This window comes from Loxodonta africana, chromosome 27 (genome assembly GCF_030014295.1).
Source record: "Loxodonta africana isolate mLoxAfr1 chromosome 27, mLoxAfr1.hap2, whole genome shotgun sequence".
In the NCBI taxonomy this organism is placed as follows: Eukaryota; Metazoa; Chordata; class Mammalia; order Proboscidea; family Elephantidae; genus Loxodonta; species Loxodonta africana.
Window position 1 is genome coordinate 25,116,539 of NC_087368.1, and position 144,179 is coordinate 25,260,717.

Sequence of the window (144,179 nt, forward strand, 5' to 3'; positions counted from 1 at the left end):
CTGTTCCGATATTCAAAGTTTGTGATAGAAAATGGGGTGAGGAATGAAAAAATCTGCAAGTGGGCAAACATTATAACATGACTTTTTTTTTTTCTTCCTGCACGTGAAAAATTAATTAGTCCCTATAATGGCAATGCCCTCAACTCTTGTGCTCAAAAGAATGTCCTAAAAAAGGATTTAAAAATTATTCTTGAACTCTTTGCCCAAAGTTAACAGTAGAAGTGGCATATACTGGATTTAAAAAGGAGGTATATTTCATGTAAAGTTATCTGAGTAAAAGTAGTAAATAATTCTTTCCAGTGAAAATAGAGAAAGCCACAATTATAATTTAAAAAAATCATCATTAAGTAAAATAGAACATTACCCATTGCTATCAAGTCTATTTTGACTCATGGTGACCCTATAGGACAGAGTAGAACTGTTTCCAAGGAGTGTCTGGTGGATTCGAGCTGCCGACCTTTTGGTTAGCAGCCAAACTCTTAACCGCTACACCAAGGTTTCCAAAATAGAACATTACATTACAAAATAATAAAATTATTTATTATGAAGAAACAGAGGGCTACATAATGCGGGACTATAAGGGATATATGTTCCTTGCCAGTTTACATTAAAAAAAAAAAAAAACCTGAAAATGAAAGCATATTTCTAACTAAAATATTTTTAATTATAATAAAGTAACTACAGGAAAAAAAAAAAAAAAACCTCACAAGGAAATACTTTCAAAGCACTATGAAAACTTAGTAGCAACTTCAAAACCATATAAATCTCTAGTTTCATGAACTTCTATTATTGGAGGCACTGTTTGCTGATGTTACAGGAAGTATTTTGAGAAAAGACAATAAAAACCAACAACCTCTTGTCGCCGAGTCGATTACAACTCATAGTGACCCTATAGGACACAGCAGAACTGCCTGCCCCGTAGGCTTTCCAAGGATGTAATCTTTACGGACGCAAACTGCCACCCACATCTCTCTCCTGGTGAGTGGCTGGTGGGTTCAAACCACGGACCTTTCGGTTAGCAACCAAGTGCATAACCACTGTGCCATCAGGGCTCCTTAGAAAAATACTTGAACATAAATATTAATAAATGGCATTGCAAAAGTACAGAAAAATGTGATCATTATAAACCTTTATAATAATTGGTGCCTAACATTTTCAAGATTTCAAAAGGAAAAATATTTTATTAGCCCAGAAAGCATATTTGAAGACTCTAAGATTTTGTTTCATGTTAAGATAGTGGTGTGTGTTCATGCTTTAAACTTTTACTTCTTTCCACACTATCAGCAGCAAGAGATAAAATACATACATTTTTAATTTTTAAGAGACTTTATTACAAAAAAAAAAAGCAAATATCACTCCGGTCTCAAGTCAGAACAAAGCACTTAGCAATAAACAGGAGCTAAAACCACAAGCCTCTTGGGTCTGGAAACAAGCAGAGGCTACTTAGAATTCAATTTCAAGTTAGTGTCAAGAACAAAATTAAGAAAAAAAAAAAAAAAATCCTGCTGCCCAAGGGTACGGCTTATATAAAGCTCCGTACCTTTGGTAGTGAATGGAAAGAAAGCCATGCAATTATCCTTTTGTGTAGTGACTGGATCTGGGTCTCACCAATACCTCTTGAGAAGGAGCCTCACCATGTGGTTCTGTCCTGAGGGCCTTGGAGAAGGGGAGTTTCAGTGGAGACAATGGCCAAACCTTAAGGATAAACAAGAAAATAAAGGTAGAAATAAACAAAACACCAAAACTTTTACTCAAAATGAGCCACAGCCTTGACAAGAGTAATGAAAAACGTGGGGAAAACTACTAAAGGTAACAAAGTTATAAATGTAACTTGAATTCCAGAGAATCAGGACAGGAGGAAAAAAATCAAGGTTAACAATAAAAAAGGAAGAAATAAGTCCAAATATATCAGAAAGTCAATAAATACAAATGGATTAAATTTGCCTTTTTAAAAAGAAAGGCCACAATATTGATCTTTAAAATTTTAGATACATGCTGCTTACAAAAGACAAACCTGGAATAGAATGAAGTTAAAAATAAAAATAAAGATAACATAGGAGGATATATTTATGACCTTGGAATAGACAAGATTTCTTAAGCAGGATTAAGGACAACAACAACAAAAAACCACTCACCACACAGGAAAGGAGTGATCATCTGGACTACGTTAAAATCAAGAACTTCTTTTATCAAATGACACCAACCAGAGAGTGAAAAGGCAAGCACAGAATAAGAGATATTTGCAATATACATAACCAAAAGGGAATATGTACTCAGAATATATAAAGAACTCTTACGTATCAATAGGGCAAAGGGAGACAAGCCAATAGAAAAACATGCAAAAGATTTGAATACGCACTTCATAAAAGTGGATATAAACATGTCCAACAAAATATATGGTGGTTAACCTCACTAGTTAATAGGAAAAGAAAAATTTAAATCACAGTGAAATGTACTACACAACCATTAGAATATCTAAATTTTCAAAGACAGACAAAACTAAGTGTTAAAATATAGATTAATTGGTGTGCTGGTGGGAGTATAAATTGGTATAACCACTTTGGAAAACTACTGGGTATTATCTGCTAAAGCTGAACATACACTGTTGCGTACTCTGTGACCCAGCAACTCCGTCCCTATGTATATACTTGATAAAAATATGTACCAAATAAGCCCTTAAAAACGTGAAGAAGACTGTTCACAGCAGCACCATTTGTAATAGTGAAAACTAGAACCAACACTTCAACAGGGAATAAACTGAAGAAACACTGGTGGCATAGAGGTTAAGAGCTACAGCTGCTAACTAAAAGCTCAGCAGTTCGAATCCACCAGGTGCTCCTTGGAAACCCTACGGGGCAGTTCTACTCTGTCCTATAGGGTCCCTATGAGATGGAATCGACTTGATGGCAACAGGTTTTGTTTTTTTTTAACTCACGCAACAAAAATAAATGGACTGCAGCAACACATAACAGTTTGCATGAATCTTACAAAAGCCAGACACAGATCTCATTAAGAGCCAGACACAAAAGCTATATAGTTCACTTTATATAAAGATCAAATCCAGATAAAACTTACGGTGATAGACGTTGACAGTGGTTACCTTTAGACAGGAGGAAGGTAGTGATTGGGATGCTGACAATGTTCCATGCCTTTATCTGCATGATGGTTACAAAGGTACTTTAAAGGGTGGTATGCAAGTGTGTAAACTTGTTCAAAAAAAATGTCTATTCAAAATTTGAAAGGGATATAAAATGATACAACAACTGAGCAGAAGCCAAGATAAAGCTGGAGGATTAATATTAATGCTAATAAGATTAATTACTAATTAATTGACATTAATAACATTAATAATTTGACAAAATCATTGTTGCTATCGTGTGCTGTCGAGTCAATCCTGACTCATAGCGACCCTATAGGACAGAGTATAACTGCCCCATTGGGCTTTCCATATGGGATCAGATCGCCAGGTCCTTTCTTCCTCAGAGCTGCTGGTAGGTCCAAACCACTGACCTTTCGGTTAGCAGCCAAGCGTTTAACCATTGTACAACCAGGGTAGGAGTAAAAATTGGTACTTCATGATAATAAATTATATTCTTCACCAAAAAGATGCAAACTTGTGTGCACTTAATAACAGTCCTGAAAAATATAAAGCAGGAGCTGACAGAGATGCGCAGAGAAAATGAGCAATACAAATCACAGTGGGAGGTTTAAAAGCATCTCTGCAAATATTTTAGGTGAAGATAAAAGATTAGTAAGACTATACCCGTATACCACACTGGTTGCTGTTGATTCGATTCTGACTCAGCAACCCTATAGGACAGAGTAGAGCTGCCCCAGAGGGTTTCTAAGGAGCAGCTGTTGGATTCCAGGTAGATTTGAACTGTCCACCTTTAGGTTAGCAGCTGAGCTCTTAACCACCGCACCACCAGGGCTCCAGTAAGGTTATACAGAAGAAATAATTGACACAATTAACAACCTGACCAAATAGGTAGATACAGAACATTGTACTCATCAAAGACAGAGAATATATTACTTTCAAGTAATCATGGAACATTTATAGGGACATTCTCAATGAATCTTAAAGAATTGACATGATAGGAAGCACTCTGTGACTAAAATGGATTAAGTAAGAAATAAATAATAAAAGGAAAATGTGAAAGGACCATGTGTTTGGGAGCCAAAAAACCCAATCCTAAAGATTTCATGGGTTAAAGAGGAAATCATAACAGAAATTTCAAAATAGTTAGAAGTGATAAAAAACAAAGTTGCATAACAAAACTTGTGGAGTTGCTGGAAAAGTAGTACTATGATGAAAATTCACAGCCTTAAAAGAATTCATGAAAAACAAGAAAAAATAATAGATTTAACATTTCACTGAAGAAGAGAAAAATAAAAATAGCCCAGAGCAGATCTAAAGGAAAGAAATAAAGATAGCAGAAAAGAGAGAAAAAGGTAACAAGAAAAAAAACAAATTATTAACAAAGCCCAAAGCAATTCCTTCAAAAGATTAATAAAAGACAAGACTGTGGCATGACTAATAAACACACAAAGCTAGACAAAGTGAATAATACAGAAAATGAAAATGTGAACGTAACTTCAGATATTGTTGTTGTTATTAGATGCATCAAGTCGGTTCCAACTCACAGCGACCCTGCGAACAACAGAACAAAACACTGGCTGGTCCTGCAACATCCTCACAACTGTTGCTATGTTTGAGGACATTGTTGCAGTCACTGTGGCCATCCATCTCATTGAGGGTCTTCCTCTTTTTTATTTTATTTCTACCTTACCAAGCATGATGTCCTTCTCCAGGGACAGATCCCTCCTGACAACATGTGCAAAGTATGTGAGACATACTCTTGGCTGTACTCCTTCTAAGACAGATTTGTTCGTTCTTTCGGCAGTTCATGGCATATTCAATATTCTTCTCCAATAGCACAATTCAAAGGTGTCAATTCTTCTTTGGTCTTCCTTATTCATCATCCAGCTTTCACATGCATAGGAGGTGATTGAAAACACCATGGCTTGGGTCAGGTGCACCTTACTCTTCAAGGTGACGTCTTTGTTTCAACACTTTAAATAGGTCTTTTGCAGGAGATCTGCCCAATGCAACGCCTCTTTTGATTTCTTGACTGCTGCTTCCATGGGTGTTGTTTATGAATCCAAGTAAAATGAAATCCTTGACAACTTCAATCTTTTCACAGTTTATCATGATGTTGCTTATTAGGTCCAGTTGTGAGGGTTTTCTTTTTCTTTATGTTGAGGTGTAATCCATAGTGCGGGCTGTGGTCTTTGATCTTCATCAGTAATTGCTTCAAGTCTTCTTCACTTTCAGCAAGCAAGGTTGTGTTATCTGCATAACACAGGTTGTTGATGAGTCTTCCTTCAATCCCGATGCCCCATTCCTCTTCATATAGTCCAGCTTCTTGGATTATTTGCTCAGCATACAGATTAAATAGGTATGGTGAAAGGATACAACCCCAATGCACACTGTTCCTGACTTTGAGCCACACAGAATCCCTCTGTTCTGTTCAAACGACTGCTTCTTGATCTATGTACAGGTTCTTCATGAGCACAATTAAGTGTTCTGGAATTCCCATTCTTCGCAATGTTATCCATAATTCGTTATGATCCACACAGTCGAATGCCTTTGTATGGTCAATAAAACACAGGTAAACATCTTTCTGGTATTCTCTGCTTTCAGCAAGGATCCATCTGATATCAGCAATGATATTCCTGGTTCTGAGTCCTCTTCTAAATCTGGCTTGAATTTCTGGAAGTTCCCTGTCAATATACTGCTGTATCCTCTTCTGAATGATCTTCAGCAAAACTTTACTTTCACATGATATTAATGATATTTTTTGATAATTGTCACATTTGCTGGGGATCACCTTTCTTGGGAATAGTCATAAATATAGATCTCTTTCAGTCGGTTGGAAGATATAGAAGAATATAATTAATATAATATTCAAAAATATTATAAAGAACTTTGTGTCAATAAATGAAAACAATAAAAATTAAATAAGATACTTCTAGAAAATTATAAATTACCAAAATTAGCTCAGAATAAACAAAATCCCAGTAAAGAAACTGAATTGATACTTTCCTTTCCCCCACAAAATAAAAGTGATACTAAGTATAGACAATTTCACAGGAGAATTTTATCACTTCCAAGGAATAGATAGATAATCTCTTTCATATACAAATTGCCCTAGGGATGGAAAGAGAAAGCCATTCTGCTAATTTTGTGAGGATAGTTTAATGCGAGTACCAAAACCAAATAAATACAATACAAGAAAAATGCAGACTTACCTCATTTACAAATATAGGTGAAAAATCCTAAAGAAAATATTAGCAATATGAATCCAGTGACATATTCAAAAATAATCATCACATAAAATTTACCCCAGGAATGCAAGGGTGGTTCAACATCAATGTAAAAAAAAAAGTATTCGATAAAATTTAATTTATTCTCATTCTTGGCAAAAATTCTTAATAAACTAGAGACATAAGAATATTGTTTAATCTGTGAAAGTAGAGCAAATATAATACTTAAAGGTGAAATTTTAGAAGCGTTCTCAATGCTGTAAGACAAAAAAAGGAAAAAATATATTTGCAAATACTATGTTATTTATAAAGAAATGCAAGAGAAATTACAAATTATTCAAACTAGAGAATCAGCAAGTTTTCTGAACAAAAAACAATATATAAAAATTAATACCATTGCTAAAGACTAGCAAGAACTAACAAGAAAATATAATAGGAAAGGCACCATTCACATTTATTACAAAAATTCATATGGAGATGAGTAAATTAAAATATGGGGAAGAATTTGATGAAAATACTAGAAATCTTCATTTAAAGACACAATTTAAATAATAAAAAAACTGTATTATGTTCGTAGGAAATTACATTACAAAACTCACTATTGTGATGATGTCAATTGTCCCCAAATTAATTTATAAATCTAATGAAATTCCAATCAAAATCCCAACAGTATTTGATGAACCGATTTTAAAATTCATAAAGATCAAAGAATAGCCAATCCCACTCTGGTAAAGAAAAAACTGTATAATTACAATAGGTATTGATTCAGGGATAGACAGATCAATAAAGCCAAACACCAAAAACAAACCCATTGCCATCCAGTAGTTTCCCACTCGTAGCAACCCTATAGGACAAAGTAGAGCTGCCCCATAGGGTTTCCAAGGAGCGGCTGGTTCATTCGAACTGCCAGCCTCTTGGTTAGCAGCCAAGCTCTTAACCACTGCACCACCAGGGCTCCAAAGCCACATTAAAAAAAAAAAAAGCATTGCCATCGAATTGATTCCGACTCATAGCGACCCAAAGCCAAATAAGGAACTCAAAATAGAACCAAAGATAAATAGTATCTGGAAATTTCATAGAATAATCAGTGGGGGAAATGATGGATTTTTCAAATAAATACTGCTGAAACAGTTGGTTTTCTCTACAGAAAGAAATAAAATTAAATCCTTAAGGCTATTATACACAAAAATAAACTCTAGATAATATTAAATCCTGCCCTTAACATTCTGTGTGACTTTAAGCAAGTCAACCTCTCTGTATCTCAGGTTCTTCATTTTGTAAAATGGGGATAATAGAGGTAGCTTCTTGAAGTTGCTGTGGGGATTAAGTGATTAATTAGGAAAAAAAAACTCAGGTGGTTAAAGACATGCACACGCAAAACACAAGTACAAAAGCAGTAAAAGAAAATCTATTATCTCAGGTTCAGGAATGATCCCAAAACTCAGAAATCGCAAGTAAAAATACTAATAATTTTAACATCAAACTTTTAATTTTGTCTGACCAAAGATCATCAAAAAATTTAAAAGATAGATCACATACTGGGAGAAAGTAATAGAAAATACAACAGACAAAAGATTAGTGTTCAGAATACTTAAAAACCTCCTAAAAATCAGTAAAAAAAACGGGCAAACGTCCCATAAAAAAGGGACAAAAGATATGAAAAGGCAATCACAGCACAAGGAACCCAAATGATAAATAAACATAATAAGATACTCAAACTCACCAGTATCAGGAAAATACAAAGTAAAGCAACAAATATTAGTTTGCACAGATCATAACAATAAAAATTATAGAGTTTAATAATAATGTGTGTAGGCCAGGATGTGGCGAAACAGGAGCACGCTGACGATATCGGACTGTAAGTTGGCACCAAACATCTTGGAGGAGAGTTTGGAAATATCTGGTAAATATGAGGTCTCAGGGCGGTGAAAGTGCTTGATGCACTTGGCTACTAACTGAAAGGTTGAAGGTTCGAGTCCACCCAGAGACACCTCTGAAGAAAGGCCTGGTGATCTGCTGCCATAAAGATTACAGCCAAGACAATTCCATGAAAGCGTTCTGCCGCACTGAGAGAACAACTAGGCTTACATAGCAACGTGTGTGTAAATTTTTGTATAAGAAACTAACTTGAACTGTAAAGTTTCACTTAAAGCACAATAAAGAAAACCCTGAGGAGCAGGTCTGTTCTGTAACACGCGGGGTCACCACGAGTCGGAACTCACTAGAAGGCAACGAATTAACAAGTTAGCAGCAGCTGAGTTAACCAGATCTGTATGTATCAACTTGGACATAGCAAACAACTAAGTAGCAGGACATTATATCCCATGAATACTATTTATTTCGATTTAAAACTTTGGATCGAGATGATGTGCTATTTACGTGCATAGTGAACGTAAAAGATCATGACCTAGATAAACAGCAAATTCCTGATTAGAGTTGCCTCTGGGGAACGTAGAACGGGGGTGAGACTGAAGGAGGGCCCGTGGGGACTGCAACTCCATCAGTGCTGTTTTGTTTTTCATTAGAAAAGGATAAGGCAAATTAAACAAAACAAAACAAAAAAGTTAATATATATTACTTTTGAGTGGAGAGTACACTGGTTTGTGTCATATTATTCTTTGTGCTTTTTTTTTTTAGCTAAAATATAAACAAATAATAGCAAGAGATAGCTGGCAGGGGGAGGGGTGGAACGAAAGATATTAATGACAATTCCCTTAAACTGAGAGTGCTATGGTAGGGTTACGAAACCCTAGGGAGTATACTGAGTCTTACTTAGAAACTAAAGCTAGATCGCAGAGCCTGTTTCTAGAAGCAGCAGTGGAGTTCACAATCGCTCACTGCGAGAATCCAAAGACAACTACAGGGTCTAAGCATGCTTGCCTCCCGAAGATTGAAAGGAGCTGGGGAAACGGACAGATAATAGAAATAAATACATAAAAACTGGAGCGAATAGGGAGTGGAAACAGCGCTTTTAGTTTATAATATCCTACCTTATTTGAATTTTAACAAAAATGGTTTACTTCAGTAATTTAAACATTTTAAAACAGTTGTGTGTGATGGTCTGAGGAACTTTATTGTAGTGAAGAACACGAGCTTTAGTGGTAAATTTTACGATCACTACTTTAGCCTTTGGAAACCCTGGTGGCGTAGCGGTTAAGTGCTACACCGCTAACCAAGAGGCTGGCAATTCGAATCCACCAGGCGCTCCTTGGAAACTCTACGGGGCAGTTCTACTCTGTCCTATACGGTCGCTATGAGTTGGAATCAACTCGATGGAAGGGTTTTTTATTTTAGCCTTTCAGAGGCCCTTTCTGGCATACTTAGGTGTTTCTTGCTGCCACTACAGCTTTATTGACTTCAGAGCAAGTTCTTAGAAAATCAAGAGACTTCACTTCTCAACTTTGGCTCTGTTTTCACATGTGGTGGTGAAACTCATTAAAGAATGGATATTAGACATACGGGCAATAAAATTCTGGCTCCCACATAGCCTCTCAGATTCATCATCTATAATATGGTGATAAAACATGCTACTTACCATTCATGCCCAACGTGTCCAATCTATTCTCGAGAGGTTCTCTAAATTCAGGTGGGATATACTCAAGGTTATACTTCGGCTGTCATGGACAAGTTCTAATTTTCTTCAGCTTGAACTTGCGTATGAGCATCTGATGGTCTGTTCTGAAGTCAGTCACTGGCCTTGTTCTGACTGATGATGTTGAGCTTTTCCATCGTCTGTTTCCACAGATGTAGTCGACCTGATTCCTGTGTATTCCATGTGTGTGGTCACTATTTACGTTGGCGACAAAAGGTATTTGCAATGAAAAAGTTGTTGGTCTTGCAAATTTCTGTCTTTTGATCTCTGGCATCGTTTCTAACACCAAAGTCATATTTTTCAAATACCGATCCTTCTTCTTTGATTCCAACTTTCACATTCCAATAACCAGTAATTACCAATGCATCCTGACTGCATGTTGGATCAATTTCAGACTGCAGAAGTTGGTAAAAATCTTCAATTTCCTCAACTTTGGCCCTAGTGGTTTGTGTGTAAATCTAAATAATATTGTATTACCTGGTCTTCCTCGTAGGTGTATGGATGATATCCCATCACTGACAGCGTTGTACTTCAGGATAGATCTAGATATGTTCTTTTTGATGATGAATGCAACGCCATTCCTCTTCAACTTGTCATTCCCGGCATAGTAGACCATGCGACTGTCCGATTCAAAATGGCCAATGCCATTCCATTTCAGCTGTCTATACCTGTTGCTGTTGAGTCGATTCTGACTCATAACAACCCTATAGGACAGAGCAGAACTGCCCCATATGGTTTCCAAGGAGCGTCTGGTGGACTCGAACTGCCGACCTTTTGGTTAGCAGCCATAGCTCTTAACTACTATGCCACCAGGGTTTCCTTCAGCTCACTAATGCCTAGGATATCAATCTTTATGAGTTCCGTTTTTGACAATTTCCAATTTTCCTAGATTCATACTTTATACATTCCATGTTCCAATTATTAATGGATGTTTGCAGCTGTTTCTTCTCATTTTGAGTTGTGCCACATCAGCAAATGAAGATCCTAAGGTCGACTCCACTCTTCTCCAGTCATTTTTTGAGTGCCTTCTAACCTGAGGGGCTCATCTTCTGGCACTATTATCAGACAATGACCTGCTACTGTTCAGAAGGTTTTCACTGGCTTTTTCGGAAGTAGGCTGCCAGGTCCTTCTTAGTCTGGAAGCTTAGCTGAAACCTGGCCACTATGGGTGACCCTGCTAGTATTTAAATACCAGTGGCATAGCTTCCAGCATCACAGCAAAACGCAAGCCCCCATAGTATGAGAAACTGACATACAACGTCACTATGATCAAATCGGACACTAAAAGTGATGGGCACTTATTACTGTTGTTGTTGTTAGGTGCCATCGAGTCAGTTTTGACTCACAGCAACCCTATGTACAACAGAACGAAACACTGCCTGGTCCTATGCCATCCTCACAATTATTGCTGTTTTAGCTCATTGTTGCAGCCACTGTGTCAGTCTTCCTCTTTTTTGCTTGACCCTCTACTTTATTAAGCATGATGTCCTTCTCCAGGGACTGGTCCCTCCTGATAACATGTAAAAAGTAAGTGAGACAAAGTCTCGCCATCCTCGCTTCTAAGGAGCATTCTGGCTGTACTTCTAAGACAGACTGGTTTGTTCTTCTGGCAGTCCATGATATATTCAATATTCTTCACCAGCACCGTAATTCAAAGGCATCAATTCTTCTTCAGTCTTCCTTATTCATTGTCCAGCTCTGGCATGCATATGAGGCAACTCAAAATACCATGGCTCGGGTCAGGAGCACCTTTGTACTCAAAGTGACATCTTTGCTTTTTAACACTTTAAAGGTCTTCTGCAGATTTGCCGAATGCAATATATCATTTGCTTTCTTGACACTTATTAGGTACTTAAAAATTGGTCACTATTAGTTTAGGTCCATTTTGGCTATTAAATCTCTTATCAAAAATACGGGCACTGTTTTGGTCAACCTAGTCTGAAAACATGCTAAGTGGAATATAGCCAATCATGTCTTGCATTTTAGTCTCAATCTTCCCCAAGAATATTTAAGGAAGAAACGCCCCCTGGATCAGAGCTATTAGCTTATGAGAGTGTATTTGCTCAGGCTACAAAACCGAAAACAACTTGCTGTGTTGTAGAAGAAATAATAACTAAAAAATTATTATACAAATGACTGAAAAACAAACTTATACCAAAACACCCACATCCAGAGTAATCCGTCATCAAATTACAACAAATTTAGTCCCCAGAAAAGCTTAAGTACTGTGAGAACAATCATTGTTTCTAATGTGAAGGGCAGTATCTTCTCAACTTGAACATGCCTATCACAGCATCTATATTCATGAAATACCTACTAAAACAGCAACCCACACGTGGGTCTGATTCTATTGCTCTGCGAGTTGGTAGAAAGAAAGCCTGAGATGTGTAAATGAATCTTGCCTGTGTCACCAACTCATTCAATTGCTTGGACGGGTCATAACTTCTCTGGGCTTGAGTTTGCTCAGTGAAAAGTGAGGAGCCTGGGTTAGATTATCTAACGAGCTACGCTAGCCCCAAAAGCCCATTATAAAGTGTTCTCTATCCCTCTTTAATCTGAGGCATCTCTTTTGCTGTAAATTGATCAAAGCATCGGCTGTGCTTCTTGTTGATCTTAGGGATGTGATTTCCAGCAAAGTGTTTACTTCTTCAAAAATACGGCAACAAAAAGCATACTCGGTGGGATTTATCATGGTGGGCTCTGACCTGAAGCCAGAGTGTAAATTCTTTTCTAAGAATAAGCAATGGCAGTGGAAGGCTAATCAATCAGGAGCATAATCCATCAACTTGGTGTAGTTATTCCCTCACTGTTTTAGCATTCATTCTTTAGCCACAAAAGATCATGTGAGAAGATTCTAAATGATTGCTACACAAAGTATTCCCTAATACTAATGCCAGTTCATTGAGGGGGTCTGTACTACCCATCCTTCTTTATCTAATTTACTTTTGTGACACCAGTTTACTAAAAATTACTTGTATATGTCTGTCATTAAATTTATACATTACTGAGAAATATTTTGTCCTGTTATCTTCTGTATTATTTCCCAAAAAGTTTTTATAATATCTATTAACACATATTCAGTACCCTCAGGGTTGAACTCTCACAGAACATGAGAAAAGGTGCAACTAACTTCTCACCAGTTCAAGCCCATAAAAAACACAGGTTATTTGAAACTTTTTTATTTTTTGCCTAAACCACAGTAAAAATGCGACTGTCTCGCTTTCACAGATAAAGTACACACATTTGAGCCCCCATATTTCCATTACCATCTTCACAAAGCTGCTGGTAGATCTCGAGGTTTCCTCTTGAGGGTAAAGAGGGCTGGCCTGCTTGACCATCAAAATACAGCGCCAATACCAGACACCTCAAGGCAGGTAACAAGTTTCTCTCCAATTTAAAATTACTTGGCTGCGGTAGGAAGCTATGATTAACCAAGAGTCTGAGAGTTCCAGAAAACTCTAATATTTAAGACGTATTTATAACTTTAAATGCATAAATCAGTTCGTTTGAAACGTAACTTTAGCAAGAAAATGACCCTTAAGAGAGCCTGGTTGCATTTAAAAAGCAAATGTTATGATCTTTGTTTCAGGGGGGTATTTTATAACCCACATAAATGTTCTCCTGCGTGGCACAGGGTGAGAATCTCTGAGATTGTACTTTCCTTGTCTGAAGAGCTGAGGATTCACTTTGCAGGACATCACAAAAGGCATTTGAGGACAGGGCTTATGTCTTTCACCACTGCCTCCGCCACAGTGCAATCAAAATGCTTTGCTCATAAATGCTTAATGTTTGCTAAATTTAATTGGAGCAGTTATATGGTACACACACACAATATCCTGATATAGCATATAAATACTCTGTAATTACATAGTTTCAGAGTCAAGAACAGCTATTATGTTCAATGTGGTAGATAAAAATAAACTCAAAGGTAAAGCATTTTTTCCTGTCCACATGTTATGGAATTTACAATGTATCTCTGAATTTATGCAGTCAGTGTTGAATGTTTCCATAACTCCTGTCCACGCAAGTGATTTTCAATGTATAACATATTTATTAAAGATTTTTCTTTGGCCAAAGTAACCACTCAAAAGATATAAGGCAAAATAATCTCATTTTATTTCTCAAATGCCTACATATTTACAATCATAAAAATTTTCATGCATTATATAACTTATAAGATACTATACTTCCACATTTGTTACAAATTAAAAATCTTAGGAAAGCCTAATCCAACTGTAAACGGAGAAATTAATGGCTGATTAGAAAGTGTCAAATTACTATTATTAGCTCAGGATTTTACCATAATCATGAATACCATCATTTGACTCTTAAAACTATACTTAACAGTTTTCAGATTGAAATCTCATACTGGGGCAATAAGACTTTACTCCAACCATTAAAACTACAGTCCTACATGGACGGGAGGTTTTGATTCAAGGTTTCACTGTGGTCCAGAAAATAAAGATATACTTCCGTGAGGCTCACACGATGGACAGGCAGCAAAAGAAATACACCCGCACAGGGGAGTAAATCAGCCACACAGCATGCGCTCAATCAATGGACGACTCCAGACCATGGAAGTTCCTGATTATTGCCAGCATTCCTGTAATACTCAGGCTCTCAGAGGTCACCGAGTTTTATAATTATCTCCAAACAATTTTCTTCATGGTCATTTAGGCTTTGTCTAAACAGCTGCGTATGTTGCCAGGCAACATCACCATCTCCTCGGCTTAATTCTGCTTCCAAAATAACTTCAGTGGCACCAGAAAAATCGTGATAGGAGCGAAGCTTTTTATCTGTCGAAGAGAGGAAAAAAAATTAACATTTTACTTTTGGTAATGTAAAGGGCATAAGGAGATAGCTGGGAGGGCATTTCACATACCTGACTTGTAGGTAAAAATCAATGCCTAAAAAATACAAAGTAGTCGTTTTGGAGCAAACACGTCCTTTGAAACAAAGGAATCGTTTTTCTCCTTGTATTTGTGTCTTACGCCAAAAACATTAGTCCTCTGTTGTGAGGTTACATAGGTTTTTAATTTAAAAATCTGGCTTCAATACTATGAATAATTCTTACGCATGAAGAAGTCAGAGCTGCATGTCAGATAAATATAATCACACTCCACAGAGGTAAACTCGCCAGCCAAGTGCTCACCTCCTGTCAGTTCTTCTTCTGCTCTATCAGATCGCAATTTCCACCGTACTGTTCCAGTCTGGAAGGTCTGGCTACTTGTTCTAATGGAAATGCTATCGACTTTGAGACCGACTGATCCACACTCAAACTTCCAGGAAATATAAGCAGAGGATGATCCTTCCATTCGGGCTAAATACACCTACAAAGTAGCAGGGAGAAAGAAATGGTCAGAAATGGCGAAACAGAGAGCAAACACAGTCAGAAGTCTGACTGTCACAGGGTGCTGTGTGCACATGGTTATTAAGGCCTGACTTTTCGTCACTGACAATATTCTTACTGCTAATAGTCCTCATTTCATTTGCAATTTTTCCTATAGCATCTTCTGCTCTGGATTAAAAGTTATTTATTTGAACGTAGGTGCTTCAATAAGTGTAGCCCTAAAGTAAAGGGCTGTGCGCTAACCAAATTTTGGTAAATGACATGCTCTTGAAAAGTTAGAATTTCAGCTGTTAAAACGGCCCTTCTGATGAACCCTGTTAAAAATGAAAACTCTTTTAGATGCATTCACTGCTTAAATTTTCTTATTTTCTAAGTCTGGATTTCCCTATCAGCTTTCCGAGAGTGACATGGGCCACACTGTCTAAATGAAGAAATTCTTTGGCTTTTGCTAATTGTTTAAAAGGCAGTATCTGCAGAGTGTGCGCCCTGTTCTTTCACCACCAGTGACCCTTACCATCTACAGGTACACTACTGACGGCATCCAAGCGCTCTACTGACTCCTTCCAGCTCACCCTCTTCAAGATGTTGACGTGAAAACTGACATCCACAGCTCTGGTCTTTCACAGGCTCAAACTCCTAAGAATCTGACTCCTCGCTCATTATCCCTGTATCCAAATTCCCACAATAATCCTGCATTTCTGGGTCCTGAATAGACCCCATTCCTCATTTATACCGCTTACTGACTGCAGTCATGGCTTCACACCCCTCTTACTGCAACCACCTAACATTACCCAGTTCTAATCCCTTTGATCAGATTCGTTTTTAAAATCCCACTTCCTTCACGTCATTTTGCCTGGTCTGGGACACACAGCAAGCACGTGGCTCTTGCATGAAGTCCAAACTCTTGGCTTTCAAGGTCCTCCATAATTGCATTTCACCTTGAATGGCCAAAATGCCCTTTCTCAAACACCACTATTTTATTTCAGGGGTACTTGCCTGATATAATCCAGCCAAATCATAATCTCTCTGGGGGAACAAGTTCTAGATTCACTGAAGGGTTTAATAAACATTATTTATTAAATATTAAAACTGACAAACACACACATATTCACACTAGATCTTATTTTAGAGACATCTAGTATACTCGAAATACTATTTAGCTCAGGGACAAATAATTGCAAGTAGCATATAAAATAATTTGTCATGGAAACGGCTACCACCTGTACTGTCTTTAGTCATTGGGTAAGAAATCAGTCATTACTAGCATTCCAGCAGGGATTTTTGCAGTCTGTTTTGGAACCTATAGCTATTTTTCTTCTAGGTTAAATAAGTTAGTTAACTTAATCAGAAGATTTTTAGAATCAATGAGTTAGAGATTATTTAACAGTTTTTTCTCCAAGTAAACAAACTTGAACTCCTGAGACTAGATATGTATAGGCAACTGTTGTTCTGACAAACTTGGACATGTGGAGCTGTCAATTGCTCCACTCAAGTTCAGGGCACCTCCATACAACATCCCCCAATGCTCACAGGCTCCCATTACATGCTCCTAATAGCCATTTGTAAGGGGAGCCTGAAGGCTCAAAATTGTACCAGTTCTCCTTGGGAATTGGTTAGTTTCACATCTAGGGATTATCCAAAACTTAATTACTCCTTCTAAGTAGTGGCTAGACTGAGACTGGAAGAACTAGACGGTGCCTGGCTACCACCAATGACTGCCCTGACAGGGAACACAACAGAGAGTCCCTGATGGAGCAGGAGGAAAGTGGGATGCAGACCTCAAATTCTAGTAAAAAGACCAGACTTAGTGGTCTGAGACTGGAGGAACCCCAGAGGTCCCGGCCCCTGGACTCTCTGTTAGCCCCAAACTAAAACCATTCCCGAAGCCAACTCTTCAGATAAAGGTGAGACTGGACCATAAAACATAAAATGATACTGGTGAGGAGTGTGCTTCTTAGCTCAAGTAGACACGAGACTATGTGGGCAGCTCCTGTTAAGGTGAGATGAGAAGGCAGAGGAGGACAGGCGTTGACTGAATGGGCACGGAAAATAAAGGGTGGAGAGAAGGAGTGTGCTGTCACATTGTAGGGAGAGCACCTAGGGTCACATAACAATGTGTGTATAAGTTTTGTATGAGAAACTGACTTGAACTGTAAACTTTCACTTAAAGCTCAAGTGACAAAAAAAAAAGGAGTGGCTAGAAAAGGTGGTTATCTGGGAAAGATGAGCCAACGGAGGGATTAGTGGAAGAAAGACAGCTGGAAAGAACTAAGACTGGGGGAAGTAATCTTAAGACAGAAACAGATACTTTTATGTCTCAATATATACTTCTATGTCTTGTGTATTTTCAGAGCTGGGTAGTTTCAAGTATCCTTCAAAAGTGTGAGTATAAAGTGTGATAGGCTGAAGTCAGGTTAATTCCGACCTTCTAGCTTTTTTTTTTTTTTAGCTTACTTCAAGAATCGCCTTAAAGATAATGTGTGGGTCTAGGTCAGAGCTGTGGTTTTAACTGTTAACAGAAGGATTAGAATAACTGTTGAACACTCCCAAAAGAATTGCTTGTCTTAAAGCTTAAAATTTCCATCCTAAAGGCATTGGTTTTTAAGGTCCTAAAAGTTAAAGGGTAAGATGGAATTCATCACTAAATTCTTAGGTGCTTAAATAAACATTCAAACAGACTGTAAGTAGAGAAAAGGTCTCCTGCACTCAAGAAACAGTGTATGGAGGTACAAAACAGGTTTACGGTGAAAATTCACGTCATCTTTCTCACATGATAAATTCTACCTGCACCATTTTAACTAATTCAATCATTGTTAGATGTGATAGGGAGTTATCAAGAGTATGTATACTCAGTTTCGTTATCTGAAATGTACCAAAACAACAGGATTTACATAAACTTCCAATTGTGGTCCTGCCTACGTATAATACCAACAGAACTAGTAATTATAACTTATTTAGGAGAAAAAAATACTTCCTAAGCTCTCAAATACTCAATTGTTTTGTCTAGAGAAAATTTTTTTCTTCATAAAAATGTTGACTTAGACAATTCCTAACTTCCTTAGTTACCCAATGGACAAATTTTTGCCTGCTGGCTTTTTTAATTCATAGGTTTAATTTACTGTGTGCGGTTTTACATGCGTGGTTTTGTAAGCTGTCATTTTGCAAAATGGTGTTGTTACCCCACCTTAGCAGGGGCGGTAGTAAAATAAAAAATCATGGCGTTTTTCCTCAGCAGATTGAATTCTATATGCACACCCTGCTCCGTGGCCTATGCAACTCTTCAGTGTCTGTAAGCACATACAGGCATATCACAAACTGAGGGTGGGAACAAGGCTACTGCCCGTCTCTGGCTTAAGGTCCAAGTTGTACCTTTCTCAAGGTACACAAATCAAGCTTGTCCTTGGGCTTGTGCCGGTGACCAGTGCATTTAGGACTAAGAACAATTAACATGTCAGCTTCTTTATGTATTGTACATTCAGCAAATCTTTGCTTAAAGATTTTCGGATTACTACTTGCCAGGCTGGTCTGCCCACTGCTATGGTTTCCTAGTGGTTTGGTTTGCACTGTGCTATTTGGCTGTTCTTCAGTATCCTCTTAAAATTATTCTGCTTAGGCTGCTGAGATTAACTCTAATTAATTTCACCGTGCTGCAGGCCCCCTGCAGTCAGCCACTTCTACAGATATCCAGCAGAACAGCTGTATTTTCAAAGGATTTTAATTTGGTGCAGGTGAAACTGCACTGCTCACGTATCTTATGTTTGGTTATTCCATTTTATCACTGAAGTCAAACATGAATCCACTGTCAGTTCCTGCTGTATTTAACCCTCTGTATACTAAACTTCTGATTAATTCCATCCGCAGCCTCTGGACTGACCTCCTGGAATACCAGTGTGATCATGTCCCCCCCAGCCTCAATCCTACGATGTGCTTTCCTATTACATAAAGGGTAAAAACCCAAGCTCCTTTGCAAAGCAATCACCATCTCTGGGGCTGGACACCTGTTCACCTCTCTACTGTTATTCCCCACCATTCTCCCCCGTATCTATCCCCATCTGCTTCCTCCTCCCGGGACACACCAGATGGCCCCACCTCTGTGCTTTTGGACATGCTGTTCTCATGCTCCAGGACACCCCCTCCCTCCACATTCTGGCCCCATGCTGACAAACTCCCTCTCCCACCTCTTCCCAAACCCCACTTGGATATCACTTCTACTGTGAAGCCCTGACTCAGCTAGTGGCACGTCCTCCTGTCCTTCCTCCCTCAGTATCACATACAGACCTAAATGCGTACTGCACAGCACTTACTCCACTCATCTGAAGAACTGGGTCACACGTCTTTCTCCTACACTAGTCTTGCCTCTTGACCCACCGTGACATCCTGAGGGCCAAGCACGCTGTCTGGCAAGGCACGTTTGCTGAATGTCTCAATGATTTACTAACACAGTGCCCTGCATCAAAAGGTGCTAAAATGTCTCTGGTGACAAAGAAGTGATAAAACTGCTCAAAAAATGCAGTGTCTAAGGCATCCAGGGGCTGGAGTTGGAACAAAGGCAGAGTATCTGTGGTGCTCTACGAAGCTCTAGGGGTGGTGTAAGTCAGTATATATTCATTTACTCAGTCCTTTTTTCTTTCTCCAGTAATTTCTGCTGACTACTATGTACCATGCACTGAACTAGATGTATGAATGTGGAGAATACAAAATGAAAAAAAAAAAAAAAAGGCTTCTGCCCGGCAACATTTATAATCTATAGGAGAGAAACAATAACCCATTTTCACAAATATCTGCTGAATAAAAGTCATAAAGATGAGGTGCATGGAACAACGGGTCTACAAAGGAGGAAACGGACACAGTCAGGTGGGACCAGAAGCCAAATTCTGAGGATAGGAGCGTGTTAGTCAGACCGAGAGGAAGATAAAGGCGCTCCTGTGGATATATCGACCCGACGGCACTGGGTTCTGGGTATGTTACTTCTGAGTTATCCGTCTCTACAAGTGGAGTTAAGGTTCTTGCATTTTTCTTCTTCTGATACTAAATGTTGTAGCCGGAAAAGGAGTCATTCAACATTTATACAACGGTGCCCTTCACGTAAGTTAAGGTACAAGCTTTTCTTGAGCAGGGCCCTGTTCTCTATTTAATGGCCTTCGCATCTCATTTACATTATTTAAATCCTTCTCATACAATGCACCCTCTCTGGCCACACAGTTCTATTTTGGGAAATCCAAATACGCCAGGCACTCTCTGCCTTTTTTCCTGCTGTTTCCTGGCCTACTGAACACCTACTCATCCTTTGGCGTCCAGCTCAAATGTCGCCTGCTCTGTGGCACTCTGCCCAACTCCCACAGCCATAGCTAATTACTCCCTCCTCGGTGTTTCCATAGCAATGTGTTGACATTCTTACTGCAGCACTCTGCGTCATGGTTAAGATGGCTGTTTCTGCTTTGGTTTCCCGCTAAATTGTGCAGCAGGAACTGTGTTTTCTTCGTCTTTTTATTCATGTACCTGAGACCAATGCCTGGCACGACAGGCACTCGGTAAATGTGTGCTGACAGACAAGTGACAGACTAAGGTCAAAAAGAAAGATGCCGTACAGTAGACCTGTTTCTCCGCATAGCTTCTGTGGCACACTAGGGCCGCTGGTGAGGGAGAAAGGCAAGATCCTGCTTCGGTTCAGCCAAGTGCAGGCTGCTACTTGGATAAATAACACTCCCATTCTATCTTACTTTTCGGTCAGAGGAATTTTTCAGCTGAGGACAGTTTTCCAGAAGTTAATCCTCTCTCATCAACTATACAATCAATTACAGATAAATACATGATGAAGTTTTAAATTTTATCTTGTTTTATTGCTTATGCTCTTCTTTAGGTAAAGAAGACAACTGATAAATCTGTAATTTTAATAATCCTCTAAGTTATTCTTGATTTAATACAGAAAGATCCCTACTTTTGCAATTAGATAATAAATGTGATTTAAACGGGATATGTGTTATGTTCACACACCAGGATAAACTTTGGAACAACTTATAATGGGGGGGGGCAGGGACCTTATCTTTGAATTTCTTTTGTTCTCTGATTACTGCCTGACAGTGATAAGCATATAGTTTATGCTTATAAATAACAGCAGCTGTCAGTCTGTAACTCACTGTTAAAAATCTATCCAGTATGTCTTACAAATGAATGGCTTCCCTTCCCACACAAACATCTTCGCAAATTAACGTTAAAAGATTCCTATAAGTTAGTAAGCCCAATAAAAATCTCTCAGTAATACGGTCAGATCTACTGAGGTCATCTGAATAGCACTGAGTTTATTTTTGGCATGTGTTTAAGGCGCAAGGCAGTTTAAAAAGTAAAGTCTTTTACATGTTACAGTTACCATGTGACAGCAATGTGCAACTTGGTGTAAGTGAACTACTATGGTCCTACTGGAAACCCTGGTGGCGTACTGGTAGAGTGCTGTGGCTGCTAGCCAAAAGGCTGGCAGTTTGAATCCACCAGGCGCTCCTTGGAAACGCTATGGGGCAGTTCTACCCTGTCCTACAGGGTCACTATGAGTCAGAATCGACTTGACAGCAATGGTTTTTTTTTTTGGTTTATGGTCCGATTGCAGTTAGTTGCTGTAGACTTGGTTCCAACGCATGGCAACCCCACATACCACTGGCTAATTTCCAGAAGCAGATCATCAGGCCTTTCTTCTCAATCTGTCTTATTCTGGAAGCTCCTCTGAAACCTGTGCACCATGGGTGGCCTTGCTGGTAAGGCACTTGGCTGCTAAACAAGAGGCTGGAGGTTCGAGGCCACCTACAGGCACCTTGGAAGCAAGGCCTGGAAGTCTACTTCTGAAAAATCAGCCACTGAAAACCCTGTGAAGCAGTTCCACGCACGGGGTCACCAACAGTTGGTGTCGAGTTGATGGCACCTGGTCACTACCGTCCTACCTCCATTTATTTACTTTTAGGACACAGAGAAGAGATCGTTGACAATGCTGCTCAATCATCCAAACCTCGTGAAACGAAAGCTTGCTAGAGACCTGCTTCTTGGGACTTGGAACTAAATTATTATTCTATTTTTTATACAAATAACACGCACCTTCTGCGTTTGTTTGCCAGCTGCACCCTCCCCCATGAGGTATTTTGGTAAGCATGCTAAGTTTTTTTTATAGCAACATTTGGAAGAGGACTGGCAGGGTGGCGCGTGTGAGGGTGCCTCGTGGGGAGGGGGGAGGGGGAGGCCGTGGCTGTCATAAAATCACAGGATGCGCGTTATTTGCGTAAAAATACACTATACCCCCTAGTAGCCTACAATGAGTAGACAGTCGATACATATCTGTGAAGGAGTTAAACAGCAATATATTTCATACATTCATGCAAGAAAATAGTTGCATGGATTGGTCACACACTTGATTATTTTCTCCCAACTTCTTTGATGAAAATGGATACTTCTTTAAGAGAAACACAGCAATTTGTAGTAGACCTTTAATTACATGTTGGGAACAGAATTTTCTTTTACCTTTAAAGGACTTCTAAAAATAATTTTGATACATCCATTTTTGCCTTATGCGCAACTAAAAAATGAAGCCAATCTCTCTTTGTTTAAACAAAGGTTTAAACATAGTTTCATGCATTAAGTTACCATGTTCCAGTCTGTTTCCACTTTTCTGAATATGGATTCCATTTTCCACACCCCATTCTCCCATCCAGAAATGGTTTGATTGTTATCTGAAACTCGGACATAGTGATCCTTCACAGTATTATAACCAAGGTGGAACTGTTTAGAAATCTGCTCATTTTCAGAGGGGATGAACACGGTTTCTTTTCTCTAAAAAGAAAGCAGAATTAGGTTTGCAACATGACAGAAGATGTAAAACAAACCAACAAACAAAAAGAGGATCTGGGTTTTGGGTTATGTCGATTGGGAAGAGACTCCTCCCTTGAAAATATTATGACTTAAGAAAGGCAAAATTTTACATTGAAAAAGAAAAATTGGTGCCACTGGACAATTCTCAAATTGTTTTATGATTAAACATAAACAATATGATGCTAATATAGCAATGAACATTACTAGAAATACAGGAAATATAAACAGGAAATAAAACTCAACTCTGATTTACATTTTTGTGATTTTGTGTTTAACCTGAATCCATGTTTTTCATTTCCACCTCCACCACCATCTTTTACCTGGACTATTGCAGTAAGGTATCTTACGCAAATAATGCGTGCACTACAGGGTTTTTTTGCCAACTGCTCAGTCCCCTCATGCACTACTTTCCTAGGCACCCTACATGCATTATAGGTATGGGCATGTTATTTACGTGGGTGCATTAATTGCAAAAAAAAATACGGTAGTCTCTCAAACTTGACTCCCAGCTTTCACCTCTTACCTCTCGTATCCATGTTCCACACAGCAATGAAAATTATTTTAAAAAATAATGTAAAAATAATCACTTTCCTGTTTAATATACTCCAGTGACTTCCCACTGTACTTAAATTCCAAACTCTTTACCAAGGCTAACAGGGCCTTATAGGATCTGTCCCCTGCCTATTTCTCCAAGCAGATCTCTTGCTATTCTCTTCCCTTTGGTCTCTATGTTCCCACCACATTACTTTTCCTTTAGTTCCTCAAATAGGCCCAGCTCCTTCCTGCCTCAGTGCCTTGACACATGCTGTTCTCTCTGTTTGGAATGCTTTTCTGTCTACTCTTCGTATATTTGATGTTTTCTCACCCTTCAGGGCCCCACCTAAAGCCATTTCATCAGAGTAGCCTTTCTTGATACCCTAAGCCAGGTGAGTACCTGGCAGGTAGAGTTTGAAATAATTCTGTACATGTGTGAAATTACACAAAAGCTCATGTCTTTAAATTCCAGGCAAATATTAATCTAAGGGATTAATATAAGATACTTCCCTACTTCCTGAAATCTCTGAATGACTCTAAGGTTTGAGAAAGATGCTGTATTTATCCTGAGTCTTTCTGTGCCATTCATGCAACCGTCCCTCCTCCTGAGACAAAGGCAGAGTAGCCCAGTCTAAGAAGCCTGTTTCTAGATTAGGATTTCTCATCTGCATTATCGCTATTTTGGACCAGATAATTCTTTGTTGTGAGGGGCTATCCTGTTTGCTGCAGGGTGTTCAGCAGCATCCCTGTCCTCTAACCACTAGATGACAGTGCGCCTTTCCCCCTCCCCCAGCCTCCCCAGTTGTGACAACTAAAATGTCTCCACACATTACCAGTTGTCCTCTGGGGCACAAAATCATCCACCATTAAGGCCCACTGCTCTAGACTGTGTCAACATCTTGCTATTATGTGTACTAACCAGTCAGGAGAGTTGGTGATGCATTTTTTGTGGGCGGGGGGGGGAGGGCTACATATTAAACAGTATAAAAACTCCAAATGCACAATAATCAATAAACAGTATATAAAAAAATCCGAGAAACACGAAGAGAAATATTTACAGGTATTATTATTGGAATTTTAAAATAGTGCCATTACATGTATGAACAAGGCGATAATTCCCTAGTGAAAGTGTGGATTTTGCTGCCAAAAGGATAGAGATAAAAAAGCAGTTTATTTTTAGAAATTAATTTTACAATTATGAATTAGTATGCGAAATTTCAAAACAAGCACATGAGAACACTTTCCAATTTTTCTCTTCTCTTTCTTCTGCAAAGATATTTCAGAGCGCCGACATAATCCAAATGGAAATAAAATTAAAAAATAGCATTGTCTACTATTTTACAAAGGATTAGCTCATTACCAAGTGACAAAGATAAAAAAAAAATATGTTACTGAACATGGCATGTATGCAGCTAAACAAAGCAAACTGGATAACAGTAACATTAAGACTTTATGTTTTCAGTCTAAGATTAGGATAAATTTTTTTCTTTCTTGAAATGGTATCATCAATGTTACCTTCTTTTTCAAATTGACTGCAAGGTGCGGCTCTAAAATTTTTTAGGATTCATATCTCTCAAATTTATTTTTAAAACTAACATTCATTTCTAAAGGGGGAAACGATTTCTCTTTTAATTCATGGCCCTAATAGGGTCCCCAGTAATTGAGATTTTTAAAAAAGAATTTCAGAAGAGAGAACAATTTGCATATATGACCCAATTAATATTTTTAAAGTTTAATCAACTTACACGCATGTGAGAGGGAGCAAACCCATCCATACAAAGAAAAAGGAATGAAGACCTAAATAATTGCCATGTTTTAAACTGAAAACAGCTGTGAACTAAATGAGCTCTCTAACTGGCTTCATTAGATTTATCCTTGCAGCTCGCTCTGCATTCAGCACTGATTTCAATTATGTGAGTTTAGATCTTGTAATTCTATGGCTGAACCAACGCTTTCACTGCCTACTACAGACGATGGAATAAATTAAAAAGCAAACAGAATTTATTGAGGATAATTCACCTCTTTTAGCCTAGAGCCGTAAATTGTAACAACAGCAAACTTAGAAAAAGTAGATATAAAACTATCATTTGTTTGGAATTCTTTGATATTAATACTGTGATGGGTTCTCTTCCTTTCAAGCATTTTTGTTACTTATTTTCCTAGACACCTAATATTTAAATACCTTCCAGTGAATCAACTTTAAGCTCACTCAAGGCAAGGGACAGTCTGCTGTTCTTCCTTAGTATCCACTGCAGAACCTAGCACAATGCTTTTCACCTAACCCATAACTATGGGATGTAACTATAGAGACTGTATTTCCATTGCTCATTATTTAATTTTGGGAGATTAATTAAATGATAATATCTTAAAATAAGTTTGACAATATAATAGCAATCATAACAATAACAGTAATTTCAGATATATATACAGGCATCTATCATGAAATACATACTTTCATTGATTTAATTATCCACATTTTAGATTTTTCCCACTGTACTTTATAGTTTTCGTATGGCAAAAAAAAAAAAGGCAAGACACAAAACACAGCTCTTTTAAGTGCATTAAACCCCCACTTTAAAAGACTTGAATAGGCAGTTCTTAAGAGAGGCTATCCGAAAGTTTAAAGAACAGGCACTCGACTTCATTAGTCATCAGCAAAATGCAAACGGAAATTACAGTATGCTATTACTATTTTTTAGTTTTTATCTACCACCAGAACTGCTAAAGTGAAAACGAAAGGCAATACCAAGTGTAGGCAAAGATGTGAAAGAACCTCATATACTCCTGGTGAGAGTATAACCTGGCACACCACCTGGGAAACTACTTGGCCGTCGTCTACTAAAGCTGCGCACACTCCAACGCTGACAACCTAGCAATTTCGCTCGTATTTACCCAATAGAAACGCAGACACACAGTCACTGAAAACATGTTATCAATGTTTGCAGCGGCGCAATCTGTAATAATGAAACACCAAAAACAACCCAAATGCCCATCGACAGTGAAACGGATAATTATATCAGTGATTTCATAAATAGTATTATTTAGGATGGTATATATTCATACCAAGGAATATTATACAGCAATGAGAATAAACATACCATAAACATGCAACAAAAGATAGGAATCCCACTAACATAATATTGAATGGAAGAAGCCACACACATTCAGAGTAGGTATGATTCCACCTACTTAAAGCAAAATAATAGGCAATTCTAATTTATGATGTTAGAGGCCAGGATAACAGTGGTTGTTACTCCTAGGGATGGAAAGCAGTAACTGGAAGGGAACTCATGGCTGTTTCTGGGGTTTTGGTGAGGTTCTCTTTTTTTTTTTTTTTTTTTAAGATTCTATTTCTTAGTCTGGTTGGTGGTTACACAGGCGCTCGATTTGTAAAACTTCATTAAGGTATACATTTATGAATTGTGTGTATTTCTGTATGTACTTCAAAGTTACACTGCACTAAATATTAAAATATTTACATAATGTAAAAAAGAGAAAAATCTCATTTTAAAATGCTTTGCTAACTCATGTTATACTATGTCAATTTATTTAGTTCTCTTCAAATGTTCACATTTTTTAATAATTATGCTGCAAAGTTAATTTTCTGTAATCAAACAGCAGTTTGGGAAGCAGGAAACTGAAAAGAATATCAGGATATAATAAATTAAATACCTCTGGGCCCATTTCACCTCGGGCTACTCTCCAAGCCACAGACCCAGATGTTCTTCCACCCAGCTCTCCAGGTTTCGGGGTTTTGGGAGATATAAATTCAACGAGCTCCACAATTACCCTCTGGAGAAGTTCTTTTCTCCGGCTTTCTGACAAAGGTCGCTGCCTCTGTAACTCACGTCAAACAAAAACATAGTTAAGATTAGGAGAACGCCGAGGCCCGTTTATCTCTCAGCAAGAAGACACTTACAACATTTGCATTTTAAGGGGATGCTCAAAGACGTAACCAACTTTATTTCCACACATACTTTATTTGGAAAATAAAATGGACACTGTGGGAAGCTTAAAATAAATTTACGTATTTTATGTTGAGAAATCATGTAACACCTCTTGCCACCTCTCCATGGCCTCTAGTGTCCTTGCTTTGAGACGGGAGTAACAATTTCTGCTTCGTGCTATGAAGGACTAGCTGGTTCAGACCAACGACCAGCTGCCCTGTTGAGAAAATGAACAAAAGCTGGGGAAAACACACACACAGACACACATACAGACACCTGTTCCAATTACAAGGTAACCGGAACTTGAGAAGCCAAGATTCCCAAAAGAAGAAATGAATCAGGGTGAGGCAAACCTACTAAAAAAAAAAACAAAAAGGTATGCCTATTTTCCCTTCCAGGTATTTGCCAATTTTTAAGTGGCAATGTTGAGGAGAGGCTGAGAAGCCAAGAACAAAATGGCGGAGAAGGCACTGAAAAATGAGGCTGAATTTTTTTCATACTCATGGTACAGATGAGAAAATAAACTGGAGTTCAGAGCCTGCCAAGGTGAGGGGCCCTAGGAAATACTCCAGGTTTTCCGGTTAGAATTTCTGAAGGGCTATACTTAAAAGGGCAAATTCGAAACAGGATGAAACCTCACTGTGAATAAATTCAATAACTGATTAGATTAAGGCAATATACTCTGCCAGAAGGAAAATTAGTTGCTTTTGTTTTTCTGAATTATGAAAAACTTATGTATACAAAATAAAAATTTAATACTACCAAAGAGTATAAATAAAAAATGAGCTTTCCAACTTCAACACCAGTTCCTCTTCTCAGAAGTAGCCAATGTTAACAATTTCCTGTGCTTTGTTTCAGAAATTCCATAATGGACAAACACATGTGTGTGTGCATGTGTGTGTGTGTGTGAAAGAGACAGAGATTACATTCAAGACAAAACTACTTTGATAAATAAAACAGCACTTTATGTCAAGTACTATATACACTGAAATTTGTTTCACTGAACTTTGAGAAAAGACATGCCAATTTAATCTAAAATAACATAAGTAAAATGAAATATTTTATTTAAAATGAGTCCTCGAATTTTCAATGTACAAAAAGACATTTAGGACATTTAAATATTTTTGTTTGCAAAATAATGCTGCTACTTAAAGAATTTCAATGAGTTGAAAATTGGCTATTCTTGATTAAAAACCTCAAATATCCTCTCAAAAATGACAAATCCCAATTACACACCTGCTTATTAAGCCCGTTAATAGTTTCTCGAAGTAATTCTTCTTTAACCAGAGTTCTTCTAGAGATTACGTCTTCATGTTTACAAGAATATCGCCAAGTGACGTCAACCACCTCGAACAAATCACAGAACATAAATATCTAACAAGATTATCACCATCAGTCTTGGTTTGCTAAATATGAGAATTGCTAGAACGAATGTTAAGTGTTCAATGCAATTTTTAAAATACTATCCTTTATTTCAAATTTAAAAACCTGCAAAAGAAACTGAAGAGAATACGCTTTTTATTCATTTTCTTACAGGTACATTTCCAAGAAAAAAAAAAAAAAAATTTTTTTTTTTAAAAAGCTGAGGTAAAAAGACAAAATTTTCCAGAAAAAAAGCATTCTCTTTTTTAAAGTTATCTACAAAGCTGATTTCATAAAATTAAAAAAAATAAAAGCTTTTTCCATTTTTATTGCATTAAATTTATATTACAGAACAACTGATTTCTGACAAAAGTGCAAAGGACAATCTTTTCAAGAAATGGTGCTGGAATAATTGGTTATCCATACGCAAAAAAAATGACCTTCAATCCACATCTTGAACCATATACAAAAATGGACTCAAAATGGATCACACGTCTAATTATAAAACTTCTGAAAAGAAAACACAGGGGAGAATTTTTTTGATCTTAAGCTATGCAAAGATTTATTAGATACAATATCAAAAACCACAATCCATAAAAGAAAAAATTGATAAACTGGACTTTATAGAAATTAAAAACTTCTTCTCTTCAAAAGTCATTGCCAAGAGAATGAAAAGACAAGCCACAGGGAGGAAGCAAATCTTTGCAAAACGTGTACCTGATAAAGGACTTTTATCCAGAATATGTAAAGAACTCTCAAAACTCAATAATAAGAAAACACAGCCCAATTTAAAAACAAAAAGCGGCAAAGAGGGCATACTGATGGCAAACAAGCACATAAAAAGATGTTCGATATAAATTATTATTAGAGATATGCAAATGAAAACCACAATAACATACCACAACACACCTACTAAACCAAACCAAAACCAAAATCCACTGCCATCCAGTCGATTCCGACTCACCGTGACCCTACAGGACAGAGAAGAACTGCCCCACAGCATTTCCAAGGAGCGCCTGGCAGATTCGAACTGCCGACCTCTTGGTTAGCAGCCATAGTACTTTAACCACTACGCTGCCAGTGTTTCCACACACCTACTAGAAACTGCGTTTCGTTTTACTAGAACGGCTAAAATTAAAAAGTCTGAACTAAGTGTTAGAGAAGATACAGAGAAACTGGGAACTCTTATATACAGCTACTGAAAAAGTAAAATGGCAAAATCACTTTAGAAAACAGTTTTGCGGTTCTTAAAAAGTTAAACATACACTATGTGACCCGGCCATTCCATTCCTAGGCATTTACTGAAGAAAAAGGAAAGTGTATGCCCATATAAAGACTTCCACGTGAATACCCAGAGCAGCTTTATTTGAAACAGTAAACAATGGGAAACTACCAAAATGTCTATTAGCAAGTGAGTGGATAAATTATCTACAGTACATCCATACAGTGGAATACCACTCAACAATAAAAAAGAACACGCTATTGATACATGCACACACACGGATAAATCTCAAAATAATTATGCTGAGTGAATGAAACTAGAACCCCCCTCCACCAAAGATTATATACCGTATAATTCCATTTATAGAAAACTCTAGAGATGTAAATTATACTGACAGAAAGCAGATCAGTGGTTGCCTGGGGAAGGGCAGGAAAGAAGGATAAGGAAACTTCTGGGGATAAGAGATATGTTTACCATCTTGATTGTGGTAGTGATTTCATGGGTATATACAGACCTCAACACTTATTAAATTGTACACTTTAAATGGATGCAAGTTTCTGTATGTCAATTATATTTCCCCAAAGCTGCCAAAAATAAATAAATGAATAATTGTGTTATTTATTTTATTCTTGGGAAAAAACTTTTTTTCTCTATGTCCTACCTCATCTTTAGAGAATGCTATCACATAGGAGATTTTCTTGCCCCATCCTACTTCATAAAGTAGCGGTTTGTCACAGACGTCTTCACATGCATCACAGTGTAGCCACCGCTGCTGAGAAGGAGAATAGACTTCTGTCCAGACATGGTCTACTCAAGTGAGAGACAAGAAAGCAATGGGAACACAACAGAAAGAGAAGCTAAGTTCATAAAACCAGAATGGTTTACAATTAACTATAACTATACACAAACTGCTAAGACTAGAATCACATAATAAAGTAATTTCTAACACTCTACATTTCAGTTTATTGAACATTTTGTGGTAGACCAGACTCTAGAATACTTGTATTTCAAAATTTCTATTTCTTTGAAATTCTTGAAAACGTACTCATCTTGTTTTTGGAATATTTCTCTTAATGCAGTTAGTTTAAGGCTTGATTAAAAATAATGTGTGCCAGAACTCCAAAGGTGGTGAACACATCGAACAACCTAAAAACACTGGACTCAGTCTGCCAATGCGATGGACTTAATGGCACTTTTGAAATCATCTTTAAGACTCAGAACCAGTAGGGAGACCCAACAGAGCCTCTCTTGTTCTTAATATTCTATGTTGGATTGTAATAGAACAATAACTGTTAAGTGAAGGTTTTATTTGAGTCTAAGAAAACAGCAGAAACACAAGCAAAACTTCAAGAGAGAGGAAAAGAACTTTATAACAGGTAGATGACACGCGTCATTTCTAAATAAGGACAATATAAATTTCACGTGGCCTTTATACACTATTTTTATACGTTAAGGTTACTAAATCTTTTACACTAATTCGTACAAAAATAAAGATTTCTTTAACACATTATTATACAAGTTCTTATCCAAATAGAAATCATACTACTATAAATGTCATGGTAAACTGTTAATAAAACAAGATGTATAGTGCGATGTACCAGGCAAAAGCTAGGTATATTACAGAAATCTTGTGATACCCACAAAAAATTCCTGTGAGGCATGTATTATTGCTATTTTCACAGAAAGCAAACAGAAGCTGAGGCTGACAAGGCTGGAAGGTAAGGGATAGAAAATGATGGGGCTAGACTGCAAACCCAAATCTGTCAGTGTGCAAACTACTCTCTGCTCATACCACGCTCTGTACCTGTGTAATCCCAAACATAGCGAGCTTCAAACCCTAACGCTCGGCAGCACAGTGTGAAACAATTGGCCCACTCGCCACACCGTCCACATCTTGTTTCCAAAAGTTTCTCAGGGTTATTATACCTGGTTTAAAAAAACAAAAACAAGTTTGATTCATTACCAAAATCAAGTATTAAAAAAATTATATTACCTTTATGCTACCCAGTAATATTTCATAATTTCTTATTCATTCAATAAATATTGATTAAAGAGCGTAGGATATATGAGGCACTGTGTTAGAGTTTTTGGTGAAAAAAGATAAATTAGACAGCGGTCCTGCCTTTGAAGGTTTACAGTCCAAACAGAGAGAAGGCATTAACACAGATAACTATAATAAATGGCAGACTGAAACAAACCATCCAACAGGTCAAATTTAGTGTATAGGAGAAGGACTGGGGAGAGAACTTGTATTTGAACTAGGCCTTGAAGGACAGCCAAGATTCAGACAGGCAGAGACTGTCTAGGAAACCTGCTTTAAGCATTAGCATTATTCTAGCAAGTGCATAATTAGCTTATTATATTTAAAACTAAACAACTTTAAAAACTACTCAATACAGATTTTGTTGTTGTTGTTATTAGGTGCCGTCGACTCAGTTACAACTCATAGCGACACTATGTACCACAGAACGAAACACTGCCCGGTCCTGAGCCATCCTTACAATCGTTGTTATGCTTGAGCTCATTGTTGCAGCCACTGTGTCAATCCATCTCGTTGAGGGTCTTCCTCTTTTCTGCTGACCTTGTACTTTACCAAGCATGATGTCCTTCTCCGGGGACTGATCCCTCTTGACAACGTGTCCAAAGTAGGTAAGATGCAGTCTCGCCATCCTTGTTTCTAAGGAGCATTCTGGTTGTACATCTTCCAAGGCAGATTTGTTCATTCTTTTGGCAGTCCATAATATTTAATATTCTTTGCCAACACCACAACTCAAAGGCATCAATTCTTCTTCGGTCTTCCTTATTCATTGTCCAGCTTTGACATGCATATGACGCGAATGAAAATACCGTGGCTTGGGTCAGGCGCACCTTAGTCTTCAAGGTGACATCTTTGCTCTTCAACACTTTAAAGAGGTTTTCTGCAGCAGATTTGCCCAATGCAGTGCATCTTTTGATTTCTTGACTGCTGCTTCCATCGGCGTAGACTGTGGATACAAGTAAAATGAAATCCTTGACAACTTCAATCTTTTCTCCGTTTATCATGATGTTGCTTATTGGTCCAGTTGTGAGGATTTTTGTTTTCTTTATGATGAGGTGTAATCCATACTGAAGGCTGTGGTCTTTGATCTTCATCAGTAAGTGCTTCAAGTCCTCTTCACTTTCAGCAAGTGAGGTTTGTGTCATCTGCATATCGCAGGTTGTTAATGAATCTTCCTTCAATCCTGATGCCATATTCTCCTTCGTATAGTCCAGCTTCGTGGAATATTTGCTCAGCATACTGAGTATACAGACTGAATAAGTATACTTTAAACCATACATCTGTCAGTTTGTCATATTATGGGGGCTTGCGTGTTGCTACAATACTGGAAGCTATGCCACTGGTATTCAAATACCAGCAGGGTTACCCATGGTGGACAGGTTTCAGCAGAGCTTCTAGACGAGGACTAGGAGGGACCTGGTGGTCTATTCCTGAAAAGAGTTAGCCAGTGAAAACCTTATATTATACTATACTTTTACCTTACAGCTGATGATTATTTTAAGTACTGTACTATAACTACTACCACAATTATCAGTATATGATTGTTATCAGAATTATCGTTATTCAAGGTTAAAAATTATGTATTAAAAGAAATGATTTATAATATTAAAGTTGCTATGATAATACTCATGTGCCCTAGTGGTGCAATGGTTAAGTGCTTGGCCACGAACCAAAAGGTCAGTAGTTCAAACCCACCAGTGGCTCCATGGGACAAATTTCAACCTAAGAAACCCTACAGGCAGTTCTACTCCGTCCTATAGGGTCGCTGTGAGTCAGAATTGACTTGACAGCACACAACAACAACAACGTGACAACACTCAATTTATATTCTAGAGTAAACCAGCTGTCATCAAGTCAATTCTGATTTCATGGAGACCTCATGTGTGTCACGAGTCGAAACGTGCTCTATATTCTTGAGTAGAAGTCAACAAACTTTCCTTCTAAAGGGCTGACAGTAACTGCTTTAGATTTTGTGGGCCACTTTGGTCTCTGACACCAGTATACAACTCTGCTGTTGTGGCATGAAAATAATCACAGCCAGTATGTAAACGAATTAGCTTGTCTGTGCTCCAATAAAACTTTATTGACAAAAACAGATGATGGGCTGGATTTAACCTGCGGCTTGTAGTTTGCCAGCCTGTTCTAGAAGAATATATTTCCAATAATTAAAATGAAGATAAAAAGTTCATTTACTAAAAATTTAATAAATTCACTTCCAACCTTTCATTAAGAAATTGCTGTGAATTTATTGCCCTGTGTATACCCACCTTGGGAATCGATTGGTGAACTGGCATGTATCACAGTAATGATCTTCTACTCTGTTTGCACCCCACTTTAGATCATCATCACTGGGGGATAACGAGTCACCTCTAGACCTCGTCAGGCCACCACATTTGCTGCACAAAATGTTATTCACCCAGTGAAAAAATTCTTCCTTAAACCAATGCAAAAGCTCCAGCAAAAGAAAATCCTCGTCATTTACAACGGTACCTGAGAATTAAAGCAAAGCCAGATAAGATCTACCGCTGACGAAAACTAATAGTCACTATTTCAGTAGCAAAATATTCACACGTTTTATTCTCAAGTGCGAGGCTGAAATACATGAAAACATAAGATTACCTAAAAGGTTTTCCCAAATAAGATGCAAGAACGAATTACCAGGATAAAATACTATGACAAGTGAAACTGTACCACTTTGTAACCTCTAATCAACACTATGGCATTAACATGTGAGCCGAACGTAATGACCTCTCAGGGCACTATGATCAGTCTGGAAATGATCCCGAAGCACGTGGGTGGGTAAGAAAACAAATCTTATTCTTGTAAATGTTTAAAAATGATTAATACTAAATTTGCTATTGGGTATATACAAAAGTAAACACAAAGCAATTATGAAATCGTAGACAGAAGTCACAGAATGCCAGATACTCTTTTAATTATTACACTAGTTTTTCTATCAGTGCTTCAACTGTACAATATAATCCAGCCATGGATACCTACCCTAAAACACCCAGAACCACAACCATGTCTACACTGTACAACTATAGCACGGAAACAGGACAGACAGTATTATATTCATTATATCAAATAAAAAGATGCCTCTTGACCATATTCAAGATCATTACCTACAGGGAAGGAGAGGGGAACAGACCTAGAAAGACATACACAAGGGCTCTATCCTTAATGTTTTATTGGTAAAAAGTAATAAAACACACATGAAGGAAATATATGGCATAATGTCAGGATCTAATAAAGTTTGATGTTGGTTATAGGCATTTGATATATTCTATTCTTGTACTTAATGTTTGATATATTTCAAAATAATAAATACTACAGGAAAAATCTTTAAGAAAACAAAAAGGACAGAAATAACAGACATACAATGTTAATTCTCCACAAATTAATGTATAAATTAATGCATTAGCAGTTAAAATTACAGAATAGTTTTTCCTAAGATTACACAAGCTAAATAATACAAAATTCATGTAGAAGAGAAAATGTACAAAATGGGTAAGACAACTTTGAATAAGAACCATAAGCTATATCCCCTCTAAAATTATCCCCTCTACTACATATTAATGCAAATTATAAAATTCTATTAATCAAAATACTGTGATATTGGTGAACAAACACACAGATCAATGAAACAACACAAAGCTCTGAAGATGGCTATCTAAATAAGAACACGTTATTTAACAGAGTTAGCATTTCAAAGCAATTCTAACAGGATGGACTAGTCAATAAATTACGCTGGGACAAAAGGCTATCCAAATACCATTGGATTAAATTAATTCATTAAACCAATATTTTATATATTACTATAAATATACACATATAGAAGGGATTCTATAAAAAGTAGCAGTGGAAGACAGAGAATATGTTTACAACTTTGGTGTAGGGAAATCTTCTTAAGTCAGATGCAAATTACAAAATCAATAACGGAAAAAAATGAAATTTTACTACATTACAATTTAAAACAATTTAAGACTTAAAAGATAGGCTACTGTGTGTTGCTGAGTCAATTTCAACTCGTAGGGACCCTGTAAGACAGAGCAGAACTGCCCCATAGAGTTTCCTAGGGTATAATCTTTATAAGAATAGATCGTCAGGTCTTTTCTCCCATGGAGCTATCGGTGGGTTTGAACCACCAAACTTTTGGTTACCAACCAAACACTTAACCACTGCTCCTCCAGGGCTGCTCAAAAAAAAAAAAAAAAAAGAACAAAAGATAGGCTAAATAGAACTAAACAAGGAATGCCAGGAGGATAAAGATAAAGAAAAGATAAACATCCAGAATATACAAAGAACTGCTACATACCACTAAGAATATTAACCAAACCATGAGGAAAATTCACAAAGACCATAAAAAAGTTCAATAATTTCATGAAGGGGAAAAAATACTCTTCTGGTATAAACTGAAAGACAACTTGGCAGGATCCATTAAAGTGTTAAAATGTCACATAGCCTTGACACTGTCCGTATCTTGCCCAGAGAAAACTCTTGCTCGTGTGTACCAGGAGGCATGCTGTGTAAGAGAGTGTTTACTTCAAGAGTGTTTAGAATAGAGACAAAAAGTAAAAAATCGCAATCTCTAACTACAGGAAGCTGTATAAATAATAGTACATGCATACTGTTGAACATAATTAAAAAAAAAGACCACATGAAGAAGTGAAAAAGATTTCCAAGATATGCTAATAAGCGAAAAATGCCAAGGAACTGAACATACCTGGGTTGCCATTTTTATGTAAATGCAACTTAGACTATTTCTACAGGTAACTATGCCCGTAAATGCACAGGAGAAGATATGTAAAGAAACACATCACAAGATGATGGCTCTTCCTGCTGGAAAGAGCAGTAGGACTCACTGATAGGGAGAGTTTAGCTTGTCCTGTACAATATTAAAGTTTTCCAACAAGAAGATATTTATGGATTCTTACAAAATTAAAAACGAATTTGTAGAAATATAGCATTGCCAACTTCTTCCTCAGTCTAGTCGCCACAGCACCAGAGTGATCTCTTTAGAAATACAAGGCAGACCGTGTTATCAAAACCCTCCAAGAGTTTTCCATCTCTTCAGAGTAAAAGTCAAAGTCCCTACTCTTATTCTTTCAGTTGGCCCCATGTGGTAGGCTGAAAATGCCCCTCACCCCAAAGATATCCATGTCCAAATCCCTGAGACCGATAAATGTTACCTTATATGGCAAAAAAGGGGGGGAGGGGTGTCCTTGCAGATGTGATTAAAGATTTTGAGGTAGGAAGATGATCATGGATTATCCAAGTGGGCCCTAAAAGTATCACACATATCCTTACGAAAGGGAACTAGAGGGAGAGTCTGCACACACAGAGGAGGAAGGGATACAAGGAGGAAGCAGAGAGAGATTTGAAGACGCTGGTGTTGAAGACTAGGCGATGTGGCTTCAAGCCAAGGAATGCTGGCAGCAACCAGAAACTGGAAGGGACGAGGAACAGATTCTACCCTAGAGTCTCAGGAGGGAGCACTGCCCTGTTGATAACTTGATATCAGCCTCCAGAACTTTTGAGAGAGTACGTTTCTGTTGTTTTAAGTTATCAACTCTGTGGTAATTTGTTACTATAGCTACAGGAAATGAATACACCCCCTTACCTAACACTGACACGAGAATCCACCTCTTTTTGCCTTGTTCATTCTGCTACAGCCACTATGCCCTCCCTATCATACCTGAATATGCCAAGGTCACTCATCTCAGGGGGGCCCTTGCAGTCGCTAGTGCCTTCTGCCTGAAAGGGAAGTCATCACAAACCAGAGAGGCCCTTCCTGGCAACGTTGTATAAAATAGCATGCTTCCTAGTCACTCTATTATCCTGATTTGTCTTCCTGACTCTAATCGCTACCTGAAGTATATACTCATTTGTTTTGTTTTTTCTGTCTGTCTCTTCCGTGATAGCTGGGACTTTATTATTGTATCTTCAATGCTTAAAGCTGTACTTGGTACACAATAAGTACTCAGAAAATATTTGCTGAATGAAGGACTGGACAAGCTTCAAAATGCTACTTAGAAACGATATTGTTCACTGAAGAGTCATTATCAAGATGGAAGTCATGATCAAGAAAGGAAAGGAAGACAGCATCCTTACACTTCTGTGTTGCAAGTACTCCAAGTATAAATGAGCACATTTCCAGCTAGAAATATGAATACCCCACAAAGAGTAAGGCCCATCTGAGGGAATCAGTGTTTCTTGGTGAGGCAACATCCTTAGTTATGGCTCAGAGAAATGCAAGTGGATTCCTATCTGTATAGGACAGAAGCTCAGACATGCCAGAGATATGGGGGCTTAAGGGAGGCTTGACTTTGGTGCTAAATTCTGTGAAGATAATATTTACAGCATAGAGAGTTTTTTAAAAAAATACAATCAAGACTTCAACTTTCTAAATTTAACATCTTCAAAAGTACCACATAAATATAAACATTTCTAGGAACCTTTCAGTGACAAAAATAAAGCTAACAAGTTTCGGGCCTAATTCTACGAAAACCACTGACATCAGTGTGCAGAAGAGAGGAAATGAGAAGAAAACAGGTAAAAAGATCAGCAGAGGTAGTCTTATCTTTAGACATACCACGGTTTCACCTTTATGACTCAATATTATGCCCTCCACCCCATTTTTTATAAAAAATTTTTTTTTTTACCCCATGTCTTCATACTCGATTTAGCAGGCCAAAGAATATTTTATTATCACTTTTCTAAAATGAAAGGGTTTTTCCTCTTCTGAAAAGGTATTTTACCTATATCTAGAACACTCAATCCGGACAACGCTCCAGTCTTCCAGATCAGAGCTACCAAACTATGCTTCTCTGAGCCTTAACTATCCCTGGAGGTGCCTCAGTGGGTAGGGTTTCAAGGTCCCCATGTCTGCTTCAAATCAGAATACTTTTCCTAGTTTATATATTCCGAGTCAGATTTCATCTGGGAAGGAAAAAAAATCCCACTGCATAAAATGAATGAAAAAAACCCACAAGCCTGGCCAGTGGAGGCTTTGTTATCATCTGAGTGCCAGACAATCACTGGGGCAGAGACTGTCAGTTGCCACACGACACCCACTACACATTTCTTCCTTATTTACAGAATTCCAACTGACTTGGGATAACAATGCACCAGCTAAAAGGCTAGAGGTCCTAGTAGTCTCCTTTGCAGCTAAGTGGGGCCAAATGATTAAGCTTTTTGTGGGACTTCAAAAAACCCTGTTGCAAAAAAAGAGGCTCAGTTTACAGGTATAGTTTTTTGCTTTTTCACCCTTCTTCCTGATGCCCGGTCTACAGATGTAACAGCTCTAGCAGCTATCTCAGACTATGACGTGACCTAGAGGATGGAAGCTACGTATGGCAGAGTCAAAAGACAGAAGGCACCTAGGTCTCTGGTGAGGACTTAGAGCTCACCACTGCTATCAGACTGCCATGTCCATAATATCTTACACGAGGAAATAAACTCTAAGCCAAGTTATTGCTCATAGTCCACCTTAACCTTAATATACTCATTATGCCTACCACATCTGTCTTAGGCTGTATGTTCGTGTGTGTGTGTTTGTGTGTGTGTTTGTGTGTACGGAGAGGGAGAGAGATTTATCTCAAGGAAACGGCTCATACGGTTGTAAAGGCTAGGAAGCCCCAAGTCTGTGGATCAGGCAATCAGGCAGGTGGCTTCTCCTGTCTCATACAGTTGCTGATAAACTCGAGATGGGCAGATCAGACAGCAGGCCGCTGAATCACAGGCTGCAGAGTCTGACGAGTCCCAAGGTCTGCAAGTAAGCTGCTAGCTCAAGTCCCAAGAACCTGAGGTTAGATGATGGCAAGCCAGATGCAGGATCCAGAGCGGGAGCCTTGCTGGAACATCCATTCATATACTGGAGGCAGGCACACCCCCAAGGAAACTCCCTTTCCACTGACTGGCTGTTCACAGCAGGTCTCAACATGGAGTTGATGATATCATTACATAACTGCCAAACCACTGCGAATCCAGGCCGAGCCAAGTCGACACACACCCTTAACCACCACAATATCACTTATTTCACTACATTGCCCTCACTGATTCCTCTTTCTCTTCCTGTATCCTCCTATAGGTGATTCTTGAGCAGTGTTATCCGAGAGAACTTTCGGCAATGATGGAAATAAATCCATATCCCTGTCTGCACAGTCCAAGAGGGTAGCCACTAACCACGTGCACGTACTGAGAACTTGAAATGTGGCAAGTGTGAACAAAGAATTCAATTTCTATTTTAATTCAAATTAGTTTAAATTTTAAATACCCACATGTGGCTAGTGCTACCCTATTTTCTGGAACGTTTGCAGTCTCTCCCCATCCCCCTGTGTTTTCAGTCTTGGCCATCTCATATACTTGCATAGCTTGACTTATTAAAGTGTATTTCAAGCTTTGACCTCTTGTTAACCAAGCTCCAGGTCTTCATTCAGATGATGTCCAGCAGGTACCTCAAATCAGGCTCTTCCTTTCGCTTCAAAAACTGATCCCACCGACTCTTCTAATTTTCTTGTTGCCCAAATTCAAAACTAGGCACTCATCTCTGACATCTTCCTTCCTTCCTTCCCATAAACTTCAAATGCCGATATTCCATCACCCCAGCAGGTCTCACATGCATCTTCTCCCTTGCAGTCTCAATACCATGTCTGCTCTCTCAGTCCCTTATTCCTCTATGACTATTGTGTCTTAACTCATCTCTCCCCACACTCTCTTGATTCTTTCACCTTACAAGATATTGCTGAATTAATTTTCCTTCAGCACGGTTCTGATATAACTCACTTGCTTAAAGCTTCAGCGGTTAGGCTTGCTGAATTAAGTTACCAAGGACACCTGACTTCCCTGGGCAATCACTGTGTTTTCTCCTTTCTGACAAATAAGGTTATATAACATTTTTGCTATATGTTCAATCACAGTAACAATACAACAGCAGCCTCATGGCTAAAAAATGTGCTTCCTCCTATTTTGGTCCTTATTTTCTTTCTCCTATTTCAAAGACCTTATTGGATACACTCTTTGTTTCTTTTTACCTCTAATTCTTTACGGAAAAATTAAAAGCATAAAAGTAAATTTGGTATACATTGCTCTGCCTGAAATCCAGTGTCAGCCAAAACACGTCCGACTACTTGATCTCCTGCTACTGCCTTACACACACCCTCCACGGCCAGATTGTATTAGTCATTGTTCCCCAAATAGAGCCTGCACTTTTCTGCCTCCATGCATGCTGTTCACAACACTCAAAAAATCCCTGACCTCTGACCTAGTAAGTCCTTTGACATCTTAGATTACAAATCCAATTCATCCTTCATGGCCTTTTAAAAAAAGCTCAGCTTCTTTTCTGATTTTCACTATGCCCTATTACCAACCTGATGTGTTCTTTCCTGTCTCTTTTAACTAAAACTCCACTATACCACTTTTATATTTTTAAGTCTCGTATACACACAAATCTTAAAAGTAGTCTATGTGATGGGATTATGGATGGCTTGTTTCCCCATTATTTTCCCATTTTTCTACAAAGAACATGCATTACCTTTATCATTAGAATGAAAAAAAATATGCTGGAATAAAGGTCAGCAGGGGCCATCGGCAGGCTTTACGGAGAAGCGAGTCTTAGCTGCTGGACTTGAAGGGTTCTCAGTACACTGCCAAGATCATTCTCACTGTCAAGGCTGATGCACACATGCATCAGGATTACCCTACCATTCACCTCACTGATGCTCCTTTTTGTGGACTCTGCATTCCTTGAGCAACTTCCTGATTATGTGCCAAGAAGGAGAGAATGTGCTGGACACAAAAAGGAGTGTTTTGTCTCTGAAATATTTCTCATTGTGATTTATTCATTTGGCAACATAATTGTTTTGAAACTGTGCTTCTTACATTTGCTGGACCCTAATTCACACTCCCCAAACCCGTTGCCCTGGAGTCGATTCTGATTCATAGGTACCCTATAGGGGATCCACAGTGGTTACGAGCAGCTGACCTCTTAACCACTGCATCACCAGCTGCAGAGCTATGGCCACTGACCAAAAGGTTGGCAGTTTGAATCCACCAGCCCCTCCTTGGAAACCCTATGGGCAGTTCTACTCTGTTCTATAGGGTTGCAATGAGTTGTAATCGACTTGCCAGCAATGGCTTTGGTTTGTTATTTTTGGTTTGATTCACACTCGGTTGTCTGTATATTTTCATTCTCCTCCCCAGCTCGAATGCTCCTTAAGGCAGAGGCTATTTTACACAACTGAGTAGCCCTGCAGGGCCTAGCCCCAATGACTCTGCACAGAATGTATGGCATTTATGTAAGACATCATAGGAACACAGTACTTGGAAGTGAGACAGAACCTCAGTGATCATTTATTGATAAGCTTTCTAACTAAAAAAAAAAAAAAAATGAATTCAAGAAGATGAGTAACTGTCTCATGATCTCGTAACAGACCCACAGCTGAAGGTCCAGCTCATTAAATACAAGGAAATGTCACGATATTAAAATAGACACAAATCCACCAAAATAAAAGGGGCAGTAAAAATATCTAAATAATATATGTGAAAAGTGGTTAAATGGTCGAAAAAGGAAGAGACGTATAGTCAAACGACCCCTCAGAAGGTCTTCCAATTTCAGTTCCACCATGTAAAGAGTTTGGAAGTCACCCCTGTGTTTACAAATCATAGTTGAACAAACTGAAAATGAATGCCTTTTCTTGGACCCGTCAGAGAACTGAGGCTGCAGGGCAAACCACCACCCTGAAAATTTGGAGAGACAGTCAAATACACAGCATCTTAGCCAAGATCTGCTTATCTGATGCAGAAGCTATTGGAGCCAGAAACTGGTAGGAACAAGTAAACAGGAATTTTGACAAACTGCTCAAGGCTGAATGTGGGCTAGCTTGAGAATGAGAAATGCAGTCTTCGGGGGTCCCCACGCTTTAATGGGTTCTACCTCCAGGAACCCTACGAAGTTCTCTTACTGAAGAACCAAGAAAGATTCCCTCCTGGCTCTGACATGGTGGGGAGGGAGGAGTAGAAGTTACGGAATATACTCAGAGCATTCTCCACAGCAAAGGTCTACTGTCCAGGAGAAACAACGACCATAATCTAACCTAGGGGGAAGAGCACACCCCCGACGCCAGCCCCATCTAGCCTTCCTGTCTCATGTAAGGGAGGAAAAAGCTAAAGCACACTTGTGAAGGACACAGCCCAGAGATTCAGGCCCACTAATACACTGAGATTTAATCATAAGACTATCGGGTGCTTCCCTTCCCCTGTGCCTTATCATCCCCACAACAGGGTTCCCGGATAACAACAGTGGCCTACAACTGAAAGAGCCGCAGGACTCACGCTGTATCTGGGGAGGAATTCTTAGGGAAGCCCAAGGACAGCAGGGGAGACAAAAACAAGAACGCTACAGGCATGCATCACTTAACGTCTGCTTGGACAACATCTGACTGCGGATACATCTGTGGTCCTATACGGTGTTTTTTTGTTTTGTTTTTAAAGGGAATACAGCTCTCCTTTTATTTATTATTTATCTCGATGGTTTTAAAGACCCCAAACTTCCAGAGTGAGTGAGCAGCGGTGCTCCAGGGCGCACCCCAATCCTCGTCCTCCACCTCCTCCTGGCTTCATCCACCTGCCCAGCAGCCATGCAGCCTTTCACTCCTAGTGCAGCGCAGCGCCTGCTACAGCTCCTCCACTCCTGCCACAGGTGCTGATGGCACCTGCCAGGCCCAGGGCGCTCCTGGGCTCCCGGCTCCAGGCAGCAGCTGCACGTGATCAGGAAGTGGTCACACCAATAGCGCAGTGGCAGCCAGGGCCACCACTGCCAGCTGCGCTCCTGGCACCCACACACACAGTTCTGGTGGCCACCTCTCCATGCCCCCCGGGCAGCTCCCCTCAACTGTGCACCCGACCGACACATGCAAAGTTCCAATCTGGCTGTGGGTGCAGCCCCTGCTTGGCCAGCCACACACCCAGCAAGGACGGCCTTCTGTATCCAGTGGATCCAGCCCTTGGGCTTTGTCCAGCAGGCTCCTGTAAGGTTTTAATATAATAGGCTTTATAGGGATTTAGCTACAGATTGTACAGGGACTGCCTGTATATAATACGGTGTTCGCAAAACGGCCAAATCAAATAACATCCTATCTCACAGAACTTATCATGGGCGTTAAGTGCCGCATACCTGTGGAGGATCGGGAAACCTCTGACACCTGTAGCTACTGCAAACATAAAACACGGTCCAACTCCTAACCATGTTGACATAAGACCTCACACAAAAGGTCTATTTACCTTCCTTGCTATTATCCAATACATCATGCCCAGCTTTCAACAAGAAAATTACAAAGTATGCTAAGAGGCAAGAAAAAACACAATCTTTTTTTAGAAGAGGCACAGCAAGCACCAGAATCAGGCTCTGATATGGCACAGGTTTTGGAATTATCAGGAAAGGAATTTAAAACAGCTGTGACCAATATGTTAAGGGTTCCAACAGAAAAATTATAGACATGCAAGAACAGATGGGTAATGTAAGCAGAGAGATAAAAACTCTAAGACAGAATCAAAAAGAAATGCTAAAAATCAGAAACACTGTAACAAAAATGAAGGATGTCTCTGATGGATTCATCAGTATGCTGGACATGGCCAAGGAAAGAATCAGTGAGCTTGAAGACAGGTCAACATAAACTTCCCAAACTGAAATGCAAACAGAATAAATAATGAAAAAAATGGAAAAAAGCATCCAAGAACGGCGAGACAATTTTGAAACTGAACAGAATATCTAAGAGCTATGGGAAACTGAAGCATAGAGATAAAGGTAAAATAAGATATGTGTAAAAAGAATGCCAGGAGAAGAAAAGGGGAAAGGAGCAGAAGAAATATTTGAACTAATAATGGTTGAGAATTTTCCAAAATTAATTAGACACCAAACCACAGATCCAGGAAGCTCAAAGAACACCAAGCAGGATAAATACTAAAAAATATACACCTAGTCATATCACAAGAAGCTCTGGTGGTGCGATGGTTAAGTGCTTGGCTGCTAACCAAGAGGTCAGTGGTTAGAACCCACCAGTGGTTCCTTGGGATAAAAGACCTGGTGATCTTCTCCGTAAAGATTACAGCCTAGGAAGCCCTATGGGGCAGCTCTACTCTGTCATATAGGGTTGCTATGAGTTCAGAATCGACTTGACAGCACACAACAACGACGAAAACAGGCATATCATATTTAAACTACAGAAAACCAAAGACAATGGGAAAATCTTGAATAAAGCCAGGGGGGAATAAAAGTGTTTCCTATAGAAGAATACGGATAGGAATTACGTCAGACTTCTCGTTAGAAACCAGGCAAAGAAGAAGACAATAGAGTGAAATATTTAAAGTGTTGTTGGGGGAAAAAAAAAAAACCCCACCAACCTACGATATGTCAGTGAAATTACCCTTCCTAAATGAAGAAGAAACAAAGACTTTCTCAGACAAACAAAAACTGAGGGAATTCATTGCCGGCGAACCTGCCCTGCAAAAAAGAAATGTTAAAAGGAGTTCCTCAGGAAGAATGAGGGTGGTATAGTCACAAACTCAGATCTATATAAAGAAAGGACGAGCACTGAAGAAGGATAAACAAAAGTAACATAAAATCTTATTTTTTTATTCTTAATTGATCCAAAAGATAATTGTTTAAATATTAACAGCAATAATATATTAAGCGATTATAGGATATTGATAAATGAAAAGAATGATAGCAATACCATAACAGGCAAGAAGGAAGATAGGAATACTCTGCTATACGGTACCTACATTACACACAAAGCAGTATAGTGTCATTTGAAGGTGGACTTAGTTAATATGTATATTGTATACTCTAGGACAACCAGTAAAAAAAAAATGAACCCCCCAGGGAATATGATATTAAGGACTGACCTAACAGACAAAATACAGTTACAGAAAAATCCAAAGTAAAAATGCTATAGTACAAACAAATGTAACAAATCAACTCCTAAGACAATTTGTGATAACAATTATTGGGTAATGAATGTGGCGGGCATTGTTCTGAGTCATTTACGTGTACTGACTCATTTATTTCTTAAAATTATCATCCTTATTTTCAAATTAAGAAATTGAGACACAGACATTAAATTACAGGCAATCCCCGGACTATGAACAAGTTCCGTTCCTAAACCGGTCTGTAAGTCAAATTTGTATGTAAACTGAAAGAGTTAGGTAAACTGTCAGGTAACAGTTTGCTACTAATGCTGTCGTATATTTCATGGAACGAGCCCTGGTGGCTCAGCTGCTAACTGAAAGATCGGCAGTTTGAACCTACTACCTGCTCCATGCGAGAATGACATGGCAGCCTGCTCCCATAAAAATTAACCCAGTGCCGTCAAGTCGATCTTGACTCATAGCGACCCTGTAGGACAGAGTAGAATTGCTCCATAGAGTTTCCAAGGAGCGCCTGGCAAATTTGAACCATAAAGATTACAGCCTTGGAAATCCTACAGAGCAGGTCTACTTTGTCCTACAGGGTCACTAGGAATTGGAATCGACTCAAGGGTAATGGGTTTTTTGGGATATCTCACAGATTAGAGTTCTACTACACCTATAAAAAATTCACATAACAATGATTAAACTGCAAATACATATTCAGGTTAAAAAAAAGTTTAGCACAATTTTAATAGACAAGTCCATGTGTCCATATATATGCAATAAAATTACACTACTATTATTTCTTAAATTCAAATAGCAACTGGATATACATAAAGTATACAGCAAAAGGTACTATTTCAGTGTTTCCCTTTATTTTGCAACTGATGCATACTTAGCAATGAATGATTACAGAAAGTCACTACCTTTATCCAATTTTCTAGCTCTGGATAACTTTTCTTGCGATCTCCTTTTCAGTTCTTGGACTGGGATACAAGCCAATGCTTTCTCCTGGAGAGCAAGGTTCTCATAGACCAGCACATGCTGACCATTGGACTGAAGCATCTTTAGAATAGTTGAATTAGCAGTAACCTAATAGGAAAAAAAGAAATTACTGAAATTAGCTTTTATCCACGTTATAAAAATAACTTATATAGTAAAAACATTACGGCTCTATGATTTCGTAAATAAAGGGGGATGTACGTATTCACTGAAACGTAACAATTATACATAAAACCTTTGTAACATTAATATTAGGAAAGAGTCACATCTGTGTCAGTGTCTAAGGCGTAGCTATTATGCATTGCTACTGAAGATATATTTGACCAGCGATATACTGAATTCTTGACCACAGTTTGGATCAAGATAGGCTATAAGCAATGCATCTGTCAGCCCTTGGTATTTCAAAACACATAAAGCCAAAAAAACCAAACCCACTGCCATTGAGTTGATTCTGACTTATAGCAACCCTACAGGACAGAATAGAACTGCACCAGAGGGTTTCCCAGGCTGTATATCTTTACAGAAGCAGACTACATCTTTCCCCTGCAGAGCGGCTGACCTTTTGGTTAGCAGCTGAGCACTTTAACCACTGTGCCACTTGAGCTCTATTCAAACATATGGAAGACATAAAAAAAATTAACTCTATTCAGCATTAGCAAAGGAGTGCTCAAAAAGGGTGAGGAATTACAAAAAATTCCTTTAAGAGGAAAGGTAGGTACAAATAGATTAAAAGAATATACCATCGCAACATGCCCTCTAGAGAGGGTGGTTATGGACAGTAAAAAAATAAAATAAAATTCCCAAGGGCAGAGGAGTTACAGGATCCAGAGCAGGAAGGGGCCTTGGGGCAAGCACGAAGGAAACTGTTTGGACTCTGCACAGGAACAGCCAGAGATTTTAGCTTCTCCCTCCATCACCCCTGCCACGGCCCCTCCTGAGCAGTGAGCATGGACGCTTAGATCACAGAAGGAAGGGGGATGCCCAAGCTCAGGACAGATGCTCCTGGCACACCCCCTACTTTGCAACACGGCCTGCTCCTCCCCAGAGTGGCTGGAAGCAGATCCAGGGTCCACAGACAGGCTAACAGGAACTGCACGGGATACAGAAAAGGACTAACGTGTATCTTCAGAGATCTGAGCGTATACTGCACTCAGAGAAAGACTCATCTATGGACTTCAAATAGCTAAAATAAAGAAGAAGCTACAGATGGTATCAGACAGCAGAATAAAGTTTGAGCCAAGGTACTCTTTGAGAATGCAGTGTACACACCCAAAAACCAACTAGACATTGAGAATAAATCTAGTAGTTCTCAAATACTAACTGAAATTCTAGAAAGAAACTAGAAACAATGAAGACAAAAAACTCTCAAAGAAGTAACAGAAACAAACCTCTGAGAGCTGAAGTGCCAGTGTGAATGAAAACAAAACAAAAAAAGGCATATGATGGTGACACTTTCTAAGTGTAAGGGCAAAAACAAAATCCTAAAATCCTCCAAGCAAAAAGAAACATTAGTTGCAAAGAAAAAAAACAATCTGATACCAGACTTTGTAATGGAAACAGTAAGGTAAGATCTTTGAAATTCTGAGGAAGAATGACTGGGACCATAGAATTCATACCCAGCCAAAGTAACCAAACAGAACAGCAAAATAAATGCATTTTCTGATATGTAAACCCAAAACCTAACCCATTGCTGAGTCAATTCCAACTCATAGCGACCCTACGGGAAAGAGGAGAACTTGCTCCATACGGTTTCCAAGGAGCGTCTGGTGGATTCCAACTGCTGACCTTTTGGTTGGCAACCAAACGCTTAACCACTGCGCCATCAGGACTCCTTCTGATATGTAACAAAGCAGAAAGTGTATCACTTCCGAACCCTATCTGAAAGATTAGAGAAGTTACTATAGCCAAAAAATGTAAATATATATACGTACATACATACCCACATATACAGAGGAGTAAGGCTTAGGATAAGAGCAGCATGGGCGAGTTAAAAAAAAAAAAAAACTACTACAAATTCAGCTGTGATTGTTACAAATAAATAACACACCTGAAAAGCAGTATCTCAAATGATCTCCTAAGGAAGGCAGCGGGGAACAGAGCACAGGAAGAATAAAAGCTTTCTGACATTCCTGTCTTATGGTAAGATGATGGTAGGAAAATATAAAATTAAAGATTTGCGTTAAAAATTTAAGGTCAATAATTTGTTGTTAGTTGTTAGTTGCCATAAAGTCAGCCCCAACTCATGGCAACTCCATGCATAACAAAACGAAACGTTGCCCGGTCCTGCGCCACCTTCACGATCCTTGAAATGTTGGAGCCCACTGTCGTGGCTATCGTGTCAATCCATCTCTTTGAGCGTCTCCCTCATTTTCACTGACCCTCTGCTTCACCAAACACGATGTCCTTTTCTAGTTACTGGTCTTTCCTGATGACGTGTCCAGAGTATGCAAAGCAAAGTTTCATCATCCTCACTTCTAAGGAGCATTCCAGTTCTACTTCCTCTAAGATTGATTTGTTTGTTCTTCCGGCACTCCATGGTATATTAAATACTCTTCACCAAAGCCACAATTCAAATGCAACAATTCTTCTTCCATCTTCTTTTTCCACTGTCCCACTTCCACATGTGTTTGAGGTGACTGAAAAGACCATGGCTTGGGTCAGGTGTACCTTAGTCATCAAAGTGACATCTTTGATTTTTAGAACTTTAAAGAGGTGTTTTGTAGCACACTTGCCCAATGTGGTATGTCATTTGATTTCTTGACTGCTGTTTCCACAGGCATTGATCATTGATGCAAGAACAATGAAATCCTTGACAACTTCAATATTTTCTCCATTTATTATAATACTGTTTATTGGTCCAGTTGCGAGGATTTTCATTGTCTTTATGTTCAGATGTAATCCTTACCGAAGGCTGTAGTCTCTGACTTTGATCAGTAAGTGCTTTAGGTCATCTGCATACTGCATACTGCAGGTCGTTAATGAGTCTTCCTCCAATATCGGTGCCATATTCTTCATATAGTCCAGTTTCTCAGATTATTTGCTGAGCATACAGATTAAATAAATACAGTGAAAGGATATAACCCTGACGCACACCTTTCCTGATGTTAAACCATGCAGTATTCCCTTGTTCTGTTCACACGACTGCCTCCTGGTCTATGTACAGGTTCCACATGAGCACAGTTAAGTGTTCTTGAATTCCCATTCTTTGCAATGTTATATATAATTTGTTATGATACATCCAGTCAAATGCCTTTGCATAGTCAATAAAACACAGGCAAACATCTTTCTGGTATTTTCTGCTTTCAGCCAAGATCCATCTGCCATCAGCAATGATATCCCTCGTTCCACATCCTCTTCTGAATCCAGCCTGAATTTCTGGCAGTTCCCTGTCAATGTACTGCTGCCAACCATTTTTCAATTATCTTCAGCATAATTTTACTCGCATGTGGTATTAACGATATTATTTGATAATTTCCACATTCTGCCGGATTACCTTTGGAATAAGCATGTATATAGATCTCTTCCAGTCAGTTGGCCAGGGAGCTGTCTTCCAAATTTCTTGCCACAGACGAGTGAGCATGTCCACTGTTGCATATGTTTGTTAAAACATTTCAATTTAGTATTTCATCAACTCCTGGAGCCTTGTTTTTCCCCAAGGCCTTCAGTGCAGTTTTGACTTCTTCCTTCAGTACCATCGGTTCCTGATCGTATGCTACCTCCTGAAATGGTTGAATGTCGGCCAATTCTTTTTGGTATAGTGACTCTGTGTATCCTTTCTATCTTCTTTTGATGCTTCCTGCATCAGTCAATATTCTGTCCATTGAATCCTTCAATATTGCAACTGAAGGCTTGAATTTTTCCTTCAGTCCTTTCAGCTTGAGAAATGCCGAGTGTGTTCTTCCCTTTTAGTTCTCTAACTCCAGGTCTTTGCACATTTCATTATAATACTTTACTCTGTTTTCTTGAACTGCCCTTTGAAATCTTTTGCTCAGCTCTTTTACTTATAATTTCTTTCACTTTAGCTACTCTACATTCAAGAACAAGTTTCAGAATATCTTCTGACATTCAGCAGTCAAGAAATCAAACAATGTATTACACTGGGCAAATCTACCGCAAAAGGCCTCTTCAAAGTGTTAAAAAGCAAAAACGTCATCTTGAGGGCTAAGCTGCGCCTGGCCCAAACCATGGTATTTTCAATTGCTTTATATGGAAGGGAAAGCTGGACAATGAATAAGGAAGACCAAAGAAGAATTGATGCATTTGAATTATGGTGTTGGCAAAGAATATTGAACATACCATGTACTGCCAAAAGAATGAACAAATCTGTTTTTGAAGAAGTATAGCCAGAATGTTCCCTAGAAGTGAGGATGGCAAGACTTTGTCTCACGAACTTTGGACATGCTATCAGGATGAATCAGTCCCTGGAGACAGACATCATGCTTGGTAAAGTAAGAGGGTCAGCAAAAAAGAGGCAGACCCTTGACAAGACGGATTGACACAGTGGTAGCAACAATTAGCTCAAACGTAACAATGACTGTGGGGATGGTGCAGGACAGGGCAGTGTTTCCTTCTGTTGTACACAGGGTCACTAAGAGTGAGAACCAACTCAACGGCACCTAATAACGTGAAACCGTACAACAGGGGATCTGAACCTAGACCAGGTGGGCGGGTGAGAAGGGCTTCCCCGAAGATACGATACTCATGGTGAAATACTGAGGATGAGAAAAAGCTAGCAAACACGGAAGAGGAAAGACCACTTTGCTGGAAGGAACAAAACGCAGGTGGCTTTTGGAGACTGTAGTTTTAATAAGGAAAGCAAGTTGCAAGAGGATGAGTCGAATTGTTAAAGTGGTGCCCCAAAATAGGCTACGCGCACCAAAGGAACTATACAAAATGGTCTACTGGGACATGGGTAGAAAACAGTAGAACTTCTATTTGTATTATTTTTCATCCAAAAGGTAAAGTGATTAAGTTTTAATAACATTTAGTATTTGGATTGACAGTGACTCCCTCCACTTTATGGAGAAGGAACCCTGAGAGAAGAGATAAAGCGCCACAAAATAGAGGGGTTAACGGTGGCAGTGGGCTCTTTCCTACTTCTGCTGTCACCATGTTACAAAGTTTTGCAGTTCAAATGTGCCTGGTTAAGTGGATATATTACGTAGATTTAACTAATTAAGCCTCCATCTCACTTAAAAAGATTACAAAGAACTCTGGGCATCGAAGACACAACTACTAACGTACGCGCATGTAACAAAAAAACGACAGGGACAACACGTCCCTCACTTTGTCAGTGTCAGCCCTTCCGTAGTTAGTGATTTTTTAACAGACTTTTTTTTTTTTTCAATTGGTTTCAGGTTCATCAGATAAATTCCGATGTTTAAGAAAAGATCAATAACAATCTATTTTGATCCGAAAAAATTAACCCCCTAAATTTGAAATGATCAATACCATTTAAAATGTAGATTTATACCCATATTCATTGAATGATATACTGTAAACAACTTTTCAAGTTAAAAATATTTACTCTTTAGCTCCTTTTTTTACATTGCTTTATAATGTACACGGTATATTACGCACAACATACCGTTGCCGTCAAGTCGATTTCAACTCATAGCGACCCTACAGGACAGAGGAGACCTGCCCCATTGACTTTCTAAGGAGCGCCAGGTGGATTTGAACTGCTGACCTTTTGGTTAGCTGATGTAGCTCTTAACCACTATGCTACCAGGGTTTCCACATAGTATATCAAAATAGTATATAGTAAAAAAAAAATTTAAAAAAGTACATGTATATAAATATATTGAGAGTATATGCTCGAAAATATTTTACTGATAGGGCACATACTGAAGGAAGTATGGAGACCCACTAGACGAGGACATAAGAAGGGAAGATGACATCATGAGTGGAGATGACTCTTCATGAAACTTGGCTGTGAAGGGGAAGAGAGGAACAAAGGAGGGGCAGGACCCAAGGATATTTGTTGTCTTGTTTATAAGACAGGAAAGCTTAGAGGAAAAGTTCTTAAACATTAATTTGCTTGTTAAAACACAGATCCCCAAGTTCCCTTTTCCCCCATTTTGGATTGAAGGAGTCTGGGGGTATGTCCTGAGATCTGCATCTCCAGGCTATTCTGATACCAGTGGGTCAACCAAAAATGAAAACTGGCCTAGAGAAAGGTTTAGGTGCCACTGAGGAAGATCCTGAGTAAAAGAGGAGGTTCAAGACTGCACAGTCCATCTGGGAGCCTGAGGTGGACAGAGGGGAAGGGATTCATGGCTGGCCGAGGGTGGGACTGGTCTTTACTAGCAGACAACACATTTCCTCCATCAACAGGCGGGAGGGGTGCAACAGATGTGCACAGAAACGTGATGCACGGCTGCTGATGAGAAATCCGGGACTCTGACACGGACGGGAGCATGCTCCTTTACCGGACTGACGCAGAAATTAAAAAAATAAAATGTCTACACTTTTTTCCCAAAGAATTCTCATAAAAATAAGGCACAGCGATATTTCTTTTTTTTTAACCCAGAATTTTATTTACTGAGAGGGTAAGCGCTCCTTCAGAGAATTTTTATTTTCAATTTAATTCTTTTCAGTCTGGAATTTACACACCCACTGTGGTTTTAACTGGAATGATCTTGAACAATGAAGTTTATTTTCTTGCCTTATTTCTTTACACATGTATTGGCACAGCTCCGAAAAAAACCCTGAGTCATAAAAATAGAAGTTTGCTGATTGCCTGGTGATGACAGCACCCGGGTAACCATGCATTAATGCCACAAAGCAGCAGTTAATTGCCTGAGGGAGTAAAAGTTATTTGGAGTACAAATGGAAGTTTAAAACGTGGAATTTCTTTTAGATCAAAGCAGTTTTTTTCTTCACTAATCATACTTCCAATTAATTTGGTTTCTGAGGTGAGATATATTTAAGATTCTTCATAAGAAAAAAACGTTCAACGTGTATCTTCTGTCAAATCATGTGATATAATCAACAGAAACTGGGTAAGCAAATTCACTTCTTTAGTAAAGGATCAAAGCCTCTCAAGCCTGCCAGTTCTCTTTCTATCTTCATGTAACCCTTTGACCCTTTTCCTTTCATCTTTTTGGATAAAGTTGGACTTGGCTTTAAATTTAAAGCTTGTTTTAAACACAAACGTTCTGTTTAATAAATTTCAAGTGAGAGCTTTAATCAATTTGTGACGTCAATAAACTGATCTCTTAAAAAAATAACCTTTTTTCCTACTTATAAATGTAATACATGTTGTGAAAAAATGTCAGAAAATACTGCATGGTATAAGTAATATGTAATCACCTATAATTTCAGCACTCAGAGGAAAGTATGACTAAAATGTCTATGGCTTTCCAGACCCTTCTAAACCGAACACATGTACATGTGCTTTTAATAAGAAAAAAGAAAGTATCACACACATACACGCAACACATGTTGTTTAATTCTGTGGGATTCTCAATTTACTTTTTTCCATATAATAATTCTGTCAAAATCGACCACATCACCATTTTTAATGGATCTTGAGGGTGCCAAGATAAGGATGCGTCTTAATTTCAGTAATTTCCTATTAAAGGGAATTTTACTTTTAATTGTAGTACGTCTATGAACAAGAAAGTGGACATTTAAATCTTATGTTCAAATGGGAGATTTCTTCTCTTATAAAGATCACAGGTGGATCCAGATTGACAGCTTATCTTGTTTTGGGTTTATAATAAGATTATATTAATTTATAACCAACTACCTTGTTTTACTGTTATCATTGTTTTATAATAATACTACATTATTTTTATAATTTCAATGAAATAGCCTAAATGATGATAATGCCTTTAAATAAATACATACATACATACATATATACACAACAGGCAGTAATTTCTAGAGTGATGAAAGAGTTGATGTAAGCAGTTCACATTTCACATAAAAGCACACATTTAGAGCAGCTGTGTAAACAACTGCCGAAGGCATACCTTAAGCAAATCATGCTTTAGAATCCCGTCTTTTCAACCTAGATGAAATTGCAAAATTGGAAACATGATTCTCCTAACATTCTAGGTTCTATGTCGTTGACTACTGTCCTTGCTGTTCCAAATATGCTTTTGAAAGGCAAAAGGTATAAAAAGGGGTTTCAGGAAGTTATTTCCATTAGGAATACTGATCGTTCATCATGTTTCACCAGAGAATCTAAAAATCAGTCGGGTCATTCATTAGTCATAAGGAAAATGCAAATTAAAACCACGGTGAGAGGCCACTTGGCGGCCACTGAAATGGCTGTAATAAAAAGGTCAGACGCTAAGAGTGGGCGAGGATATGGAGAAACTGTAATCCTCACACACTGCTGATGGAAACCTGACATGGTGCAGCAACGCTGGACAACAGCCTGGTAGTTCCTTAAAACATTAAACATAAACTTACCACACAACCCAGCAGTTCCACTCCTAGGAATCTATCCAAGAGAAATAAAAATATGTGTCCATACAAAGACTTGTACGCGAATGTTCACAGCAGCATTATTCATACTACGCAAACAAGGAAAACCACCCAAATGTCCATCAGCTGGGCACAAAAGGTGGCATCACGCGACAATGGAATACTACTCAGCCCTATAAAGGAACACATCACTGATAAGCCCTACGATATGGATGAACTTCAGAAACATCACACAGTCTAAGGCGCCAGAAGCAGAAGATACATATTGTACGATTCTGTTGACATGAAATGCCCAGAAAAGGCAAATTTACAGACACCAAAAGCAGACCAGCGGTTGCCTGGGGCTGGGAGGAAAGCAGGCATTGAAAACAAATGGATTGGAGGGAATTTTTTTGGCTATTGGAAATGTTCTGAAACAGCGAAGTGGTGATGGTTGCACAATTCTATAAATTTGCTAAAAATCACTGAATTGTATACTTACAATGATGAATTTACGATATGTAAATTACACCTCAATAAAGCTGTGTTAAAAAACGTCAATCAGAAAATTCACAAAATTAACAGATAACTTAATGATACTGAATACCAATCCATGGCATAAAAATTGGTTGTTAACACAGTCCACTGAGGTATGAAACCAGTTGGTTTTCAACTATGGCACAATCTGATACTCCGTCCTCCAGGTCTCAACTTGGAGCATCAGTGTCTCTGAGAAATAGTCCATGACTTCGCTGCGTCACAGCACTTACCACCAAACCAAAAACCAAACCCACTGCCGTCGAGTCGATTCCGACTCATAGAGACCCTATAGGTCGGAGAAGAACTGCCCCATAGAGTTTCCAAGGAGGGCCTGGTGGATTCGAACTGCTGACCTTTTGGTTAGAAGCCGTAGCACTTAACCAGTACACCACCAGGGTTTCTGCACTTACCACAGAGTATTATAATTTCCTATTAACTTGTCTGGAGCCTCAGCTAAGCTAAGTTCCATGAAAGTAGGGATCCTGTCTATCACATTGCCAACATAATGAATGAACAAATGAATAAATGAATGAAGAATTGATATAGCCTCATTCCCCACCTTGAATCAGGAAATGGTATTTGTCCTAAAGCATCAAATCTCATGAAAACCAAAGGAAAAGCCAGAAAGCATTTATTGGGGGGGGGGGGGGGAGCCTGGTGAGCCAAAATATTTAAGTCTTCAGCATATAGTTATTTTCATGCATTAAAAAGACAGGTCAAAAGGAAGGGGACAAGGAACAGGTAAATTTGAGAGGTTGGAAGACAGCCCAGATGAGGCTAAAAACCAAGATACAAAGCAGACATTTGAATTTAATAAGGAAAATAATTTCAAAGAATAAAGGATTAAAAAAGGTAGAGATCACATGGTGACAGGACTATGCCTAGCATAACACACCTATTAAGAAAAGTACCCTTCACATACCAAATGAACAATAAATGTTTTTTCAAACAGAATAAAGGCAAATGTGAAGAAAACCACTTTAGGAGAAGTAAGAGCAAGACTCTGAGGATGGTACGAGACTGGGCAGTGTTTTGTTCTGTTATGCATAGGGTCGCTTATGAGTCGGAATCGACCTGACAGCACCTAACAACAGCAACAAAGAGTACTGTAGAAACCCACTGTGTTTAGGCAAACTGCTGTCACTTTGCTTAATGCTATTACTCTGAATATAAAAATAAACTCTACTGTAAAATATGTTTGGATAAGAACCAAAAGAAACAAGTGGTTATATTGGTGGGTGAACTGCAGGCAATTCTCCACTCTAAAACACTGTGATATATGTTATATATAACATATAATTTAGGCTTTGCAGGCCATACAGTCATACAGACAACTGTCATTGTAGAAAAGCAGCCAAACACCATATAAAGCAAGAGTGTGGCTGTGTTTCCATGAAAATGTAGTTACAAAAAGAGGCAGCTGGTCACACCGGCCACAGCTTGCCAACCCCCACTCTAAAAAACGTCTCTGATTGTGAAGCAATTGTATGTGCAATAAATACAAGTTAGGGAAGAAAGTAAACTTAACAAATAAGGAAACTATTAATACCCTTTGTGTTTAAGTTTTCATTTTATTTCTATAATTCGGCAACGCAGCAGATATCAATTGTTTTGTCTGTCCAGCAGCGTCCCCACCCACTCGCCCACACTTTCTCCTGGGAAATCACCTTCCCCTGCCCTAACTACGGCTGTAGTATTCCCATAAAGTTGTCTCTAACACTTTAAGTAAACATTAAAAAGCAACGTGTTTTAGACAAGTACCAAAAAGACAATTTCACTTACGGACTTGAAACTTTTTTTCTTAAGTCAAAAGGCTTATATGAACGTGAACACTGGCTATACCTTTGGCACTAAAAAGTATTAGGAGAGATTCCAGGAAAGTCTGAAAGTTAGGTCCAGCATTCAGCAAGACCTGAATGTCAGAGGGAACAGTGATTCCAGGTTCAGAACAAGGCTTTCCCTATTGACTCCCACCTGCCCTCGCCTTTTCCTTCTGGGAAGGAAAGGTAGGGCTGCCATATGAGAGATTGTTTCACCAGGGTCCTAAAGCTCTGTCATGGGAAACCTCTCTGGAAGAGCTCAGGAGGAGGTGTGCAGGGAGCTTGGCAGTTCCAAAGGAGGCTGCAGAAGCCTGGCCACGTCTCTGGGGAGCAACCTCAGGGCAGCACAACAATGCTGGCCAATGGAATAGAGGGATGGTGAGGGCAGTGAACTCCGGAGCACAAGAATCTCAGAGCGGCAAGTAACAGCTCATGCTATCTGGGAGAGTACTCTCTCCATTTCCCTATCCCCACCCAGCATCCCAGGACTCTGGGCAGGAATCACTGAGAAGGAAGGTCTTCAGTAAACACTGGGCTTCCTCCTAATCAACACGGTGGGGGCTCAAAGCATCAACCTTTTGGTAGATCTAAGGACCTGGTGATCTACTTCCAAAAAATCAGCCATTGAAAACCTATGGAGCGCAGTTCTCTAACGCACATGGGTGGCCATGAGTCAGAGTGGATTCAATAGCACCTGTTTTTGTTTTTAAGACAATGATCAGCAATTCATAGCAACGCGGTAACCTCTGCAAAACAAAAAATGCAATAATAGAGAAACTAGGGCCCAAGAACTGAGAAGGACCTCTTCAGATAACTTAGCCAACAGAAAATCAATGTTAAAAACCTGTATTTACAATGGAAGAGTGTGCTGAGCTCTGCTGCAATGTTTTATGGACAGGACACACACACACAGGTACACAAGCACGCTTGCTATTTGCCATGTTCAATGCCTACAATGATATATCTATTCTGCCCTTTGTCCCATAAACAGGTCTTTGATACTCAAAAAGTAACTGTTCCTAACCTAAAGAGATGTGAAAGGCTTCATTTAAGGTACATGCAGCTCACCTCCACTCAGACCCAAAATTACAGGGTTTACTTAAATGAAAGCAAAGGCATGTATTTTACAGGTGTAACTCACAGGAACAAAAAGAGCAGGGGAAAAGGCAACAGCAACAAAATCTCAACAAAATTTTGAAAGCCACAAAGAAGATGAATAAGTAAGTAACTTAGCAGATCCTAGAAAGCTAAGATCTATACTGGCTTTGTTGAAACCTGAAAATTAGTCTGGTTTGGATCACAGACTCCCCTAAAGAATCAGGTGGTATCTCTGGAATAGTGGCAAAGGGACATGAAAAATAAGAACACTGGTTGAAAGTGTGTTTAAGAATTGGTCAGACAGAAAGGGCCATACAAACCAGAGACTCCATCAGCCTGAGACCAGAAGAACTAGATGGTACCCGGCTACCACCAATGGCTGCCCTGACAGGGAACACAACAGACAGTCCCTGATGGAGCAGGAGAAAAGTGACCTGAAATTCTAGTAAAAAGACCAGACTTAATGGTCTGAGACTGGAGGGACCCCAGAGGACATGGTTCCTGGACTCTCTGTTAGCCCAAAACTAAAACCATTTCTGAAGTCAACTCTTCAGACAAAGATTAGACTGGACTATATGACGTAAGATGATACTGATGAGGAGCGTGCTTCTTAGCTCAAGTAGACACGAGACTAAGTGGGCAGTTCCTGTCCGGAAGTGAGATGAGAATGCAGAGGGGGACAGTGGCTGACTGAACGGACAAGGGAAATACAGGGTGGAGAGAAGGAATGTGCTGTCACATTATAGGGAGAGTAACCAGGGTCAGATAACCATGCGCATATGTTTTTGTATGAGAAACTGACGTGAACTGTAAACTTTCACTTAAAGGACAATTAAAAAAAAAAAGGAAAGAACTAGAGCCCCAGATCCCTACCCCACTCTGCACAGCAGGCTGATAGCACTCTTCCCACTCATCAGAGGAAGGGAAGTTCCTTACTCAAGAGACTAACACAAAGGTCTGTGAAGGGGGGACATCAAACATACCTGAAGGCAAGGACCCGGTACCAAAAAAGGAAAGTTTATATCCTGTATTTGAGGTTCCCCACCCTAGCTCCTTTTCCCATTCAGCTCCCAGAATGCAGCAGTAGTCCCACGTGCTGTTCACCAAATGTTTCTGAGGCCCTTGCAGCCACACGGTAGGATTACACTCCCTTGACCCTTAGGAGGATGATGTGGCACACTTTGGCCAGTGAAATGTGAGCCCAAATGACATGTGTTATCTCTGGGCAGAGGCTTTAAGAGCTAACATGCTATTCGCCGCAGTGACCAACAAAGTTTCAAGTTGTGGGAACTCTGTCAGCATGGATCCTGAAGTGAGGATGACCCAAAGACAGCCCTCAGCAGACCCATAAAAGGCATGTGGTGTGAGACTTAAACCTGTGTAGTAACTTTGATAAAAATAAAAGCTGATTTAAAAAATGAGATATCAGAGAGGTGTTTTAGGAATGCTTAAGTCTTAAACATTTCTCTGCTTTCTTTGACTGCTCCTTAAGGCTTCCCACACCCCACCTCTGTAATGCCAATCACACAATGGCCACAGACAAGCTAAAGCTTGTTTTCCTGTCAAGTCTCCCTAGGTTTGGAATCGCTACCGATTGGATAAGCGATGCTCTCATGTGCTTGGACTGACCCAAGCTAGTCACAATCACTGGGACCTAGCAGGGAAGTAACAGCTTGTAATTTCATTTTCTTGCTTCACTCGAGCAGCTACAAGATTTATTAAAATAATAAAATAACAAATCTCTCATTTAACTAATAGGTCATGAGGATTTAATTTTTTTTTTATCTCAGTCAACATATAATGAAGGAAATAATCCTCGGGGCCCACAGTGCAGGGAAGAGTTAAAAACTGTACTAAGATTCTGACATGATGCTTTTAACAGCCAGGCAGGACTTGGAGAGGAAGCTCCCACTGTTGAACAAATATTCCTCTGGAGGCCAGAAACAGATACAGAGATGCCAAAATGACAGAGTACCCTTGGTTAAATTAATTTCATTTTTAATGTCATTATTACAAGACTGATATTCCTTTAGACACATAATTAAATTCTATAGGCTGAATAGAACAGAAATCTTCCCAAAATAACTTTCTAACACTACCACCATCATTTACTGAATACCAATATATTTCAGTACTTCATACCTTGAAGAAAAATCTTAAGGGCAAATTTCAACATCAGTGACTATCTTAGTTATCTAATGCTGCTATAACAGAAATACCACAAAGGGACCGCTTTAACAAAGAGAAATTTATCTCCTCACACTAAAGTAGGCTAACAGTCCAAATTCTGGGTGTTAGCTCCAGTGGAAGGCAGTCTCTTTCTGTTGGCCTTCTCATCAACGTTTCCCAGGACTAGAAGTTTCTCTGCACAGGGGCGCCGGGTCCAAAGGGCGCGCTCTGCTCTCTGCACCACCTTCTTGGTCGTATGAGGTCCCCCAATCTCTCTGCTCACTTCCCTCTTATGTATCTCAAGAGATTGCCTCAAGACACAATCCAATCTTGTAGATCAAGTCCTGCCTCACTAACGCAACTACCGCCCATCCTCCCTCATTAACATCATAGAGGCAGGGTTTACAACATATAGGAAAATCACACAATACCGGGAATCATGGTCCAGCCAAACTGATACACACCTTTTGGGGGACATAATTCAATTCATGACAGTGACTATACCTTGTCATGTATTTCTAAATCAGAGAAATATTATTATCAATATAAATAAAGCTCCCACTGTTCAGGATTTATACAGTTTACATACAGGTTAATTTTTTTTTTTTTTTTTAATCTCTCTCTTGCTGCCTGACTTTGGTGCATTTAAATTTTCAATTAGTATTCCCACTGAAAATGTGCAAGTCAGAAAAAGTAATTGTTAAATACTGTAATACAGCAACTACCGGTGATGCAAAATTAAACAAAATCTTTTTAAAAAATGTGTATTCAAGTGATTCACGGATAAACAAGACTTCACTATAAACAAACAAACAAACTTCATTCTAATTTCTCCCAACCCCCTTAAGGAATACTGAAAAAGACAGTTTGTAACTAGAGTAATAAGAGTTGATAATACTGGAGCCCTGGTGGCACAGCGATTAAGAGCTCAGGGTGGCTAACCAAAAGGTCCACAGTTCACATCCACCAGTCGCTCCTCGGAAACACAATGAGGCAGTTCTATTCTGTTCTATAGGGCTGCTATGAGTTGGAATCAATATATAGATCAGCCTATTAACAGCTTGGAAGCCCTGGTGGCGTAGTGGTTAAGTGCTACGGCTGCTAACCAAAGGGTCGGGCAGTTCGGTCGGGCAGGCTCTCCTTGGAAACTCTATGGGGCGGTTCTACTCTGTCCTATAAGGTTGCTATGAGTCGGAATCGACTCGACGGCACAGGGTTTGGTTTTTTGGTTTATTAAGAGCTTAAGTCTTTGAGAAAGTTTTTTTTTTCTGAACTCTAAATTTGTTTTGGCAATAGAATGGCACTTTGTTTTTAGTGGCATGTCCAGAGGCTTTTTGGTGACTGACAGGGTTGAAAGACCCCAAACTACACTGAATTTCAAGGTTAGGGAACCAAAACAGGAAGGAAGTTGAAGATGCACAGAGATTGTGAGTGCGCTTCCTGAGCCAGGGCACTAACAAACTGCTACTTACTTAGTTCAGGAAGGAGCTATTTTATACAACAAAATGATTTTGTGCATTGTATGCGTTTTGTAAGACTGGTTGGTATCCTGTGTTTTAAACTGTTAATACAGAGATTCAACAGAAGATAAAGCAGGAAATCTTAAAAGATGTATTATAACACCGTAATTAGAAAACCCAAAAGAGAAGATATTAAAAACCAAGCAGGATGTTAATTACACTTCTGAATCCATCTTAACTGTGAAACTGATGGAGACCTAAGGCACTCCCAGGTGGGAGGCACAGGCTTCAAGGGAGGTGCTCGCAATGATCCTCCGGGGTGCTACTTAGATTTACTTTTTACTCTACCCTTTAATTTTTATGTGATTGTTGTATACGGCACATAATATACTAATACAGAAGTATATAGTTTATAAATAAGTAGACACTTATTGAGGTAAGTACTCAATATTTTATTATTGACAAGACATGCAACCAAAAGAGTGGAAGCCAATGCTCTGAGAAATGGAATGACCAGAGAGAACTGGTTCCGTTTATCTGTGACTCTGTGACAACTTCATACTGGATAAACAGTCCAGATTATTTGCAGAAAAATTATTTTACTAAGGGCAAAACTTTAAAGTCTCTTACAGTTTGCAAAACTTTCATATATGCTATTTATCAGACGCTCTTTCATCTGATGCCCATTGGTTATCATCTGATAACTAATTAGTATCAGTCACAGTTGATTCAATAGTATCCAATTAACAGTCTTTCAGAAGCATTAATAAACACTAGGTGCATTTATTATAAATAAAATCGGTGTGAAGCTAATGAGATGAAAAATATTTAAAGACTTAAAGGTTAGCTTAACTGAGGCACAAGGGAGTATGTCAGAGGAGTTAATCTCACACACATACATAAAAAGGTTTGGAAACCACTGGACAAGAATTATATAAAAGGACAGAAACGCTGTCTCTTTCCCTGCCAGCCCCTACCACCTTTATTCTTTATTTTTTCAAGGACAAGCTTGGCGCCTTCCCAGCCTAGATAAGGGAATGATTGCCAATCACGTGACTCACCATTATCAGGCTGGCAGTTAAAGGCGCTGGAATCATTCAGCTGGAGATGATTGAGAGTGGATTTAATAAGTAACTATATATAAAGCTCTGCTACATGGAGGACAGTGACAAGCTGCATTACTAAAATTAAAATAAGAGGATGTGAATTTAAGCTGGCTGTCGACAAAATTACTACACAAGAAGCGTGAATATTTTTCTGATGGTGAGAATTTAGGGGAAGAATCTTTCAGGACCTCTGTTCAAAAGAGGCTTTGGTAAACAGGATAATTTCCCACCAACTAGGGTCATTCAGGTGTACCAACAATGACTGTCAGGCATCACAAGTTTGACTTCAGCTCTTCAGAAGTGCATGTCAGTGTGTGCTAATAGCTAAACTTCACTTATTTGCTGGCATCCACTATCAGTATATTAATGTACCGTTATTTACCTTAAAGAAGCTGATTTTTTGTTGAACTGGGGTGTTGAAAACTGTTAGGTGACTGGAATTCATAGCCCCCGTAGTAGATGGCAGCAGGTAAATTTTAGACCAGAAGTGTCAATGTAGTAAAGGAGATCTGCTAATTTGATGGCCACACCACTGTCCAGCACGTCCGTTACTTTGTTTTAAGGCTGAAGGCATAGGCTAATTTGTATAATTAAGTACAAGGCAACAGGCACATTTACAAATGACAAATTGAACAAAACCTAGATTGCCTAAGAAGCAACAGGCAACAAGATTTAAAAGTATAAATAGAAGAATGTCATTTTTTCCACTTTAGTTACAAATTTGCCAATTTTTTAGAAACAACTGAGGAAGTTTGGATGTGCACGATTTTAAGAATGAAGAGTAACTGGGGCATAAATTCAGGAGTAAATGATAACATGTCCTAAAGATTTTGCTGTTTCAACACATTGAAACAAAGAGCTCAGGAAGACTTAATTCTAACATTACCGTTGGAGCAGACAGTGGAGTTGATGGCGGCCCCTGACGGCTCCCTGGGCGCGGCGTTAGCCCAACAGCATCTGAGGGCTGTGCTGTAGGAAGCTGGGCGCTGGCTGCAGGTTGCTGCTGAGATACTTCTACTTTGTGGTTTCTATTTGATCCATCCAATCTGCTACTTCTCTCTATGGCAATCAGGTCACGAATTTTTTGCAGCTGCTCCACTGATGCTTTTTTAGGAAAGATGAGATGTGTTTCTCCCTGGAATTACAAAATTACAAAAAAACTGAACTTCTTCTTTATGCTTACAAGTCATTCGAACATATGTCATAAACCCAATAGTGTAGAATACATCACACTTGAATAATCATTCTGTTTTCTTACCATTACTGTCATCTTTTTATACAAAGGAAAATATTGCCTATTATGTACACCAAAAAATTAAGAAAATGTGTCTCATTAGCACGCAATAGTTAACTTATTTAATGTGTTTCACAGGACCTTAGATAAATATTTTATCTTTTAGGAATAAGTCAGAAAGCCTCCTAAGAGTTACAAAAATACACACTCTTCTCCACAATAGTATTTGGCACTACTGTTCTCTGTGACATAATAACGGCATTAGAGGTACAGCCGTTCAGAAGGATCGGGGTAACATAAAACCAATCAGAAGTTAAATAATAACCCTCAGATCTTCTAAACCCAAGTCTTTAAAGAATAGCTACGTGATTAGAAGTCTGTGTAAAAGGTTCACCGATTTTCCCAAAATAACACAATATACACCCTGCTTTTTTTATTGTTAACAGTAATACAAAGGTGGGACAAAGAAAGCAAAGCAAAGCCAAATAAACCAAAAACCCTAATTCTCTAAGTTGTGATTAATACCTATAAAATGACTGGAGCACTTTAAGATAAATATTACAACAAAACTCACAATGTAAAAATAGCAAATTACCAAAAAAAAAAAAAAAGTGAAATGAAAATATATTCAGTCAAGTTTCAAAGGTGTTGAGAAGCAACAGCGCTAAAGCACGTAATTCTATCAACTGCAAATGAGACAAAAAGGTAGTAACACCGTGCAGGAGACAGACTTGTAAATTGCGAGCATTTAAACTGAACTCCGCGATTGGGAATGACCTTTGTGTTCCCTGGTGGTAGCAGACCTAATGGGAACAACTCGCTAAGACATTACTCAGTAATGACATGAAAATCAATTTCACATGGGTCCTTCCAAAGACACGGGAAGAGGCCAGAAAGTCACATACATCATCCATCATAGGAGCCCTGGTGGCGCAATGGTTAAGCACTCGGATGCTAGCAGGAAGATCAGCAGTTCAAACCCACCCAGAGTTTCCACAGGAGAAATATCTGGCAATCTGCTCCCGTAAAGCCTAGGAAACCCTACGGGGTAGTTCTACTCTGTCATGATGAATTGAAATTGATTCGACAGCACCTAACAACAACAACAGCTGTAACAAAAACTACTACCATTTACTGTGTATTTCTGTGTTCCAGGTAGTGTGCTCAACGATCACGCTGAATGGTAGGATTACATTTATCCCCACTGCTGTGGATTGAGTTGTGTCCTCCAAAAAGATACACTGAACTCCTAACCCCTGGTACCTGTGAATGTGACCGTGTTTGGAAATGGAGACTTTGAAGATAAGGTCATGCTGGAGTAGGGTGGGTCCTAATCCAATGTGAGTGGTATCCTTTAAGAAGAGAAGAGACACAGAGAGACATACAGAGGGAAGACAGCCAAGTGAAGGCAGAAAGTGAGACCGGAAGTATGCTCCCACATGGCAAGGAACAACTGAGGTTACCATAAGCTGGGAGAGACAAGAAAGGTTCTTGTCCTAGAACTTTAGAGACAGCATGGCCCTGCTGACACCCTAAATTCTGACTTCTAGCCTCCCGAACTTTGAAAGAATAAATTTCTGTCCTTTGAAGCCACCCAGTTTGTATATTTTGTTAAAGTAGCCCTATGAAATCAATACATCCACTTTGTACATGAAGATAGTAAGGCTCAGAGAAGTTAAATAACCTGCCTGTGCTACAGATAATCGGCAGAGCAGGAATTTAAGCTGCTATGACTTAATCATTATACGATGACTGGCTCCATCTTAAGACTGAACAGAGACCAAAACCCACACGCTTGCGTAAGTAGTTGCACGAGATGAGCGAAAAGAGAACATCTCTAGATTTCTCATGATTATATATGTGATGGTTGGCACAAATTGGAACCCAATGACTTAGAAACAGTACAAATGGACTGCCTCATATCAACAATGAACCCTGGGAAAGGAAACCAGCCATCTGATTTAAAACCAAATGTGGAAGGTTTTGACCCCATACTGTTAGTGGAGCAGCACTGAGAGAGGCAGACACCACCAGGTAGAGAAGGAAAAATAGCCTAACAGGTATCTGGATCTGTGTCTTAGTCCACACTTAAGAGGGGGCCCTGTAAGACAGAGATGCTGCTCATGTCTTCTTCCCTCCCTTTCCATCTCTTTAGGATCAGTCTTAAAAGAATATATGATTGTGGCCAAAGTGTCTGTACCAAAAAGTTCAATTAGACAAGTCTTGAAGTTTCAGCTCCAAAGCTAGTCAAAACCTTTAAGTATTAGTCTTATCAAAACATGTTAATCCTTTCTGAAATTGTGATTCCACATATTGGAAACCCTGGTGGCATTGTGGTTAAGTATGATGCCTGCTAACCAGAAGGTCAGCAGTTCGAATTCACCAGGCTCTTCTCGGCAACTCTACGGGGCAGTTCTACCCTGTCCCATAGGGTCGCTACGAGTTGGAATCGACTCAACGGCAGTAGGCTTTTTTTAAGGTTATGCTTCAAATACTTCTGCAAGTTTCATATGGCCACTACCTAGCAGTAGGGTGAGCAACCATCTGGTTTGCCCAGGACAGAGGGGTTTTCTGGGATACGGGGCTTTCAGTGCTAAATACAGGACAAGTATGGCAACCGGTTGGTCACCCTATGTGGCACTCAAATATTGGCTGAATGAAAGACAAATCTGATTCCACTGAATTCATGACACTTCAACAATAAGAAATGGGCATAGTCTCCAGTTGTCAGTCACATTTCCTGTCCAATTTGAATACCAAAAATTTGCATTTCCTTGAACAAAATCAGCAATGCTCTTATTTTTCTTCCCTGTAGTTTTAAATTCTCTGTATTCAGATGTCTATGTGTAATCTACGAGCTGATGACACCATAATTTATACTCATAAGTTGAGCTGTAGATACAACTACTCACCTATTTGACATCTCCATGTGAATACTTAACAGAATATCAGTTATAATTGTCCAAAAGATAATTAGTGATTTCTCCCTTGAAACCTGTTATTTTCCAAGATTTCTTCATCTCAATTAATGGTATCCCTACCCACTCAGCTGCTTAAACCAAAACCTAGAAGTTACTCCTGATTCCTTCCTTTTTCCCATATACCCCACATCCATTCTTCCTGAAGTCCTGTTGGGTGTGCTTCAAAAATAAATACTGGGTCCACTTACTTCTCTCCATTCCAACTGCTATCAATCTTTAATTCAACAAGTGTTTATTTATTGAATGCAGCAAGAGGAGTTCCTAGGTGGCACACACATTTAAGTGCTAGACTACTAACTGAAAGGTTGATGGTTCTAGCCTACCCAGAGATGCCTCGAAAGGAGGGCCTGGAGCTCTGCCTCCGAAAGGTCAGAGCCAGTGAAAACCCTGTGAAGCACTGTTCTACTCTGGCATGTGTCGGGTTACCAGGAGTCAGAATTGACTTCATGGCAAGGGGTTTGGTTTGGTTTTTAAATGCAACAGCACTATTCCAGGAGCCACTAACACAGGGAACAAAATACAGGCAGTCCCTGGTTATCAACACCTGACTTCTGGACAACTCTTACTTGCCCCTTAATGTTATGTAAATTCGCCCTTACTCTGAAATGATGGTGAACCAACCGCTACTCACGACAAATTCTGCATCACACGCGCAGCTTTTAAAACTAAAAACCCCAACCCAGTGCCGTCGAGTCGATTCAGACTCATAGCGACCCTATAGGACAGAGTAGAACTGGCCCATAGAGTTTCCAAGGAGCGCCTGGCAGGTTTGAACTGCCGACCTTTTGGTTAGCAGCCGTAGCGCTTAACCACTACGCCACCAGGGTTTCCTTTCTTGCACTCAAGTAAGGCTAAATAAGAACCATATGCCCGTTCTGACTTCCCTACCAATTCTTGAAGACACACTCAGAAACAGGTCCTGTTTGTAATTCGGGGACTGGCTGTAAACAAAAAGTCTGCCCCTCATGGAGCGTATACAAACCACTGCCATCTCAAATTTGAACTAAAATAATAAGCTTTCTAATTGGTCTCCCTGCTTCATTCCCTGCCCTCATCCCAGTATATCCAGTGTATTCTCTTTACAACAGCCAAAGTAAGCTTAAAACATATTCTTCCCTCCTTAAACCTTACAATGGCTTCCCACCTCACTTAGAATAAAGTCCATAGCCCTCAAAACCCCACATGCAGCTCCTTTCTGTGCCAAAGCTGCTCCTGCCAGATGTCCTCGGCATCTGTTCATCCTTCTGCCTGAAATACTCTTACCTGAGAACTTCACAGGGCTGGCTGCTTCTTGTCCTTCAGGTGAACCCGAATGTCATTCCCTCAGAGGTCTTCCCTGACCACTCATTACAAAGCAGCTGACTGCCACTCCAGTAGCTTTTTCTTATATTACGCTGTCTTATTCTTTGCACTCACCTGGTTTCTTTGTTCACATACCTATCGTCTGTTTAACCTACTAGAATTCAAGCTCCATGTGAGATGGCATCTATAATAACCGAGTTCACCACTGTAGCCCCAGGGCCCGAACAGTGTTTGGGAAGGGAAGGAGAGGGGCGGGAAGGAAAGGAGAGGGGCAGGAAGGAAAGGAGAGGGGCAGGAAGGAAAGGAGAGGGGCAAGAAGGGAAGCAAATTCTCTAGCAACTCAGCATGTCCCGTTAACAATTTCGACAGCCTTGCCAATCCTGACAGCTACTGAATATTGAGTCTCTACAACCTGGTTCAACTTCTTTCAACCCTCCATAAACATACAAGCATAAAAAAATTCATGATCTTTGCTAATTATGTCTATCACATCATAAAATTAAACTAAGTTGTGAAGCATACGGCACAAAATTTCAGAAGACAGAAACACCAAACTTTTCTTTTGACCTAAAAAACTAAAAGCAAAACCATTGAGATGCTTCTCTCCTGCTACAGAAGAGAACCTTCTGTGGCAACTGAACTCAGCTTCTCCGGGTTTACTTCAAACTTTTCATTTCTTACTGGCACAGGTGGTTTCACCCTACTACTATTCGTGTGCGTCCACGAATTAGGTTTTTGCTAAGTTTCAAGTGAACCTCATTTGGTCCTTGAGTTGCACGACAGACTCTCTTGGAGGACTGAGATTGGTAAGAATCTTCCCTGTGAGACGCTGCGGCATTCTATTGTGATTCTAAAATTCATTCACTGTGACTTTTAAATGACCAACAGGTGAAGAAATTAGTGTCGCAGATTCCCAAAACAATGAATTAAAAAAACAAAACAAAACACTATCTGCCTTAGTTATCTAGTGCTGCTATAACAGAAATACCACAAATGGGTGGCTTTATCAAAAAGAAATTTATTTTCTCAGTTTAGGAGGCTACACGTCTGAATTCAGGGCACGGCTCTAGGGGAAGGCTTTCTTTCTCTTTGGGGTCCAGCGGAAGGTCTTTGTCTCGTCTCAGCTTCTGCTTCTCAGTTCCTTGGAGATCTCATGTGGTGTGGCATCTATCTTCCCCCATCTGTGCTTACTTATGTCACTGCGTGCTTAATCTGCTTTTATATCTCAAAAGAGATTGCTTTAAACCACACCCTATGCTGATACTGCCTCATTAACGTAACAAAGAAAGCCCATTGCCAAATGGGATTATAACTGGAAGTATAGGGGTTAGGATTTACAACATTTATCTCTGAGGGACACAATTCAATCCATAACACCATCCCACTCAGATGATTATCCATCAACACCATAAGGACTGTTTGGTGTATGAAGAAGGGAGAGAAAATACTCGAACATACTTACTTCTTCAAATCCCATTTCAAATAAACATTCAACAGCTCCTCTGACAGGCAAGAGTCTAGTAGAAAAAGCTGTGTTCCCAATCCGGATAGATCTGTATTTTTCATCATTAGGGTTTCTGGTAAAAAAAAAAAAAAAAAAAAGTCTGATTATATATAAATTTACATTTTTCAAAGTATTTTTGCATTCATTTTCACACTTTACACTGGCTACTCTCCTACAAGGTAGTGTAGACTCTAAACAAAGAGGAACCTGAAGGACCACTGGGAAACGCAGCCAGATTGTGTGCTTCTCACTTCAGTATACATTCTACTACAGCCTTGCTTTCATTTCACAGCTGATAGCATGAACGCAGCCATAAGGGAAATCCACGTGAAATTTTGAATTCTATGCTGTTTTAAAGCTAGATAGCTTTCGAAGCCTTCTGGGTTGCTAAAGTGAAAAAAATCAATGAAGTTCCAGGCAGGGGACAGAAGATTTTGTCTGTTTTGTTCTGATGGATCCTCATCAACCTCTGCGATGTGCCTGGCACGCCCTAGGTAGTTAATGAATATTTGTGAAATGAATGAATAAGAGAAACTAGGAACCTAGACAAAAAATGGATCTTAGATTTCTGACAAATATGAACCTATGTATACTTTCATTGTTACATGATTTTCTTCCCTATACCAATGACTATTTTTACTGTAAGTTGGGTTTCAGCTCAAGACATATTTTTGACATAACAAATATGGTAATGAAAGAAAATGAAGACATGAAGTTATTTCATCATGATACAGATTTTAGATAGTATATCTGGGATGAGTTACGAGCATATTAAAAGCATCAATTTGTGATTTTTAATGACCTTGATAAATCAAAAAAGTCAGAAATAAAATTATATAGGAATAAGATAATCACTTTTTTTTTTTTAAACTGTGCTTTAGGCAAAAGCTCACAGCTCAGGCTAATTTCGCATTCAAAAATTTATACACATATTCTTTTGTGACATTAGTTGGAATCCCCACAATGTGACAGCACACTCCCCTTTGCTACCCCGGGTTTCCTGTGCCCATTCGATCAGTTCCTGTCCCTTCCTGCCTTCTCGTTTTGCTTTTGGCCAAGAGCTGCCCAGTTGGTCTCGTATGTCTGACTGAACTAAGAAGCACATTCCTCAGGTGTATTATTTTTTGTTTTACAGTCCTGCCTAATCTTTGTCTGAAGAGTGGGCTTTGGAAATGGTTTCAGTTCTGGGTTAGCAGAGTATCTGGGGCCACAGTTTCGGGGGTTCCTCCAGTCTCTGTCAGACCGTTAAGTCTGTTTTTTTTCCATGAATTTGAATTCTGTCCTACATTTTTCTCCTGCTCTGTCCCGGATTCTCTGTTGTGTTCCTTGTCAGGACGGTCATGGGTGGTAGCTGGGCACCATCTAGTTCTTCTGGTCTCAGGCTGATGGAGTCTCTGGTATATGTAGTCCTTTAGGCTAGTATTTTCCTTGTGCCTTTGGTTCTCTTCATTCTCCTTTACTCCAAGTGGAAGGGTACCAATTGATGTATCTTAGATGGCCACTCGCAAGCTTTTAAGGCCCCAGGTGGCACTCAACAAAGTGGGATGCTGAACATTTTCTTTATAAACTATGTTATGCCAACTGACCTAAATGTCCCCTGAAACTATGGTCCCCAAGCCCCAGCCCCAGCTACTCTGTCCCTCAAAGTGTTTGGATGTGTCCAGGAAACTTCTTTGCTTTTGCTTTGGTCCAGTTGTGCTGGATTCCGTATTGTACATTGTACTTCCCTTCACGGTACTTGATCCTTGTCTACTATCTAGTTAGTGGCTTCCCCTTCTCTTCCCTCTCCACCCTCATAACCATCAAAAAATGCTTTTTTCTGTGTTTAAATCTTTTCTTGAGTTGTTATAACAGTGGTCTCATACAATATCTGTCGTTTTGTGACTGACTTATTTCACTCAGCATTCGTTCATGTTGTGATATGCTTCTCAGCTTCGCTATTTTTTTTTATTGTTACATAGAATTCCACTGTAATAACAGAATTTTTAACTTTAGAACACAGTCTAGGATCACTAGTACCTTTCATATTAGATACCGACTGCCTTAAAATTGTAGTGATTTCCACAAACACTATGTTAAGAAGAATTCTGAGGCTGTGTCAGGGTCAATTTTGTATCAATTATCCTACTTCCTTTCTAATCCTCTAATCAATACCCATTTTATAAATAAATATATACACATTCACAAAACGTATGTATATATATACATATCATATATAAAATGTAATATAGCATATAATAACATATTATACATATTATGTATATATTGTGTATATATATATATATACACACACACATATATAAGTATTTATCAGTCACACAAACACTTTTGGATATTTCTCCTTATGCAATTGTTACTGGTTCTCTCTTTTAAGGGCTGTTTTCCTACACATTTCCATTTCTCTGTCATTTGATTTTCCTTTACCATCCCCTTCAATTTTTAAACATTTTTATTTTTCAGCAGTGCATTCCTATGTAGTAAATGTGTTCTCTTCCCCCTTTTTTAATCACTTAAACAAACAAAAAACCCTAGTAAATTATAAAATAATCCTACATTTACCAAAGCTAGTTATAGATAAACAAGACATCTTTTTATTATGCTCAACACATTCCATGGGGTGATGAACATGTCGGTAACACTGGGATGATATACCTTCCTGGTGCAAAAGTACTTTAGTTATTTTAATCTACTTTTTCACCAAGAGTTTCCAGATCCCCACATGATCAGAGACTTTCATGGACTTAATTTCCCAGTTTTTATATTATTCACCTCTATTTCTTCAATATTACCTTTCTTCTATTTCGCCACAGTTTAAAAATTCTAATTATAGAACTTACACTAACCAGTTGTCATGGAGTCAATCCTGACTCATGGTGACCCCACGTGTGTTAGAGTAGAACTATGTCCCACAGGGTTTTCAACGGCTGATTTTTTTTTTTTATTGTGCTTTAACTGAGAGTTTACAAGTCAGTCTCTCACACAAAAACTTATGTACACCTTGCTGCATACTCCCAATTGCTCTCCCCCCTAATAAGACAGCCCACTCCCTCCCTCCACTCTCTCTTCTCATGCCCATTTCACCAGCTTCTAACCCCTTCTACCCTCTCATCTCCCCTCCATGCAGGAGATTCCAACATAGTCTCAAGTGTCCACCTGATCCAAGAAGCTCACTCCTCACCAGCATCCCTCTCCAACCCATTGTCCAGTCCAATCCATGTCTGAAGAGTTGGCTTTGGGAATGGTTCCTGTCCTGGGCCAACAGAAGGTCTGGGGGCCATGACCACTGGGATCCTTCTAGTCTCAGTCAGACCTCAATGGCTGATTTTTTGGAAGTAGATCACCAGCCTTTTCTTCTGAAGTACCTCTGGGTGGGCTCGAACCTCCAACCTTTGGTTAGCAGCTGAGAGCCATTAACCGTTTGTACCACCCAGGAACCCCAAAACTTATACTAGTTATTCTGATATAGTTTGTTGTTTTGAAACATGTTTTCATGTAACTCTTGACATAGCTTCTCTGCTATAGGCTTTGCATAGATTTTCCTCAAGTCTAGTGAGCAATTTTCTATCTTTTATAACACCTCTGGCCTTCATGTATCATTTACCTGCTTTTCTCACTAAAAGCACATGGCAAACGGTGTCCAGAAATGACAAAGATGTCTAATTTTACAAATCCTATCTTTCCCTTATTAAATATAATGCTGGGCAGAACTGCCATGGCCTTGAACACTGACTGATGGCAAAGGTCCACCTGAAGTCCTCAAACGTATTGGAGAATATGGTTGCAGGGCCATGAGACCCCATCAGATCGGGCTTGGAAAAGTGCCACAAAAACATGTTCTTCATCTCTAGTGCTTCAGTGTCACCTCAGTGTGCCCACTGTGTTGAGCTCCTTACTGTTTCCCTCATCCTGCAGTGTCTAAAGTACCATTAAGGAATGCTTTCACTTTTTCCTTAATCTTCTTCCATTAGCTCTTCTTCTCTGCAGACTTTTCTCGAATGTTTTGCTATGACTCTTTGGTGTGTTTTATCTCTGCTGCTTTTGAACTATTTCTGCAACTTGTAATATTTATATTGCTTGTTAGCAATAATTTTGTACCTTTGCCTGAAACCTTTTTTGGTTGTTGGATGACAGGGTTGGACGGCTGCGGTCTTGGAAGGGCAGCGAAATTTCTCGTATCTCACTCAACCATCACTTTGAACACATTTTGGCGTCTTCCTAATTATCTTACCTCCACAGTTATCTACCAAATTGGTTAATTTACAGAAAGTTTGTCTTTGTTTTTACAAAAGAATGGTAGCAGAGTTGTGCTCTTCACTTTAAAAGTCATAACCTACCATATTTCTACCACTTTAAGACATAATTGTAGGCCTCCAACTGAAGTAGCAGCATCTCCAAAAAAAAAAAACCTTCTATGCTCCCATCTATTTCAAAATACATCCTAATTTCAGAAATATTGAGAATATATCGATCGTTTACTAGCCCTCTTCCTTTTTAGAACGCCTAACCTCAGAAAGAGCTTACATAAACGCAAACTTAGTAGATAAGTACGTACTGCAATCTCGTATTTTTACGACTAAGCACAAAAGTTGCTTTGTAGATCATTTAAAAGGTTATTTCTAGTCCTAAAAATCAGCTTATTCTGATACACCTAGATTTTTCAATAACATCGATCTGCCTCAAGAAATATGTACATTTGATCCAGCTTACGGGCCCTGGTGGTGCAGTGGTTAAAGTGCTCTGCTGCCAACCGAAAGGCCGGTAGTTGGAACCCACGAGCTGCTCCACGGGAGAAAGATGTGGCAGTCTGCTTCTGTAAAAGTTACAACCTTGGAAACCCTATGGGGCTGCTCTACTCTATCCTGTGTGGTTGTTATAAGTTGGAATCAACTCGATGGCACCAGCTTTTTTTGTTTTGGTTTAATCCAAAGCTTTCAGCCAGTTCATTCAAGTTCAAACCCCTGCTGAGAATTTACATTTCTACCCCAGATATACTGAATCAGAACCTACATTCTACAAGACCCTGCCCCTCCCCCGGATTCTGATTCAGTATATCTGGGGGTGGAAATGAAAACTCTCAGCAGGGGTTCAAACCCAAATGAACCAGTTCAAATCCCTGGTTTAATATAGTTTAACAGGAAAAACTGAATAACAGCAATAGACGGTATCACCAGCAATTACCTATGATGTGGCAGGTCCTTTATTTATCTCTATATTGTGCAACAGTCCTATAATGTAGGTATTTTCTGCCCTTTTACAAATGACAAAACTGAAGCCCAAAGAGTTTACATAAATTGCCTATAACCACACTTTTATGAAACTGTTGACTGGGATTTAAACTGACTGGTCCTATTATAAAGCTTATACCCCTTACACTACACAAGCTGCCCACAAAGTTACCAGTCTCCGAGTAAACTACCCTCTCCCAATTTCTCCAGGTGTCAACCATAACCCAGATTAGAAACCTGAAGTTATTTTTGATTATTTAGTCTCTCCTCCCTGCCCCCCATCAGTTCCTCTCCTCCATCACCAGTTCTGCTCCCCCCATTCAGTCAGGAAGACTTGTCAATCCCTGCCTACAATATAGTTCTCTCATTTCCATCCGCTCTGATGCTTATGACGACCGCAGTAGTTTCACAACGGAAATCCACGCTTTGTTTCACACTATTATTTACCTGTAACTCTTCTGTTATGCTTCTTTTGGACTCTAGAAAACACAAATGCTTTCTCTTAATCTTTTGTGTCAAATATAAGGTCTTCACTGGTCCATTGACTTCTCAAGGTCCAACCTTATCAAACCTGGCCTGTGTTAGGTCCCACTGCTATCTCCTCACATAAATATAAATGTGCTTAAACACTGTCTTGGAATTGTTCTCTAGATTTTATGCTCTGGTTATTTTCCATACCTGTGCCTTTCTCTCAAATAGATGTATATTTTTTGAAGGAAGAAACCAGGTACTACTCTTGGCCCTTCCCAATCATACCCAGTTGTGAATCAATAATTGTGTGCACTTTGCAAAGGAAATTCGTGGAAAATCTAATGTATTGTTTAAAGAATGAATGCAGCAAATTATCGAAGGAACTCATGTGGAATGATAGAGAAATGCTGTTACAGGCTTTTGTGGAAGCGGGTATTATAGAGAACAGCTTGTCTCTGTAAGTCAATGGCCTGAAAAAGAGGTAAAAGATCCAAACTAACGGAATCTGGGGATTCAAATTAACACATATTTTATTCTGTAAGTTCATTAGATTTATGATTGGTATTTGGGGAGAAGGATAAACGTCACTTGAGGCAGACATTTTAAAAAACTTAATCAAAAGTAGTCTTTTCACTTGAAATTCAATGTGTACAGTGGCAAATATCACTGCTTAAAAAAAAAAAAAAAAACGAATAAAATTCATGTTTCAGCTCTTGCTCTCCCCTGAAGCAGGAGTGAGGGTCATCAAGATGAGAAGACATATAGTTCCTTGCCTCTAACACTAGTGGATTTCCCCAAACCACACACACAAAAAAAGCAACAGAAAAACCTGGATTTCTCCATTCTCAAATACTTTCAATTAGCAGATCTCTATTGTTGCTTGACTGGGGACCAAAAAAGAATCCGGAGCTTTTCCGTTTAGAGGTTAGGAAGACACTGGGCTTGGATAGGAAAGAAAAGATGGTTTTTCCTCCTGACGCCTGAAGGGATTTGAATTCTAAGAATTTGATGACAGGGGTACTACTATCTTAACTAAAAAGGACAGTTTCTTTTCTTACCATCTTTTTATAGGAGTTCCAGATGCCTAATTCCCTTTATAAATAAGAAGCAAACAAACAAAAAAAGCAACAGGAAAGAAAAGCCTTTAAGAGGAGAAACCTAAGCCACAGTAAAGACTATAACTTGAACCTACAGCATGCCAAGTCTCTTCCAGGGGTTTGGTTAACATTCATAATGATGATTATGATGCCAAAAGTCATTATTTGCATGCAGGGGGTTTCCTTCCTCAAAGTACCTTGATCTCAGCATTTTTGGTTTCACAGAATCGAAACCTAGTGAGTCCTCACTACAAGGCCACCACCCTTTTCGGATTAACCCTGTGCCATTGAGTCCATTCTGATTCATAGTGACCCTGCAGGACAGAGAACTGCCCCCTAGGGTTTCTTGGTGTGGTTTAAATAGTTTGGTGGCTTTTCAGGCAGGAGGCCCAGCTGATGGGCTGTGAAAAACCCAGCCTCTCCAGTTCATTCATGCAGAGCCCACTGGCATCCTTCTGCTCTGAATAGCTCTAAGACCTCTCAGTGAGGTGAGTTGGGAAGGTATCACAGAGGAGGAAGGCGGTCCCTAGACAGGTCACGATTCTGTAGCTGTAAACAGTGCACATAGTGTACCCCTCAGAATATCTGGCACATAATAAGGGCTCAATGCAATTTCCCTAAACACCTTTAAAATCATTAACATTACCTAAATGAACAGTATTATTACTGCCATGGATTAAACACTGCACTTGTAACTAATGTCTCTAAAATTGGGTCACAGAAAATCTATAGCCTTGAAACGAAGAGCAACTCGTTTTTAGATTTCATGCCAACTTGCCTCCCCATTCCTAAAACGTCAGCTCTAGACGTGTACTTTTACTCACAGGTGAATGAAACAAATCACTCCTATCCTTCACCAATTCTTACTTATTTAGGGAGTCATACTGAAAAGTAGAATTCAGATATTGATGTGATAAGTGTAACTTTACAATAATATGGTTAATAATGTTTCAACCAACAAAAATGGCCAAAAAAAAAAAAAAACTCTTAAAATTAAACACGAAACTTCAGTAGTATGCTTTAGGATATCTACGAAGCGTTGGGAAGAAAACACCAGGCTGTCAATGACTAACTTCTGATAAGCAGGTGTGTATTTAAGCCGCCCTGCTCCGAGGAGTCCACGTAGCGGACACGGAAGCGCAATTACTGTTTCTATCTTGGCATTTAAGACAGTTAGTTAAACACCCGAGTGAGAAGCAAGTGCCTGGGCGCGCCCCGCCGCCTTGCCCCAACCGGGGACCTCCAGCGCACCCCGGTGCACTCCGATCTCAGGTGCCAAGTCACACATGCAAAGGGAACTTCCTCTTTTCGGGCACGATGGGGCCTGTGCGGTCCCGGGGCCCCGGCCTGCGGGCTCCTGTGCGGCGCCACCCCCAGGCCAGGTCCCCCCGGTCCCCGCCGCCCTCCGAGACCGGGTCGGGCGCCCCCAGACCCGCGCCGAGCGGGCGCGGCGCCCCGGCCGCCCCGGCGCTCCCGCCCGCCGCGCACCTGAGGATGTTGTCCGCGTAGGTGAGCAGCAGCTTGGAGGCCTCCAGAAAGGTCTCCGGGCTGTTCTGGCAGAGCTCAGCCACGGCCGGGGACGGGGAGCCCGAGGAGCTGCCCAGGGCCGCAGCCGCCATGCTGGAGCAGCCGCGGCGACACCGCCCCTCGCGCGCCGCGTCCGGCAACTGAGCAGGCGCCTCGGGGCGCGGCAGCCACTGCAGCCGGCGGGGGGCGTCGCTGGGGGTGGGGTGGGGTCGGCGGTCGGGGGCGGGGGCAGGTCAGGGGGCGGGCCCTCGGTCAGGGGCGGGGTCTCGGCCACGGGGCGGGGCCTCGGTCAGGAGGAGAGGAGGAGGCTGGCCGTGGGGGACAGGGATGCCCAGGTGCTGGCCTGTCCTTCGAAGAAACAGCGGTTTCTGGGAGCCTTAAGGACCGTCTGAATTCATCCAGACACGCGGGTGAGAAAACCCCGTTTATCTCCACCCAGCCTCGCCCAATGAAACAGTCTTCCAGCCTCTTGCTAGCAGATTGTCAGCCCCTACCTGATAGAGATGGATGAAAGCCCCCGGAGGGAAGGAACCACAGACGTTCAGTCAAACTCATGTTTCTGTTTTCCAATACAGTGGTTCCTTTTAGAATTAGGCGAGTGATTGAAAATTTCTTACATATATCCCTGCTCAGATAGTATGATAATGCTGTATGAGAGAGCTTTTCAAACGGCTATGACCCATTAGTAGGTTGTAGACTCCACTTACTGTGTGGTGAGCGGCATAAAAAGCACACACAATAACAGCAAAATAGCATAGGATGGAGGTGGGGAAGGAAGAGAATAAAATTATGCATCCCACCCACTAAGGGTAAATATTGTTTTGTGACTTTTGTTTCGCAAATAAATCATGTGCCATTTAGCCCTGGTAGAATTCGCACCCTTAACCTCTTTAATCCAGCATCTGCCCCATCGCGCCATGGAGAGTGTGTTTATCAGTATTAAAAATGGCTTCCTTAATTGCAGAAATTTCTTTCTAAACCTCAGCAAATATTTTTCCTGACCTTATGTGTGTTCTTTTTTTCTTGAAAACTTTGTTTAATGGAAAACTTTTCAGACACAAAGAACCCTTATCTGCAAAAACATTCCTATGTTGATTTCTATCTGGGGCATGGAATGGAACGCATAAATATCAGTATCTGTAGTAGCTATGCTACTAGTAAGCTACCCGTAATGTCCTTTATAGTTATGCTTTCAAAGGCGCTGTGAACTCAGTATATAAAACATAGTGGAGTATCCATGAGAAATCTAAATGCTATTACCATTTATTTTGAAGTTTCATACCATCATACATAAGCACTAGCTTGTAGATCCTAAAGTTCCCTTTAACTCAGTGGCTCTTAATGACCTTATGTTTTTAAGATAAGTTATTTGCCCAAGTCGTGATGCTTTATGGAATTTGCTTTTAAGATTTGAACTTTTCTTCCAGTTTGAGTCAGACCTTGAGCTATGCTCTTCAATTATCATTCATCTGCCAGATAACACAAGTTTTTACTAAATAAGTTTTTGAACTAGTTTCCAAGAATAGTGTATTTAACAGGTTAGCTGCTGAAACTAAAAATTTCAGTGGCTTAATACGAGAGAAATTTCTTGCGCTTGTAACACTGAAGGCAGGTATCAGCGGTCAGCTTTCCCACATGTATTGATTCAGAGACCCAGGCTCCTTTGATCCCTTGGAGCAGAGGTGAATGTTTTCTGTAAAGGACTAGATAGTAAATGTTTTAGGCTTTGTGGGCCCTGTGGTCTCTGTGGCAAAAATTTAACCCTTTCGTGCCCAGCAGTACATATTGTGACCATGAATTTTTTAGCCTCTGGGGTTTATTGGGAAGCCTCTGTACCACTGACTGTGTGTGCTGCTCCAAGGCAGGGGCCATTATGTCTGTTTGAAACCAGAGAGATGGGTGTGCAATGCTAATTACAGTTTTTACATGGTTATTGTATGAGGGCTCTGAATTTTTGGTAGGAAAAATAGAAATTTTGTAAGTTTTTATTTGTTGTACATACGTACCCATAGATCCCAGTGGGGACTCTGGGGTATAATTAGTGGCACTTCATATGTCCCACTAAGCACTTAGGGTAGGCTCATGGGAGAGGGCAACAACAAAAAAATCCATACTACCTACCAAAAATACAGACACACTCGAGGGTTCAGCATGCTTCCATTAATGAAAACACAGGCTATCAACAAAAAAATCAAAGCAGAAAGGGTTGGGTCACCAAAGCATTCATTCCGCCTCCGCAGTTGCAGTCTAACAGACGAGACTTAACATGAGTGGGCCCGGCTGTGTCCCGATGAACCTTTATTTACGAAAATAGGCAGCCTGTTAGATTTGGCCTGCAAGAGTAGTTTGCTAACTTCTGCAAAAGGAAGGCGCACATCTACTTCTTAAACACGTGGACTCAGAAATGACATACGGTATTTTTTTCCCCCATACGATTGGCAAGAATGAGGGTCCATCTAGGTAAAAGTGGAGACTGGGAAATGTAGTCCCTAGCTGGACATGGCACTTGTCAAGACCCTACATGATTGAAGGTGGGGGGAAGAGGGTTGGGGTTATAGCTGTCTCTAACACAAATGGTATCCCCCTTAATTTGGGTTTCTTTTTTCCATTAGCACATTAATTCATCCTGATAATCATTGTATGAGATTATTATGGTTTGAGGAACCCTCGAGGCGCAGTAGTTAAACCGCTAGGCTGTTAACTGAAAGGTCAGCGATTTGAACCCACTGGCCACTCTGCTGGAGAGATGTGACAGTCTGCTTCCGCAAAGATTTACAGCCTTGGAAACCCTATGGGGCCATTCTATTCTGTCCTATAGGTTTGCTATGAGTCGGAATCAACTCCACAGCAGTGGGTTTGGTTTTAGATGTAGTGATTTATGTTTTTGTTGCTTGTTTTAATAACAGGAGGCCTGGCAAACAAAATCTAAGGAAACCCGCTATACACAAAACAGCAAAGTGGAAGTACTCTGGAATTGAAGCAAGGGAGGGATGGGCCCAGAATGCTGTCAGCCTAGCCTCCCCCTTGACGGAAAAAATGGCCATGGGAAACCTCTTGGGGACAGGAAACCACAGTGTGAAAACCTATGCAATTGCATTATGATTATGACAAAGATGCACAGTCCATAAAATCATAAAAATAACCATTTCCAAATCTATTTTGTAAATTGTTTAATTTACTCAAAATTACTTGAAATTTAATTTCTTCCAACCTTAATTCTTTACCAACCCTTCTCTTAAAGTTTTTAAGTACATTACAAGCTCTTACATACCCCCATTTATGAAGCTATTAAAGGAATTCACCATAGTAAGGGAATTTGTCTCATTCTTTTCCCTGTCCACTTTTCCTACTTGAGTCAAGTTGAAGGTATGTTGATTCTTCAGTTTCCTTTTGAAAAGTTGAAGATACTAAGCTACTCTTAATGTCTTTATACCCACCATTGTTTCAAACAACTAAAGGATGTTCTAGTATTAAATAAGCATTGAACTTCCTGTTCGTTTACTTTTTTTTTTTTTGGCTCCAAAATAATGAATTTTCTTCAGGATTCCAGATCTAAAAAGAATAACATCTTTAAAGTTGACACATGGTGGCACTATTCTTAAATGGAATAGGAAAAAAAAAATAATAACCCAATTATTTTTGGCTGAAGGGTGAGCCTCAGGAATGACTTTATTACTGAGCTAATAAGGGTGTCCGCGGGCCATACTCTCTGAGTTTCTCCAGTCTCTGTCAGACGAGTAAGTCTGATTTTTTGGGGGAGAGGGGGAGAGGGGAGGGCTGGAATTTCGTTGTACACTTTTCTCCAGCTCTGTCCGGGACCCTCTTTTGTGGTCTCTGTCGGAGCACTTGGTAGTGGTAGCCGGGCATCATCCGGTTGCGCTGGACTCAGTCTGGTAGAGGTTGTGGAACTTGTGGTCCATTAGTCCTTTGGACTAATCTTTCAGTTCAGGGCCTCTTTATCTACTGTCCTGTCGAGTACAACATTGTCCTAACTCTCCTCCCTGTCTGAATTCCCACATCTCTCCAATCCACCCTCCATACTGCTTCAACAGTGATCTTTCTAAAGCACACATCTGACCATGTTATTCTCCTGGTAAAGAATTCTCAGTGGCTACCCTTTGCCCACACTCTGAAGTCAAGTGGTGTCTGGAGCCAGGCAGGTAACTTACATTTGTGAAGTGGCCTTGTTCAAGACAAAAAGGAGTAGCAGAGACTATGGTGAAGGGTATGGGAGAATTCGCCATGTTCTTCCTCGAGGAATTTAGATTCAATAAAAGAACGTTGCACTTCGGATTAGACCAAGGCTGCCAGCATTTGATCTCTGGCCTACAGGATCAAATCCAAAGTCTTCGGTGTCATACCTACAACTTTTTGTGATCCAGCCCCTGCTTTACTCTCATGCCTTTTTATGGATTTGTCCCACAACAAAAATCCAATGTTGGCCAGATTGGACAGTTTGTGTAAGATACCATGATAATTCATGCCTCCAGGCCTTGGTGCTACTCTCTCTGCCAGGATGTCCTTCCCCATTCTATTCTTCTGATTCTGAATCATAGCGACCCTATAGGACAGAAGAGAACTGCCCCATAGGGTTTCCAAGGAACTGCTGGTGGATTCAAACTGCTGACCCTCTGGTTAGCAGCCCAGCTCTTAACCACCGCACCACCAAAGCTCCTTCTTCAAACTAGCTTCTAATTATTTCCAAGATGCAGCTCAAGGATGATTTCTTTGTAACTGGAGCCTTTGCTGACTTCCCAAGGTAGCAACGACCTCATTGCTCCCTTCGTGTCTTATCCGGACTTCTGTTATAGCACCTGTTTCAGTAGTTTGCACATACTTGTTTGCCATGGCTGTCTCCGTCTACTAGACCATGAACTTCTTGAAAGCAAGAACCTATTTATTTAAAGATTTTGTGGTACCCTGTTCATTTTTGTACCCTAGCCTCTACATATAATAGGAGGAAAATAAGTGTTTGTTAAAGAAAAGAAAGTGCGAGCCTCTAAATTAGTAGTTCTCAAACTTTACCAGCACAGGAGAAAAGTTAGGGTTAATCAAGAGATAGTTAAGATCAGTTTGCTGGGTGGAAAGTTTACATAATAGAGCGTGGGAGCTATCTATGGAAAGATAGTTTTAAATGAATTTAAGGTTAACCCAGCAAGTCTGAACAGGAAAGTTGCTATGGTAAGTGGGGCCCTTTTAAACATTCTGGTATAAGAAAACACCATGGTATTGCAGCAAAATGACACTAAGTCATATGTGAGATTATATGGGAATATCATAAAATTCCCACCCCATTTCAAATCAAAGGAAAAGAGAATAAGAAATAAAATGAAATGACTTTTTGTTTCTTTGTACTTTTCTAAAAGACTTTAACTTGTCACTTCTTGTCCAAGGGGATTTTGTGATAAAAGAAAAATGAAACATTCAACACATATTAAAAACATGCCTCATATGAGTTTAGCTTTAGACAAAGAAAATATTACAGGTCTTTTCAATATTAATTTAGAATACTGTACAGCAAAGAAAAGCAGAGAGAAAATTTGGGTGCTTTTTACTCAACAGGTTTTAATTATAACTCTATGTGTTTAATTCCTCCTTAAGTAACTATTGCCATTGAATAGGGCCATCCTTTTTTTTTTTTTTTTAAAGAAGTGATTCAGTAGAATCTGAATCAAGGATTAGTCAAGGTGAAGCTGGGTTTCGCTGAACTATTTTGGATACAGCAGATATTCAACTCATTTAAATCCAAGACTAGCCCAGAAAAGCTAAGCTTGGCCCATACGCTTCTCCAGAGCTGAGAAAGATAGGCAGGACTCTATTCTGAAACAACTGTGCTTCAAACGCATTGCCCAGAAATAAATATAACTATGCCCAGGAGGTTCAGATGCAGATCACGTGGTCACTCCTTTACCTAAAGAAGAAAAAAGACACAAAACAAAACCCACGCCCGGGACAGCATGTGGGCAACTGATGGTCAATAAATACCATTTGCTGACTTACTACTTTTTTTATTTTCATTTTACATTCTCCCTTTATAGAGTCACAACCAGATTTGAGCAAACAAGGCTGGCTATTCGATTTTTCAGACACTTAAGAGTTCAGTGCTTCTATTCTTTTCTGTGCTTGTCAGGCATTTGGTGTGAAAGTTGGAGCTCTGCCCCAAATCAGACAAACAAGTTTTTAAAATTAAAAACTTTGTTATTATTAAAGTGCGTGATATGTTTATTATAGAAAAAGTAGTAAATAAGCTAAGCAAAAACAAGGGGGTGGGAACAATCTCATCACTATTATTGTACATCCTTCCAGACTTTTTTAAAAAACTTAAAAAAATGATATATATGGTCCTGTAACTTGTATCTCCCAACATACAATCTTAATATCTTCCCACATTAATATTATAAAATTGTTTTTAATGGCTGCATAGCATTTGCAAGTAGGTACCACAAAATACACAATTTCCGGATGTTGGGCATTTTGGTTAAAAAAGGTCTACCTTATTCACTCTTGTAAATAACTTCAGGAGGTACATTCCTGAGGCTACAATAATTCCCTTAATTCCTTCCCAGGATTACAGGAGAATACGAGGGTGTCCTTTCTCCAACATGAGAAAATTTGGGCTCTAACATCACAAAAGAGATCCCTTTTTGATGGGCGAACAAGCTATGTTATCCCATTAAATTGCACCCCCTTCGCTTATCTGCGAGTCACTGAGGTTCTGAAAAAGGTGTTTTTGCGAAGGTAACGCAGGCTCCTGCCACCTCCCTCGCTCTGACCTTAGCCAAGGTGACGCAGAAGAAGGACAACCGGCCGAGGCCGGCTCGGACGTGGCGCGAGCGTGCGTGCCTACGTAGTGCGTGCTTACGTAGGTGCGTGCACACGCTAGCGTCATCGGCGGGACGGCGGCTGCGCGGCCGGGAGCGAGGCCTGGGGAAGGTATCCGCCGCTTGCTACCCTCATCCCGCCGCCCCTCCACCACCAAGTCCAGCCGGGGTTAAGCCGTGTGAGGGGAGACCGAGGACCCAGGGCCGAGAATCTTTTCCTCTTCCGCCCTTTTGTGCGCACGCGCGTCCTTGTGGGGCGGGAGGGGGCGGGTGCTTGCGCGGCGGCACAGAAAGGGGCCACACCCCCTGGCTCTCGGCTCCTGGCTTTAGGGTCCTAACCTGTCCTTCCACAGGTGACCCAATCAGAGAAGTTTCTAGTGGCGTGGACACCCTCCCCTCCACCCCCCAGTCGTGAGCCCGTGTTTTCCGACGCTCAATTTTTTGTCCTCGGAGGCCCTACTGTTGAAGATCGATAAAGACCACTTACCCCCTACCTCAAAGACCAAAAAATTGAAACCCGTTGCCATCGAGTAGATGCTGACTCATAGCGACCCTATAGGACAGAGTAGAACTGTCTCATATGGCTGCTGGATTCAAACCGCCAGCCTTTTGGTTAGCAGCCGAGTTCCTAACCACTGCACCACCAGGGATCCTGAAATGTGTTTTCTGTGCCACTGATACCAGAGATGCTATTTAAAGAAATAAGGTCCCAGTAATCACCGAGAAAGGAACCTTTCCTGACGTCAACATCAGCTTGTTGTTGTTAGGTGCTGTCCAGCTATTCTATCTCATAGTGGTCCTAGGTCCAACAGAATGAGACACTGCCCAGCTCTGTGCCAACCCCACAATCCTAACATCAGCTTAAGGGTACCTTTATATTTTTCACTGTATAAATCCTTTGGCGAATTGAATGACTCATCAGTTCACCTCTTTGTCTTCAAATGATTTAGGGTACTTACAGTTTAAAAAGAGAATTAAGTCCAAACAAGTGGTTTCATAAAGAAGTATAAGTTAGAATTATGTAGCATTATTTCCCTCAGTTAATTAACAGCTCAAGACAAGCTCACAAAGAACATCTAAGAGGTTGTTGCTTAGGTCTTTAGGCTATTTTAAGCACTAGTGAGTAGCTCCTGGATGTGTTGTGGTCTGTTACAGGAATGTGTTTCTGATCATCTGAATTTCAGTCATGTCATACCACTTGCAAAATTTCCTAAAAATTACAAGCCATCATCTTCTGTATTCAAGATTATGCCAGCAGTTAAGAAGTAAAAGGTTTTTCGGAACTGTACCAACAACAGCCAGTTTGCGAAGGCGGGTTGTCATTACAGGCATTGGCTTGGTGACTCCTCTTGGTATGGGAACTCAACTGGTATGGGATCGTCTTATCCGAGGAGAAAGTGGAATCGTTTCATTGGTTGGTGAAGAGTATAAGAGTATTCCTTGCACTGTTGCTGCTTACGTGCCAAGAGGTTGTGATGAAGGTCAGTTCAATGAACAGAACTTTGTGTCCAAATCAGATATCAAGTCCATGTCTTCTCCCACCATCATGGCCATTGGTGCTGCGGAGTTAGCTCTGGAAGACTCAGGCTGGTGTCCTCAGTCAGAAGCTGATCAAGTGGCTACTGGTGTTGCAATTGGCATGGGAATGGTTCCTCTTGAAGTTGTTTCAGAAACTGCTTTGATGTTTCAGACAAAAGGCTACAATAAAGTCAGCCCATTCTTTGTCCCTAAAATTCTGGTCAATATGGCAGCGGGCCAGGTCAGCATTCGGTATAAGCTCAAGGGCCCCAATCATGCCGTCTCCACAGCCTGCACCACGGGAGCTCATGCTGTGGGAGATTCTTTTAGATTGATAGCCCATGGTGATGCTGATGTGATGGTGGCTGGAGGCACAGATTCTTGCATCAGCCCTTTATCTCTAGCTGGGTTTTCCAGAGCCCGGGCTCTGAGCATGAACTCGGATCCCAAGTTAGCCTGTCGACCGTTTCATCCAGAGAGAGATGGATTTGTGATGGGAGAAGGTGCCGCTGTGCTCGTGCTGGAGGAACATGGACATGCTGTTCAAAGAGGGGCCCGGATTTATGCAGAAATTTTGGGCTATGGACTGTCAGGTGATGCCACTCACATAACCGCCCCGGATCCTGGAGGAGAAGGTGCCTTAAGGTAAAGATTGCCTGGTTGTTCCCTTTAGAATAACACTTCAGATAAACCTGTCGCCATCGAGTAGATTCCAACTCGTAGCGACCTTCTAGGACAGCGCAGAACTGCCCCGTAGGGTTTCCAAGGAGTGACTGGTGGATTCGAACGGCCCACCTTTTGGTTAGCAGCCAAATACTTAACCCCCGCGCCCACATCTTTGTTGGAGTTCCAAAATAGGGATAATTATAGTAATAATTTATTATTAATTTATTTGGCTCTCTCGGTGTACAGTGTCTCTATTGTTTTTCCATTTTAGACTAAACAAAGTGTTTTTGAATTCTTTGCTTTAACGAGTTTGGAATATTTGAAAACACATAGACATCCTTATAAAAATTGGATTTTAGTCGGGGCCAGTAAAGTTGTGAAGAAGGCCATGTGCGACTTTGCCGACTTTTCATACATCCAGGTGTGCTTAACGAGCCGGTCAGAGTGCTCCCTTCTACTTCTCCTATTTGGACCTTCATCAGACTTGGACAATAAAGTCTGCCCTTTCTTTTTAACCTGTTTGTTCTCTCCCATTTCAATACATAGTTTTGCTCTTACTAAGTCGGAAACCCTGGTGGTGTGGTGGTTAAGTGCCATGGCTGCTAACCAAAGAGTCGGCAGTTTGAATCAGCCAGGCGCTCCATGGGGCAGTTCTACTCTGTCCTGTAGGGTCGCTATGAGTCGGAATTCACTCGATGGCACTGGGTTTGGTTTTTCTTACTAAGTCAGAACTTCTCAACCTTTAATGTGTGTACAGATCACCCAGAGATCATGACTCTTTAGGCTTCAGGCGGTGCCTGAGAGTCTGCATTTCTAACAGGATACTGATGCTGCTGTTCCAGGGACCGCACATTGAGAAGCAAGTTATTATTGTTGTAGAAGAGATTGGAAGTGAGTTCTGTTCAAAACAAAACAATTCATGATAATATGTTAGCTAACTAATAAGTGGAGCCCTTGTGGCGCAGTGCTGAGAGCTACGGCTGCTAACCAAAAGGTCTACAGTTCGAATCCACCAGCTAGTAAGTTAGCCTTCTCAGGTCATACTACATTTTAACTGGTAAAATTAACCAGGAGTCAGCAAATTTTTTCTATGAAGGGATAAATAGTAAATATTTTCAGCTTCATGGGCCCTAGGGTCTCAGGGGCAGCTAATCTGCCTTTGTAACACAAAAGTAGCCGTAAACAATAAGTGAGTGAGTGGGCTTGGCTGGGTTTCCACGAAGCTACTGAAACAGGCAGCTGGTCCAGCAATGGCTTACCAAACCCTGAATAATCTTTCTCCGCAGAGCGGCTGGTGGGTTCGAAACGCTGAGCTTTTGCCTAACAGCCAAGTGCTAAACCACTGCACCATCAGGGCTCCTCCCTGAGTTATACCTGTGAGTTTTAGTGAATAGTTGCTGGTGCTAGAATTGTCAAGCATAGTAACCAGCTAGTTGAAGAAATAGTTACTTTTAGAGAAACCTTTCAGCACATTACAAATTATATACTCAGCTGCCTCTTAGGAAATACATGCAGCCTGGAGATCAGGCATTAAAAAAACCAGGTGTTCGTATCCAAAAGCTTTCTAAGTTTCTTTCAGAGAGATTTTTTGGGTTTGAGGTTTTTTATTTTTTTTGTTTTGCCGGGGGTGGGGGGGCATGGCTTTGTACATCTTCATTTTAGGATTCTTATAGCCATCAGTAAAGAGAATTTTGAAAGGTTATTTGAAACACTGAAATAATAGCGTAAAAGCTTTAAGATTATTGGGAAAAATACTGAGTTTTCCATTTAAATGTGAAAGAGAAATGAAAAGTTATAAATTGTTTCCCACAGTTGAATCATTAACACCCCCCCACCCCAGCCCCGTTTCAGGGGGAAAAAAATTTTCCTAGAAGAAAAATTATTCTAGGCCTGAGTAAACATAACATTTTCCCTCAGGGAAAATGCTAGTTTAAATGAATGGAGATATTTGATGAGAAATGATAAAACCCGCATGCATATGTGTTTATTTCATGGCGAGGAGTCAGTTTGAAGTATTAGGTGTGACTCTCACTCCCATGCAGTTGGCATCCTAAGCCACAGGGCAGTCCGAGATGGGGTTCCGTTGCTAGAGTACAAGGCTCTTCCTCCAGTGCACTTGGAGACCTCTGTGGGATAAGCCGCACTGATAAAGGATCCCCTGTCAGAATTCAGCTTAGTTCTGATAAATTCGCTTTCTCTCCTTGTTTTACTAGGTGCATGGCTGCTGCTGTAAGAGATGCAGGTGTACGACCTGAAGAGATATCCTACGTCAACGCCCATGCTACTTCCACGCCTTTGGGAGATGCTGCGGAGAACAAAGCTATCAAACGTCTTTTCAGAGACCACGCTTATGCCCTTGCAGTGTCTTCAACTAAAGGGGCCACCGGACACCTGCTGGGAGCTGCCGGGGCGGTTGAGGTGGCTTTTACTGCGCTGGCTTGTTATTATCGAAAACTGCCACCTACTTTAAATCTCGATTGTACAGAACCAGAATTTGATCTCAATTATGTTCCACTAAAGACACAGGAATGGAACACTGAGAAAAGATGTATTGGGCTTACCAATTCCTTTGGTTTTGGTGGTACTAACGCAACGCTTTGTATTGCTGGCATGTAGAACAGCTCATTTGTAATTAACCATTTATTTTTTAAGGTTTTCAATTAATAAAATATTTTAGGTGAGGAAATAATGTGTATTTGTATAAATATATGTCAATGCCCAGGTATATTATCTGTTTCAGGGTTTCTCAGCCTTGACACTATTGTCAGTTTGGGCTAGATAATTCTTTGTTCAGGGGGTGGAGGGAGAGAGGTCTGTACAGTGCTTTGTAAGATATTTAGCAGTATCCCCAGCCTGTACCCACTAGATTCCAGTAACACATCTCCAGTTGTGGCAATAAAAAACATTTCTAGACTTTGAAAAATGTCCCCTGGGGGGCAAAAGCAGGTGTGAACCACTGATCTATGTTTTTCTTGTACTATAGGTCAAACAGGAGCCCCTGGGTGGCGCCAGTGGTGAAGCTTTTGATTCCTAGCAGAAAGGGTGGTGGTTCGAACCCACCCAGAGGCACTTCAAAAGACAAGCCTGGTGACCTGCTTCCGAAAAGTCACTGCCTTGAAAACCCTATGGAGCACATATGCGGTCACCATGCGTTGGAGTCAATTCGATGGCAACTAACAACAAATAGGTCAAACAACTCTCTATGAATACTTTTTGTTCCTTTCACTAGTATTCATTTATTGAGTAGCTAGTCTGTGCTAGGCAGGGCTGTTGCGTTGCATTCATGTAGGCACGTCATTCACTTATGTTATGCAGGGAGATAATACAATATAACCGTTTGCATCAATGATCAACATTCTTTGTGTATAGCTGTTTAGGAAGCACTGGATTTATGTACCTATGCCATGATCCAGCCCTTTTCATGTTATTTATACTGCTCTTTAGTAAATTAATGGAATTTTCCTAAACTCCCAAGCCACCAGCTCTTTGAAACAAGGAAGTGAAAATAGTTTGGCATTACTTTTTATGTTTATGGCTATGTCTCAGTCATGTAGTGCTGCTGTAACAGGAATACCACAAGTGGGTGGCTTTAAAAAACAAATTTATTCTCTCACTGCCTAGGAGGCTAGAAGTCTGAATTCAGGATGCCAGTTCCAGGCGAAAGCTTTCTCTTTCTATTGGCTCTGGGGGAAGGTCCTTATGAATCTTCCCTGGTCTAGGAGCGTCTCAGCCCAGGGACCCCAGGTCCAAAGGACACACTCCACTCTTGCTTGGTGGTATCAGGTCCCCTCTCCTCTCTGTTCAACTCTCTCTTTTATATCTCAAAAGAGATTGACTCAAAATACAACCTAATCCTGTAGAATGAGTCCTGCCTCATTAACATACCATCAAACCCACTGCCGTCGAGTTGATTGCAACTTATAGCGACCCCATAGGACAGAGTAGAACTACCCCATAGAGTTTCCAAGGAGCGCCTGGCGGATTCGAACTGCCGACCTTTTGGTTAGCAGCCGTAGCACTTAACCACTGTGCCACCAGGGTTTCCCCATATTAACGTAACTGGCTCTAATCCTGCCTCATTAACACTATACAAGTTAGGGTTTACAATATAGGATAATCACGTCAGGTCACAAATGGTGGACAACCACTCAATACTGGGAATCGTGGCCTAGACAAGTTGACACACATTTTTAGGGGCATGCAATTCAGTCCATAACCAGTGGAAACCTAGAGATTCATGCAGAAAAAAGTTTTTGGGAAGTGGAGCAGAAATGGCTGGTGACTCGATCCACATCTGCCTGGCCCAACCATACTGCAGTTATTGTAAACAGTTTTTGTGTGTGCTTCCAGCATCCTACCGTGAGTGCTGGTGGTTCTACTTTCCCACCTGCTTTCTCTAAAGTAAAGAGACTTCACCCTCAGCAGGCTGGAAGTGTTGTGAGGAGTAGAGGGGTACGTTCCCCAGAGACAGCACTCAACCAAGAAGGGATGGGATTTGGTGGATAAATGCCTCGGCGTCCTTTCAGAGGGATATTGGAGGTTCTACACAGCCTCGGAAACCCTGTGGAGCAGTTCTACTCTGTCCTGTAGTGTCGCTATGAGTCTGAATCACCTCGACGCAGTGGGTTTACACAGTTCCTCAGAGGGTCCCCAGTGAGATGGAGCTTCACTTGTCCACAGCAGTAACCAGCTCAAACATTCTCTTTACTGGCTTTTCCTCTCTGTCTCCCTTCCCTGATTTTTAATTGTGGTCCCAGGAATCACCTCTCAAATAAACCTCATTGTCCCAGGCTCTGCTTTCTGGGGACTCAAACTGAGGCAGGAAGTTGTAACGGGGGTTAATATATCAAAATGATAAAGTGAATAAGAGGATAAACAAACAGGATGTGTATCTGAAAAAGTGAAAAGGGTTCCCCACATTTTAATAGGCATGAAAATATTGTCTAGCCACTGATTTGATTATAGCACTTTATTTCCTATACCGCTAAGACTCTAGCCATGTGTTCACATAACTAAGTTGTGTGCTGTGGAGTCGATTCTGACTCATAGTGACCCTACAGGACAGGACAGAACTGCCCTGTAGGGTTTCCTAGGCTGTAATCTTCATGCAGGCAGATCACCAGGTCTTTTTTCACACAGAGTGACTGATAGGTTCAAACTGCAGACCTCTCAGTTAGCAGCCAAGTATTTAACCTTTGCGCCACCAGGGCTCCTTTCACAAAACTATTAAAAAAAAAAACAAAAACTGTTGCTGTTGAAATCTATTCCAACTCCTAACAACCCTATAGAGCAGAGTAGAACTGCTCCATAGGGCTTCCAGGGCTGTAATCTTTACAGAAGCAGACTGCCACATCTTTCTCTTGCAGAGTAGCTGGTGGGTTCGAACCGCGAAACTTTCAGTTTGCAGCTGAGCGCTTTAACCACCGTGCCACCAGCGCTCCCTCACTTAACCATAATCAGCTTTAATTCTCCTTGGCAACCATTCATTTGTTTAACTGAAATGTGTTGGGTGCCAACTCTGGGCCTGGTTTTATTCTGGTCACCATGGATAACGTGTCAGGGGAAGACTTCCTAAAGAAAGCTGAGGCCCTAAGGGTAAACAGATCTCAGCTAGATTAAGGCAGAAGGAAGGAAAGAGTGTTTCAGCCAGAGGGCAATAGAATGTGGTGAGGTCTGGACTCTGGATGTCATGTTACCGGAATAAGGGTTCTTTCACGTTTCTTGCCTCTCGCTGGTCAAGAATGAGCAGGTAAGGCACATAGTTTTCCACACGAGCAAAGCTTTATTGAAGAGGCTTGCAAGCGGAGACAAGGAGGGCCTAGAGCAACGCATATCCCAGTCTCACAGAACAAAAGAGGGGCCTTTTAAAAACAAAAGAGTTTTTAAAAGTTCTTGGGCTGGGAAAAGATTCATGTTTATTCATAGACAGACGGGGATATGTTACCTAAGGTGCGCGCACAGCAGCTTTCCAAGATGGCTCCTGTCCCAGAGGCCTCTGGGATTCGTAGCAGGGCTTATTATGGGGTGCCTGCCTGCGCAGTCTCTGGGCTCCTGCTGCAGCCCCTCACTGCCCCTGGTGGAAGGCCACACAGCGGTCACAGGTGGGTGTTCTGTGCATGTCCCTAGGCCTGGTTTTCTCGAGCTGCTTCTGAAGAGCAACTGTAAAGAATTTTGTTATTAAAGAAGTTGGCTATTTTTAGATACTTCGCTGCATTGTTCTGGAGAATGGCTTTATTTCTGCGCCCTGGCCCATTTCTTGATACTTGTTTGCAGAGTTGGGGGCCCCTCAGTTCCTTGTCTTAATAAGTCCCTATGTTCCATACCCAACCCCCTATTACCTCCCTGATAGTCTTCTTTTTCTTTTACTTGATTCTCCTCTAACTACACCAGTCTCTTTGCTATTTCTCCAACAGGCACCCTCAGATCTCAGGGCCTTTGCTCCCTATCTTAGAGAAAGCACTTGTACTAAACATAAATGCATATACTTGAGGTGGAGGGAGTAGGAGACAGACCCTGAAAATCTGGTGGAGGTTGCAAAGAACCTGACAAGTTTTGTTGAGGAATGAAGAGTGATGGAAAGCCATTTAAGGTTTGAGGTGGTGAGATGGCTTTGCAATGCATCAATTTGTCTAGGCTGAACTACATTTCCCTTAATTCTTTTCATTATGTTTCTGGTTAGGGTGGGTCACAAGAGTTTTTTTTTTTAATAATTTTTATTGTGCTTTAAGTGAAAGTTTACAAATCAAGTCAGTCTCTCACATATAAGCTTATATACACCTTACTCCATACTCCCACTTACTCTCTCCCTGAGTCAGCCCGCTTCCTCCTTCCAGTCTCTCCTTTCGTGACGGTTTTGCCAGTTTCTAACCCTCTCTACCCTCCTATCTCCCCTCCAGACAGGAGATGTCATCACAGTCTCAAGTGTCCACCTGATACAAGTAGCTCACTCTTCCTCAGCATCTCTGTCCAACCCATTGTCCAGTCCCTTCCATGCCTGATGAGTTGTCTTCAGGAATGGTTCCTGTCCTGAGCCAACAGAAGGTTTGGGGACCATGACCACTGGGATTCCTCTAGTCTCAGTCAGACCATTAAGTCTGGTCTTTTTGTGAGAATTTGGGGTCTGCATCCTACTGCTCTCCTGCTCCCTCAGGGGTTCTCTGTTGTGTTCCCTGTCAGGGCAGTCATCGGTTGTGGCCGGGCACCATCTAGTTCTTCTGGTCTCAGGATGATGTAAGTCTCTGGTTTATGTGGCCCTTTCTGTCCACAAGAGATTTTTATGGGAGATTTGGAGAGTAGAAGCGAAACGGCAGCAATTTTGTTGTTCACGCGTATTGCCGCTTCTCTGCCGGCTCACCTCATTGCTGTGAGGTGGCGGCTGAGCCCGTAACTGCTTCATCGGCCTCTGGATCTCCTTCAGTTTGTGACTGTGTGGCAGGTGTGTGCTCGGCTCCGTAATGACGAAGGGCCCAGCTTCTAGCCCCACGCCACCAAGGTTGGTGGCAATAAGAGCTGACAGGTTTAGTTCATCGTTCTAGCGTGCTACTGGAACTTTACATCCATCTTCCCTTCTCGACTGCCTGCTCTGTGGACTTCAAACTCCAGCATCAGAAGATAACAGGTGAACTTAACAGCCTTTAAACCGAACCAAACCTCTTGCCATCGAGTCGATTCTGCCTCACAGGGACCCTACAGAACACAGTAGAACTGCCCCATGGGGTTTCCAAGGAACAGCTGGTGGATTTGAACTGCCGAATTGTTTGGTTAGCAGCCGAGCTCTTAAGCACTGGGCCACCAGAGCTCCAATAATAGCCTTACAGAGACCATTTAACCAGCTTTCACAGCTACGTAAGGTCAGATTCGTATAACAAATATCTATCAATCATCTCTGTTAACTGTCATTATCTGTCTTAATGGTGCTGTTTCTCTTACTGAAGTGGTTCTGTTTCTCTGATTGAACCCTGAATGACGCAAATGAAAACGAATGGGAGTTCCTGGGGAGGGACATAATGACGTTTTATTTTAGATGCACCTATTTTAAGTATACACTTCAATGAATCTTGGAAAATGTATACACATGCAACGCAACCACCACCTGGCTCCGAATAACATTTCCATCATCCCCAAAATTCTCTCGTGCCTCTTTACAGTAAATCCCTCCAGCCCTAGACAATTGCTGAATAATTTTCCATCACACTAGATAAGATTTGCCTTTTCTAGAACTTTGTATAAACAGAGTCATACAGGATACTCTCTTTTGTGTCTGTCTTTTTTCACATGAATGTGTTTGAAATGTATTCTGTCTTATTGAGTGTGTCAATAATTCATTCTTTTACATTGCTAAAAATTTTTCCTTTTACAGTCAGTATAGATGCCCCGACTTTTGATCTGCCCTTTATCTGCATTCAGCTCATTTTATAACTTTATCTTTTAATTTATCTCTGTTATGTTTTGAAATGAAAATGTATTGCTTTTTGAACAGGAAAAAGAAAACAAACAAGGACTTAAAAATAGTGAAACTATGATAGCTTCTGAAGCTAAGAGTCCTTCCTTCCAAATCACAAATTTACAGGAGTGTAACAATTTTGCCTCTAAAATCTACTCCAAGTAGTCACTGCTCTTCATATCTACTGCTAGTATCGCTCACTAAACTATTGTAAGAGCCTTCTTTTTGGTCTGTCTGTTTTCACTCCACTGCATCCCAAATTCAGTTCATTCACTTTCTTCAGAATGGCCAGGTTGATCTTTTTACAGTTGCGGTACAGTGAATTGCCTAATGTGACCCTTTTAGCTATAGTCTTTGTGACTCCCACAAATGACTGGGTGGCAATATACAAATGAGGTGCTTGCGGCCCACCAAGGGAATTAGATAGCTTACCAGTAATGTAAATAGGTACATGGCACCCTTGTGGGGGTGGGACCATGCAAATAAGGTGTATGAAGCCCTAATGAGGGGCTTAAAGCGGGGTGGAGGGAGCTGTAATGCGGAAGACAGCTAGAGGCAGGGAGCAGCAGCAGCACAGAATGGCAGGAACCAGCTGACCAATGTGAGATGGCTTCAGTGAGCTTGCCAACCCACGGAGCTAAGGGATGTAACACTTGCCTGAGAAGGTCCCCAGCAGGGCCTGGGGGCAGCAACGCCCGGGCAGGACCCAGCGACAGAGGGTGAGAAGAAGCCGTCCTGGTGGAAGAACTGTATCCTGAGCCCTTCCTGATCCTGAATCTTACCTGTTACTTCCCTAATGAACCCCAAAACTGTGAGTATGGCCTGTGAGTTCTGTGAAACCATTGTGAAGAATTATCGACACAGCAGAGAAGCAGAGAGTGCTGTGGGAATCAGAATTGGTAAAAAGGTGGGAAGGTGGAGGCAGGTCAGACCTCCGCTTCATAGAAATCAGCCTTGGGTGAATGCTGATGGTGATTCTCTCTCCCACTGGAGAAGTTAAAGGTGGTCAGATCCCGCCCCCGTGCCATTTTTACAACGGAATAAATCAAATCATGTCATTTCCCTACTGAAAACCTTCCAATGATTTTTCATTTGACTTAGGGCCATTTTCAGACATTTACCCAAGGTCTACAGGACCCTGCATGATCTGACCCCCTACCTCTATCCTCAGCCTCATCTCATGGTGCTGGCATTCAAGCCATGCTGATCTTCCTTCTAGTCCTGGTGTACACCAAGCTCAGTCTCACCTGTGTGCTTGCTCTCCTCTAGGCCTAGAACACTTTTTTTTTTTTTTAATTGTGCTTTAGGTGAAAGTTTGCAAATGAAGTCAGTCTCTCATACAAAAATTTATACATACCTTGCTATGTACTCCTAGTTGTTCTCCCCCAATGAGACAGCACACTCCTTCTCTCCACCCTGTATTCCCTGTGTCCATTCAGCCAGCTTCTGTCCCCCTCTGCCTTCTCATCTCCCCTCCAGACAGGAGCTACCCACATAGTCTCATGTGTCTACTTGAGCCAAGAAGCTCACTCCTCACCGGTATCATTTTCTGTCTTAAAGTCAGTCCAATCCCTGTCTGAAGAGTTGGCTTTGGAACGGTTCCAGTCTTGTGGTAACAGAGGATCTGGGGACCATGACCTCTGGGGTCCTCCAGTCTCAGTCAGACCATGAAGTCTGGTCTTTTTATTAGAATTTGAGGTCTGCATCCCACTGTTCTGCTCCGTCAGGGATTCTCTGTTGTAGAACACTATTTTTTACTTACATACAAGTTGGCTTCCTCTTGTCATTCAGGTTTCAGCACAAATGCCTCTTCTTGAGAGGCTTTCGCTAGCCTCTCCCAATCTAAAGTAGTGCTTTTCTTGCTTCCCAATTCCTCTCTGTCCTGCAGCCCTGCTTTTATTATTATTATTATATGTCTCTTAGCGCCATCAGAAATGATCTTTTAAAAAATACATCTATTTTCTGTTTTTTTTTTTTTTCTCCCTATAAGCTTCATGGGAGGAGAGTTCTTGTCGACCTCATGAATAGAACAGTATTCCCAGAACCCAGCAGAGTGCGTGGCACGCAAACACGTGCCGGTATATAAGTAAACACACAAACACATATCCCAACACAAACCAAAATTTTAGCCCCAGTAATGACTGAAAATATCACTGTTTCAGAAAGACAGCAAGAGGACCATTTAGCCGTGGTCTTAGAAAACCAAGAGAAGTGTAGCTGCTGTTAAGGGCAGATGCAGGAAGGGCTTGATAGCCGTACCGAGTGGGGGCCGTCAGGCTTTTCTTCTGTCCAGTTCAGTTGAGACTTAGCTTTGATCTTTGGGACCAAAGAGGAATGAGCCATGCTTATCATGGTAGCTTCTTTAGCATAAGCAACATAAAAAAAACAAACAAAAACACCTGTTGTTGGAGTCGATTCTGACTCAAAGTAACCCTACAGGACAGAGTAGAGCTGCCCCGTAAGGGCTCCAGGGCCGTAGCATTTACAGAAGCAGACCGCCACATCTTTCCCCCACAGAGCAGCTGGTGGGTTCGAACCGTTGACCTTGCAATTAGCAGCCCAGCACTTACCACTGTACCACCAGGGCTCCTCACAAGCAACGTAGATAATAAATATATTGTCTTGAACAAAAATATCTGTGACTCAGGGTTCAGCCAATTTTTTTTTTGTTGTTGTAAAGGGCCAGGTAGTAGGCATTTTTGACTTTGCAGGCTATATGGTTGCAGTTGCAACTTCTCAACCCTGCGCTTGCAGAGCAGAAGCAGCCATGCTGTTGTCAGGTTCCGTCGAGTTGGTTCCGACTCATAGCGACCCTGTTGACCACAGAACGAAACACTGCCTGCTCCTGCGCCATCCTTCCAATCCTTGTTATGCTTGAGCCCATTGTTGTAGCCACTGTGTCAGCCCATCTCATTGAGGGTCTTCCTCTTTTTCGCTGACCCTCTACCAAGTACGATGTCCTTCTCCGGGGACTGATCCCTCCTGACAACATGTCCAAAGTATGTGAGATGCAGTTTTGCCATCCTTGCTTCTATGGCGCATTCTAAGAAGCAGCTGTAGACGCAGATAAACCTGGGCTTGGCAGGATCTGGCCTATAATGGGGCTGGACTTGGCCAGTAGCTTGATTCGAATGGCACCTCTTCAAGGAAGCAGCTTCTCTGACATGTTTAGCCAGGTAGTTTTTTTCCATTGGCGAAGTATCCAGAAATTTTGCAGTAAAAGATTAGAAAGTTGAATTTTAGTGCTGGCATAATAATAATTGTAATGACATTAGCTGATACATAGTGCCTGTGTGCCAAGCATTGTTTCAAGTACCTTTTTTTTTTTATTAACTTTTATTGAGCTTCAAGTGAACGTTTACAAATCAAGTCAGTCTGTCACATATAAGTTTATATACATCTTACTCCCTACTCCCACTTGCTCTCCCCCTAATGAGTCAGCCCTTCCAGTCTCTCCTTTCGTGACAACTTTGGCAGCCTCCAACTCTCTCTATCCTCCCATCCCCCCTCCAGACAGGAGATGCCAACACAGTCTCAAGTGTCCACCTGATATAATTAGCTCACTCTTCATCAGCATCTCTCTCCTACCCACTGTCCAGTCCCTTTCATGTCTGATGAGTTGTCTTCGGGGATGGTTCCTGTCCTGTGCCAACAGAAGGTTTGGGGACCATGGCTGCCGGGATTCCTCTAGTCTCAGTCAGACCATTAAGTATGGTCTTTTTATGAGAATTTGGGGTCTGCATCCCATTGATCTCCTGCTCCCTCAGGGGTTCTCTGTTGTGCTCCCTGTCAGGGCAGTCATCGTCAAGTACCTTTTTTTAATATCAGCTCATTTAATCCTCACAGCAAATATATAACTTAGGTAATATTGTCTCCGTTTTGCCAATAAGGAATCTAAAACTTAAAAAAAAAAACTTAGGTTAAAAAGCTGGTTCAAAGTCACACAGCCAAAAAGTGGCAGAGCTGGGTCTCAAAAATGTCCTCTGACTCCAAAGAGTAGGGTCTTATCCTCATGAATATACCACCTGCCTGAAGAGCAAAGGTTTGCTCTCCCCACCCAGAGATCTCCTAAAAGGAGGGGCAGAACTAACCCTGCCTTGTTATGAGGAGGGAGAAGAAATGATGCAAAGTTTTTTGTTTGTTTGGAAAAGAACAAACCTGTGGCCTGTTTCATTATTGCAGGTGCTAACACATTAAATTAGAATGTATAAAGCCCGATAACTAAACCCCAATCTAAAAATCAAAATGGTCTTTAAGTATAATATTAGTATAAATATTCAACTCTCTTCAGGGTTAATGTACTATACATCTTTATTTACAATTTTTTTTTTTTTGGGTCATAGTACCTTTGTTGTTGTTGGGTGCCAGCAAATCAGTTCTGACTCATAGAGACCCCATGTGACAGAGTACAACTGCCCTGTAGGGTTTTTTAGACTGTAGTCTTTACAGGAGCAGATTGCCAGGTCTTTCTCCTCCAGAACTGCTGGGTGGGTTTGAACCACCAACCTTTTGGTTAGCAGCCAAGAGCTTAACCATTAAAAAAAAAAAATAGTGCCCATTAATTTACAGGTTACAACACCGGTGGTGTATTTTTCATATACCGTCATATGATATATGATATATGCTCATATATGTTCATTTAAAAAAACTAAAGCAGCGCAAGAGAATATAAAATAAAAAGTCAAGGTCAACCCCTTTTCTGCATCACAGCTGGCCATGGTAATATGGCCAATCACATTTTACAACCTCAAAGTAAACTGAAATACGTGTTGCCTTTTGGTCTGGATTAACTTCAACAGATAGCACACGAGAATTCTGTTAATCTTTTCACTGCTTAATTGCACCATAGCCAAGCTCTGTTGAAAGATGGCCCAGTGGTGAATCTCCTTGCTTTCCAGAGCGTGGTGGTAAGAGTGTGAGATTTGGACTCAGTTTTAGATCTATATTTAAATCACTGCCACTGAGCCTTGGTTTCCTCCTCTGTGAATGGAGCCAATACTATCTGTCCAACAATGGTTTTGAGGCTAAACTAAGGTTGTACTAAGTACAATGCCATGTGCAAAGAATAGTGATTATATTAAGAGAGGAGCGTAGTATTTTCCATATTAATGAATTCTCGAGGAGCTTGACTGCTAAGTTCAGAAAACTCGATTGGTAAAGATTATATTATATTATAGTATCATTTTTGGGACCTACTATTAAGTGGAGAAAAGTCTTCTTTGTCAAGATAAAAAACATCATATCCCTACTTTAGGAATTCCCCCTAAAGTAACTGGTTGGAGCACTGAAATATTAACAAAGAAGCTTATGAATTCCTTCTGAAAAGATGAAAGGTTAGAAAACTGCTTCTCTTGGCTGATTCAGGCCCACCCCTTGCCAGGCAGCAGGGTGGGTGGGGCAGAGGCAGAGAGGGATTAGATGACCTACCTCTCAAGGTTCCCTCTAGCCTGTGGTTTTTGTTTTTTGATGTCTATTTAAAGATTATGCTAATACTTCTGATGTGAAATCCTTTGTACACAAGGATGGTTGAAAATACAGGCCCATGACCTGAATCTATGCCTGCCTGGTTAAAATTGTGTATTTGAGATTAACAGGACTCAAATGCTCATGTTTCATACAAGCCATTGGATCTTTCTTTTTTTTTTCTTAATATTTTTAAAAAGTTGTAGTTTAGACTAAAGCAAGAGGGAGAAGGTTGATAAAAAATGCATTCAGATACAGAAGGATTTAGATTATTTTAATAACTAAGCTCGGGTATCATATAGCAGTTCAGAAAGATGAATGAATAATAATGAAGAGTGCTAAGATTCAGGAGGTAATCCCCTCAGACAAGACATTGCTGGAACGGCATATTAACTAGAAAAGAGTCACTGTTAGGCGGGCACAGAGAAAATTCTCCAAAACCATAGTATCTTGTATCTAATAAGTAATTTCTATAGTATCTTAGGAGAATGGGCCCTGGAGCCAGCCTGCCTGGGTTTAGATACCTCTTCTACCTCTTACTAGCTGTGTGAACTGGACCATTTACTTAACTCTTAGTACCTCATGTTCCTCATCTGTAAAATGGGGACAGTAATAAGATCCACTCCTTAGTTTTGTTGTGAAGATTAAATGAGGTAATACATGTTAAGTGGTTAGCACAGCAGCTGAATAATAAAAAAAAAGAATAATAGCGATTAATTAATTCAAAATCTTAAGAGTTAAATTGTGTTTTATTTTGTTTTTGTTTCTTTACCTTTCATTATGGACAATTGCAAACATATCCAGAAACAGAGAGTATAACAAACCCCTATGTACTCATCTACAATTATCCATTCATGGCAATCTTGTTTTATCTAGCTCCCCTCCCCCACTCACTTCTCTTACTCCTACTTGATTATTATGAGGAAAAAAAACCTCATACATTGTATTATTTCTTTTATAAATATTTCAGTATGTATCTCTAAAACAAGGGTGGCAAACTGTCATCCATGATCAGTTTTATAAGTAAAGTTTTATTGAAACACAGCTACACTCAGTTGCTTATTATGCATGGCTGCATTTGTACCACAATGGTGGAGTTGATCAGTTGCTACAGAGATTGTGTGGTCCACAAGTCGAAAATATTTACAAAAAATGTTTACTGATTCCTGTTGTAATAGAGAAACTCTCTCTCTTTTTTTAAACATAAAAACCCAAAATACCAAAGCAGTTGCTGTTGAAGCAATTGTGACTCATGGCGACCCTACGTATACTGTAGTAGAAGTGTGCTCCACAGGGTTTTCAATGGCTGATTTTTCAAAAGAAGATCGCCGGGCCTTTTTTCCAGACTGCCTCTGCGTGGACTCAAACCTCCAACCTTTCGGTTAGTAGCCAAGTATATTAACTATTTGCACCATTTAACCACTATACATTTTCACACTTAAAAACACTAACAATAATGCATTAATATCATCAAAGAGCCAATTAGTGTTCAGATTTCCCCAAATGTGTCATAAAATGTTTTAAGTGGATTTATTAAAACACAAAATTCAAATGAAGTCTGAGCATTTGGATGATGTAGGTCTGAAGTCATTTTCAATCTAATGGAGGCCTCTTCCCCTTGCAATTTCTCTATTGGAAAATGGGGTCTTTGGTCCTTGTAGAGTTCTCCATGTCTGTATTAGCATGCTTGTCTGTCCCTTGTATTTCCTTTAGATTGGTGGTTAGAACTTGGTCAAGTTCACTGATTTTGGTGAGGGTACTTCAAGGGTAGTGTGTACCTGTACCAGGTAGCACAGAACAGCTATCTTCTTCTGATGATAACAGATAGCCTAAATTTTATAAATGGTTAATTCTAAACAAAAATCAGTAGCAGAGGAGATACCACTTTGTGTAGGGGAAAGCCCACTTGCTACAACATTGTGAAATTATTCAGATTTGTCTTTATTGGTTTGGGCGTTGTGGAAGCTGTAAATTGGTGGAGATTAATAGGCCTTCACTTGGGCCCAACTCCTGACTTCTGCCCATTTTAATTACTTTAAAATATATCCAGAATCCATCCACTTGTTACCACCTCCCAACTCCTGCTACCCTGGTCCCTACCACTGTCATTTCCCATCTGTATCACTATGGTAGCCCCTTTACAGGTCTGCCTGCTTTCTGTACTTGCTTCCTTTCAACCTACTCTCAACTTAGCAGCCAGAATAATCTTTTAAAATCCAAATTGGATCGTGTGACTCCTTTGCTCAAATCCCTCCAGTTATCCCTGTACCATCCTATAGGGTGGCTATAAGTCGGAATCGACGGCACTGGGTTTGGTTTTTGGTTGGTATTCAGAATAAGCACTGAAGTCCTTACAATGGTTCATAACCTCCTACGTAACCTGCACCCCGCTCTTGTTCACTGGCCTCCAGCCCCACTCATGTCTTTGCAGATCCCTAAAGGTACCCGCCACATCCCTTCTCAGGGCTTTTGCACTGGCCATTCCTTTTACCTTTACTGCTCTTTCCCTGGGTGCCCACATGACTGATCCTCTCACCAACTTCAAGTCTTTGCTGAAATGTCACCGTCTTAAAAATCCCTGTTTTGATCACTCTATCCTACCCTACCGATCACTCTTAACCTTGGTCTGCTTTTAAATTTTCCAAATCATTTGTCACCTTGTAATATACCTTATAACTTACTTGGTTATTATGTCTGTTGTTTATTTTCTATTTGTTCCTGCTAGAAGGTAGGTTCCCTGAGAACAGGGTCCTTTGTTTTGTTCACTGAAGCATTGCATGTGCCTAAATCAAAACATAAACATAGGAGGTGCCCCGTATATAGTGTCAAATGAATGAATGAATGAATGGCTGTCACTTATACCTACGAAAGGTGGTGTAGTGGTTAAGTGCTATGGTTGCTAACCAAAAGGTCAGCAGTTCGAATCCACCAGGGGCTCCTTGGAAACTCTATGGGGCGGTTCTATTCTGTCCTGTAGGGTCGCTATGAGTCGGAATTGACTGTACGGCAATGGGTTAATGGGTTATACCTACACAATAGGAGCCGTGGTGATGCAGTGGTTAAGCGCTTGGCTGCTAACAGAAAGGTCGGTAGTTCAACCCCCCCAGCCACTCTGCTGGAGAAAGATGTGGCAGTCTGCTTCCGTAAAGGATTTCCAACGAGCGGAAAGATTACAGCCTTGGAAACCTTATGGGGCAATTCTACTTTGTCCTGTTACCAGTGTGCAAAAGCAAATTAGCAATAAGCTTTTGGGATGGCTTCCAACCACCATTGAAGAGCCCCTCAGGGTAGTACCCCTGTGACACTTTATCTGCTAGGGGGTAGGATGACCGTTTTCCTTTATCACTGAAGTACTGTGTCTCTCTGCAAATGCTATGTAACTTCTGACAACCCTGCTCAACCATATCCGAGAAGGAAATTAAGCTAGGTGTCCTGAATTTCATTCTGCTTCGTGTGGTTGATATGGATTTGCTATAATTTTGATCTGGTAAAGAGTCAGTCAGTAGAAAATTAGAAATTTTAATGAAGACTCTCATTAGCTGTTCCTCACAAATAACGGGGCTGTCATCTAATTTCAGGTTCTTGGCAAGGCACTTCTCATTTCAATTCTCAGAAGTAATTATTATTTAGTGTTTATATCGCTTTGTATTTCTTAAATGCTTTCAATTATTTTTTCCATTATTCTTTGTAACGCGCACACACACACACACACACACACACACACACAACCCTCTGAGGTATCTCAGCGTGTTACCTTCCATTTCACAGACACGAGTATATGGGACAGTTCTTAAGCAAAGGCCAACGTAGCCTGTTACGCCAACAAAAATAATGCATAGTTTTCTCCCAATGAGCAGCCACAACCAGCACCTACTATTTTACACAGGAAACACACACACACACACACACACACACACGCATGCATTCTTACGTTGAAACCATGACCCTGGATCTTTTGCTTCTCAGCCTATAATACTCAGTGGATGAAAAACAAACATACAAGCAAACAAACAAAACAAAAAAAATACTATGTGATTTCACTCCAGAAAATTCATGTGTTGAACAAACCTGGATAAAAGATGGTGACTCCACCCCTCTCTGCCTTGAGAATCCCCATTCTCCTCTTTACCGTCTTCTACTCTTTTAATTTTTTCAGTCGACTTTTGCTATGCAACAACCACACAATCTTAAATTAGGTGCATACAAATAAAGCGTTTCTGCCTGGCTCATGCATCTTTGGGTTGGCTAGGGTAGTTCTGCTCTCTGCTAAAGAGGCAGCGGTCACCCTGGGGTATATTTTTCACATGGCAGTGACCTGAATACAGTAGGATAAGCCAAAGCAAGAGCACATTTGAAGCCTTGCTGGTAGCATGTTCCATTGGCCAAAGCAAGTCACATTACCTTTCCCAAAGTTGTGGGGCAGGGAAGTTCATGCCACACACCATGAGGCCGTAGCCAGAGTTTTGGTTATATTATGTATTAGTGAGGGCTGAGGGATAATAAAGTACCGTAGACACAGGCAACATCTTCCTCTCTTCCTCTTGTCCTGTCCGCTGTCTAACCTGCCCTTTGGAGTGTAGTGGCATTTGCAAGATGAGGACACGGTAAGTTAAAGTCTCAGCAAGAAAATGATCCTCAAGGATGTACCAGCTAGAAACTCCAAGAAGCCTACCCCAGGCCTTCCCAAGGGTGGTAGATTGACACCTAAAGCACCCTAATTTTCTAACCCTGTATCCACTCCCTTTGCAACATGACTTTGAAGATCTGCCCATCAAGAGGTAGGGGACATTTCCCTCATCCTTGAATCTGGGCTGACGGTGACTAGCTTTGGCTAATAAAATGCGGTGAAAGTGACAATGTGGCAATTCTAAGCCCAGACCTGAACAAGCGTTGCATGGTTCTGTTCTCTGCTTGCCACCAGCATGAGAATAACCCTGGACTAGCTTGCTGGAAGATGAGAAGACCATATGGAAGAGATCGGGGACCTAGTTGTCTCCGCTGAAGCCATCCCTGACCAGCCAGTCCATAGACAACCTGCCAGCTGATGTCAGACACAGGAGTGGGCCCAGGAAATGGGCCCTGGTTGAGCCATAGACATACAAGAAATAATAAACAGTTGTTGTTCTAAGCCACTAAGTTTTGGGTAGTTTTTTAGGCAGAAACACTAACTAAAGCATCCTAGACATTTTGGGGTTCCTGTACCATAATATCCCTTTCTCAGATCCTACATTATTTTTAGGATACGCTAGAGATACTGAAATATCCCAGTGCCTCGCCTCATTCCCCAAACCTGCCTCTCCACAGAATTTTTTTGTGACTGAGGGATACGCAAACCCAAAGACTTTTCCGGAGTAAGTGCATATAGCCATTTCCTTAGGAAGATCATGAGATACTAATTGATTTTGGAGAATCTGATTAATGATACGATAAAAAAGGAAAGCGAAGCACACAATGTTTTCTGCTCAAGCTGTCAAATACATTCCAATTTCCGTAACAACAGTGATTAATTTTAGCTGGGTAGAAAGTCCATTTTCTTTCAGGGGTCAGTGAACTATAGAGAAATCTGTCAGTAACCATTGTTTGAAATTTTAGTCTCTACGTAGGAGGCATGATAATTTTACAATGACAGCTAAATGTACAGGAAAACCAACCCAAGATAGAGAAAGCTGTTTGGCACTGTTGTGTATTACTGGAAATACGTGATAATGGGATTGAAATCAGATAAGAAGGTAAGAGGCCTGATATCAGAGCTTTATTTTTTTCTCCTTCTTATTTGCCGGCACTAAATGCAGCATAAAATGAGAAATGCAGAGAGATAAGCGTGTTGACTTACAGTTCAGATTTTTATAATTATCAAGCAGATTTAAGGGCAAGATTTTGGGGTATAAGGAAAACACCACTTTACAAAAGTGTCAGACGAATGGCCCATTTTTGCAGCTAACCTTTCATGACACTGTAAATTTCCTGTGGTTCAGTGCTCTGCCGTCAGTATTTCTCTGCCCATAACTGAACTAATAGGCTCCTTTTACATTTGTGGTCATGGGTCACTAGTGTTTTTTACGATGTGCTGTTGTTGTTGAGGAAACCCTGGTGGTGTAGTTGTTAAGAGCTATGGCTGCTAACCAAAAGGTCAGCAGATCGAATCCACCAGGCACTCCTTGGAAACTCTATGGGGGAGTTCTACTCTGTCCTGTAGGGTCGCTATAAGTAGGAATCGATTCAAGGGCAACAGGTACAGGTTGTCTTCGAACACCAGTGCTGGTTTTAATTAGCCTATCAAAGCAATGGGAGATGTATCACGAGTGAATTTTGCATCAAATAAGAGCTATGATACAATTTTTCACGTTGTTTTTTAATATACTGATAAATCTGTTGTTCGACTCTGAGAAAGCTTCCCAACTGTGTGGTAGATTTGCACTGTTTTATGCACATGTCTTTTCCTCCTGTCTCTGCTGGAGGGCAGGGACATTATTCTTTGTGATATTTTGGATCAATGTCTAGCATCTTTAAGCACTGACTAAATGAACCAGTCACTTTGAGGTTACAGAGGGGTCAGCTTTCAGCACGCCTCTTTGTAGGGACAATGGGAACACAGGAATCCAAGATTTCTTTGCCTGCTGACCCTGGCTTGTTAAGTTTCCCTAAGAGAAAGCTTTTGCCTTTAAGTATTTCATGTGATGTTTGGGAATTCTTCCCGAGCCCCAGTGCTTGACAGGGCGTTGATCCCAAAGGGAACTGCCTTGCACTACAGTCTCTTTTTAGAAGACTCTTTAGGGGGAAAAAATACTTTTTTTTAAATTATTTTTAAGAATGTGGAGGCCATGAGGGCAGGGATTTTTGTCTGTTTTGCTTGTTGCTTTATCTCCAGCACCTTGAACAGTACCTGGCATATTGCATCGTTGCTGTCAAGTCAATTCCAACTCACAGCGACCCTATGGGACAGAGAAGAACTGCTCCATAGGGTTTCCAAGGAGCGGCTGGTGGACTCAAACTGCTGAACTTTTGGTTAGCAGCTGAGCTCTTAACCACTGCGGCATCAGGGCTCTGGCATATAGCAGGTACTCAATAAATATCTGTTCAGTGAATGAAAAGAAAGTTGATGGGGATAGAGAGCAAGAGATCTAGGTGAGCTCTAACACCAGCTGTAGACACCCTGAACAACTAGTTAGCTTTTCCTCAGATTCCCTGGCAGGATACCACTGCCTTGGGAAAAAGGGTAACATGTCAATTTTTAAAATAAATGTACTTCATGCTTGCTTTGACCTGCCCTTTATCTGAAGCCCACCCCATCCCATCTTTTAGGCTCAGGTCAAGTCCAACTCCAACCCCAACGTGAGGTCTTTTTTGATTACCACTTCCTTATGATCTCTTGTGAACACCTGGGCTCCTTGATGATCACCCCCTTATTAGAACACTTGGGGAACCTGGTGATCTCTCCCTTATATAAATATTTGGGATTCCTAATGGTCCCCCCCTTACAGCACATGGAATAAGTATTTTTCACTGTCACACTTTCATTTGCACTGCTTTGTATCACTTGATATTTCTTTTTTGTATTAATTTTATAATCTCTACCACATTGTAAGTTTCTTTAGAGCAAATATTCTCATCCCCCTGAGTGAGAAAGACTAGAAACAGGTGACTATTAATGTTTTTTGAGATAGAAAACTCAGGAGAAAAAGAGATTTTGGCAGGTAAGAGTGAATGCGGGGAGAACAAGTTGACCTCAACCTTGGACTACTAAGTTTGATATGCCTGTGGTGAAAAGAAGTGAAGATGTCCAGTGGGAAATTTTATATATGTATCCAGAGCTCAGGAGGAAACCCTGGCGGTGTAGTGGTTAAGAGCTACGGCTGCTAACCAAAAAGTCAGTAGTTCGAATCCACCTGGTGCTCCTTGGAAACCCTACGGGACATTTCTACTCTGTCCTAGAGGGTCGCTATGAGTTCGAACCAACTCAACGACAATGGGTTTGGTTTTGGATTTGAAGCTCAGGAGAGAGAGCTGGGCTGGAGATGCACATTTGAGAGTCATTGGTTTATGGCTGGTAATTAAAGTCTTAGGAGTGGCTGAGATCACTCAGGGAGAATGCGTAGAATGAGAAGAAGCCAGTGTAAAGCAGCATTTCTCAAACTCCAATGTGTGTACAAATCACATGGTTGTAGAACTGCTGACCCTGCTTTAGTAGGTCTGGAGTGAGGCCCAAGATTCTGCAGTTCCAGAAGCTCCCAGATGTTGGGGGTACAGCTGATATATGGACTACACTTTGAAAACCAAGGATATGAATGATTCAAACTTGGGGAACAACACTTAAATGAAAGGCAAAGGAGAAAAAAAGCTTTAAAGAGATTTTTCAGGTAACCAGAAATGGACGAAATCAGGAGAGATATTAAGATTATGGAGCCAAGGTTGGCAAGATTTTCAAGAACTTGTTCAACTCTGTCAAATATTGCTGGGAAACAATCAGGTGAAGATTGAATAGGCTCCGTTGGATTTTTCTGGAGAAGGTATCTGATTGTCTTAAAGATGTTTTACTGGAGTGATGAGGGTAGATGGCTTCAAAAGGATGGAGACAAAGTGTCTTAGTTATCTAGTGCTGCCATAACAGAAATACCCACAAGTGGATGGCTTTAACAAAGAGAAATTTATTTTCTCATATTCTAGTAGGCATCGGCTCCAGGGGAAGGCTTTCTGTCTCTGTGGGCTGTGGAGGAAGGCTTCCCCTAGTTGAGGAGCTTCTCAAGTGCAGGGACCCCCTGTCCAAAGGATGCACTCTGCTCCTGGTGCTGCTTTCTTGGTGTTATGAGGTTCTCCATTCTGCTTGCTTCCCTTTCCTTTCATCTCTTGAAGGATAAAAGGTGGAGCAGGCCACACCCCAGGGAAACTCCCTTTACCTTGGATCAAGGAGATGACCTGAGTGAGAGTGGTGTTACAACCCCACCCTAATCCTCTCAACGTAAAATTACGATCACAAAATGGAGGACAACCATACAATACTGGGAACCATGGCCTAACCAAGTTGATACACACATTTTTTGGGGGGACATAATTCAATCTATGACACAAAGTAAGCAGTAGAAATAAATGAATGTATATGACTTTTTAAGATTACAATAATTTGAACATGCTTATGTGCTGAAGGAATATACCACGGACTGCCAAAAGAACGAACAAATCTGTCTTAGAAGAAGTACAACCAGAATGCTCCTTAGAAGCAAGGATGGTGAGACTGTGTCTTACATAGTTTGGACATGTTGTCAGGAGGGATCAGTTGCTAGAGAAGGACATCATGCTTAGCAGAGTACAGGGTCAGCGGAAAAGAGGAAGACCCTCAACGAGGTGGATAGACACAGTGGCTGCAACAATGAGCTCAAGCATAACAACGATTGTAAAGATGGCGCAGGACTGGGCAGTGTTTCATTCTGTTGTGCATAGGGTCGCTATGAGTCAGAACCGACTTGATGGCACCTAACAAGAACAACAACAACATGTGCTGAAGAGAAAAAGGAAGTGAAAAGGTCGAATATGCAAGGGATGAGATAATTGATGCGGCAACCCCTAAGAAGGTGGGAGGTGACTGACATGAGGCTCAAACAAGAGGCAAGAAGGGTGAGCAAAGTGTCTTCTAAGTCTGAAAGCTCGGGGGTGGAAACAAGTTTAGGGAAATGGAAATCCTGCTTGATGACTTCCATTTCTCTGTGATGAAAGAGTAGAGTTGTCCACTGAAAATAGCAGGAGAAGGTACTATGCGAATGTAGGGAGCTTGAAGAAAATGGTGAAGATTCAAAATAGCTGTTGAGAATAATAGGAAAGAGAGTGACTAGGGATGGGGTTTCTGGGTACCACTGAGTTTCCAGTTGAAATTTGAAGCTTTGAATTTATAATGGTACTATTGCTCATGGTTATGTGATTTTCTTTTCTTTTTTTAACCGGGAGAACTCAATAACCTGGGTGCAAGTGTAGAATAGACGATTCATGGTTGTGGTTCTCTGGGAAGTTGTATAGTCCACATGAGGTGTTTTAGATTATTGGCACACATGCTTGGGTGCAGCAACACCCACCTGAAACCCTGGGATATGTCATTTAAGATCCTTAGGATTGAATTTTTATTTCACCTACTCTGTTGGTTACTGGGGATTTTGATTTAGGGGAATCACTCTGGTTTCCAGTTCAAAGAGATATTCGGGAGCTTTCAACAAAAATTAAAATCCAGGATGTCTTATTCTCTGGATCTTCACTGTCTAATCTAGTAGCTTCTAGCCACATGTGGGAGCCCTGGTGGTACAGTGGTTAAGAGCTTGGCTGCTAACCAAAAGGCTGGCAGTTTGAATCCACCAGCCGCTCCTTGGAAACCCTGTGGGGCAGTTCTACCTTGCCCTATAGGGTCACTATGAGTCGGAATCGACACGATGGCAATGAGTTTGGTTTGGGCCACATGTTGTTTTTAAACACTTAAAATGTGGCTAGTCTTAATTGAGTAAGTATAAAATACATGCAAAATTTCAAGACATAGTATGAAAAAGGAAAGGAAATTATCTCACTAAAAATTTTAAAATTGGTTACATATTGAAATGATAAGATTTTGAATATTAGATTAAATAAAATGCATTATTAAAATTATTCCCACTTTTTTTTTTTCACTTTTTGGAATGTGTCTACTAAAAAAACTAGAGAATATAAAATTATATGTGTGTCTTACATTATAAGTCTGTTGGGTACTGCTTTCCTAGATTTTGCTCTCCTTTGGGTCAATAAATGTTTACTCTTTACTCTTAATCCATTTTTGCTCATTATATTAATCAATGTTTCAGTGGTACCACTAATCCAAGACTTTCCCTTCTGCCTGAATTGAGAGGATAGCTGACTACATCACCCACTTTTTGCTTGCTACTAATTTGGTGAAGCAGTTGAGTCACATCCTTTGATTAACCAACGAATACGTGGCAAGAGTCATCTTGACTGATAACTTGCCAGTTAAACAGTTTAAAAGTCTGACCGAGACAATTCAACTAGTTCTTTTGATGTGCTGACCTGATTCTCTATGATTGGGGATAAACCTCTCCCAATATTCATGTAAGTAGGATTCTGCACAGGGTTATAACTGGTTCCGCTTAAATTGTATGTACGTTCTTTTTTTTTTTTTTTAATTGTGCTTTAGGCAAAAGTTTACAGCTTAAGTTAGTTTTTCATCCAAAAAATTTATACATATATTGTCTTGTGACATTGGTTACAATCTCCACAATGTGACAGCACACTCCCCATTTCCACCCTGGGTTCCCTGTGTCCGTTCATCTGGTTCCTGTCCCTTCCTGTCTTCTCATCTTGCTTTTGGGCAGGTGTTTCCCATTTGGTATCATGTACTTGAAGGAACTAAGAAGCATGGTCCTCATGTGTATTGTTTGTTTTATAGGCCTGTCTAATCTTTGTCTGGGAAGTGGATTTTGGAAGTGGTTTTAGTTCTGAGTTAGTAGAGTGTCCAGGGACCATAGCCTCGGGTTCCTCCAGTTTCTGTCAGGCCAGTAAGTCTGGTCTTTTTTCGTGAATTTGAATTTTTTTCTACATTTTTCTCCCACTCTGTCTGGGACTCTCAATTGTGATCCCTGTCAGAGCGGTTGGTGGTAGTAGCTGGGTACTATCTAGTTCTCCTGGCACCTGTACATTCTTGAACCAGTCAAGGGAGTCAGGACGATATGGTACTTGACTGACTCGGTTTGCGTCTCATGCCCACCTCTGTGGCTAGTGGGAAAGGTTTGTTATTAGAAGAAAGGTGAGCTGAAAGCATGTTTGCTAAGCAAACAACAATGGTAGTTGCTACAGTCTACTAAAATCAGCAGGACTAAGCTTGAAGGGCAGGTTAAGTTGTACCTCTCCCTGCTTAGTTTGCATGTCTCTGAGTTTTAAGCAAACTGAAGTTTATCGGAACAAATGTGTACAACTAAGAGAGAGCCAGTCACCCTGAATCGTAGACTAGACAACATGAAAGTAAAACACCTATGCTTTTCCATAGTATTTGCATGGTTTCATTTGGCAAAGGCATAAAAATACTTGGCTATAAACGCCAAGTAATTACATGCTATTGAAAATGATAAGGCTATTACCCACAATAAGTTAGTGTGCAGCCTGCCATTGAAAAAGAACCTTTGAATTTATCCCGCAATTAGTCCATATTTGCTATGATCGTGTTCCAGAAGAATGTCTTCAGGCCCATGTTAAACGTATTTTAAGAATAATATCTCCATTTTAATCAAAGCTATAGTACTATATGGAAAACTAATGCTTGGATTTGGTTAAATTAAGTTCTGGGAGTTCTCTTTGAAAGGAAAATAATTACAGAGATGTGAAATTTAGTTCTTTATCTTCAGCAGATTATGATTTTGTTTGTATTGTGTATTTTTCTTTACCTTTTTTGGGGGGGAGGATTTAGAACTTAATCTGTCAAAAATCATTGAAGAAATGCAAGGATATATTGGGTTTCAACACGTGACTCTGTCCAGGGACAGAAAGACAGAGACAAAGTTGGGGAGAACCAAAGGCAATTTTATGGATTGGCCAAGCAAGGAGACAGCTGGGGCCTTCCAAGACTGCTCCCAGGCATCTTGTTGAGGCTGGTTTATATAGGCAAGATCAGTTACAAGATACAAGATGGCACATGCACAGGCACAGGGTGTTCCAGAATAAGTAAGCATTTTCTAGGGCCTGGGTTCAATTCCTCATGCAGGAGAAAGTTAGTCATTTTTGTTCATTAGCGTGTCATCTCTTCACCCAGGGCTGGAAGATTTACCATGCATGAGACAGTTAGTGAGCTAAAGGTTATCTAGGGTGCCAAGATGGAGGGCAGGACCTGTTTCAGCTGGTTCTGGCTAGCTGGTGGGTGTTTCTTTCAAGGATGTTTTGAAGAGAAAAAAACAACTTCAGGAAATGGGCTGGGTGAGGGGCTGTCCTGAGGAGACAAGGATTTCAAGAAAATGGCTCTAGCCCTCTCTTAATTGAATCAGAAGTCCAACAGTTGGAAAAACCATTATCAACTTTATTGCTGATAAAGCTGGTTTTGAGAACAGGCTTGAGTCTGTTTTGAGAATTAGGTGGCCCCCTAAGTCCAGACCTTGGGACAACCATCTTTTCTTTAGTTTGTTTCCCCAGAAAAAGACCCTAAGACAAGGATTTGAGTGGAAGTACATTTGGGAGTTGCAAGGAACCTCAGTAGAGGAATAGAGAAGAGAGACAAAGAAGAGAAGACAACAAATAAATGATGTCTTTAAACTAACTACCAGAGCGGGTGATTAGATTTTAATCTCTGCAGGGAAAACTTTCGGATATGTTATAAAACTCAACCTCAGGTACATCTTACCTGAGGGAGCTGGGGCATTTACATGTCAACTCCTGAGAGTCAGTTGTCAACATTTCTGAAGATTTTAGTTGTTCATCTCTGAACTCCTTTTTCTGGGGACAATTCCTCAGGCACAGAGATGCAGATACTGTTGATTGGAAGCCAGAAACACTGGAAATCTGAGGAATGTGGGTGGTGCACTGAGAGTATCTGCTACAGGTCCTCCTGGATGGTTGGATCTTTGGAGGAGATACATTTACACACAATGGTAGCCTCACATTTGCTGAGCCCCAGCAATGGGGAATCCAGAAAAACATGGGTCTGTAGTTCTGATTTTAGAGGGCAGGCCTGACTTACGTGTGCTTACCCCAAGGAAGGGGACAGACCAAAACTATCTTTGGGTAGGCAAGTGCCAAAGGACGAGGTTCCCTAAAGGTGCTGGACTACATCTGCTCAGTTCCTTCTCCCAATTTTATCAGTCAAATAAGCAAGAGGGTATGAAGAAAGAGACTGAGAGTATGCTTCCAAAACTTTTTCTTTTTGGAGGGGCAGATTAAGGTTTTTCCCATAATGCTTATTAGACATCTATTGAATTATAGCGGGTTGGAGAATTTGGTATTAAAAAGCTAAAATGAATGTATCACCAATTCAACATTTTGTTAGGAAGTCTGGCTTCAATATGTTGCTTGGAAATTTTGCAAAGCTCCTAGTATATGTTCACATATAACCCATTGCTGTGTTCACATATGGATACATGGAATCCCTAAAATTTTGGTGTAGAAAGTAGAAGACAATGAATTGAAATTATGGCAGCTGAATTTGTGTGCATGGCCATAGTAAACCAAGACCAAGGTATATACGTTAGTCTTTTTTGACCACAAATCATTCTCAGGAACTTCAAGGGTTCTCAAGGAATATTTATTGTCCAACAATGGCCCATTTTGGATCACTGTGCTGGGCCTGCTAGTTTGTATCTAATTACTGTCACCATTCCTTTTCCTTAATACACATTTTCATTAGTACCCTGTGGACAAGATACTTGTAAATGGCTGTTGGTCAGTGCACAGTTTCAGAGCAAGGTTTTAAGGCAGGGGAGGGTGGATCTAGAACTCACGTTTGGTTATTTTAAACCACTGAAGTCTGCCTAACATGAGAGTCTCATAGATGAGATGAATCTTCTCCGTGAAATCAAGCTTTTGTACGTAGATATTGTCAGGGGCAGAAATTTTTCATATCATTTCCTACTTGGGAGAATATTCCTCCAAATATGAAGTTTCTGACTCTTTGATTCTAGACTCTTTGTCATGTACATTTTTAAAAGTTCCCGTAGCCCTTGATCTAGTGTTTTATATACAGTAGGAGTTCAATAAATGATATAATTATTTTGTAGAGACTTCAAACAAATTATTAAATAGAGTCAAATTGGAACATTCTCCTTATTGGACATCAAAAGCCTCAGAATTAATATAAGAATTACATTTGTAATACAAGTATATTGAATAGTGAAATAGGTTTGGTTTAAAAATAATTCAAAAATATTGATTTTGAAATAATACACTCAAAAAAGTATAAAGCATGATATAACAAACACCTTCGTACTTTCTACCCAGCTTAATAAATAAATGAAAAATTTTCTCAACTGAGTATTTACTCTGTTTTTAATGGATAAAAACTAGAACCTCAAGTCTAAATCAGGAATTGAATTAAGTGGAATAGTTTATTGGACTGCTGTGGTGCAATGAATTACTTAATATGGCCCTTCTAGCCATAGTCTTTGTAACCTCCCCCCCCGCCAAATGATTGGGTGACACCATGCAAATAAGGTCTATGGAACTCTAACAAAGTGACTGGTCAGTTTTGCCATCCTGGTAAACTTAAAATGAGCCATCCCAGAGGCAGGAGGAGAGGATCTCACTACCATCAATGAAGAAGAACCAGGAGCAAAGCATGTCCTTTGGACCTGGGATCCTTGTGCGGAGACTCTCCTAGACCTAGGAAACAGAGAGAGAGAGAGAGAGAGAGAGAGATTAACACTGAAGATGGCAGGATGGTGAGAAATAGCCTGAGAAAAACTGTATTAACAGAGGCAGTAGAACCAGAAGATTGGCAGGAGGCTGGCAGGATACAGCGTAGTGGGCTTCCCAGCCCACACAGCAAGAGAGCTAAGCACCTTCAGGCCAAAGCTTTCTGGAGGAGTGGGGTGCCTCTGGGCACTCATCAGCAGAGCTAAATAAAACAGCTTTGTAACACTTGCCCTGAGCAGGGCAGAGGCGAGGGGCCAGAGGGAGAGGTATGCCTGCAGACAGAGCTGAAAAGAGGCTGTCCTGATGGAGGAACTGTATCCTGAACATTCCTGAACCTGAATTGTAACCTGTTACTTCCCTAATAAACCCCAAAATTGTGAATATTGTCTATGAGTTCTGTGTGGCCATTGCAATGAATTTCCAAACTCAGCAGAGAACTACAGAGTGTTGCAGGAGGGACAGTTGGTGTCGGAGTTGGTAAAGATGGCAGAGAGGGGAGGCATGTCTGACCTCCACGTCATAGGAATCAGCCTTGGGCTATTGATCTTGATTTTCCTTCTCCCTTGGGAAGTTAGAGGAGGTCAAATGCTGCTCCCACGCCATTTTACACCCCCTCTATATTTGATTTTAAAGATGAGTTATTTACTTATTCTTTTTTCTTTTGAGCACTTTTTGTTCCTATAAAAATGAAACATGTGCATTATAAAAAATTCAGATAATACAGAGAATGTAACAAGTACCAGAAACTCCACAATTCAAAGAAAACTATGAATGACATTCTTCCAAATACTTTTTATGCATGCAAAATATGTAGAAATATGTATTTTGCATGAATAAACTCATACCATTTATTCTATTCTGTAGGTTGCCCCACTCCCCCCAATATAGTATATGGTGGATATCTTTTCATATAAAGAAGAAAAGGTTCTGCATCAATTTAGTGGCTGCACGAAATCATTCTTTTTCTTTTTGTATCACGGGATGCTTAAACAGGCCCCTACTGATGTATTATTTAGGTTTTTTATCAGTACTTTGATGAACAGTCCTGTGCATAGCTTTTTTTCTTCTTTTCTTAGTCTTCTTAAAATATTTCCTTGCATAAATTCTTAAAAGTAGTTGTGGTAGTTGTGCAGATGGCTCCGTTTTCCCCTCCTCGTTGTACCCAGGCCCTTTGCCACGTAACTTTCCAGGGCTCTCCCACTAGGAACGGGATGTTATGCCCCACACCTGGGCTTGGGATGATTTGCTTTGGCAAATGGGGTATTAGAAATATGATCCAAGCAGTGTCTTGGAAAGAGTTTTTCTGATTGGGTTTCTGCTATTGCCATGAGAAGGACGGGCCTGACAAGTCTGCTGGTTCCAGGACAATAAGAGCAGAACTGTCCCAGCCAAGCAGCTTCAATAAAGGTCTGACTAGAAAAGAACTACCAGATGCTCGAGTGAGCTCAGCAAGATCAGCAGAACCATGCAGCCGAACCACAGATAGAAAAACCCAAAAAACCAATCCTGTTGCCATCAAGTCCAGTCCCACTGATAACCACCCTAAGGGACAGAATAGAACTGCTCCATAGGGTTTCCAAGGAGTGGCTGGTAGATTCAAATTGTCAACCTTTGCGTTAGCAGCCCAGCTCTTTAACCTCTTCGCCACCAAGGCCCCCATAGATAAAAAAAAAATGCTTGTTTTTGTATGCCACTCCTCAGCTGTCACAGACAGCTAAGACAGTGGTATTAAGTAAAAATGAAACAAACAAAAGCAAGCCAAAAAAAAAAAAAAACTGCCTTGGTAGATTCTACGCTTGATTCCTAACTTGACTTTTTGAATCTACCCGGGCTTCAACTATAAATATGAAAACCTTTTCAGTGGTGAAAAAGTAGGTAAGTAATATTTTGCTTAATTACAGAAAGAAAACAAAAGAGTGAAATTACTAAGAACAAGGAAAAAAGTTAAATTACTAAGAATAAATCAATGGAACAAATTTATTTATTAATTTTTGCTTCTTTTATTGTACTTTAGATGAAGGTTTATAGAACAAAGTAGCTTCTCATTAAACAATTAGTACACATATTGTTTTGTCATATTGGTTACCAACCCCATGGCTTCACAACACTTTCCCACCTCGACCTTGGGTTCCCAGTCATCAGCTTTCCTGTCCCCTCCTGCCTTCCAGTCCTTGCCCCTGGGCTGGTGTGCATCTTCAGTCTTGTTTTGTTTTATGGGCCTGTCTAATCTTTGAATGAAATGTGAACCTCAGGAGTGACTTCATTACTGAGCTAAAAGGGTGTCTGGGGGCCATACTGTTGTGGTGTCTTCAGTCTCTGTCAGGCCAGTAAGTCTGGTCTTTTTTATGTGAGTTAGAAGTTTATTCTACATTTTTCTCCAGCTCTGTCCAGAGCTGATCCCTGTCAGAGTAGTCAGTGGTGGTAGGTGGGCACCATCTATTTGTGCTGGACTCAGTCTGGTGGAGGCTGTGGTAGTTGTGGTCCATTAGTGGAACAAATTTATTGTTAAAATTGGCTTAAGAGAATATTAATTTTACTTATATTTTTTATGTTGTGTGATATAGTTTCTGACCACAGCAAGCTTTATTCTGAATAGATTTAGGGCCAGGTCTCTGGATCTTATTTTCAATAATTATTAAAACTCTTACTTGCCAAAGTCAGGCTTCTTTTTTGGGTTTGGCCTCATTTTTCTAGTGCTGTGTTCCTGAGCCTATATTAATATTTATGCTGAGAGTTTTTGTCTGTTCTCATTTTGGACTTTAAAATGAGATAATTAGTTTTTATAAGTTAAGCAGGATTGGATTTCATTGCATATTCAGTCTAATTATCCTTGAAATTCACAGATAATCCCCAAACCTCATTCGAGTGATTAGTATCCACGTATTTGGTTTATTCTATACCAAGCCTTCCACTCAGAATTGTAATAAAGGAGTAAGATGGACATTTAAAAGTTTCACCTCCTTGCCCCTTCTCAAACCAGTCACTTGTTGACTGTCTTGATTCTTTTAGACCATCAGAAGCTGCCTCCTGGTGTCTTTACTTTCCCTATCCTATCTGGGTCCCATGATCCATCCCTTCAACTACATTCCTCACACCTCAATTCTTTATTCTTCCACTGCACCTACCCTGCTAGCCCAGCATCCAGGGCAACCCTGCACTCTGCAGGAGCATCTCATGGAGGTGTACACTGCCATTCATTCCCCTCAGGCCCTGGCTCCACTCCTGTGCCCAGCATTATAGCATAGGACCCTTTGCAAAGAGAAAATGGCAGTCACCAGAGTGAATATTTCTCATGTTCCCTTTGTTCCTATCGTTCATGGGTCTAGACCTTCCTCCTCCCATCCACCCACTTAATGCCACCAGTTGTTTTTTCCTACAATATGACCATATTGCTCCCCTGATTAAAAGTATCTAATGGATGCCTGCTGCCTATAAATGCTGGGTATGGTATCCAAGGCCCTTCGCAGTCTATCTTCCAGCTTTTTTTTTCTGACTCTGGTTGTATGGAATAGAGGGGGCCAAGAAGGAATGGAAGGTCATTGGGAACTAGAAAGAACTGAGGGGGCAGCTAGGATGGACTGGCTCTCAGTCAAGGCCAAGTATGATGTTCTTCTCCAGGGACTGGTCTTTCCTGATAACATGTCGAAAGTATGTGAGATGAAGTCTCGCCATCCTCACCTCTAAGGAGCATTCTGGTTGTACTTCTTCCAAGACAGATTTGTTCATTCTTTTGGGCAGTCCATGGTATATTCAATACTCTTCTCCAGCACCACAACTCAAAGGCGTCAGTTCTTCTTCGGTTTTCCTTATTCATTGTCCAGTTTTCACATGCATATGAGGCAGTTATAACATTGTGGGTGGCTTGGGGCAGGTGTACCTTAGTCCTCAAAGTGACATCTTTGTTTTTTAATACTTTAAATAGGTTTTTTACAGCAGATTTACCCAACGCAGTACGCCATTTGATTTCTTGACTGATGCTTCCATGGGTGTTGATTGTGGATCTGAATAAAATGAAGTCCCTGACAACTTCAATTTTTTCTGTTTTATCATGATGTTGCTTATTGGTCCAGTTTTGAGGATTTTTGTCTTCTTTATGTTGAGGTGTAATCTATACTAAAAGCTGTAGTCTTTGATCTTCAGTAAGTGCTTCAAGTCCTCTTTCAGCAAGCAAGGTTATGTCATCTGCATATCACAGGTTGTTACAGTCTTCCTCCAATCCTGATGCCCTGTTCTTCTTCACGTAGTCCAGTTTCTCAGATTATTTGCTCAGCATGCAGATTAAGTATGCCAAAAGGATACAACTCTGATGCACACCTTTCCTGACTTTGAACCCTGCAGTGTGCCCTTGTTCTGTTTGAAAGACTGCCTCTTGATCAATGTATAGGTTCCTCATGGGCACAATTAAGTGTTCAGGAATTCCCATTCTTCACAGTGTTATCCACAATTTTTTATGATTCACACTGTCAGATGCCTTTGTCTGGGAGGCTTTCAGAGGAAGGCAAAATCTGTCCGAGAAAGGAAATAATCATGATTATGATGATACTTTATACGATGTTTTTACTTGGTACAAACAGTTGGCGTTCAACTACTAATCTAAAATTTGGTGGTTTGAACCCACCCAGCAGTGCCTTGGGAAAAGGCCTGGCGATTTGCTTCTGTAAAAGATTACAGCCAAGAAAATTCTATGGAGCAGTTCTACTCTGTAACATGTGGGAGTCACCATGAGTCTGATTCGACTTGATGCCAACAGGCTTGGTGTTTGTGTTATATCACCTAAAAAAAAAAAAAAAATTTTTTTTTTTTGTATCATCTAAGCATAAATAATAATCATTTACGATACATAGGATTAAAATCCTCACCTCAGGGAAAAATGTTTGTTGATATATTTGTACACCTATTTATTTCTTAAATCATATATTATTGTGTTTCCAGTGAAAATTTTTACAGCAAATTAAGTTCCCATTTTCTGTGTAAATTGTTCGATGGCATTAGTTAACGTTTTTCACAATTGTCAGCATTTTCTTTAAGTGCATTCTAGTCTCGTTCTGTTTCCAGTAATCTAGTTTCTCTGCCTCCTTATCTTCTCATCTTTGCTTCAGAGTAATTGTTGCCCCTTTAGTCTGACGTAGATGGTTATTCAATAGAACACCGTTCTCACGGGCAATAGCCTTTGTTTTGAGTGCTGATCTGTTATTTCGCTAAAAGGTGACCTCAGGGGAAGTTTTGGGTTCAAAGTTTGAAGAGTATCTCAGGGCGATAGTCTCAGGGTTATACATTTATTTTTACCCAGCTTCATTCTAAGAATATTATTCCTATAAAACACAAACATTTATTGAGGTGGCATTAGATAAATTAATGAAATCAGATAATGTTAAGAACAGTAGAAATATAAATTAGAAGAGAATGTTGAGATGAGAAAGCAAAAATTTCGAGTGAAAGTATGTGAGTCACAGGTTTCATGTGGTTGCTGCAATTAGACTGAGAATTTAAGTGTAGGCACTTGGAAGGTGCTTTTTGAATTAAGATATGAAACCTAGAAGTAAAAAGCTTAAGCAGGTTATGAATTCTAAAAGACATATCCAAATGCACAAAAATGAAGAACTTACATACAACTTATGTAAAAAGAAAAAAAGTTAAAAGGTAACTAGGAAACAGGAAGGAACTACTTGTAACATGGGAACAAACGGCTAATTCCCACAATATATAAACAGTACCTAAGAATCATTAAAAAAAATCCAATTTATTAAAGGATAAGCATGTATTTTGAAAAAAAAAATTGAGGGGGATCTAGTAGGTTGGAAAACATTTAAAAAATGGGGAGTACTCAGTGTCAATGGAGATGTAGAGAAAAAGGTCACTGAAAAACAGGGTGGGTTGCAGTGTCTGTTGGTAAACCTTTCTTGGGGGCAACTTGGTAACATGGTATTGGCCCAGTAATAGACACATAGGTCAGTGGAACAGGAGAGAGAGCCCAGAAAGAGACCCAAGCAAATATAGTCAACTGGTCTTTGATAAAGTAGCGAAGGCAACTCAGTGGAGAAAGGGTAGTCTTTCAACAGTTGCTGGGGCAATTGGACTTCCACATGCAAAAAAAAGAACCTAGACATAGGCGTCATGTAAATCTTTCATAAAAATTAACACATAGTAGTGAAGGTTCAAAATAGTAAGCCTAAAAATAAAATCCTAAAAATTGTTGTTGTTAGGTGTCTTTGAGGCAATTTTTGATTCATAGTGACCCCATGTGACAAAGTAGAACTGTTCATAGGCTTCCCTAGGCTGTAATCTTTATGAAGGAGCCCTGGTGGTGCTGTGGTTAAGCGCTTGGCTGCTAACCTAAAGGTCAGCAGTTCGAACCCACCAGCTGCTCGCTGGAGAGAGATGTGGCAGTCTGCTTTGATAAATATTTACAGCCTTGGAAACCCTATGGAGCAGTTCTTCTCTATCCTATAGGGTTGCTATGAGTTGGAAACAACTTGGTGGTCGTGGGTGGGAATTCTTAATGGAGCAGATTGCCAGGTCTTTCTCCTGCAGAGCCACTAGGTAGGTCTGAACTGCACCTTTGGTTAGCAGTGAGAGGTTAACTGTTGTGTCACCAGAGCTCCTTTCCTAAATATGACCAGTCATAAAAACCAGACTACCTACAAAGGAAAGACAATCAGAATGACATCAGACTTCTCATCAGCAACACTTGATGCATAAGACAAATGTGCGATATATTCAGAATCAATGGGAAAGTTCTGTGGACAGAAATAAAAGGACACCAATAGAACTTATATATGCATCATCTGGCTATGACCAAAGGTATTACATCTTGAAACTTTTGAGTCTGGGCTTAAAGCCAGATATAAAACTTCCTCTCTTTTTCAAGAGTGAGAGTTCAGCCTAAGCCTGGGAGTGAGTGTAAGAAAGTGAAATGCAAGTAGGTGATGCTAACAGGAAAATGGCTGGTGCTTTCATTCCTGACTAAGCTAACCAAGTAACACGGGTCTGGATACTTGTAATGTTCTTCAACTGTATATTTATTCTTTTTACACCAATTGAGGCAGAGGAGTTATCTAAAGGTATTAATACCTGTGCCGTACTATACTTTCAGTAGAACCAATGGCAGCTGATAGGATTTACTATAAAGAAAGCCTTCTGGTCAGTGCAGTTGCCCAGAGCACAACAACTCCTTCTGTCATAAGACATGATTTCAATAGAAATCAGTGTAGTGTAGCCCAGTCAGTTAATCAAAAAGTGCGATGCTAGGAGGTGCAACTCCATTATGTGGGACATTTTTGATGCACTATCTCATCCACTTGCCAAACGAAGCCTTGCAGTTAAAATTACCCCATGTGCCGCCAGATGGAGTTTATGCAAGCACACGTAGATGTGCGCCAGGAGAGCAACAGCAGAGGTGTCATGGCACAGCTGCCGGCACTGCCTAACACAGGACTGGAAGAACCAAATTTTTCAGTGGGTGCTTGCCAGACAGCAGACCTCTCAGTTTAGCCAGTTATGCAAATGCAATTTGAAGAATGATTTGTGCCAGGCACAGTTTGGCAAGAAATAACCTGCTGCCTTAAATCCTTATGCCCTGGGTCTAGACTGTGGTGAATATTTTTGCTTCCTTTGTAGTTTTGATTTGATTTGATTTTCCTGACTTATGGAGCAGCCCTCTCCTGAAGCCACTACGTTAAATCGATAACCTTTATCAATTTAACTTAAAGTTAGGAGAAATAGTGGAACTTTGGTCACTCACTGTGGTATCTTTTTAAGGTCCACATATAGATAGTCTCAGGAACTGATGAGATAAGTTCTAAAGCAAAGATTCATCTCATGCAACAGCATTTGGTGTTCTGGCTCTTTGATGCCAAATGCAGTCCCAGAACACGATGCCCATAGAACATTTCATCCGGACTGTGAGCAGATACCGATTTTTGTGTGCATTTATGGTGCAGAGGAATGCAAATTCCGGAGAATGATAGGGGACTGAGGGGAAAGGAATTTTGAGCTCAGTCCTCAGGAATGAACAAGGAGGGACAACAGGAAGCCATGGGGTTTTCAGACTGAGCTTGATGCAGTGTTCCGGGAAGGTCCTCAGGGGTTCAAAGGAGGCTTTCCTCTTGGGCAGAGTTGCTGTAACCCTAACCCCAGCATCAACCAGACAAGCTCAGTTTTATTTATGCCTGAGGTTTCATTTGGAGAAAGAGCTGCTTGCCTTAAAAATATGTGAACACCACTGCCTGGGCTGAGAAATGATGCTAGGAACCTTAGTTCAGGGACCACATAGTTACTTACTTGATTTCACAGAACTGTTTCATGTCCAAATATATGTAATTTTATGGTTCCTAAGTCCCTTTTAAGGAACCCTGATGGGAAAAATCTCTTTCCCTAGTGCTTAGCAGTAAAATCTCCCTGAATTGCAATTGTATTTAATAGCTCCTCTTGGGGTGTACAGAAGGAAACATAAGAAATAGAAAGAGTAGCTACAACTTTTATTAGAAACAGTAAAAGAATTCAATAAGGTGTCCAATTATAAATTAACATACAAAACCTGCAGTTTTCTTATATAAAAACATTAACAAGTTTTTACATAAGCTGTGTAGAAATTTATATAGAAAATATAATGAAAGAAAATATTCTATTCATAGTGGTATCCAAACCAAAAAATCAAGCCCAGTGCCATCGAATCGATTCCGACTCATAGCGACCCTATAGGACAGAGTAGGACTGCCCCATAGAGTTTCCAAGGAGGGCCTGGCGGATTCAAAGTGCTGACCCTTGGGTTAGCAGCTGTAATACTTAACCACTACACCACCAGAGTTTCCATATTGGTATCGTGAAACGAAAAATATCCAGAAATAAACTTAAAAAAAAAAGTAAAGGACCTTTTGGAACAAAACTATAGAACTCTATTTTGGGGTTATAAAAGAGGTCTTGAAAAAATAAACACCTTGTTTTGAGATAACAAAACTCTCAATGTTAATCACATTTTTCATTTGGAAACCCTGGTGGCCTAGTAGTTAAGTGCTAACCAAAAGGCTGGCAGTTCAAATCCACCAGGCGCTCCTTGGAAACTCTGTGGGGCAGGTCGTCCTACAGGGTCGCTATGAGTCTGAATCCACTTGACAGCACGGGGTGTGTTTTTTTTGTTTTTTTCATTTACTTACACATCATGGGCATTTGTCCAGGAGTTACAGTATTTCTTTTAGCAGTTGCATAGAACTTGAATAAATGAGTTTTCCCTATCCTTACAAGTTCCTAATGGTGCATATTAGGTTGTTTTTAATTTCCCCATACTGGAAACAATGTTACAACAATTTACTCATACATTTTGAGAAATACTGTGAATTGCCTTCTAAGAATGTTTTATCAATATGCACTTCTACCAATACTGTTTCACAGTGACCTTTTCTCCACATACCCATCCACAATGAATATTACTCATTTTTAAAAATGTTTTCCAATCTCAGACTAGGACGAAAGCCCTGGTGATCTACTTTTGAAAATTAGCCAATGAAAACTCAATGAGTTATAGCAGAATAGTGTCTGATATAGTGCTGGAAGATGATTTCCCTGGGTTGGAAGGCACTCAAAACACACAGGGGTGGCAACAATGGACTAGAGTATACCAATGATGTGAAGATGGCTCAGGACCGGGCAATATTTCTTTTTGTTGCCTATGGGGTTGTCAAAAGTTGGAGCCAACTAGATGGTAACTAATAACAACAGAAGACTCCCCCCAAAATATCTTTTTTATTTCCAAAATATCTGCCATTCTTAAGTATATTGGATTGTCTTTTTTTTTTTTTTTAATGATTTAATAGTTCTTTTGAGTTTCTTAGTTATCTTTTAACTGTTTTTTCCTTTCCTTTTGCTTTACAAATTTCTTCTCTTTTATGTAGCTAAATCTGCCCGTTTGGTTTCATGGCTTGCTGAAACTTCCTACATCTGAGTTTCATTTGGTACTTAGACGAGCCTTCTCTACCTGCCAAATGCCTGTGAGTCAAATTCTCAATCTAGTCTGTAGCAACTGTGTAGACCCTGTGACTTACCAGTTCATGGCTCCAGTGGCTTCTGCTTGAGATGTACATGTCCGGACTGCGACTCTCTGGATGGCCTTGTCTCTTCAATTTTAAGGTAGCAACTTGCCCTGATATCTCAGTTCTCTAATGAGTCTAAGACTAGTCATTGGCTTCCAATTTGTTCAGCTTCTTCTTATGAGAAAGGAGTGCAACTTTCAATCTTTTTACATGTTGAGGCTGAAACTGGAAATCTGGCTAAATTTACGTCAGTGGTGAATGGATGATTCTGGATATTCATCCAATATAGGTATTTACCCGATATAGTAAGATAAGAAATCCTGGACAAGGAGCAGGTCTTGGGATTGGCAGATCAGGATTCAGTTTTGCACATGTAAAGTCTGAAAGGGCTTGTAGACAACCCAGGGAAGATATCAGCTGGGTGTACTGATTTGAGTAAGAGCTGGAGATACACATTCAGAGATGGTATATAGTATTTGAAGCCTCCGGTGGTTTCCTATCTCACTCAGAATAGAAGCTGAAGTCCTGTAAGAGTCTAAATGATCTGGCTTTTATTGTCTCCTGATCTCAACTCCTACCCTTCTACCCTGTTCACTCAGCTTAAACCACATTGCCCTCTTTGCTGCTCCTTCAACAAGGTCTGCTTCTGCCTTACAGACTTTGCCCTTGCTATTTTCTCTGCCTGGAATGACTTCCCTCCAGATATCTTCCCTCACATCTTTTAGGACTCCAAAATCACCTGCTGAATGATGCTTTTCCTTGCCTAAAATTGTCTACCTAAAATTCAACCACCTAGCAGTTAAGTGCTACATCTGCTAACCAAAAGGTTAGTAGTTCAAATCTACCAGCTACTCCTTGGAAGCCCTATGGGCAGTTCTATTCTGTCCTACAGGGTTGCTGTGTGTTGGAATCGACTTGACGACAATGGGGTATTTTGGTATCTTGATATCTCTTACCCCCTTATCCTTAGCACGTGTCACTATCTGACTTACTCTGCTATACATTGTTTTCTAAAGCAAAAGCATTTTTTCTTATTTGCTTCACTCTATCCCCAGAATCTAGATCCATATTATTAAAGTAATAAGAAACAGGTGAAAATAATTTTAATAACGCATTAGGTTTAACCCTTATACTTAAAATATCATAATTTCAACATGTAATCACTATAAAAATTATTAATGAGGTCATTTACATTGTTTTCCACATTGCAAGTCTTCAAAATCTGGGGTGTGTTTTACACTAACTCAAAACAGAAAAAACAAAAGCTGTTGCGTCGAATCGACTCCAACTCATGACGATCCTATAGGACAGAGTAGAACTGCCCTGTAGAGTTTCCAAGGAGCACCTGGTGGATTCGAACTGTCGACATTTTGGTTAGCAAACATAACACTTAACCACTAGGCCACCAGGATTTCCTTTACACTAAGAGTACACCTTAATTTGGAAGAACTCCATTTCAAGGCCCAGGAGCAACGGGTACAGGTGATAACTGCCTGTAGCTAAAGGCTCCTGTGTTGGAGAACACTGGAAGACTTCCAGGCTGTGTTAGGATGGGGGCATTTTGGTGGGAGAAATGGGAAGTTATGGGAGGGTTTTAGGCAGAGGCATGACTTGGCCAGTTGTATTAACACAAATCACTGTCAGTGGAGGGAAGAATGAATTGAAGGGAATCAAGAGAGTACGTAGAGAAATTGGTTAAGCAGGCTATGAGACAAATCAGCTGGGAAACAGACGTAGGTGCCTGGACTAGAGTGGCAGCAGTAGGCAAAGACAAAAGAGAGAAAATCCAGGAGACATTTAGCCAGTAAATTCCACAGGGCTTGATAATAATTGAATTCAACACAGACAAGTTAACTTTATGAGCCAGAAAATTCAATGATAATAATCCTTTATCCCCTATCAGATGAGAACAGGTTTGATCAAAACATTGTTTTGAGGTGTTTCCCCTTTGTTTCCAGACATTGGTCTTGGTTGATGTGGGCCTGAGGAATACTACGTTGGTTACGCAGAAGTTCTCATTTTTAGTGGATAAATCTAAATGGCCACATGATGGTGCCAAAACCTTGGTAGTTAATAAGGCTTTTCAGCCTAGCTTACAAATTCCTTCTTTTACAGAAATGTTGCCACCTTGATTTAGTTAGCTTATTTTGAAGAACAAACTAATCCATTAAGCATAAATTACATTTTTTTTTGTAGTTTCAAAGTAATGTTTTATTTCTGTGTTCTTAAATCAATGGGCAGACCTACATAGTCTTCATTATTTTATACTTGCAAAACTGGAGTTTTCTAAACCCAGTCCAGCACATTCTCAGAGAGATGCAGAACAGGGTTACAACCCAATATTCATTTATTTAGGAAAGAGACACACTAGTGTGTAAGGAGCCCTGGTTGTGCAGTGGTTAGTGCTCGGCTGCTAACTGAAAGGTTGGCAGCTTGAACCCATCAGCCACTCCACAGGAGAGAGATGCGGCAGTCTTCTCTGGTAAAGATTGCGGCCTTGGGAACCCTATGGGTCAGTTCTACTCTGTCCTATAGGGTTGCTGTGAGTTGAAATCGACTTGTCGACAAGGGAGTTTCTCTGTAATGGTATTCCCACCCTTTGGGAACGTAGAGATTTCTCATTAGCGCTTTTGGAAGAGATATTTGTAAAGCTGATAAGCCCAGTAACCTGAATTATCACTTAGAGGTAGTTCTGTACGAAGGAGCTCTGGTGGCACAGTAGTCAAACGCTTGGCTGTGAACCGAATGGTCGGTGGTTTGAGACTACCCACTCCGGGGGAGAAAGATGTGGCAGTCTGCTTCTGTAAAGATTCACAGCCTTGGGGCAGTTCTACTCTGTCCCTTAGGGTCACTATGAGTAGGAATCGACTGCATGGCAGCGGACTTGTCCTCTATAGATAGGTGCTTAATTAATATTTGCTGACCCAGTGACTGCAAGTATGAAAAAATGAAAACCCGAACCATCTGTTGGTTTAGGTCTGCTGCTTTTTCCAAATTAATTAGTCAGTTCTTGTAGAATAGAGTAGAATACAAAGCCTGGAGTATAGAAATTGGTAAATATTAGATATACAATTTTTAGCATGTCTTGGAGACCCAGGAAGGGGTTGTTTATTTATTTGACAAACGTTCTTTGGGCTCAGTGTTACAGTTTTGGGATTGGTAAATTACCCTTGATGTCATAAACAACCAGCTTCTAGAACTTTAAGTGCCAGCAGCGGTCAATAGCACAAGGATCACTGGGCCTAAAACCTCAAACGCTATCAAGGTCTAGAATCACAACTGCAACCAAATCCCAAGAAGCTGTGCCACGTCCTGGTGTGACAAAGTGCCAGAAAACACAGAAACCTAGAATCATAAGTGGCATTAAAGTATTATTGAGTGCCACAGAGTACCAGTATAATATTAGAGCCACTGACATTTAGAGGCCCAAGTTCTTCCAGCCTCTGGACAGGGGCTCAGCAGATTGTGGTCTGCAGGCCTACCATCAGCTTTTGTAAATAAAGTTTTATTGGAATACACCCACGCCTATTCATTTACATCCTGTCTGTGGCTGCTTTCAGGCCACAGTGGCAGAGCTGAGTAGTTGTGACAGAGACTTTTTTGCCCACAAAGCCTAAAATAGTTTTACCTGGCTCTTTAAGAAAAAAGTTTGCTGACATCTGCTCTAAACTCACAAATGCCGTCCATCTATACCCACAAGTGTCATTACCTTTTAGAGCCAGACTTGCCTCGAATACTGTAAACCAAAAGAGTGTCCAAGTGCAATCAACATCGATAAACACAATTACTTCAATGAGTAGGCATATAGAAAACCATCTTGGGAGGAGTGATTAAGCACTAGCAAAAGCTGCCAAGTAAGCTTGTAGACTGTTTTTTGTGTTTCATTCAGAATAAGATCATAGACTATAGACAAAGATGATGGGTTTCTTCAAAATTCTCATGTTGAATGTTACTGTGATTTTAACCTTTTTTTAGGGGGATTGTTTTTGTAAAAGAGGAAACAATACATTTTTTTTCACGTATGAATTCTTGGATATTAGTTCTCGGTTTCAGGAATACGGCTTTCATTAACCTTGAAATATTAGAGCGTAGATAGAAGAAATGAATATAAATGAACTCAGTCAGATCTTGTCGACATCTGCTTTAAATAGCAATATAAACATTGTTAGAAGGAAAAAGGTTTTAGTGGCAAGCTTGGTGACTAGGGTGATGGGAAGGCTTGAAGGAACAGATAATGTCATATAACGCTCATCTGTTGTTTAATTAAAAAAAAAGAAAAAAACGTCACGGCTGGATTTAGGTTACAGGTTAGAGCTGGACCAATAAGGTCCTCAGATAAGGAGGGAACATTTGAGATGATATCTGTCATGGATTGAGTTGTGTCCCCTAAAAATATCTGTCAGCTTGGCTAGGTTATATTCCCAGTATTGTACGATTGTCTACCAATTTATCATATGATGTGATTTCCCTATGTGTTGTAACTCCTAGCACTATGATGTAATAAGATGGATTAGCGGCAGTTATATTGATGAGATCTACAAGATTAGATAGTGCCTTGAGCCAACCTCTTTTGAGATATAAAAGAAGTGAGCAGAGAGACATGGGGACCTCATACCACCAAGAAAGCAGTGCCGGGAGCAGAGTGTATACTTTGGACCTGAGATGCCTGCGCTGAGATGCTCTCAGACCAAGGGAAGACTGAGGACAAGGACCTTCCTCTAGAACTGACAGACAGAGAAAGCCTTCCCCTGGAGCCAGTGCCCAGAATTCGGACTTGTAGCCTACTAGACTGTGAGGGAATAAATTGCTCTTTGTTAAAGCCATCCGCTGTGGTATTTCTGTTACAGCAGCACTAGATGACTAAGACGGTATCTAAGACTTAGAAGTCAGTCTACAGACAAAAGACCTCTGAGAGTGAGCTGAAGTAAGAAATCAAAACTATTTATATATTAAAAGTCCCAGGAGATCCTTGGGTACCATCAAAGAGAAACGGCAAAAGGCATGAATTAGGGTATGAAAAGATATTTACCAATTATGTGACACTGGACAAGACCCTTAAATAATCTGATCCTTGATTTTTCGTGAATAAATTGAAGTTCATCATCATTACTATCATCACATTCATCATCACCACTCTGGTCTTCTTCATGTCTTCGCTAGTATTTGGAAGTACCTTATTCTGGATCTCCTTTACATACATTATCTCTTTTAAGCCTCACGTAAAGTGTATATTATTTTTCTCATTTGACAGGTGAGGAAGCCAAAGCTTAAAGTACAGTGACTTCCTCAAGTTCACGTGGAGGTCAGTGACAGAGCTGGGCTGCTCCATGGTCCACTCTCTCTCTCCTGTGCTATGGAAACTGTGCTGTGATATAGCCAAACATTACTGGTCACTTTGATATAGCTTTTTAGAAAGCAATTTTCCAGAGCATAGTAAGAATCAAAGAATTAAGGTAATATCATCCCTGGGAATTGTCATAAGGAAATACTCCTATGAAATTAAAGTGAATAAAGATATTCATTGTAGCATTATTTATCATGGTGAGTAGTTGCAACCTACCTACGTGTCCAACAAATGAGAAAAGATTAAGTAAATGATCACACAGTGTCTTAAATAGTCACCACGAAGGCTGTTTAGTTAAATAGTTCAATGTATAGATACACTGTGTGAAAACTGGCATATGTAATTATACTTACATTATGATAACCAATTCTATAAAATTTTGCATACACATGAAAAAAGGCATAGAAAGATATAAAAATATCAAATATTATTTCTTCAGGTGGTGATATTTTAGGTGAATTTTCCTTTGATTATTGCCATTATAATTTGTTCATATAATGAACAAATTTTGAAATGTAAGTTGTATACCTGCCCTGTGTAACTCACAGAGTCCTTGCATGTAGAAATGGTTAAGCAGTTAATTACAAACCAAAAGGTTGGTGGTTTAAACCTACCCAGAGGCACCTTGGAAGAAAGGCCTGGCAACCTGCTTGCAAAAAGTCACAGCCTTAAAAACCCTATGAAGCAACTTTCTTTCTTTTTTTTTTTTTAAATGTAACTCACAGGATCATTTTGAAGCTCAAACAAGAGAATGTGATAAACTCTATAAACTTGATAATGACAAACCATAAGTAAAAAGTTCAGGTTAAGACAGGAACCCTTGTCTTCGGATCAAACCAAACCCTGGGACACTAGAGCCAAGCCCCTTATGAGCTAGGCCAGGGCTTGGCAAACTATGGCCCATTGGTCAAATCTGGCCTGTCACCTGTTTTTGGATGACTCACAAGCTAAGAATGCTTTTTACCTTCTCAAGTGGTTCCAAAAAAAAAAAAAAGAACAACATTTCTATATGAAATTCAAATTTAAGTGTCCATAAATAAAGTTTTATTGGAACATAGTCATACCCATTCCTTTACATATTGTCCATGGCTGCTTTCGTGCTCTAATAGCAGAGTTGAGTAATTTCAGCAGAGACTATATGGCTCACAAAGCCTGTGATAACTTTCTGGCCTTTTACCAAAAGAATGTGCTGACCCCTGATCCAAGTCAACTTCAGTTCTCCAAATCTTGCCCTAGCCTCATGAAATTTTTATTCCACGGATTCTCAGTTGCCTTTATGTGATTAGAAATGCTGCCTTTTCCTAATGCTTAGGGTTTTTAAAAATGTTTTTAAAAAGTTAGGGAAAGAAGTCATTGAGTGACCACAGTTACATGGTGATGTTTGCTAAACTTCAAATACATGTTCTAGGGGCCACTCAGTGGAGGTATAAAACCCTCACTGTGCATCAGGAGATTGAATTTTTTTCATGTGCTTAAAGTTTATCTCATCTTGGCCTCAGTTCCATCACCTGTAATAATGAAACAAATTGGGCTATTTCTTTTTATTTCTAGTATAAATGTTCCATTTTATTTTCTTTTTTTAAATTTAGATGAATGTTTACAGAGCAAATTAGTTTCTCATTAAACAATTAATACACATGTTGTTTTGTAACGTTGGTTGCCACTCCTACGACATGTCAACACTTTCCCCCTCTTGACCTTGGGTTCCCATTACCAGCTTTCCTGTCCCCTCCTGCCTTCTTGTCCCTGCCCCTGAGCTAGTGTACCCATTTAGTCTTGTGTTTTATGGGCCTGCCTAATCTTTGGCTGAAGGGTAAACCTCAGGAGTGACTTTAGTACTGAGTTAAAATGGTGTTCAGGGGCCATACTCTTGGGGTTTCTCCAGTCTCTGTCAGACCAGTAAGTCTGGTCTGTTTTTGTGAGTTAGAATTTTGTCCTACATTTTTCTTTAGCTCTGTCCGCGACCGTCTATTGTGATCCCTGTCTGACCAGTTGGGGGTGGTAGCTGGGCACTGTCTATTTGTGCTGGACTCAGTCTGGTAGAGGCTGTGGTAGTTGTGTTCCATTAGTCCTTTGGACTAATCTTTCTCTGTGTCTTTGGTTTTCTTCATTCTCTCTTGCTCCAAATGGGGTGGGACCAGTGGAGTATCTTAGATGGCTGCTCACAAGCTTTTAAAACCCCACATGCTACTTACCAAAGTAGGATGCAGAACATTTTCTTTATAAACTGTGTTATGCCAATTGAGCTAGACATCCTCTGAGACCATGATCAGATTGGGCAATTTCTAAGGCCCCTTGCAGCTCTTTCTACAATGGCCTGTGTTTTAACAGTAGAGTGTTTTTGTTCCTTTATGATCTTCCTGACTTTGGGACAAGTAATCAATCAAACTTAAGGCCAGTAATCAGAACTTAAATGCTTACAGGGCGCAGACAGGTAAATAAATGAGAGAACTCACTCGAGGTAATAAGGAGGTCATGGTAGGCAACGTGGTCAACTGCAGGGTCCTTGCCCCGTCTACGGGGAGTAGCCGTAATTCAGCTTCAGCTGGTTATTACGTGTTGCTAGATAGTTCAGATTTTCAAGAGATAATATAAAATATAGATTTGCACGTGAAATATTCAAATGTTTAAATACTGGAACTAATTCAAAATTTTAAAACACAGCATAGCCCCTCCCCACCAACAATCCATGAATGCAGAATGGGCCTCTCCATTGCCATTTAAGAACTTGTACCTCTGTGTCTAGGAAAATTCTCACATAGCTCCCCACTGAGGATGGAAAGCAAGGTTTCTCCAGGAACTTAGCCCACCAGAAAGTCCTTTCATCAGAGTGTGACACCGAGCTGAGGTGGCCAAACATGTGTCCCCAAATACATGCAGGCTTTGCTTTCACTTAGAACTTGCGGGAATTAAAAAGGATTTTTAATAACTTGGCTCTGATTCTTGATAATAGTATTTTCCAAGCTTTTCAGAAAAGTGATCTCCCTCCCTCTGTACTCACTTTGAAACTAATCTTTTCTTTGTATGGCATCATGTTGGTAGCTAGAACAGACAGATTATTCGGCCCAATTAGAATGGGAGTAGGAGGGCATAAGCCTGCCATGTAAACAACTTCTGAACATTGTATCCTTTTCTTTCTTCTTTTTTTTTTTTCCCCAAGCTGTGAGGACATGCAATTGGAAGTGGTTATGTTCATATTTATTGAGTACCTTTACATGGCAGGATTTTCTCCAGATACTGGGGATGCAGCAATGAACTAAATAAAATCTTGCTTTCATGGTGGAGATGGAGATAGACAATGGATAAAAACATAATGTTAAATAGTGACAAGTACTAGGAAGGAAAATGAATCTGAATAAGGAAATAGAGAGTAATGGGGAGTATTATTTTAGATGTTATGGTCATGGAGGGCCTCTCAGAGGAGGAGGCAGATGGGCAGAGACTCGATTGAAGGGAGTGAGTAAGCCATTAGAATATTTTAGGCAGAGAGAACTGCAAGTACAAAGGCCCTGATGTAGATTGCTTGGTGTCTTTTAGGAATGCCAAGGGGGCCAGTTGTAGATGGAGAGCAGCCAGGGAAAAAGTGATAAGAATTGAGATCTAGTACGTAGCCTGGTACAAGGTCACATAGGGTCTTATAGACATAGTGCAGACTTTTAAGAAGGTTGGAAAGCTGTTGGAGGAGTGACATCATCTATTTTACTTTTTAAAAGGCTCACTCTGGCTGCTGTAGGGGTAAAAGTTTGCAGCAGAGAGGCTTGTTAGGAGGCTAAGGCCCAGGGAAAAGATGATGGATTAGGTTGAGGTGCAATGGATCGCTTTTGTGTGGCCTTTCTTGCCAGGGTCTATAACTCCTACCCAAGTGATTGGTGGGGCTGTGAAAATAAGGTAGTTGTGCGCCACCAAGTGGATTGGTCAGTTTTGCCATCCTGCTAGGCTTAAAATGAGCTGTCCCAGAGGGGGGGACAGAGGATGCCACCACAGCCAAGGAAGAAAAGGCAAGGGCAGACTGTGTGCTTTGGACCTGGGATCCCAGTGCTGAGAAGCTCCTGGAACCAGGAGAGAGAGAGAGAGAAGAAGAGATAGAGAGAGCTGTGATACAGAAGACAGAGAGAAGTGGTAGCAGAGAAACGACCTTAGGAGAGATTGACAGGAGATGGTGTGTTGGGCTTCCTGGCCCCAGAGAGAGAAAGCTGAGCACTGCTGGGCAGGAGGCTTGTTGGCAGACTAGGGTGCCTCCGGGCACTTGGTGGAGCTAGAGTTGAGTGCCTTCAAGCTGAGGCTTCTTGGCGGAGTGGGGTGCTTTGGGGCACTCACTGGCAGAACTAGAAGAGCTTCATAACTCTAGCCTGAGCAGGGCAAAGGCTGAGGGCCAGGGAGAGACCTGCCTTTGGGCATGGCTGAGAAGAGGCTATCGTGATGGAAGAACTGTATTGTGAGCATTCCTGAACCTGAATTGTAATCTGTTACTTCCCTAATAAACCCCATAAGTGTGAGTATTGTCTGTGAGTTCTGTGTGGCCATTGAAATGAATTACCGAACTCAGCAGAGAAGGAGAAAGTGCCGTGGGAAGGATGGATGGTGTCAGAATTGGTAAAGATGGCAGAGAGAAAAGACATGTCTGACCTCTACCTCATAAGGAATCAGCCTTAGGTTGAACCTGATACCCCTCGTGAAGTTAGAGGAGGTCACACCATGTCCTTACGCTGTTTTTCACAAGGTGGATGGGCTGAGAAGCGGTTGGATTTGGAATATATTTAGGGTGGATACTGGTAACTTCTGTTTATTGTTTAAGATGACTCGGGGGCTATTTTCTTTGAGGAATGGTTTGTGAATTCTTCCTCCATACTAAGTTGAGTTTCCCTCTCCTGTAACTCCCAAACAGCACATGTTTAACTCTATTGGAGATGTTGGACCAATAAGCAACATCATGATAAATGGGGAAAAGATTGAAGTTGTCAAGGATTTCATTTTACTTGTATACACTCAACACCCGTGGATGCAGCTGTCAAGAAACCAAAAGACGCATTGCCTTGAGCAAATCTGCTGCGAAAGACCTCTTTAAAGTGTTGAAAAGCAGAGATTTCACTTTCAGTTGCCTCGTATGCATGCGAAAGATGGACAGTGAATAAGGAAGACTGAAGAAGAATTGCCGCTTTTGAATCGTGGTGTTGGCGAAGAATATTTAATACACCGTGGACTGCCAAAAAGACAAACAAATCTGTCTGGGAAGAAGTACAACCAGAATGTTCCTTAGGAGCAAGGATGGCGTGACTGTATCTTACATGTTTTGGACATGTTGTCAGGAAGGATCAGTCCCTGTAGAAGGACATAGTGCTTGGTAAAGTAGAGGGTCAATGAGAAAGAGGAAGACCCTCAATGAGATGGATTGACACAGTGGCTGCAACAATGAGCTCAAGCATAACAACGACTGTGAGTGTGGCACAGGACCGGGCAGTGTTTAGTTCTGTGGTACAGGGGGTTGCTATGAATCAAGAGCGACTCGACAGCTCCTAACAACAACATATTTTATTGAAATGACTTATTACACGGCTGTGTTTGTCTGAGTGTGAAATCTTTTTCTGAGGTCTGGAACCATGCCTTATTTATTTCTAGCACCTGACACTATGCTCACATGTAATTGGTGTTAAAGGAATGCCTTCTGAATTGATATATAAAAAACAAACAGTTGCCTTTGAGTTGGCTCTGATTCATGGCAACCCTATGTGCGTCATAGTAGAACTACATGCCCCATTAGATTTTTAGTGGTTGAGTTTTTAGAAGTAAATTCTTAGGTCTTTCTTCTGATGTGCCTCTGGGTGGACTCAAACCTCCAGCCTTTCAGTTAGCAGCCGAGTGTGTTAATTGTTTGCACCACCCAGGGACTCCTAATAGATATATAAATCATTAAGTTAATAGTAAATTTAGTTGGGAAGACAGAAATCGATGGGGAGATAAATTGAATAAAGAGTGCTACACAGTTGTTATTGTTAGGTGCTGTCAAGTTGGTTCCGATTCATAGTGACCCTATGTACAACAGAATGAAACACTGCCCAGTCCTGCACCCTCCTCACAGTCTTGCTATATTTGAGCCCATTGTTGCGACCACCATGTCAATCCATCTCATTGAGGGTCTTCCCTTTTTTTGCTGAACTTCTACTTTACCCAGCATGCAGTCCTTCTCCAAGGGCTGGTCCCTCCTGATAACATGTCCAAAGTGTGTGAAACGAAGTCTCGCCATCCTCACTTTTAAGGAGCTCCCTGGCTGTACTTCTTCGAAGACTGATTTGTTCATTCTTCTGGCAATTAGTAGTTTGTAATTTTGGTGGAAAGCTTTGTGAGGCTGAAAGAGCCTGGGTTTGCTTGGTGAACAGGCATTTCTTGGGGGCCTTCTTATATCTCAATCAATCTCCTTGACTGAAAACTTCCCTCCGAGTAAATAAATTTCAAGGCACCTTCTGCCTCTTGGACTCCAAGATATGGCAAATTAATGAATATGCAACTTCTGAAATTTCATTAAAGAAATATTTGGATTTTTTCTGCCTTTGAGAGCAGATAGTAATTTCAAGCTTATCGATGATGAAGGAATAAGTATTGACGTGCCATTTATCTCCCAGCTCCTCTGTAATAGAAACATTTAAATAATATGCTATGTGTTTATATAGTCCCACATCCTATGTGTCAAATTTTCCTTTCCTTTGGCTATGAGGTATGGGAGAAAAAGAAGTGTTAAAAATAATCTTACTGAAGAAATCATCTGATCATTGTTGATTTTATGTGATAATGCTCTGAAAGCAATAACATGGATATACTTTGGAAATGAAAAGCCAAGAATGGGGTGAGCAGATTTGAGTCGAGGGGTAGGCAGCCAGGGACCAGACTACTTCAGGACGTTATTCCTCACTACTGGATGACTTTCTGGGTTTTACCAAGGAGCATAGGACAAAATAATAGTAAGAACTGTCATTCATTAATTAATTTATTCAATCAACCAATTAACAAGCCATTACTGAGACCTAGTATTGTGCATCAGCCGTAAGTGCAAAGTGGAGGGGGATTCCATCAGCTAGGGTTTCTGTTCAGTTGCATGTAACAGAAAACTCAAGTAGAAGTTACTTTTCTCATGCAATGAGAAGACCAGAGATAGATATTCCAGGGCAGTAATTATTGCTCCGTGAAGCAATCAGGCACCCACGCTCTTTGTGGCTTTCGGTTCTGCTGTCCCTCAAAGTCTTGCTTTCGTTTTCATGGTTGCAAAATGGCTGCTTCTCCTCCAGTACTGTGTCTGCATTCCATACAGCTAGAAAGGGTAGGGTGATGAGCAAAGGCAAAAAAGCAAGGCAGTTGTATCCATCTGGGTCCAATCAGGAGATAAAAAGCACGCAGTTGGTTAAAGAGGGAAGTTTATTATGAAACAGTTAAATGATGATAAAAGATTAACTATAAGATATAAGGAAACTCTTTTTGGTACCCTTGGACTCTGAAGGATAGTACTGAGGGAAAGACAAATTTGGAAGGAGTTAAGACTTCACTGGATAAAGTCTGGTTCAGCCCACCAGGCAGTAGAGAAGTTTGCTGGATTGGCCGGGCTGGAGCTGGTCTGGAGTTCCTGGACAAGCAGGAAGTATCCCTCTGCAGTGCTGGTGGCAAGCAGGAGCTCAGCAACCTCTGATGTGGTGGGGAGATGGGAACCCTCTGCACCCCAGGCAGGTCATCCAGGGTCCTCCATCATTTGGTGGGAACCGTCCAGGCTCTAGGTGGACCATGTAGGATGCGTAGAGGAAACCAGAGCACCTGTGTGGGAGTTGTCACAAGCAGGAAGCCTTAAAGGCACTGATGTATGTATAGAGAAGATGTTGGAAAGGTTATGGACAAGCTGATGCTGCATGGTTGCTGAGAGACTGAGTGTTCCAGGTGTGTGATGGGTCAGAGTTCCATTGGATGTACTCATACCCGTACCACTGACCCTCATGGAGCACTCATAACTGCAAGAGAGCCCCTTTCTCCTTCATTAGACCTCTAGTGTCCTATACTGAGAAAGTTTATCATTGTGGTCACCAAACCAAACCCATGGCCTTTGAGTCTGTTCCGACTGATAGTGACGCTATAGGACCTCATAGCGTTTCCAAGGAGCGGAGTGGATTCGAACTGCCAACCTTTTGGTTAGCAGCTAAGCTCTTAACCGCTGCACCACCAGGGCTCCGTGTTGTGTTTGCAGTGAAGGGGAAAATGTATAAATGAGTCCCATCATTAATCATAGAGCATTCACTGAAGGGTACATTGGGCGCTAAGAGTCAGTAATTTGATAACTGGCACAGCCGTCTAATATGTCTGCTATTAAAGGATTTGGCAGAAACACTGCCAGCAACTTCTACTCATTGGCCGGGGTTGTGTCACATGGCTACCTCTAGCTGCAAGAGAGACTGGGAAATGTAGTTTTTGTTTGTTCTGAGCTGAGCATATTGACTTCTTAAATGAGGGTTCTGTTAGTGCTAAGATAGGTTAAGCAAGGAGCAGTCTACAGAGATAAACAATTGACTAAAACCCTTGGCCTTGACTTCATGTAGTTGGTAGAAGTGAGATATTCACACATGAAACTACAAAGCGAGGTAGGGGGGTTTAACTACGACATGAGGGTTTCTTTCAGATACGTACGACGGAGTTCAGAGCGAGGAGTAATTACTGCTTATTTTGTGGTGGTGATAGTCAAGGGTGGGGAGAGATAGTGTTTCACGTATCCACCACCAAGCATAGTGCCTAGATCACAGAAAAAATTGGCACTCAAATACTTACTGACTGAGTGAACAAAGGAGCCCTGGTGGCACAGTGGTTAAGAGCTTGGCTGCTAACCAAAAGGTCAGCAGTTCAAATCCACCAGCCTTGGCTTGGAAACCCTATGGGGGAAGTTCTACTCTGTCCTATAGGGTTGCTATGAGTCAGAACAAACTCAATGACACCTGCCAACAACAAATGAGCAAATGGCAATTCAATTAAAAAAAAAAAAAACTGGACTAGTGTAAAAGTGAAAACTAATTATTCCAAATCCTTTGGTGTCCAATAACTGTCAGATGATCTGAACAATGTATTTTGCCTTGCTGCAGGTTGGGTTCTCTGGAAGTAGATGCTGAAATTAAGTTTGAGGTGCATCATTTTTATTAGGGGCCATTCCCTGTGAAAGGAAAAAGTTGGAAGCAGCATTGTTCAGAGGAAGGAGTCGACACATGATGTAGGCTCAAAAAAGCCTGAGCCCATCTGGCAGGTCGCCCTAGAGTTGTCTTAACTTGCATTGAAATTGCCGGGTCTTTACAGCCCACGGCTACTGGGCTCAGTCACCTGAAGCAGCATGAACTCCAGGGAGGTGCCTCTCTGCAGCTAAAGCTGACTCTCCCGGACCTGACAACTGGAGGCTGGGTGCTGACTGCAGTCCTCATAGCTGGGCAGCAAGTCTCTTCTGGAAAGGGGATCTGGGCAGTGCATCTTCATGTCTGCTACAGCATGATATTTCACTTTACTTGTAGTTACATAAAAACAGAATGCAAAGATCCAAGACATAAAGGGAGAACAGAGAGAGACAGGGCATAATGATAGCAAGTCAAGGAAAGAAAGCGGTGGCTGTCATTGCTGAAAATCAGTGGTGATTTTATCCATATATAGGAGCCCTGGTGGTGAAATGGTTAACGCTTGGCTGCTAACGAAAAGATTGGTTGTTGGAACCCACCAGTTGCCCAAGAGAAAGATGTGGCGGCCTGCTCTTGTAAAGATTATAGCCTTGGAAACCCTATGGGGCAGTCGTACTCCGTCCTACAGGGTCGTCGTGAGTCTGAATTGACTTGATGGCAATGGTGTTTTTTGGTTTTGCCCATATAGATGCAGCATCAGTACTGAAGGGCTCTCAACAGACAGAAATCTGTTCTTAAGCACAGTGCTTCATTTGCAGCCAATTCTATTTAAAGCTGTATCGATTGGAGGAATATAGCTTATAAATGGGATTTCTAACGCAAGCTGCCCACTGTTTTAGTTTTGAGTATGGAACCTGAAAATGGAGATGCTAAAGAGAGTTCCCGCCTTGCAGTTAGGAGAGGAAGCGGATCATCTCAGGGAGTAAGTGGTTTGTTTTCCATTTCTTAATGGGATAGGATGAAGGGGACTCTTCCTTGATTTAAAAAATATATCAGTTTTTTGGAATTTGATTAATGTATCCTTCAACTGTATGTGGAGCTAGCTTTAAGCCTAGCTGATGAGCAGTGCTTGTTATTAGGACTCTTTCACTTTGCTTTTTGCTTTCCATCTACCCTCTTAGGATGTCCGAGGCACACCACGCCTCTCACCTGGCACGTTCTTTCTGGTTGCTTTCTTGCCTTCAGAGTACTGCAGCTAATCAGAGACCGAGCTGAATTTGGCTCAAGGAGAACTTGCTTTTAAATAGCCATCCTCTTTCCCCAGCTACTCTTGATAAGATAAATGCCTTCAGAACCCGAAGGGATGACTGGTATGTATATTTTTAATTGTAAGGATATATACAACACCCAACCAAACCAAACCTACTGCTGAGTAGAACTGCCCCATAGGGTTTCCAAGGCTGTAAATCTTTACGGAAGCAAACTGCCACATCTTTCTCCTGCAGAGCGGCTGGTGGGTTCAAACTGCTGACCTTTTGGTTGGCAGCCGAGTGCTTTAACCACTGTGCCACTATGGCTTCTTTATATGTAACATATACCACTTGCTAATTCAATGTTTTTCACGTGTAAAATCTAGTGACGTCTTTCACATAAATCATGTTGTTTAATCATCAGACTTGTGTGCATTTTAGCAGGGTATGGGAGAAATATTTGGGGAAGTCAAAAAAGACAGGGGCCAGATTTGCTTAAACCTAACTTGATTTGTACTGTTTTTATAGGAAGTAAACAATATATAATACATTTTATAATCGTTAGCACAATAGTCTATTTTGTTTCTTTTGAATATTGTGAATAATACATTTTCTCTCTTGCCAGTCACACTCTTCTTAGCTAGCCAACCACGTGAACGCTCTCAGATATCTAAGCATGATCACAAAAGCACTGTTAAGAGGAGAAAATCACGTCTTTTTGGCACTGTATTCCAAAATCAAAATAATAGAGACACCAAGCCGTTTATGATGACAGCTTAGACATTTTCTGCAGTAATTCCTTGTTTTTAATGAGATGGCTTTGTTTTCAGTCTGTATTTTACTCTCTGCTTGTGTGTTTCATGCTGCTGAAATTGTTTGTATACGTGCTTCTCAGGATTCTGAACAAGATCTTCATTATTCTGACAGGAGTGTGTTAGTAAAGCAAACGCTCTGTTTTGTTTTGCCTTGGTGGGGTACTCTTAACTAAAACCAAAAACCCTTTGCCGTCGAACCGATTCCGACTCATAGGGACCCTATACTAGGCTCTGCAAATTAGAGAAGACAGGCTTTGCTTCCAGACACCCAAAATGTGCTGC

At 40.5% G+C, this 144,179-nt stretch overlaps 2 protein-coding genes across 3 annotated transcripts; one reads left to right on the forward strand and one right to left on the reverse strand.

The window, feature by feature from the left end:
* Nucleotides 1-14,013: 14,013 nt before the first annotated feature.
* On the reverse strand, nt 14,014-79,215 carry NGLY1 (N-glycanase 1). 2 transcript variants are annotated; one of them, XM_010595547.2, is made up of 12 exons: nt 79,044-79,215; nt 70,721-70,835; nt 64,628-64,876; nt 47,055-47,220; nt 34,488-34,710; nt 31,987-32,108; nt 30,844-30,989; nt 28,835-28,945; nt 27,324-27,488; nt 22,893-23,078; nt 15,072-15,249; nt 14,014-14,715 (listed from the first exon to the last, which is right to left on the reverse strand). In XM_010595547.2, exons 1-12 carry the CDS (start codon nt 79,172-79,174, stop codon nt 14,540-14,542), a joined length of 1,968 nt encoding a protein of 655 aa, XP_010593849.2. In that variant the 5' UTR covers nt 79,175-79,215; the 3' UTR covers nt 14,014-14,539. The 2 variants fall into 2 exon arrangements, with proteins under 2 accessions (XP_010593849.2, XP_003415773.2); XM_003415725.4 differs by lacking the exon at nt 15,072-15,249 and having other exon boundaries at nt 14,538-14,715.
* Nucleotides 79,216-85,957: 6,742 nt separating this feature from the next.
* OXSM (3-oxoacyl-ACP synthase, mitochondrial) lies at nt 85,958-96,341 on the forward strand. The gene is made up of 3 exons (XM_010595546.2): nt 85,958-86,015; nt 87,059-88,066; nt 90,301-96,341. Exons 2-3 carry the CDS (start codon nt 87,090-87,092, stop codon nt 90,701-90,703), a joined length of 1,380 nt encoding a protein of 459 aa, XP_010593848.2. The 5' UTR covers nt 85,958-86,015; nt 87,059-87,089; the 3' UTR covers nt 90,704-96,341.
* Nucleotides 96,342-144,179: the final 47,838 nt, after the last annotated feature.

Excerpts from the sequence above, each read along its gene's own strand:
- OXSM (XM_010595546.2), top strand. The coding sequence starts at position 87,090 with ATGTCATACCACTTGCAAAATTTCCTAAAAATTACAAGCCATCATCTT. Across the intron at positions 88,067-90,300 it reads GGAGGAGAAGGTGCCTTAAG|GTGCATGGCTGCTGCTGTAA; the intron begins GTAAAGATTGCC and ends TTGTTTTACTAG.
- NGLY1 (XM_010595547.2), bottom strand. The coding sequence starts at position 79,174 with ATGGCGGCTGCGGCCCTGGGCAGCTCCTCGGGCTCCCCGTCCCCGGCC. Across the intron at positions 70,836-79,043 it reads TACGCGGACAACATCCTCAG|AAACCCTAATGATGAAAAAT; the intron begins GTGCGCGGCGGG and ends TTTTTTTACCAG. Across the intron at positions 32,109-34,487 it reads TTCACCAATCGATTCCCAAG|GTATAATAACCCTGAGAAAC; the intron begins GTGGGTATACAC and ends TTTTTAAACCAG.